This window comes from Dermacentor andersoni, chromosome 5 (assembly GCF_023375885.2).
Source record: "Dermacentor andersoni chromosome 5, qqDerAnde1_hic_scaffold, whole genome shotgun sequence".
NCBI lineage: Eukaryota > Metazoa > Arthropoda > Arachnida > Ixodida > Ixodidae > Dermacentor > Dermacentor andersoni.
The window spans coordinates 148989598-149131712 of NC_092818.1; the positions used below are offsets into that span (position 1 = coordinate 148989598).

Sequence of the window (142115 nt, forward strand, 5' to 3'; positions counted from 1 at the left end):
ATAAAACACAGTGTGCAGCGTAGCCAGCATGCTGTTGGTTCGATGGCGGACATACATAGCATCAGCACTGAACTGCAGTGCACATGGCAGTATCACCAACACCTCCATTTTGACAGGTTCCCTTCGTCAGCCAGTACGTATTATTCCTCTAGACGCGAATATATTGACCACAGTATAAGAGAGGTCAATTGATAATATGTTATGACCTAAGGCCCGTAGTACCTAAAGTCCCTGTTCTATATTTTTATAACCTTTCACCTTAGCAGATACCCACCCCTCGCTCGATTAACTGACAATATTTCCTACCAACAAATTATCGGTTAGGAGCACCATACCGTCATAAGCGATAAACTTGCCGGACCAAACTTTCTAGGTGATTTTAGTCCAAATCGATAACGTACTGTCAAACAAAGCAGCTGGCCGTAAACGGAATTATTATTCAGATCAGTTTGAATCGTTCATCACTGCGCACTCTGGCGATGTAGGGCGTCAGAAGCAGACTTCGCCTTTGTGATCGCCACCCCTCTGCACAAATAAAGAGCCGCTGACCGATACCTTATATTTCCTTGATCGTGGCGTCTTAATATACTTTTCGGTTGGAGTTCTTCCTTTAAGAGAAACTTTCCTAGAGTTTGCGAGCCATTATTTACTCGGACAACTTCCTTGTTGATATTTTGTGCACAGCAGGACTTCACCCAGATGGCTCGAGAAAGCTGCCAGTTATTGTCAGACGTTTCTTCAATATGCAATTTTGTGTTTACCGTAGTAATCCATGCAGAGAGCCCTAATTATGGTGCATAGTTAAGGTAAGTTAAAAACCAATCAATAATGACTGTTTACGAACACTTTCTCACCTTGTAGCGTGGAAGTTTGCTGTTGCACACAATAAACCTTTTGCTCCTAAAAAAATGTGACTAAAGGCACTTCCCTCTGGGCGAACAGGAACACCTTTCAACTTCTCAAGAAATTGCTCGAGCTAAGTCACGTAGTAGTCTGCTTGTCATAATCGAGCGTTGTGTGGGAACCATTGCCCACATGGGTGAGAAGCCATAAAATTTTGCAATCTCGAATCCTGTTTCATCTACTAATAGGCGCATGTATTTGCTCCCACATTCACGTCTAAGGCTGGCATTCTTAGTCAGAGAAAATTTCAGCCAATCCTGCTGCAGGACATACTATTACGGAAGGTAGCCGACCAGTGGCAAAGAACTATTACGAACTAAAGGTTTGTGAACTCGGCACTTAACTTTTCATGCTTTGTAGAAAGCTGCACGACCTAACAAGTGACCGGGTGGTTTCTTTCTTCCAACACGCTCGCGTAATCTCCTTTGCCCAATTGCTGCCGAAACATTTCGTCCATACGCTTCAAAAATGCCTGTCCGAAAAGAAGGGCGTTCCTTGCCATGTGCGTCAACGCCGAAAAATATTCCAGAAATTCACGTTCCCAGAGTAATCTAAGATAATTATGCTGTTACTTCGTGTAAAATAAGTTTACAGGCCAACTGATGTGGCAAGTCAAGGTCCACATTTTTTTTTTTATAGTAACAGCGGTTAAGTTCACTCGTTCTTTACGTGGCGGCCCTAGAGGCTGCTTATTACACTGTGCGCTTGGAGATGATGTCCTGCGCGAGGATCCCTTCTTCAAACACTTCAGGGAGCTAAAGTGGTGCCCTGGATAATCACTGAAATTTTATTTTCGTTTACGGTGTATAAAATATTAATGCTATCTACATGAAGTAAGCTTCCAAACAGAGCCACTCCAATCTTTATATAACAGCCGCTTATTTTTCTTCTCCGGCCTTTGGTTTCTTTTCGTTTCTTTTATTTTCATTCGCGAAACTTTCCGCAGGGTATATTTAGTAAAAAGCTACAAAAAAGGTCACGAAGTAAACGCTTGCAGCCTTGCAGGCACTACGGTGATGAGTCAGCGGTTTAACCAGACACCCGCTTGAAGGTGCTAACTACTGCGAGTTTGCTCCATCTCACTTGTCATCCTCCACACTCCACAGTTTATTGCGCGATATGAAAAGAACTTTGCAGTTTACCAAGTTAGGCTCCTCAACTATTGGTTTTCTATATTTGTTGTTTTATTGTGGTAGATTTAAGAGGCCCTACCTCGACGGTACTTTTCGTTAAAGCAAGGGCGTTTTCTCAGTGCAATACATGCTAGTGAAGTTACCTAAGTGTTTTTTTTTTTTCTTTTTACTATATGTGTTTAAGGAGATATTAGTGCTTGTCAGACGGAGCTGGCTACTCGTCCTGTTTAATAGATGTGCTCAAAAATGTCTCAATAAGGATATGAAGTATATAGGAACCTCAGTTCTAAAGTTCACATACGCACAACATAAATCCGCAAACTATATTACGTACCCCACAAGAAATCATAGAAGACAAAGTAGGAATAGTATATATCTATATAATATCGAACCGTGTCAGTAAGAACAATACTTATCAGTTGGACTTCTGTAGTGCACGAAGAGAAATCTAGACTTTTTACATCATATATGTCTGTTGATAAATATGTTTGACAACATGACTATGTGCTGATATCATGATGATGTATACATTTCGCGGAAGAAGATCCGACAGAAATCAAATTTATAGCGTTTTTTTTAATAATATTGTTTCGTATCTTATATTTCACTGGCTAAGAGCTCGCAAGGATTTTTGCCAGATTCTACTAATCTTCATGTCTGGTAGTAAGCTGAGGATGGTTAGTGGGATAAAACTGTGGAACCATTTAAATGAGGAATTTAAGATTTTTTTTAGAACAATATAACGGCCAACAAACGAGCACACACACTTGATAACATATAAAGCTGAACGCTGGATAGCGAATGCTTAGTTATGTCACATCGCTACCGCTGCACTACACCCATGTAGTTTCTAAAGAGTAAGCTGCCCTTTCATTTCGGTTTTGTTGTTGTTTATTCTACACCATTTATTAGTGATTTCTTTCTGTTAGAAGATGTATTTCTAGGAAACTTGTAATCGAATTTATCCTGAGCGCTTGCGGCATCGAGGCCAACAAAAGTGCTGCGGCATCGAGGCCAGCAAAAGTGCTAAATATACAGCTGTATTTGTACAATCTCCGGTTACTTCCAGATTTCTATTTATATAAAAAGAAAACGTTCGGACGGTTTTCTAGAAACGTTAGCAATTTAAGTACGTTCGGCAATATAGTGCGTAACTATCACTATGTGTAAAATTTTTGGTGTAAAAGGAAACATTGAAAAAGCTTACTGAACCCAATTCGGCAATCTTTCGTGCGTAATGGGTGCCATGGAGCAACCGCCTTTTATTAAAACTATTTTTCAAACTTTGCGTAAGAATTGCGTAAAGATTGCGTAATGCAAGTGAAAAGGCCAAAAGGTAGGGTATGATTACAAGCGAAATTTGGATACTGTTACAAAGAACTTCGCGCTGATGTCCTGCTTCGCCTCCCTCTCTCCGCCACATAGCCACAATAAAGAACACAAACAGAAGAAATACTTAGTGCTTACCCTTGTTTCTGTAAATATTTGCTGGCGTTCAAAAGTGTTCGCGCCGTCTGGTCAGCGGTGATAAGGACCGCCGGCCGATAGAAAGCACTCGAACGTGTGCACTTGCCACAAAGTGCCCAGAAGTACAAAAGCCATTGCATTACTACGTACGCAAAAAGAAAACTGCTGCAGAGACAAGTACACGTAAAGACGTAAAGCCCTACTGTGTTTATTTTTGTAGTTGCACGGAAGAGGGGGGGGGGGGGGGGGAGGGCGCATTGTTGCAATATTTTTTTTATGTGTACAGTGCACGCTTTAACTATTGAAAGAAACCTGGTGTGATGAAACTTAAAGTAAAATAAATGACACATTCCACCTATTACCTGCAGTGTTTAAGAGTTCTCCTATGGAACTGCGTAAAGAATAAGACTTCAGCAGTGAACCGACGTTCGTTGTAACGAATAATCACTGTTCTGCACACCAAAGCATGAGCGCGCCAACAAGACATTTGCGCAAATGTGTGCACACGCTATAATGTCTTATTTCGCAAGTTCTGTTTTTCTTTTCTTTCTTTGCGTGAAATTCAGCATCCCGTATTTGGTTCCAAAACACTACTTTATCAAAAGGTGGCACATGTGGCCCAAGCTACACTGACACGCGTCTTTAGTGAAAGCGTATGGGTTCCTGCAGTTTCCTTGTTAAGTTAACTGTTTTCCCCCACGTCTGCTATATGGTTGAACCCTACTCATATTCACGACGGTATACCAAATGTAAGAGACACCAGCCAGGTATACATTATTGTTCTTGCAAAATATTTGCCTTGTTCGCCCTCAAATTACGCATACAGGCAGCATTTTTATGGTGAATTCACTTTAAAATCTTGTTTGCTCGCACTAGCTCCACATCTTGTGTAGAATGAATTTTCGCGTTGCCTGTGGAAACATCAGACCAAAAATGTAGAATTCACAAAACGGAACATCTGTACGGTCTGCCGTATTTGTGTAAACTGCAAAACAATATACGCATCGTGTTTTGGTCTAACAATGACAAATGGCACCACTTCCCGTTCAAAAAATTCTACATGTGTTTTTTCCCGCTGCTTGATATTTTCAGACCTTATAAGCGCTGCTTCCAGAATTATTGCACACTGCTTCTAAAAAAGCTTTGATATTTTCTGCCGAGTGCACACGCCAGGAGCGTCAATGAAATCCCGCCAGCGCAAAGTAAACGGTACAGAAATTCTTGCAAACTAGCTTGCAAAATGTTAAACGGTACAGTCTGCCCAGTCGGTTTACATTTAGTTATACCTTCAACTCACTTTTACGTAATTCTAATTGCTTTGGGCTTAAGACAACCAAGATTGATTTTGCTGGCTTCCAGAAGCCAAGGTAAGCGTAGTTGGCAAGGCGCAGTTCAGGCAAATATAAAGAGGAGTGTGTGAACCAGCAGGGGGTGCATTTTACAGCGCAGTTGAAAGTACTCATTAGAAAAAAAGCGACTTATTCACGTAATGAAGCAAAGTACTTCATACAAAAGCACTTCAATTTTTGTGTGTATTCTTTTAAAAACTTGTACTTGAAGCTGCAATCGACCTATGTGCCTCGATTCATTAAAAGCGCAATTACTTTGTCATACGTTAACATGAAGCCCGCAAGCATACTTGGCGAGACTATGGCGAGGCTGCCAACTCTGGAGGTCCCAGGTGAAGGCCGCTATGGCCTGACAAGTATAGAAATTGCAGTAATCGTCATCACGGCTGCCTTAACGACTGCAGCTTCCAGAACTGAACAAGCTGCCCAGCATGCACCACTGTGACGCCCTGATAAGTGAGAACGCAAAGTATTCAATTACACAAAGTAGTAAAGGGTAAAAAGTATAAAACAGGTTTCCAGTGACGGTAGGTTGTTGCGCTCAATTGCTCACGGACAACGAATACATGCCTAATATGACATATGAGGAACGTACATTCCTATTATAGGAGGTATACTCATATGGCACGACTCTTGTGTTGCCAGATGGGAAGTTTTAAGCGAACAAAATACAGTTCTCGTTTGAGGAACGTGTACACGCGCCATTTCATGACTGAATAGCATTCTACTGCTGGCTGTTATGCGTTGTATTCCTTTTTATTAATATGTAGCGTTGAAATGGTGAACGAAGACGGCGCACGCTATTAAGAGCGCCATATTTAATAATAATAATAATAATAATAATAATAATAATAATAATAATAATAATAATAATAATAATAATAATAATAATAATAATATCCTTTATTTCATGAAAATAGTACACATTCAAAAAACCGGTCAGCCCAAGCCATGAAGGCTTGTCGGGCTGTACCCGGCAGTCAGCGACAAGTACAAAAAAAAAATAAACCAAGGTTAGCAAGCTATAAACCGAAGCAATTTACAAAACAAAAGCAAACTACAACGAAAAAGCAGGTTACAACACAAAAGCAAAGTACCACAAACAAAACGTGAGCTACGAGCAAAGGCAAGCTAGAAAAGATAAAGTGAAAGAAACAAGGATACACACCAATCTAGACCAAACGAAACTAATCGAAACTATAGGACGGGTTCTAATGATAAATAAACAGAAGAATAATTGGTTTCGAGGTACAGTTTCAGTGTTCGTTTTTATGAGATAGAGTACAGTTCAGTGGGTAAAGAATTAAAAACGTTAGGAACATAATATTTTGTGGTATAACGACCAAAACGGGTATAACACCGTGGGGTAGTGAACGTATTATGGTGTCTCAGTGGTCTGGCAGGAATCAACGGAAAAAAAAATCACTGTTCCAAAAATGTTTTATCACCACAGTTTGAAAAATTTCGCATCTACGAGTCGTTCCACGTCACAGCGCCTGCCCCTTGGTCACTAGAGCAGAGTCGCCTGGTTGTGGGGACCTTGTTTGCTGTTCTTGTTTGTTTGTTTGTTTGTTTGTTTTTGTCGGCATGTAAGCTCTACAGCGAAATAGTACACCGGCGACTGCAGGAAACTTGTTTCGAAGGTTATTAAAATGAGCATCCCAACTGAAATGAGAATGAGCATTCGCTCTTGGGCTCTTCATTGATTTTAGCAAGGCATTTGATTGCATCAGTCATGACATTCTTAAATATAAACTATCAATATGTGGAGTACGCGGACATCCGCTCACTTTAATGGAATCATATCTCAGAAATAGAACTCAGTGTGTATGTTTTAACAACATCCTATCTTCTTTCTTAACACTTAAAAATGGAGTGCCGCAAGGGAGTGTTTTGGGCCCACTATTATTTAACTTATATATTAATGACTTAGTAAATATAGATCCTACAGTTGACTTCTTTATATATGTGGATGATAGCACTATACTCTTCTGTGGAAAAGACGCAAACAAACTAATTATTAGGTGTAATGCATTGCTAATGAAACTATCTGATTGGTCACATTCAAATGTGATCAGAATTAACCCCACTAAAACGAAAGCTATTCTTTTCAGAGCCAGAAACAAACCTTTTCAGTTGGAACATTCAATCACTTATTTAGGCAAACACATAGAACTAGTTAATGAACACAAAATACTTGGAGTAATATTTTCATGTCATTTGAGTTGGAATGCTCATTTTAATAACCTTCGAAACACGTTTTCTGCAGTCGCTGGTGTACTATCTCGCTGTAGAGCTTACATGCCGACAAAAGCCAAGCTACAAATTTATCATGCATTGTTCACCTCGCAATTTAATTATTGCAGTTTAGTATGGGCCACCACAACACGAACATAAATAAAATAGTTGCACTACAAAAGCGCTTTTTCGACACATTGCTAATATTGAAGCCCGATCAACAACAAAAACATTGTCACAAACATACCAAATCATATGGGTAGATCGATACTACGAATATCGTCTTTTACAAATATTTTATTTTGCAAGGAAAGAATGGAGAGATTTTCTTACATCACTAGCGACCTTGCAACTCCATGACATACCTGTGCATCTCAGAAACCCTGAACCTTGGCTTGTACCGCGCTTTCGCACCGAGTATAAGTTACAATCTATTAAACACAATTTGCCGAAAATTCTAAATAATCATGTTCACGCTAATAGGTTCTCTCGTAAAGAGTTGAAGATGTATTTCGTTAACCTATAACATATATATTCATGTATAGCGATGCATATAAAAGACAATGTTTTCTTTTTGCCTTTTTTGTTTTATTTGTACAAAAATGTCTTGTTGATTCTTACATATCCTGCCATAAGCATGTATCTGAGTTGTGAAATTTATGTTTAGTTTATGTTTATTAAATTTCTGCTTAAGTTTCTTGTACCAAAAGGTTACTGTTATCGCGCTGCCATGTATAACGCCTCCTGAGTCCAGTCAAGCTTCTGACGGCAGCTTTTAGCCCGGGAGGACGTTTCTCGTCTGTACTAGAAGAATAAACTTGAAACTTGAAACTAGAGTGTCCTGAATTAGAAGTGTAACCTCAGTAATGGATTAAATGCAACGTAAGATGACCCCACATTCAAACGCAAATGACTCTGTTCCCTCGAGTGTACGGGACCCTTAGGATAGAGCTGCTTAGGCTTCTCCTGAAGTTCCTCCATCATACTGGGATACTCGCTTGGAGCGTGAAGGTAAGCCGTGTGGGTCGACCCGGATTAGATAATGCGCAGCCTGTGACATTTTTTTGTCATGTTGCTTGTGTTACCGGAAGCTGCTAAGTTACCAGATAGACTGTGACGGGCTTCATACCGTACCGCGTTTGACAGGGGACGCTTAGACGAAACAATAATGCAGACAACTTTTGCAAGGCAAGGTCCGCCTGGAGCAAGCCACCGTCATATTTGTTCTCCTACCACGGCGGGTCTCTAGAACAGTCTTTCATGCGCAGCTTTGCGACCTAAACGCCAATCAGCTAAACCTTTATGAATAAGTGCTCTGCCACAACAAATTATTAGCTTTCGTAATTCAAATGCGGCTGACTTACTTCTCTAGCATTGAATTACTACTCGACTAAGTTGTTATGCATAGTCCTGATATCTAAGTTAACCAGTAATAAATTTAAACCCATACATAAGAATCTATCAAAATAATTACGTTTAACTGCAATCGCTGAAAAAAGAACTGCTACTTGTAAGCGGCATGATGGAAGCGTTGCAAAGCCACAATGGGAAAGTATGTGTTTGATTTATGCTACTACAACAAACATGAGCATCGCGTACGGTGAAGTTACCTCTCCACTGCGACGCCACTGCATGTACTCTCTGCAATTTCCTGCTTGTTCTGGGGGCAAAAGTACATGCCGAAACTGTACTGAGCGTAATGATCGCAACGACAGGCTGTGCTATCTTTGGGGACAAGCTTACACGAGGCTTTTTTTTTTCTTATTGCCCTCTTTCGACCCCGCACAGGGCCTGATTGAACGTTCCCGTTACGCTCGCGTTGATGGCACAGGAAGTAAATCTGAACCGGTGCCAACTCTGCGAAAACTAGGACCCATCTATTGTTGCCGCCGTTCGCTCAGCCGTGCTGTGGTAGAAGCCTCCGCGACTGTGAGGTTAACGTGAGCACAAAGCGATATTGAGAATGGTTGTTCGTTAACCACGTAACTGAGAAGTCTATTAGATGTTTCTCGCGTCTCGGCACCTGCTTCTCCCCCCCCCCCCCCCCCACCCTTTCTCTCGAAGAATCGATCGCTGGTGTAAAAGCGACCCAGAAACCGTGTACTGTGTACTTCTTTGTGCTGTTTGTGCAGCTCATGTGTGTGTTTTGTGCGTAACGGCATGGAAGCGGAATATATTTCTAGGCTTCTCATTTTTTTGAGCTCCAACTATCTTCAGTACCGTACGTTATATTTAGTTGGTTGGTTACTTAGCGGTCCTTGTCGGCGGGTGTCAGATAGTGGCTGAAAGCAACGGGAGCTGAAAAAAGAAATACTAATAGTACGAATAACACAAAATAAACGAAGTTATTGCATTTTTTCTAAACATTGCAGGCATAGTTATTTTTGCTATTTTACTCCGTTATGTTCGTGGTTGCATTCCAAAGATTGTGAGAAAACGCACCACTCCTTCAAAATTCACTCCACTTTTAGATTTCACCAGCTTCGGTGGCATACTATAGGGTGTTCTTTTGCTGAGCACGACGTCACACGCTCGATTCCCGTGCTCGGCGGACGCATTTCGATGGGGGCGAAATGCAAAAAAGCTCGTGTACTGAGATTTAGGGGCACGTTAGAAAATCGCAGGTGTTTAAAAAATAATCCGGAGCCTTCCACTACAAGAGCTTTTAGCTGCACTGTGAAGGATGACTTCGGTAGCGCGACAAGACGAGGATAAGGAAGTTAAGGACAGACAGCATATTGCAACGGGTACGTGCTAACAACAATATTAAGAAGAAAGTTACAGTAATCATACCTGAAACATAACGTAATAGCATACTGGCATATCATACAAAAATGTGCCATATTATTCGAACTAACGCACACGGCAACTTCTAAGGTAATTACTTTTGTTGAAACAGCTATTGCAATCTGGTTGAGGCAGCTCTATTCTAACCCGATAATGTGGCTGATAAGAAGTGACTGTGTGTACTAGCATTCGTGCCTAATTTCAACGTCAATCTGTATGTTCCTTAGGTACTTCCAGATGTAGCGCAGGAAAGTGTGCACACACACACACACACACACACACACACACACACACACACACACACACACACACACACACACACACACACACACACACACACACACACACACACACACACACACACGCACGCACGCACGCACGCACGCACGCACGCACGCACGCACACACACACACACACACACACACACACACACACACACACGCACACGCACACGCACACACACGCGACGACAGACCAGTACGAGCTCTGCTACCAACTGTTTATTTCACCTATCTGTATAAGCGATGCGTCTATTCATTTCTCTTCTGTTCATTCATCTATCTGCTATCATGAATCCATAACACCTGGCTCCTTTCACAAATTCAGTCGTATTATATGACTTTTTTGTCACAACGAGGGACTACTTTTTCAGCATTCATGGAAAGACAAATAGCAGCGCACTGCGATTATTTCGTTCAAATAGACCCGCATCCGCAGAGAGTGTAATGTACTTCTTTACCAGCATGAAGAAGGCAGTTAAATTGTCCAATATGACTGTTTCACTTAGGGCCTAGTTCGAATTCTATCCTTCGAGTACATGTACTCCAAGTGTTTTATACCTCTGTCACACGAGCACGCAAAAATTATTTTACGTAAGCGGTCTTTTAACAAGTTTGATTACTTTTTATTGAAGAGGCGTTGCGCAGTAGACACACAGCACCGACGATCTCTTTTTATTGTTTGCTGCAGGACACGCTTACGAAAGTGTGGCTCTGGCGTTTGAAACAAAATCCGGCAAATTAAAATGATCTCGAAATATATAAATGAAAACTTATCCTATTACACATTTTTTAAATAAGTTTAACGACTCCAGTTTTATAAACGTTATAGCAGATTTATTCTCGTACTTTGAAAAGCGTTCACAGGACTAGCGAAGTTGGGCTTCTTTTATCGCGTTGGCTGCAGCGTTCCCGCCATAAGGTGCGCACGTAACAAGTACAGGTTGTCTTTCCACAGCAGTTCGAGCGCTTTTTCACTACCTGAATGCAACAGACTTGAGTGCTCGACTTTAGACATCCTACACCTAAGTTCCCTCTCTCTCTCTCTCTCTCTCTCTCTCTCTCTCTCTCTCTCTCTCTCTCCACAGCTTGATAAGCGTCCACGTGTCCCTCTCCGACCGTTGTAGCCGCTGCTTTTTGCGTACGCCCAGGGCTGTTCCGTCAGTGGCGTTGGCCATCAATGCACAATGCCGCGCGGGGTGTTTGTTCGTCATCACGTGACATCCGCGACCCGTTCGAAGTGCTTACGAGAGTACTGAAGGAAATGAGCATTACTGGGTTTACTGCACTTTCTTCGAAACATAAAATAATTTTCTACGGGGAGCCTCGGCGACAGAAAAATACGCGTTTGATTATTTGTTTTAATATATAACAATTCCGGGCACCCAATAATTTCGAGGATACTCCTTTTCGGCCGTACAGGAGATCGACGAACTCCATTTCCAGAAAAGACCGCTTCTGAAAAGGAGGTCGCTCCCTGTCGTGTGTCTGCAGGCACAACTTCTTTTCGGGAAAAGTCTTTCTGTTCAAAAGACTTCCGAGTGCCCGTGTGACAGGAGTATTACTTCTGAAACAAATCGTTACGATGAAGAAAGTTCATCTTCTAAGGATGAACGCTTATTGAATGAACCCGTTAGTAAAAGATGAGATACAGTTAGACGCAGTAAATAATATGCTCATGCCTATGAATACGCACGGATATCACTTCCTACTATCACATATATCGCATCAACAGTTTAGCACATTTTGTACTCTTGGATTTGTTATGGTAAAATGACAAAACTTCTCATTAACCACAATCATCTTGAGACAATCTTTTTTGTTATGCTCCTCAATTACAATCTCTCGCGCGTACGATTTCAGACCCTTCCATTGGCGCAATTTCGCTCTGGTGGTACCTGCAGCTCAATTAAGCGCAGTTATTCTCATGCGGTTGACAAAGTCATTTAGTTCTCACGTTTGATTAGAAAGTTTGGATTCCCACATTACTTGCATCCGGAGTAGACGCATCCGGAGTAGACGCATAGACACCCTTTGGCGTGGCTTCCTGCGTCTTCGTGTAAACAAGAAACAAGAACTTTATTACCTTTTAACAACGTGCCAGAGAGTTAAGCGAGTTACTGTGCTCCTATTAGTGGCTCTAACTTCATGATTAAAGCCGCAGCACCACTACGTCTAATTACTTTGCGACGCGACTCTCAAGCTGTGCAAGCTAAATCTAGGAGATTAACTCTCTAGGAAGCCGAGAATTTACTATACCTCTCAAATTTAGGATGCGCGAGGACATTGATTAAGCTAGGGCTCATTAACTCTACAGACTCGCGTTGGCAGAATGTTTTCTTTTGTTGCGTTTCACATCTATAGTAACGCGGCTAAAAGAACGATACTCTAACCCTTAGGCAGGCCGTAAAATTGGTATAACGAAGCCGGTATTTACAGGAAGCATTCCGAATTCCATGTTACAAATTTTTTTGTGCACGCGGTAATTATTCGTGGTGAGAGGCAGTGCTGTCTGGTAATAGATGCCACTAAACGTTTCACTGGTCATGCTATACTGTTATTAACGTGCTGGTGCGCACGTGAACATGGCTCAAAAGCTTAATTTTTCCAGCCCATAAACACTTGAATTATTGATGAACTTTTATGTGATAGACTGTGCACGTACGGCGTCTTCCTGCTGGTCCCTACGTCCGGAACCTCATATGCAATGCTCCTTTTCAGCACCAAACCCCCTCCCCCCTCATTCTGAACTCCGCAATTATTCATTTTTGTTGCGCATGCGTGTAAGAAGTCGTTACGATGCACCGACTGTGCAGATGGCCAGTAGCGTACTGGTCTTGCTTGCGCATACCTCCTTTCGTCGTTACGTTCACTGGTTTCTTGTTCTCTCCACCCCAGCACGCGTTCCACAAGAGTGCCGCCATGTAACAGACTATCCATCACAGACCTTCCATCACAGACTATCACAGACCTTCCATTTAGCAAAGTCTCATTGACCCCATTTTCTAACGCAATCTCGGCCTGCCCTAAACGCCAAATTGAAAGCTCGGATGCCGAGTCTATTGCCGCGACTTTATTAATTTTTTTAGGGGGGGGGGGGGGGGGGTGTATTGTGCGCGTACATGTGTTCATTGAGTTCAGGCCCCGCTACGCCTGCGTGCATGCATGCGTGCGATACTGTTATCATGTTGAGAGTGGCAGGAACAAACTGTGACACCCGCGCTATTTCAATCCGCGCGCACTAGGACAACACCTACGCATTACTAACTTGGTCAGACAAAAGCTCCTCCGGAAGCAATCAGCGGTGTAATATTCTTGGTGGCAATAGTTTCAAATCGCAGTATCGGCGGTAAGCCGCGGAGTAGATTCAAAGAGCTCTATAGTTATCGCCATGGTTTCTGTACACTTTAAAAACGTTCACGACACGCCTACCCAAATCAAAGCACGCATATTGGATATCGTATGCATTAAAATATAGGCAAAAGCTGTTCTAGGCGATGATCGGCAGCGAAGAAGCGTTCATCATTAATCCCACCTTTTTTTTTTTACGACAGAGCCAGCTCAAGACAGTTATTTATGCGTGTCCTGCGCGAACATCTGAAGTAACCCATTCGTCGGACAGGAAGCTTCTTATGGCAGGCACGCACGCGTGGCACATAAAAGCAGTTATCCGGTGAGGAACATCGCGAAGCTTAATTATTATTATTATTATTATTATTATTATTATTATTATTATTATTATTATTATTATTATTATTATTATTATTATTATCAGCAGCAGCAGCAGCAGCAGCAACCTGGTTACGCCCACTGCAGGGCAAAGGCCTCTCCCATACTTCTCCAACTACCCCGGTCACGTTGTGGCCATGTTGCCCCTGCAATCCATTTACTGCCCGCTAATTCCTCCAATAGCATTGCTAGACTCGCCTGACTAGATAATGTTCTAGCGTTAAACGTTGCCAGGTTCAGATTCCAATGGCGGCCTGTCCGGACCCAGAGATTCATAGCACCATCTGCTGCGTCACAGGTCTCCCCGCCGCCGTGGTCAGTTGCTTTGCAGCTGCTGGGGACTGAGGGCCGGGGTTTGATTGTTGTTCCCTACTGACAACGCAACGAATATTTTCGAGCCATTGCATCCCGTTAGTTCCTTCATATACCTCGCCGTCCCAGACACAGCCGAAATACGTGGCTCAGGGAAGTAAGTTTTGGTATCTGTCATCCGCAAAAACACTTGTAGCTTATATAGTACTACTATTGAAGCCCGCTATTTAACGTTTTCTGTCTCTGGATAAACAAAAAAGGCATACGTATAGCGACGGCCATGGTTCTCGTATTTTACATTAATGTCAGACTGCTGCAACCAGCAGAATGCATAACTTATGGAGCTCTTCACTTATAGGAAGTACTCGCACAGTACGCAGCGAGGTGAGATATGTGATGTCTAGTATAATGACGACATTATCTTTCTCCCTCCCTGGACATCCACATGGGCATGCAGACAACGTACACAAAAAAGCAAGGTGTGGTCAACTATAGAAGTACAGTAGCATTTTGCTTTCATTTCACGGCTAATCTTCTAAGCATCCGCATTTTTTGTATTTACTGTGGCACGCTCGGCAAATTACGGAAAATACGGAGGATATTGCATCCAAACAAATATTTCACTCCAGCACAGCTGCTAATCAAACGTTATTGACACTTGATTGCCAGTCATTTGCTGACTACCACTTTTGCCACCTGGCATTAGCAACATTTTGATAAGAAAGTCTTGTTTTAACTGCGAGAACAAACCAGCTAGAGAAATGAATTTTGCAGGGTTAAGTGTTAGAGGAAGGCTACGAGCGACGACCATGAGTACACATTCAGTACTCAGTGTAAGAGCATGTTCATCCCTCGTGCTTTGGTGTTACGCCCGCGCGTGCCGCCTATAGCCTCCAAGACCAGCTTTGCAGGTCGTCTTACTAGGCCCTAACCATGTTTGATAGGCGACACAATATGGTCACTCAGTAGGTCATGTTTTCCAAAGTTTTCAAATATTTTTGAATGTTTTCGCTGTCAGCATTGTCTCTTTCAATGACGTGGAAAAAAAGACTAGCGCCTAAAAAACAACTATGTGCTAACAACTCTTAGTTATATCTGTATTCTCCGCCTGCGCCACATACACTATACTTAACCTTGAAGCGCACACAATTTATATTATTTATTTATCATGCCATCTATGTCAATCATAGCATGCACAAGGCAGGTCTAAATTGAAAAGCGGCCACACTTGGAGAAGCCGGCTCATTTCATGGCCATCTTAGTGGTCTAGAAGTTAAACGGCCCGCCATCTGCTCTACGCCCATCAGTTCTGTCTTTGTTGCATAATGAGAAACTATACTACATCTCACGAGTACCTTGCAGCACTGCCAAAGGTACGAAGCGTACACAGGCAGTATCCTTCCGCGGAGGCATACAGTTCCGGGCGTAACTGGCTGATTATTGGAAGCACTAGAGAGTTTTATTTTTGCTCGCTTCACGGCAGAGTGATGCGTGACATGTTATGGCCCTTGCGCATACATGTCGTATACCTAGAATTACTGTGGCAGTTACCGCCGGTAACCACAATAATCACCCCTAACCGTGATCACCTAGTACAATGGCAGCACCCATACAGTGCCGCGGCCGCCCGCTTTGATCCGAATTCGCGCTTTTTGCTAGCCCTCCGTCCAGTGATCAAGATACAAGGGGCAAAATTTGTCATCGCTGAGTCTAATCTCAAGCTGAGATCAAAGTATTAGGTATATGTTGCCGTAATTATTGAGATCGGCTGTTTTTTTTCACGCTGCTGGGACTACAGAACCGGCGCCGAGCCGTAAAACTGGCTTGGTTTGTACTTAGCAGGTGGCGCCACACCATTAGCCCTGGTGATGCATTGACGATGCTGAACGTTATAAAGGGCTAATTGTTCACTGCGTCATTAACTTACTACCCTAATCTAGCATGGTACGGGATCACCGCAGCGAGCAAAACGCCAAGTAGACGTCCAGCAGAAGTTGTCCCGCACGTGAACATTTAGGCGGCTGTTCGCCCTTATTATTTGCTAAAGAAGCTGCAAGGTAACTGCAAGGAAATCGTACAGGTGAAGTGTAGACCTGCTGTCGCATGCATGTAAATAAAGGTAAAATTTATGGCATCAAAACATTTTTTGCGTCAATCCATCGACCAAGGAGAAGGCACCGACAGCATGCTAAGCAGACGCTGAGCAGATGGCGTGGCGCGGATGAGGACATCTCGAGGAGTTTTCAGCCTTTTCGTTTAGCTTCCACAGTGCTGCAAGGAACTACTGAGATAGAGTATATTTTGGTGATTCAATAGGCTGAATGCATACCGCGCGCTGATAAGACCAAGGAATAATATTATTCTTTCGCGACTCGTTTATCGATACAGCGCGCATCCGACGCCCTAATTGCGATCGGTAGGTCGACGGGCAACCGCAGCATTCGATTTACATAGCGCCATGGCGGTGACACGCACGACCCTCCGAATGCTCTACCAAACCTAATTCTTCTCAGAAGAAATTTCGTCTGTGTCCTCCCTCTTCGTCAACCGGGGACACCGAATCGATCGCCACCAAATTGCCTTTCGCTTATTCGGCCCTGTCCGCGCACGCGGAACTTTCTTCGCCTGCCGCCATCGAGCACGACCCTTTGCATTCTATCTTGTCGAGCTTTTCGCACGCCTGGTCTTGCGAGATGGAAAGTCTCTCTCGGATACAGTTATTGATCGCGAAGTTGGCAACACAATCCGAGGTCACGGACACTTGTTTTTTTGCAAGTGTTTTACAAAATCAATAGGATAGGAATTACGGCACGTTGGTCGCGTCCGCCGTCGCGTGCAGAACTAAACAGTAAAAATCCTCCAGTATTGTCGTGACAGCTTCTTCGAGAGCTTTCACTGACTAATTTGCATTTCGTTGGTGCCCGTTTGTATATGTGCAAACATCAATGTCCCCTTATAGCATTTGGCCTGGCTTCACTTTATTTGAACTAGGAGAGCACCTCATAAATTTTACTGGGTGTGAGGGAACTCTTCATCTCACTTTAAAGCCATCTTGCCGTTTTGATTGAGTTCATTCCCTAGCTCTCGGCCTCTTCAGCACAAGAATGATCTAGTTTTATTTGGCATTTTTTTCAATAATCCACTCTGAAATTACTTCTGTCCTCTCATCGAAGATGAAGCCATTGTGGTGCAACTAAACATGAACACAAAGAACACAAGACCGGACACCACGAATACTACATTCACAACTTATTTATTAATGTCTTATAGAAGGCCAGAAAAACGTACAATAAAATGTGCATGCGCAGAGGTTTAACACGGCAAAGAAAATGTATTTAAAAGAACACATGTCGCCTCCAAATATATATAAATCAGTGCCTCTTTTCCTGGTATAGAAGGGTTCTAAAACTTTGCGTGCAGTAGCTTCTTAGATTCTGCCCAGAACCTTAATTTCCCAAAACTAAGGTTCACACATGCTTGCCATGCAATGTGCATGCAGATGCGCATTGCCTTTATTCTTAATTGAAAGTTCGTGGCTTTGCGCTCAGTCCTTAACGAACCGCCCGAAGTAGGTATGCTAATGGCAGCTTGGTACTCTGGTGACGTACTTGTGCATGTCATGACTGAAACGTACTAGCTGAACAAAAGGAAGCGTTCGCCACGTAACTACTGTTGGACCGCACTTACATATGCACTCTAGTACTCAGGCTCACTGGAATTGAAGCTTCTCGAGATATAGACGTACACCTTCTTGCAATGAATAAGCGTAATTGGTAGCAAGTCCTGGGGGGCTATAACGTAAAAATATTCCAAACTTTTCTATTCCGATTCTACAATCAGCCCACCGCGATTGGTCAAAAACTTTTTTGGACCACCCCCACTTCACCTCTCCGTTACTCGACGTCACGAAAACCATGATAGCTCCCCATCTGATATGACGTGTGCACACTGATTATGCATGATTTGACCAAACAAAAGAAAAATAGTTATTTCTGATTCGACCCCTTTTCGCCATTAGCCCTCGGCTATTGGTCACAAGTTTTCGGGCTGCACCCGCTTCACCTGCCTGTCACGCGACGTCACAAAACCGCAAAAACTCACCGCGTCAAAGTGACGTGTACATATTAAAGATGTATTAATATGCCGAACAAAACTGAAGTTTCTTCTGAATAGCAGCAGGCTGCCCCGTTCCGAAAGGAATAAAAGATGGCTGCCGCCGATCGCTCAGGCACTGGCGACTCGCACCTGCCGGAGAGCATTGGTTTATTTGAGTATAGCAAAACTTTTTTCGTGGCCGTGTAACGTTTGCGAGCACTTTCGGCACGTTTACGACCTAGTTGTGCCACCTCTTATTTGCTGAGGATCTGTTTCAGCGTCATTCTTAAGCTTCCGTTGCATGTCGCCGCGATTTTCGACCAGCCACCACAAGCTAAATAAGGGAAAGCGGACCAATCGCAGACGCCGGCACCACCCTCTTCATCCGGTTATCTATTTTGAGTGCAGTGGCTCGGCCCCATCGAATCCCTCTCCACTTGAGCGTGCTCCTCGCCTCTTGTCAGTCAGCTAGATAAGACAAGCCGCTCAGTGTAGGCAATGTTATTCGTTTTTCAAGCAAACAAAAGTGACCTCCTATGAAGGAGGAGAGCGTTTGATTGGTCTGTTCAGACAACCCTGGGGGTGACCGCCCGATGCTTGCGTTGGTGGTCACGCAAAGTTGGCGTGAAGAGAATGGAATAAAAGCATATTGGAATAGTTTTACGTTATAGGGCCCCTGCTCTGATTTTAATGCGAGCTAAAAAAGTGTAAGTTTCGCCCGAAAGGTAACGCATTCATTGGGATAGCGAATTATTAGACAGCTATACGAAGTAAGGATAACTTTATCGGCTGCATAAACTTGTAAACATTCGCTTACTGACTAAAAAACGAATATGAATCAGCGACGCACAGGCATGCGCGAACACATCTTACTCTATGACCATTGACGTGCACTTGATGACGAAACGCTGGCGTGAGGAAGAGCGACAGCAGCAGCGAGCGAACTGACCTTCGTGCTGCCCCTCGCTTCAAAGCAAACTAAGGGGCGAGAACACGGAGCACACGAAGGTTTGAGTTCTGAGCCGTTAACCTCGACTCTGTACCCATCGCAGGTCTTATTCAAAATAGGGCAGGCGCGGTCGCTCTCAGTAGCGTCACACGCAGCCGCCGCCGCAGTAGAACGACCATCCCCCTTTCCGAAGCCTTAAGCGCGATGGAAGACGGCGTGCTTCCTCTCCTCCTACCTCCATTGCGCGCGCGAGATCAAGCCCCGTCCTCGGCTCACCCTCTAGGACTTTCAGTGGGACCCAATGCATACAGCACGCCACCACAATGCTATCACACTTCGATTTTACGGAACATCACGGCGACGCCGACTGTGACGACGACGGCGGCGGCGGAAATGCGCTTGGAGTGTCCACATAACTTCTATTACAATAAAACTAAACAAAAAAGCAAGAAAACAGAAACACCTGATCATTACGAGAGCAACCCAACATAGTTCGAGTGAAAGGAACGGGAACACACCATACAACAATTTCAGGAATGCTCAAAAGCTTGGGGAAGTTCTTGTACTAAATATCACGCTGCACATTCGAAGCTGCATTTCGCGAATTACTCATTTATTGCTCCAAGCGCTTTTCCTTGTATTTACTTAATAAAAAGGTGAAGCTTCGATTGCGATAGCAAATTAGTAGACAGCTATACGAATCAAGAATAGTAGCTTTATCAGCCGTAAAAATGTGTTCACATTCACTTTCTAACTAAATTAAATTAACAAGCATGGTGTCGCGCGCACAAGCAAATATGAACACAACTCACTCGTTGACCGCGGAAACTCGCTGTCAAAACGTTGAAGTTAAGAAGCGCGGCAGCAGCAGCGAGTCAATTGACCTTAGTGCTGTCTCTCGCTTCAGTGCGAACTAAGTGGCGAGAACACAGTGCACACGAAGCTATCAGCCCGCGTCGCACCTGATTCTGTCCCCATCGCAGATCGCTTCCAATATTGGGCCCACAGCGCCGCGCCATACGCAGCAGCCGCTGAAATAGAACGGTCATCCCGCTCCCTCCTCACCCTCCAGTACCTTGCACGCGACGGAAACCAGCGCACATCCTCCCCGCTTTCCTCCCTTACGTGCGCGAAATTAAGCCGCCATCGTCGGCTCACGCTCGAACACTTCACTCGCACATACAGTAAAAGGCGCTCGACGATGATGTTATTTCCCTTGGACTTTTACGGAGTATCACGGCGACGGCGACAGCAGAAATGCGCCTGGAGTGTCCATATAATTGCTATCCTAATAAAAGTAAACATTTAGGTTGTACAGGTGCCTCTACAACGTCGATGCAAAATAAAGCCTACTGTAACCGCCGTGGTGGCGTAGTGGCTTTGGTGTTGCGCTGCTCAGCCCGAGGGGCTGTATCGAATATTGGGCCGCGATGGCCGCATTTTGATTAGGGGGAAACGCAAAAGAAAACCCGTGTACCGTGCATTGGGTGCACGTTAAAGAATCACAGGTAGCCAAAATTATCCCATCAGGGCGTGACTTGAAAGCATATCCTGGATTTGGCGTGTCAAACTCCAGAATTTAATTCAGTGTTTCCTGTAGAGCCTTCAATTTCTTTCTTGTGGATTTCTTTTGTTTTACTACCTAGGTCTCAGCTTCCGAGATTTGCGGCAGCTATCCAGGGCACAGCGGCTTGTTCTACCTATATATTTTCTATCTCTACGGCATGGTTTTCAGATCAAACTGTACATCGGGCTTCCGTATATTACTTCTATCTTAACGTACGATTCATCAGTGCGCTTATCAGACTAATAAGAGAAAGATACGTCGGTGTTGTAAATTAAAGAATGCGGAAGATTGACAAATGACTTCAAAAAATGCTATCTTTAGGCCACACAATGTTCTAATGCTCTCGAAAATAATTTTGCGGCTGAGTTCTCAAAATAAATAGAAAATCCCTACCTAACTCTTAGTTAAACAAAAGAATGATGCTCAGTGTTCCCGTCACCATATTTTACCTAAATGAGCTTAAGTCAACAAAACCGAACACCAACAAAACACTGCTTCCCCATAAGGACAGCTGGCTTGGAACAGATTGCGTTCCGCCGTGAGATTTATATGAATGCAATCGATAAGATGAAATGAGTCAATTACAGCAGATTGATAAGCAAGCCAAGTTAACGGGAAGCGATTGTTTTCTTTTTTCCAAAGTACCCAATAGCTTGCGTCAGCTGCTACCTAGCAGCACGGAGAACAACGTCGCTAACGGCGTGGAGCGACAGCTGTCCCACATATTATTTTCAGTCACCCAAACAATGGCACAGATGCGGAAATCGAAGAAATCGCCTCATTACGAAAAGGCATGGTGTTCTCGTCAAACCTAAGCCCGCCCTCATAAAAATGCCATAAAGCAGACCTTTACATTGTTTCTGCCGGTCACTCAAACTCATTGCGAGCATATTGCGTGAGTCACTTCCCATAAATCAAAACAAACTAAACTTGTTTCGTTAATTTATCAGGAATTCTCAGAGCTGCCTTTTTTACTTTCAAATGAAACGTTTAAACGTTGCCTATCAAGCTTTTATTCAAGAAAAAGGTTACGAATTGAGAAGTGTACAAAATAAAACAAAAATCACATATATATATTGCATATTTTAACTTCTTCGATGTGAGAATCAGTTTTGTGATTCCGAGAAGCAGAAGGCTTAAGAAACGCGTTAAATTCTTCAACCTCAAAAGCTTGATCACGCAGAAATTTACCTGGTAGGGCTCACACTGTCCTTTCTGAAAGCAAAGCAACCAGCAATGACATTATATTATTCACGCGCGTGTGATATTCAGGACCGGTTTTCCTGCTGGTCAAGTAGCTGTTTTGGAGAACGGTAAGTATTTACGGAACATCTGTTATGCAAAACAAAGAAACGAAAACACACACACATAAGATTTGCAGATTGGGTGATCCACTCAAATAATTACTTAAAAGATAAACTAAGATCTTTGCAATAAATAGGGCTTCACGACGCTAATGTTAGGATCTTGCATGGCTTACGCGATGAGCTAGGGTTGGTGTACTTTTCTACCCTTCCTTGCTGGAGGCGTAGAAGCCAACCAAGCTCTTTCTCCTCGCACGACGCCATAGCGATGGGCAGCATGTGCAACAGCATAAGTTGGCTTCAGAAGAAATGTCTTCTTGAATGAGCTAGCATGCCACTTTCATTTCCTTACTTATCCATTCTCACATTCAGAGGAACTGACCATAGTAGTGGGCACCGCTGGGAGCAGTCCGCAAAGAGTTTCGCTAAACTGCCCAGCACAGCGTTTTTGCTAGCTCGGTGCAGCGTATGCAGTTGCGTTCGTTTACGAAGTCTGCTTTCTCTACTCTTCACCCGCTTTGAAACAGAACACCCTTTCTGTGCTCCTCTATATTTCGCATCGTCATCAGGAAATAGGAGAACTTCAGGTGGCTCGGAAGTCCCTTAAATCTACGTAGCCTGGGATGGTTGAACGCTAAGTTGAGTATGAAACACGCCGTTTCGCTTGTAGCTACTCAAAGTTGTATAATCAAATCCAAAAATTAAATAAATAGGACGGGTTATTTTTCTGGTTCAGCCTATGTCTCGCTTGTAACACTCTTATTTTTTTTACACTTATTCAATCACTACAGCTACATCAGTATTCCTTTTTTTTTTTATTGAAATGAATATTAGGAGAGGTTGGCGCCTTTATGGCGGCACCGGCTACTCCTTGTCACTGGGTAAACGAAACAAATTTGCGTAAAAAGGGAGAATAGCGACACGAAATATGGCACTCAGTAGAACACTGGATGAATAAAAAATATACAGTCCAACAGTACATGAGTCGCAAAGTTCTGTGCTCAGTTCAGTTCACATAAGCTTATATAAAGTCAGATGTTTTGAACAGCCAAAACACACAACACTTGCAATGCACTGCAAGTACAGAAGAGAATTATACATATTGCGTAAAAAGCAGTACTCCTTGTCTACGTACTACCCCTTACAGTAGTTGTCTCGTCGCTTCCTTACGATGTTTGCTACTAGTAATACGCAGACGCCTACATGAGCTTATTTTAACTACCAGCTTAACTACACTTAGAAGTTAACTACAGACCGCACATGGTGGCACCACAATAATCACACAAACGTGGCAGTAATTCTTTTTTCGAAAGAACTCTTCATCGGTAATTATCACCACACGCGTCAGTATTTTCTTTGCTGCTACAAATGAACCTGGCTGTAATAAAAAAACATACAGGTTCCAAGATTCTGTATGAAGTAAACGAGCTCTAGTCGCCAAACTCTCTGCAGATTAAGACCAGGAAAGGCGAGAGGGGGCGAAGGGGCTATGCAACAACTTCTTTCCGCAGATCATTAGGTAGGCAGATGGGCAAAGAAAGTAATAACCACTCGGCCGTCAAGCTGGGTAGCAGCAAAGGGTTTGAGAGCTCGAGGAGTAATCACTCCTCTAGTAATCCTCGCGACAACACGAGCTCAAAAATAAGTAAGGAACTTTTTTTTCAATAATAATAACAAAGGAGGGGACTTATCCTGCATAATGATCCATTCGTCTATGTTGCTAGATCGATGAAGCACAAATGCGGCAGAAAAGTCATCCTATCCTGTCAAGGCCTCGTTAGAAATATCCAGAGGAACTAATGACTTCATAGCGCAGAAGAGACTGGTAAAAAAACTTCACGTAAGGGGTGACTGGGCTCCCAACAGATAACGGAGACGATTGTTTCGTAATATTTTTGTATTATTGTAATTATCTTAGAGTATCTTGATTTTCTGGAGATATGGAAATCTTCTGAACGTTAAAAAATGCACCTTGCACTTCTTTCACACACCCTATTTCAGCTTTTTGTTTTCAGAAGCAGCGATCTAAGCAGGTTTGACATGTTAGTCAAGCAAGATAAACTTTAAAGTTTTGCTAAAAATGAGCATTTTGCAACCAGAAGAATTAACGAATGTACAGACACTAAGCACAGAAAGTTTTTTTTTTTTTTTTTTCCGCCACTTTCAGAAATATAATCTGTCAAAGCTTAACGCCAGAGTGATTGATGGGCCTCCATGGATGGATGCATGGATGGATACAACTTTCTTGTACGTCCGGCAAGGTTTAACGCGACCCGGGCTCAGATCTCCCACGGGGGAACGTCAAGGCCCTGCCTCAACGCCGCCTCACGGGCTTGCTAGACTGCCCACGTCTGGATTCCGAGGTCTGAGCTGCGCAGAGCGGCGGCCCACCTCGACGACAGGGTCTCCGGAGTAACTGCCATCCCTCCTATAACTACATTGCACTCCCACAGCATGTGTTTGAGTGTTGCTGGTCCTTCCTGGCACAATTTGCACGTGTCGTCCTGATGCTTATCTGGGAAGATACGTTTCAGACGGAATGGATTAGGGAAGGTGTTCGTCTGGAGTTGTCGCCAGGCGACGGCCTGCCTCCTGTTCAATTGGGGACTCGGCGGTGGGTATATCCTTCTGGCGTTCAAATATGCACTGGTTATGTCGTTATATCTGGTGGGCCTGTCCCGTTCTGCTCGAGAAGCGTTCGCTATCGTGCCAGAGGCGTTGCCCTGTTCGGCGCGGCGGGTCATTTCTCGCGCAGTCCGGTGCGCCGTCTCGTTTAGGTTCGGGAGCGCGTCGCCTTCCGTGGCGACGTGCGCGGGGAACCATATAATCCTCGAGCTCGCGGTTTTGGATCTGCCCGCTTTGGCCAGGATGTACAGGGGCTTCCTTGGAAATTGGAAACAAAAATTGTGTGATGCTTGATAAAAGAGGTACAGTAATATTATCAAACTGAAAGCATGAAAGTAAAGTAAAATTGGTCATATTGAAAACTTGAAAGACGTTTGAGCTGGTATGTTTCTGCTGATATTTCTCTAGATTAGGCGTAGCACGTGTACTTTTGAACGTTTACATTTCCGGCGAACTCGAAACAACTACGTTATGTACCGTACCCATATCACAGGTGTAATAAAATACAACGCTTTCTTGTTTACTAAAGTTTTGCATGAAGTCGTGTCCACTGCTGCAACTGACCTAAAATAAAAATGGAAAATGTTTTTGTCTACAGGTATCTCATTTTCCAGTTCGCAAGCTTAAATTTATAATATTTGGTTATTCGCTGCAATGGGAAAGCATTTGCACATGAATGGACGACACATTATGTTAAGACTGCCGGCTTCAGCTATGACGAATAACGCACCGCAGCTTACATGCAATATTTACTTGAATGTAAGCCAATGCTTTTATAAAATATAATGTGCAAAAATATGAGGGAGGCTTAATTTCCAGGATTGGGTTCAGCCGCCACCTAAAGACACTGCTGATTAAAGAACGATTGACGCCACGACGTGGGAAAAGATGTTACTAATTTAATCAAGACAAAAAGAGAAGTGGGAATATCTGTAACAACGAAGCTGATGCAGGAGAATGTGAAGGAGGTCTCAAACCTTCAAGGCGCCGCTTGAAACGCGTTCAAACGCCTGTCCACTTCTGTCTATTTCTATTTCGACATGCATTTAACATGTCTATTTAGCTTAATCAGTTAATGAACTGAGTCGCTGTGGCCTGGGATTAAATTCAGACCGGTGTGATAATGCAAGCATTTAGAAAGCGCAACATCTCGACGATTTTGCTTGTCCTTTCTCGAATGCCTTCTTTTGTTTGACTTACACTAACTAAAAGCATTTTCTTTTTCTAACCTAATACATTTTGGCGATCGGCCTGAAGTCAAGACCGGCCTAGATTTGAATAAATACGGCATACAAAAACTTATCCCACTAGAAACGGCGTTTTTTGTATACAAGTTGTATTTCTACCAAAATCTTTTGGAGCCTGCGCAAGGTATTTACTGAGCCGCCGTATAGAAACGCTTATGCTTGCATGTCCGTGCTCAGACATGATTTAGGTCGTGGCTTTGTTACTATATTCCTCTGCTACGTTTTGTCACCTACGTTACGCAATGGGGTGTAGCATAAGGGGTCATTTGACAAAAATAGGGAAAAATATTTGCATTATTTTAACATGAAAGATTATTTGTTACATTTCTTATGAAGGTTTAAGAGGAAGCGTTAGCTCGGGCCCAACTCCTACGCGGCCTATTCAAATACATGTAAAACGCAAAAACGCGTTTCTGAAATAACCCGTTGACCGATTTTAATGAAATTTGTGACATTTGAGAGAGAAGGCTAAATTCTAGTGACTGTTGTAAGCCGAATTTAGACTTAGGGCCTGAATGTTTTTAAAAAAATCTTCAAAAATTCGGAGTTTGAGAAAGGTAGATGCACGAAGTTAATAAAATATAGCTCTGTATCAAGAGCAGATATCGCGGTTCTGTAAACGGCATCCATTAGATCATTCGAAGCCGACAAATTCGACATGTCAACTTGTATATTGCGTAAATTTTTCACGTTGTTTACCAGGGTTCTGTAAAAACTGTATTTCCATATTAGTAATTTTTTTTTACATTCATATGTAAGTTATCAATTTTGTCCGCTTTAGATGTACTATCAGATGCAATTCGCAGAATTGTGATATCATTTTTCCGTGCTGAGTGAGAGAGTTATAAACTTGATAGTGTAGTTCTCAGAAAATTTTTCATTTTTGCCAATTTTTAGTAAAATATTGACGACGTGAATCAAAAATTCGAAACCAACAGTCGCTAGATTTTAAACTTTTGTTTTAAATGCAACAAACGTCATCAGATTTGGTGCTGTGGAGGCCGAGAAAAACAAATTCTCCTTTTACATGCATTTATATAGGAGCACCCGAACTAAAGCTTCCTCTTAAGGACAAGCTATAAGAACGACGTTTTGGGATGAACCGCTCCACTGTTTGGCTGCTCTAAAAAAAAGCGGAGACTGTTTTAGTGCGTACACGGAGTAGAGGAACCAGTGCATGACTGGTGCGATTAGTTATACTGCATGTTATGTCCTTTTCTCGGGTTAGGGAACTTCACAACCATCCTATCAAAGTCTGATGTTCATACATTTTAGACCAGTACAGATTCGACGTGCCACTTTATTATTTCTTTTTGCTGTCCTTTTTATCTAACTCGCTTCTCCGTTAGTCAAACGCAAGGAACCTTCTGCTGCCTTACGTTCCTCTCAAGCCCCACCTTCTTTTAATATTTTTTGCTTACTAACCTTTCCTTGTATCTACAGGTGTTCTAGATTATACACGGCTGGTTTATTCTCTTCTTTTTTCAGTTTTGTGAGTGTGGACCACTTTTATTAAGCTCCCTGTCCTACGTTCCCGGTACTTGTTACTTTCCAGGGAAGATCACTGGGAGAAGCCTTCCTCTTGCAGGGGATATAAAGGTAGGCGGCGCCGGTGATGCTGCTTCTGCTGCAGCAGCATTTATTTTTATTATTCTCTCACCAAGGCAGCGTTCGTATGTTTGCTTTGATTTTCTAAACCACACTCACTTCCTTAACATTCAGTAACATACCCGTGCCCACCGTCTCATGTCCTGAGTAAACTGTTCTGATTCTCTTATATTTAACAGCTGGCCTCGCCCCCTATCCGGAGATGCATTCTTTTGCGACCAACAGAGCTTTTACACGAATTGTTTTTGTACGTTCTGCGGCCTAAGAGGCCCTTCGGGATATAAACAATACAACAAAACACACACACGAAGTGCCGCACTAACATCCGTTTCTTTCTCTGGTCTTGAAATTTGTACGCATTTCTTCAGAGACAATTCTAACGACATCCGCTTAGATACCACTCCACCTTCTGATTTATGCTAGCAATCTCAACGTGACTATAATATAGGCAAGAACGGAAACTCAGAATAGGCCTTGCTGCTACATTGGAAGACGTGGACGCATATTTTTCCCCGATACCCAAGGCATTCATGGTTGCGATATTGCGCCAGTTTTTCAAGACGAACATACTTCATAGAACGCGCGTGGTCGTCAATAACGGCGGCCAAGGCCACCGCCGGAGAGTCTCAGATGCTTGGCGGTTCGCGCCCTGCGACAAAGCAAATCATCTCTTCCTGTGACAAGCGACTGTGTTGCAAAATTAAGATGAATGACGTCTAATGCGGGGAGAACGCAACAGGCAGACGTGAGTCAGCAGCAGTAGCGGTGGCAGAAAATAGAAGCAGTGTCGCGAGTAACACATTTCATCACATTATTTGGCAATGTCTCACTGGAAGCAAGGGAGTCTTCTCGAGGAGAACAAAATAAAAAAGGTTGCCTTGTTTTTCTCATCTTACGCATCTGGGGTCATATCTGTCATGCTGTACATTTCCGCGAGCTACGCTGCGCAGCACGCGATCTATCAACCAGCGCCCTGCTGTCGCATCAAGCACCTTTTCCCAATCTTGTAAAATAAATTATAAGCAAAGATGACGTTTATGTCGGCGATTTAAAGTCAAGGACTGAAGCACAAAATATCGGATCGTTTGCGCGCAATATGGCATCGAAAGGTAGCTCCCTTCCTAATACAGTGACGCCGCTGTGAGGTGTTAGTGGGCTTAAATAGCGTTGTTTGAGTGGCACAATCTTTAGCTAGCAGAAAAGTAATGATGGTATTCTCGTGCTATGGACATGTCTGTTTTTGGTCTGTGTTTTTCGGTCATCTCAATTTATTATCACAATGTCTATTTAAGCGTTAGTGACTCTTCGTACGCTTTGTTGCGATCTCAATTATTCAACATGAGCAAAAACTAATCATGCTTGTTATAGGTTATGCACTGACTCTTCATTACGAAGGATTCGTGCCGGTTCCCAACTTTGCATAAAGTTATTTGCATACCTGTAGGGTGTATATAGTATTTCTCTTACCCTCAGGAATTTTGAAAGATTTTGATTATCTATATTCGCTCTCTTCATGTTGATTTTTCATATTGCATTTTCTCCTGTAATGTTTTCTTGTATTGTGTTTTCGCGTTCAATGTCTTCGAGTACATTGCTTTCCCATAGAGAATTTTCCTGTACAGCACTTTTTATTTATTTATTTATTTATTTATTTATTTATTTATTTATTTATTTATTTATTTATTTTGTTATTGTTGTTGTTGTCGTCGTCGTCTGCAATATGGGGAAGGCGGGCTCATTATTAGCCAAACTTGCCATCCTATAGCATAAATTAAGCAACAACAACAACAAAATTTACTCAGAGGCTGTTATTGCTATTGGATGCAGGTAAAGGGCACTTTGCCCTGTCCACGTGACATTGAAAGGCATGCGTTAATGTTAAGGTTCGTTACACAAAAAATATAGAGCTCAAGTCGTAAAATTCTGAAGTGGTTCTGAGTAGGCAGGAACCCACTCAGGAATTAGGACATTTTTGCCGTTAAGCATCGAAATTTTTTTGGCCTCGCAAGCAGGGACGTGCAGAGTAGGTGTGGCCAATTGGTGATCTGTAGTACTACGGGGAAACAAAAGTCATAAACCTCAACAAACCATTGAATTAGTGTTCAATTTATGGAAGTTCTATCGCTAGTGGAAATTGCTAGTTCATGGCCCTGTGAGGACACAATGTGACGTCCTCGGGTTTACAAACACTTTCTGGATAAACTATTGGGCTTGCGTGGTGCGTGTGGCGTGGCACTACGTAATACACTTCAATATGCGCCGCTTAAGTTTGTCCTTGTAAATATTAAAATCTGGCAGTCACCTACACTGAAAGATGGTCCCTAAGGCAGCGTGAAGGAAGCGAGCTCCGGGACGCTTCTATTAGCGCTTGTCCTTTCCGCTCGGTAAGCCACCTAGAAAAACTTGATTATTTCTTTACAGAAATCCGCTTAAGATTGATTTACAGGTGTATAAGAACTGATTTAGAAAGATGAAGTCATGGTATTTTCCTTAAATGGTGCAGTTATAAAACAAAGAATGCATTGATTCTTTCATGTATTGAGCACAGGCAACGTGTTACAACGGGCCCAATTCACGCGCAATAGATAAGGACCACAAATGTTAAAGAATGAAATCACTCGCCGTGGTTGCACTGCTAAGCACGAGGTCGCGGGTTTCGTTCCTATCTACAGCGGCCGCACTTCGAAGGAGGCGAAATGCAAAAAAATACCTCAAGTACCTCGCGTTTGGTGCACGTTAAAGAACCCCAAGTGGTCAAAATTATTTCACTGTCGCCCAAATCATATGGGGATATTAGCATGTTTTTAGCATAACGCACGCACCAGTCCAAGTAAATACCGATTCGTGTACAACCTATTTCAAGCAAAAGTCATGTAGGCCCAGGTCGAAATGCGACTAGTAAACATTTCTAATAAAGCATTTCTCGCCTTCGCTTTTATTCCGACTTTTGACATCGAGCAACGGGCTCCACTGGTCTAGCGATTGCTTGCACAAGCTATTCGTTAAAGCGCTCGTGACGTAATTTTCGGTAGCTCCGCCCACAGTTCCCATGTGTAGCCTTTTTCTTTATTTGTTGTTTTTGACAATTTTCGTTAAGTTGCTTGTATTAAATATATTATGTGTTAAGAACAGATATTTCGGACATCGCATGTATTTGACAACAGCCCCTTTAATATTTTGAGTAGTGTACACTCAACTCGTCAGGTCATATATGCCAACTAATGGCAACAACGCAGTATTCATGAATAAACGCAATGAGTGCCTTTTAAAGCAAAACATTCTTAGCAAAGATTCTCAGACTTGGCTGACCGTGGTTGCTACTGCAGGGTGCGCCTCTTATATGGCCGAATAGCTATCACAGACAACAGCCCTCATAATGAATTGGCTTATGTGTACCCAATCCCTTTTCCATCCCTCATTGTACTACCCCTACGGACTACCCTATCCTACACACTACCCCTACGTACTGAAGCAACGAACGATACCTGAATATCCTCCACGGACGCAAACATACGCCTTCAATCGCATCATTTCTTGACTAAAACTAACATTTCAGCGCCTTTTTTCATGTGTGTGGTGAGTCTGCTCAATCAGAATCTTGCCGAGAAATGCATGTCGATCCTTAAGATAAATGAAACTGTAAAGTGGGCCGACCCTGAACATGGTGTCACAGCAATGTGGGCCTATCCCAGACATGGCGTGATCCGCGCTCACGTGAATCGCGTGGAGAGGCTGTCCACGTATAGCCGTCTTACCGGGCCTGGTGCGTAATGGCTGTGCTGCGAAACGCTGTGCAGAAAATGAACAGTTGTATAGCATTTAATTCACCATGGACTTGGCATATATTACCCGCCACGCTGGCTTAGCGGCTGTGGCGCTGTGTTGCGAAGCACGAGGCGAGGGGATGAAATCCTGGCAGTGGCGGCCACATTTCGATGCAGAAGCTCACGTGTCCCGTGCATTGGCTGCACGTCAAGGATCCCGTGCTGGTCAAAATTAATCCGAAGACCCCCACTACGGTGTGCCACACAATCAGATCGTTGTTCTTGCACGTAAAACTGCAGGATTCAGTTCTATTGACACCGATTCTAATATGTACGTTTAAGCTTCATATACTTGCTTTTACAGGTTTCAGACTTAAGAGAATCATAATTTTGTTGTTTCATTTCGCATGTGTTCAAAGAGAAAGTGAAATATTTAATTACACATAAACAGGCCCCAGATTAAGAAATAGCAGGCATTGGTGCACCTCTAGTGAAGAGGAAGCTTCAAGTATGGCTTTCTTTTTTTAGATAGTACCACGCCAGGGCCACCGAAGAATCAAAATTTTGAAAGAAAGTTGTAACATTGAGAATGGCATCTAAGCCTCGAAATAAAATTAGCATCTCTAAAAAGTGCTTGTGGAAATCATTTCTCGTCCTCGAAAAGCTAGATTATATGGCTGTCAAGACAAAAATTATAGCCTTGCGTGTGCCAGTGCAGCTCATTCTTGCGAGTTCCGCCCTAGTTAGCTAATTAGGTACACGGGCGCACTCCTCACATATCTTCGCAAGGATCGAAACAGAAACGCGGTAAGCCTGTCTTTAGCCTTCGCGAAAATGTCTTTTGTCGTAAGGGATGTCACTGCTCACAAGGGCTGATGAGGGGTACGTATCGGACTAGGGAGGAACGAGCATGCCTCCTGAAAACAGCTTGTCCAGCTACGACTTACTCCCAGATCTTCGTGATAAACTGAGCAAACGGCGCCTAACGTTAAGGACGCCGTCCAAGTGGAAAGGCACGTCGGTGTCGCGACGCAAGGAGCATCCTCGACAGCGAGTCTGACACTTCCGCATGGCGGACGTACTCACCCCACTTGGTTCCGAAGCCCGGAAGCGGAAGAACAAAACAACGAGAAGTCTGCGTACGGAGTGGCATCTCATCCGCCTTCTGATAACATGGCACGAAAATTGCGCTTGTTTATATAAGTCATGCTCCCGCGTCGGGAGAATTCCGGTCTCAAATCGCAAGAAGTGCACACCAGGATCAAAGTGCAATTGTTCGTGCGACCTCGTCCGCGTAATGAAGAAACTTTTTTTTTTTCTTAAGAGGAAGCTTTAGCTCGGGTGCTTCTATGTAAATACATGTAAAAGGAGATTTCGTTTTTCTCGGCAACCACTGCACCAAATTTGACAAGGTTTGTTGCATTTAAAAGAAACCTTGAAATCTGGTGACTGTTGGTTTCGAATTTTTGAGTTAGGTCGTGAAATTGTTATTAAAAATTTGCAAAAGCGGAAATTTGCAAAAGAAGAAACTATGAAGTTTACAACTCTGTAACTCTACGAGTGAAAATGATAATACAATTCTGTTAATCGCATCTAATAGTACACCGAAAGCGGACAACATTGATGTGTTATACATGAATATACCAAATTTCGTATTAGGGAAATACAGCTTTTGCAGAACCCTTCTAAACAACGTAACGAATTCACTTAAGATGTAAAATGACATATCCAAATTGTCCGCTTTGAATGATGTAATGGATGCCGCTTACAGAACCACGATATCTGTTCTTGATGCAGAGATATTAATTTCTAAACTTCGTGTTCTATTTTTTTTTTTCAAACTGTCGAGTATTTGAAAATATTTTTAACAAAATTGAAGCCCTAAATCAAAATTTCGCATCCAACAGTCACTAGAATTTAACTTTCTCTCTCAAATGCAACAAATTTCATTAAAATCTGTCCAGGAGCTATCTCAGAAAAATGTTTTTGCGTTTTACATGTACTTAAATAGGCCGCGTCGGAGTTGGGCCCGAGCTAAAGCTTCCTCTTAAGGCAACAAGGTTTCTTAATAAGAATGTTCGGCTACTGTGCGTAACCGACATTAATTATATATTTTAACTAGAATAAAAAATGAACTCAAGGATATCACTGCCTACTGGAAAGTACTCTATGGACCTGACGGGGCTGTGTTTGAGCAATCGTCCATTGAGTGAAGGCTTCGGTTTTAGCTGGTCCCTTGGTAGATCGCTGCTTTTCGTGTAAATGCGCCCATCTTTTTGACAGTGTACGCGTGCTCAGATGGCTCGACCGACAGGCTGATAAAAATATATTTGACATTTTACGTTGTAAAATTAGGTGACGAACCAGTACGCACACAGTCGTTAGCCCTCACAAGGAAATAGAAAATACATTTTGTAATAAACTCTTCTTTCAATTTATTTGGATGGCTGTGACGTCTTTTTTTTTTTTTTTGGGGGGGGGGGGGGAGCGCTGCCGATTATTTTCACGTACTAGGCCGCCCCCCCCCCCCCAACGCATGAATTTATTTAAATAAAGCATAATTTGAAGTCCAGAGGCCAAATTCTGAAGCTCTTCTTTCCGTGGGCCAATTCCTAACTTTAAGTGAGGTGCCCTTCATGATTCCTTGTAGCAAAGGTTGCAAGAAGGAAGCAAACATAATCTGCAATGTCCGTTCACCCATCGTCACGGAAGGAACCCTTTATTTAGCTATGGAACGGATTCCATGCGTCTGGGTTCGACAGCATTCTTCATAAGCCTCACGCCAACCTCTTTATTCAGCAAAATAAAGTTCATTCGTCAAATATATTTTTCTCATTAAGTAGTTAATGTATAACCTTACACGGCTTTTCCTGATTGGCGTGCACCACTGACGCACGTAAGTACACCTTGCGGAGGACAACAACGCGGCGCCCATCAAAGGCGGTATCGGCCACTTCAGATGTACAAAGTATTCGTCCTTCACTATTTCGCCTTTTCGTTCTCAACTGATACTTGCCTTTACTTTAGATTTCTATCTTGCTGCTTCGACAGCAAAGAATTGATGACAGTTGGGTGCTCTGCGCAAGATCGGTCCTCAATTTTTCGTTGGCCAAAACAGGGCCTCGAGATTCGGCGGCGTACGCGACAAGCGACGCGCTGCGCAATCTCGAACGCCATAAATTTAGAAGTTTGCTTGTACTTTGAACTTCGTACAGAGGGCGCTACAGACCGAAACTCGCAGCCATCGTTATTTTCCCGCATGACAGCCCAAAAGTGTTTGCGCATTCGTAGACGAGTATCACGTGCTGTTTCTCGGGCAAACAGCCAATGCACACAGGTATGGGTTCCGCTTTCGAAGACAAGGACACAGTAAGGCACACAGGTAAGCAAACCATTTGCCCGGTTGTTTATCTGTGTGTCTTACTGTGTCGTTGTCTTCGAAAGCGCAATAGATACATATGTCGCCTTGAAGAATACAAGTCCACTTGTCGAAATGTTGGCTCCTGCCTTCACCTTGTTCTCGTTTTGCTCATCACCAATACATACGAGTATCACGTGGGCAAACATCGCCAAGAAGCGCTCGTTCAGTGAAAGGAGCGAGGATAGGCAGCATAACAGTACCTTCGGGGCTCCCTTACGGTAAGGGAGCAGCGAGGAAGCCTCCACTAAGGATGCCTCAGTAAGGGAGCTTTAAAACGTTGTAACAAGGCCCAGCTGCGCAGAAGGCTTCCTTATTAAGATAAGGAACGTTTCAAAATTTGGGCGATCACTGCCCTGCCCTTGCCTTCCTTTTTTTTACAACGAGGCTGTACTTCTACCGTCCAAGGAACATTTCATGTCGTTGTGCTAAGCAAGAAGCTCCCCATACGTAGGCCGATCCCGGAGACAGTGCAATGCCGGGCCGACCCGCGGCGGAGGTGAAGCAGGCGTTAAGCACTCCCCATACGTAGGCCGATCCCGAAGATAGTGCAATGCCGGGCCGATCCGCGGCAGACGTGCAATTCGCCACAAAGGGGCCACATACACAGCTTCGCTGGTCATGCTTCTTCACAGAGTGGAAGGGCACTGAGATTTTTTTCTGCTAAGTAAAACGCCCAAGGCCTCAATTATTTACTGTTTTATCTTAACGCTTACTAGTGATACCTATGATGGAAAAGCTTGTGTAGATAATTACGTTCTTGCTTGGCTACCTTTGGCAGCTCTAGCCAGAAAATGTTTTGTTCTTCCACCTGATGTATTCTTCATTGCTATTCAATTATTTTAAAGAAATTGCGGCAGAACCCATCTCACAGTGGCTGACGAGAGTAATACGTTAGCATTGAAAATCAATATGGTGACTCAACATATTGCCACAATCGAAAAGAAATGATGTATGAGACGTGTACTGCACTGGGACTCCTCTTTCGTGCTTCCCTGAGAACACTCCGTGCCATCTAGCGCCACCGCCGAGAAAAGCGCGCGTGGCCTCCGAAGTGCATGGCGCGCCGGTGGCTGCGGACGCTGAGAAACGCGCCATCTGGCAGCTGGACTCCTCCCTCTTGCTTCTTAATGAACACGCTGCGCGATCTAGTGGCACTGCCGAGAAATCCGGGCGTCGCCTCCGAGACGAGAAGCACGAAGATCCGCTACCTGCGAACGCGGAGAATTGTTCCCTCGCTTTCCCCACACTCAGTGGCACCTACTCAGTGACCCAAGTTGGCGAGATGTTCACTGAAGAGCGGCCCATATATACCTAATGCATTCCTGACTCATCTCGCTAAAGCGTTGGCGTTAAAGGTGTTCATTGGAGAGCGGCACATGCCCAGTGCATTTGTGGCGCAACCTGCTAATGCGTCGACTGTTGCCCTTGAGAAACACTTGCGGCGACGTGGGTTTGGTTGCGCTCAGCATCGGAGAAGTTTAAGGGACCTTTTCGTCATTGTAGAGCGGCATCTTCCCAGTGGCATATACCTAGTTACCCAAGTTGGCGTCAAAGACGTTCATTGAAGAGTGGAACACACCTAGTGGCACATACCCACTGACCCAAATTGGCATCGAAGAAAAATCGGAGACCCGCGCATACGGAGTGGCACACGCCCTGCGCTCCGAGTTGGTACCAAAGAGTTTCTTCAAACAGCGGTACTTACCCCCTCGCCCACCTATAGCGGCCCATGTCGGCGTGAAAGAGATTAGGAGGTTAGCTGAAGAGCGGCACGTGTGTACACATTGCCAAATACTCAGTGACCCAAGTTAGTACGATGATTGGTCTTGAACCCTCGAACCTCAGCACAGCAGCCCGACGTGCTGCTCATTCGTTCACTGACTACAAAGTGATGAGCCAGGTAGGTGCGAAAACGTTTTCATACATACATACACACATACATACACACATACATACATACATACATACATACATACATACATACATACATACATACATACATACATACATACATACATACATACATACATACATACATACATACATACATACATACATACATACATACATACATACATACATACATACATACACACACACACACGGACGCACGCACGCACGCACACAGGCCCCGGAAAGTACGTGAAGCAACCTAAGATTGCTAACGCATTATAAATAAGGAAGGCCTCGTTTCCCGAAGGCTATCAAAGTACAACTATAACGGGTAGAGCCTGGACACCTCATCGAAGCATCTGTTTAGTTTGTTTTCTTTTAACTACGCGCTGCTGCCCTACATTACATAAGACTGCTTCTAGGTATAAGTTGATACGAAAAAATTGTCCAAGTTAAACACCATAAACCGCTACCTCAAAAACGTGTGACCAGATAGCTATGGACAATACAAACATAGCCAATCATGTCAATGTGAGGCTTGATGGTACATAGCTACTTAGGAGTAACTCGGACTGAATTACTTTGGCTCTAAGTGGCATTTGCCAAGTACTGAAAACAATAATCACGCAAACAGCACGAGAAGAACACACATTGGAGGCGGTGTTGATGTTAAATATTTATTGATTCGAACTGTGAGGTTCTTGAAACTACACTTGTGAGTGTTCCGCCGCTGTGAACTACCGCTAATCTGTTTCGACGGAAGTTAAAAAAACTGTATCCACGATTCTGCTGTGCGCCAGCACATTTGAAAGTGGTGTAAGCTCCGCGAAAATTAAATCTCTCTGCGATTATCAACAGGCGTCCACATTCAAATGCCCTTTACAAACCGCATTGTCAACGCATATAGTGGGCTTGATATGCGACTGCTTTGTGTGTCACCAATATTTTTGCAATATTTTTGCTATTCCCCTGAGCGAATATGTAACGCATAAATTTTATGTTCCACAGCGCAGTGAAGACACATGGTCTTTCCATTTGAGGTTCGATAAATATCAGTTTTGCGATGACATACTTCAGCTGTGATTGGTCGCCGCGGGCTCTGAAGTTGGCAGTCGCTTGTTCAAGGGCCCGCACATTGTGGGAGTCCTAGTGTGGAGAACCTCGCGCAGCTTTCTCATAGGTCATTCAAAGTACCAGCTGCCGAACCTCGTACAGTGGCGCTCCGAAATATTCTGAGGCTCGGGCAGCACGCCCAATCTTCTAACGAACAACCTCAGCCGGCGAAGTCCGCAGTACAGAGCCTGGAGTTAGATGGAGCACTTAACCTCTTCCAGAACAAAGAAACTTATAAGCACTCGCATTACAGCGACGTTGTCCAAAGAAAAATCTGGATTCTACTGCTAGATCGCCTTTTCCTTTGACATGGCCTCTGCGAGGTACTCTGGGAGGTTCTTGGGCAAGTTTCGTGTCATGCCCCCAAAGGATTCTTTCTTTACTGCGCGCATGAAGTGTTTGAATTTTTGTTTCCGACATAGATGGATCCGTGTTTCGCAAGAGTCGGGTCGTGTACTCCACAAGCACGGCTACGTTTTCGCTAGGCCGCTCTATCCTCACCTGACTTGCAGACTCCACCCTTCTATAGTCCCGTCTCCTACCACGCATAACATCCTACCGTCCAGAGTTGCGTAGATGGAGATTAGCTGCCTGCGCAATTCCTCCCGAGATAATAACTCCGCCTCATGGTACTAAAAGTATGCCTGCGCCAAATTCTCAAGGCGGAAGTATACGTATAGTATTGTAAGTGGCGACACCTTTAAAGTGATTAGGCAAGTCTTCCACACCTACAAAAGTGCCACCGTGGAAGAATTTCGCAGTTCGGGGCAGCTCAAAATGGTGAACAAGATCGGCAGGGTTACGCTATAAGGGGCTGTTGTGCTCACCTTTCTGACGCGGTTTGACACAGGCCCGTACTTAGGTCAGAGTCCTGTAAGTCAACGGCTCATCGACATCTGAACGGCAGTCCACAATAGCGGACTTTGTGCTGGGCTTGAAGACGGTTTTAGGTCTAGGATTGGCTAAATGAACCCAGTGCATCTAACAGAAAAACGTTGCGTAGGAAGAGGGGGCGGGTTATCAAAATAGACGCCATGTTTAATAATGGCGGAACCCGAGAAAGCATGCGGCCCGCGCATCTCATTGTCTTGTAGAGACAGGACGCGATGCCCGTTTTCCTTACGATGTGGAAGCTGAAACACTTTTCTTTGTGCACTAATGCGTTTCTCTCAGGAACTGTAGAGGGAAAATTAACGTAGGGGAGCGATGACGAAAGGAAACAATAAAACACTTTTTTTCAACATATTTCTCCGGACTGAGTCCTTGATAGTATATCTTTCTTATAATACAACAATAAAGCATTAAAAGTATCATGATATACCGGTTGTCTAAAATTAAGCTTTATGGTTTTCTTAAATTTAGCCACTGGGATGCACGCGAAGACCAGCTGTGCAAATAAGTTATGTGGCTAGGGGGACACAAAGAGAGATGATAATTATCGCTGTCAGCAGCCCAATTAACTAAAGTTGAGTAATTAACTTTTTATTCACTGCAGTAAGTGTGTATGTGTGTATTGAAAAGTTTCTACACAGTTACACTTAGAAGAATTCTTCCAGCATATCTTTGCTCCGAGATAGCTGACTCCAAATTTTAATTGTCGCTTACATGATTACGCATGCAAGAGAGGGAGGATTGGCCCAAATTCTTCCCTGATGTGACGTGGCTGTTGCGTGCGGCGTTTAGTCTGACAATAGGGCGGAGGCATAGGCAAAGATGATAACGGTTCCCGTTCCCCTCCCAGTGCCTAATTTCTATAAAACCATAAAGCTTAATTTTGAACTCCCTGTATAATCATTGCATCTTTCCTCCTTCAAAAATACTGTTTCTAGCAACATGTTAGTCTGCCTTGTAAATACTACTTCAATGTTGAAGTTTATATTCTCTACCAGAATATGATGAGATCCACTTAAAGCACAAGAACAGTGCTGCCTAACGTATCCTTAAGCTCTCCTACGTGTTAGATTACTGACTAGAGGTAGTCCTCAAGAGGATCGCGAAGAGGAAATATCCAATTCACTTTGGGACATATACACACTAAAGGGTTGGAGTGATATTCAGTCAGAATGCACATGGGAACACAAGTGCAGAAACAAATAATTAAACACTAGGGAGGCGCAAAATGTGGTGCAGTGAGCTTCTGTGCAAAACAAAAGCGTTCTTACAGAGAACTAACGGGATTGTGATAGCCACGAGCACTCTTCCCCCCCCCGTGACTTCGTGGTACCCGCCTCTCCGTTCCCGACATTAGCTCGGGGTACCGTGGCCTCACAAAAGATAGTATGGCCAGTATGCGACGCTAAACGCCAGGAAAGCCATGGGAAATGCTATCCTGCAGGTCTGGTCGATTCTTTTGGCCTGAACCTTGTGTCTGTTTCTGACAGCTTCAGGACCTGTAGGCGAAGGGCTGATGTCTGTACCGCCAGTGATGGGACTGCATGGCCCCTGTAAAATGGGGAGGAAAGACAGCATAACAATTTCTACCAACTCTGAGAAACAAACTTTGCAGGAGTCACCGCTACCGTCGCCAATAGCGCCTAACCTCGGCCTTACATTGAGCATGTTGTACACTTTTCCTCGTCATCATGCATGCAAACTGCCTATACAACTTAACGTGGAGATATTTTATTGAAGTACTAAAAAGGAAGATGTCAGCTACAAAAGCAATCTTACTACACAGCAACCGATGTCAATACCACTTTATTACTTATACAGGCTACCTTACATTCAAACTGCGTGGCAACCAATAAATTTACGAGGGCGTATTTCATACCAAACATCAGTTTTCTTGACCTAACCTTAACGAAAACATTCTAGACGAAGCTTCTGTTCATGCTTCGTCACCTTGTGTTTTCTGTGCAGAGCGACATTCGCACATAGGTAAAGACAAGCTCAAGGAAAGTTTTAACTACATTTACCATTCAACTTACAAAGTCCCGAACGCGCACGGTAGTGACATAACGTCGACAGCGTACGTGAGAGAGAATTTGCCGAATTATAAATGAATTATTAAGCAATTATGTTCTTTTGCTGCACGGGCAATCAATGTTTTTGATGAGAGAATGTTCAAAAGACACAGATAACAAGTAAAAAATAGTTTCAATGTCTATTCCTTACAAGCGATACTAATACAACATATCTTGACACTTCAATGCAGCGGAAAAGCCCAGCCGATCTTTGTATATACACAGCGACTTATAACGCTTTAGGTATAGCACTAATTAGGTTTTCTCTGACGCCACAACATCTGCTGATGTCTTCAAAGTTGGATATTTTTTCCGTTCTAGTCCTCAAGGCAGCGTTACTATTAAAAGAAATCTTGCTCTAAAACAGCAAGATCTGAAATCCATAAGCATTTTAATTTTCGGCTATCCTGCTGATTCAATTCCCGTTCATTTCCCCCTTCTCTATTCAAAATATGCTATGGCAGTACAAAACTATCTCAGAACTAATGCCAAAGTTCTTTTTAGAGCGATGTCTGATGAGCCGCCTGCAACTATACTGCGAAATACTGAGTGTAAACCCAGTGCACTTCTTTTTTTTTCGCATTGCAGACACTTTAGGTCAATAGAATAAAATTAGAAAAACTTTACCAAATTTCCATTGCATGGGAGGAGCTGAAAGGAATGAAAGGAAGGAGAGAACATGGTTACAACTTTGTCCACCTGCACTGTCTTACGGCAGGCAAGTAGAGTGCACAAAGCAATATCCGCAAGGCATTTGTTCACTCAATATGTTCGTGTGGAGAATCTATGCAACTCACAGCGCGGTGGTTCGCGCGCAGAAGAAGCAGTTTCTTCTACGAAATGCACTTTCTTTAAACAGATCTTTCTTTCAGTCATACTGTTTTTCCGTGACAACTACGAGCACAATTTTATTTCGACCACTTTAATTTACTCGTATCCGACAGCAGCAAACAACGGTGCAGTATAACACGCGTGTTTCACAGGTTTGGTTTTATCCCGCGAAATTTAAGTGAGATCATATCTGTGCCATTATAGGCACAACCCAAGACACTGTGCCATACCGATTTTGAAACACTGCTTGAGTGCCACAACAGGCGCCCAATAGAGATCATTAAGCCTAGCAAAAGAGACACGCCTAAATTTATAAGGTGCCTCATATTCGCGCGAAGAGTTTTCATTCGCCTATATGCATCCTTCCGTCGTTATTATTTTCTTATTCAGTGAGTCACTGTATTTGCTAAGCAATAAACACAAGCAGTCAGAACGTCACTGCTTCATTTTCCTGCGCAGTGCGTGGTTTCTGCATAACGTGTTGTGCATATGAAATGACTCTAACAAAATAAAGTTGTCGCACATTTCAAGTGGGAGTAGGCTTCTTGCTACACATAAAGCGCTTTAAAATTTCCTCTGTATGAAGTTGCCAACAGTGACACAAACTTCGGTTCGTCGGAGCCCTAGACGTTGAGCAGCACTTTGAGCACTCTTTATGGCCTCCAGAAGGTATAAAGCATAATCACAGCTCAGTTCCCATTCTTTACAAGGCTAAGTTTGGGGGCTATATGCGATCCGCAGATAATGTCGCTCTCTCGCAACCTGACTGAGCAAGCAAACATGAAACTGCCTTTTACAATTGGAAGTGATTGTAGCCGGAGCCTGCACGCTTGAAAGTATGTAATACTCTCGTAGTAAAGAAAGCATCCGTGAAACAACTTAAGCTATGCACACACAGTTAGCTACGACACTATATCTCAGTGTCATTCACCTTTGGCTTAGACTTAACGGCGAGAACTCTAAAGCAAATGTAAAGCGAAATAAAATACAATTGCAAAATGTGAGCCTCCTGCTCAATACTGTCTGCTGCGTTTATAGATAAAGTCATCTGAGCGAAAGGATGTAGGCTCACTGGGCTGTGTCTCTTTCGAAGCTCGGCGAAGGATAAAGCTATAAGCTAGAATGTAGAGACAGGTTCGAAGGAAGTAGCGTTGGACACTGGAGGATTTGAGAGGAAAGTATTGCGAACTGAAGCTACCTCTGGAAATCAAACTTCCACTATCAAACATTGACATTTATTGATTCATTGTTCACCAAATTTTACTAGTGCCTAAGTGTACCTCTGCGGCTTTATTATTGATGAAGAAATATTCAAGGACGATCCTTCTCCCGCAGTCGAGAATATGTCGTTTCCCGGCAGTATAAGGAATTATAACAGCTGTAACAATGAGATATACCATATTTCCTACGTTATACATATACGTTATATGTCGCATGGCTGCTAAGCACCAACTATTCACCGTCAAATCGTACCGGTCATACCATAGGCTACGTTTAATAGGTTCTACGCTAATGCAGCGTTTGACACAGCAGTTGCACAAGGCCAACTCGCCAGACTTCGTCGTGCTGCGGTCAAACCAGTCTCATTCAGCGTCAGAACCACTTACCAGGCATGTCACCCTTAACGTTCCCGATATTTGTGATTTACGTTACGTCACCATACTTGCTGTGACAGCTTCAGCAAGTAGAGGGCAAGAGAGGGTATGGCGACACCTTTTCAAGTATCTGTACCTTCAACTACATGCTAGGTATTTGAGTTTGCTCAGTGAAATTTGTGCTGCGCGCGTGCCACCACGTGCATTCTTGCCGATATTCAGGGATCCGTAAATGGTCTCTACTGCCATTAATTAGTGACGGTGCGCTGTAAACATTACACCCTTAGAGATGTCTGCTTGTCCTACTGGTGACATCCCTACCTTTAAGACCTTACAAAAATACGTTTAAGGGGTACGATCAAATTCTTGGTGAGAACCAATGATAGCATCTTGCTTGCCGACTTTTTCTTCGAAGTAAAAACGATGACAGCTGTGCCAGGCGACATAAGAAGTGCGTTAAATAAGGTTTAATATCTACCACTGTAAAAATCTCCTGTCGGATATTTCTGTTTCAACTACGTCATTTGTAATCGCACGTCTAGTTATAACTCCGTTGTCGTCCTTTATAAATATTTATATGGCCTTAACGGTAAGGGTGTTACCTGTGTAACAAGCAAACACCCTTAAGAATGTAAACATTTTTAAAGTGCAGCTGCGGAAGTGCGCTTAGAAGGCACATGCCAACGCGAATTTTTTTCGCAAGTAAGCGTTATAAAAAGTGTGAATTGCACGAGCACATGGGTGTTCACTTATTACGTGCTGCAACATATTCAACTGCAATTATATTGTTTACGCAGTGACGATGTTTGCTCCGCAAACTATTTGATTTCGGGCCGCGCTTTTCACTGGGTGGAAAAAAAAATTAAATTATGGGGTTTTACGTGCCAAAACCACTTTCTGATAATGAGGCACGCCGTAGTGGAGGACTCCGGAAATTTCGACCACCTGAGGTTCTTTAACGTGCACCTAAATCTAAGTACACGGGTGTTTTCGCATTTCGCCGCCATCGAAATGCGGCCGCCGTGGCCGGGATTCGATCCCGCGACCTCGTGCTCAGCTGCCTAACACCATAGCCACTGAGCAACCACGGCGGGTACTGGGTGGAAAGCTCTTGTCACAAAATTGAGACTGCTTTCCAATTTATTCCGGTATCCTTACACTGTGCAGTGCTTTAGCAATAAATTCAATATTTTTCAAACTTTTTAAAAGCACAATATTGCACCCCAACCTCTTCTTGACGCTTATATGATGAGCGAGTGACAAATTACCACCTTGAATACTGCCAATACTAATTTTTGTAAAGAACGCTTTATATCCACGCAAATAGGAAAGCAGCACCAATATAGACACTTCGCTTTCATTTAGAAAAAGGCCATCATGAAGTCGAATGCGTAAAGTTCAATGCCCGCTATACATAACGTGGACGCTGTAAATCTTGTGCATTTGCGCAGCAGTGGGAGGAGGTTTTGTTTATACCACTCCGAGAATTTCCAGAGGGGCTGTTTCTTTTGAAACGTGATCTTTAAAAGTCAGTCAAGTCAACCTAGCACACGCTTTGTTCTAAAGTATGCTTTAGTACTTACGGAGTGTTATCGCTTTCCCACAGGCAGGTGGTGGGCCACATCCTGATATAGCACATGTTTACTGACCATTATGAAAGTTGGTGGAAGCGAAATGCTTTATTTTGTGGCGTGGTTTAGCCAAATATTGATGCCTCGATTTTATCGACCCGTTTTCCAACGGCTACAGTGATTGCGTATAAGTTCCCTATGACTACCGCAGTTTTCACTCGGTGATTACAAGACTGCACTGTCACACTTCTATCTTCTTCATGCGAGTCAGTCTTTGCAAGCCGAATCCATACCCAAGAAAAAGCCCCAATTTTGGCATTCTATTGAGCACTGGCGTATTCTAATGATGGCGAACTTTCAGCCTCTGATTCGCTTGATAGGACATAACTTTCTACTCCTTGGTCGAAGCGTATGTTAAGCGATACCCACCACAGCGACTTTGCTCTCGGGCATGGCTGCGACCACCGGAGGTGGTGACTTTGCAGTCGCGGGCCGCTTCCTCCACAGGTAGTTGACAAAGGTGAACTCAAGCAGTGCGGCAAACACGAACATGGTGCAGGCGCCCATCCAGACGTCGATTGCCTTGACGTACGAGACGGGTGGTAGATTTCCTTGTATGCCGGCACCCTTGGATGAGATGGTAAGAAGTGTGGTGACTCCCAATGTAATTCGGGCTGGAATCGCTTCCACGTCGAGCCAGAAGGAGACCCAAGAGATGACCACGATCAAGATGGTGGGCAGATACGATTGGACGAGGTGGTAGCCAATAGAACGCTGTAGGTTAAACTCGGCTTTCAGGCAGCTGTACTCTCCTGTATGTTCGTAAAACAAGTAAAACAAGAATAATGAGCGAACTCATTATTCCCGCGGTGGTAGTGCATGTTCTCACGTTAAACAGTGAAAGCACATCTCCAACATCCTCTACGTACAACTGAGAAAATTGCACACGTACCAATGTGGAATGTCTCATTGCACAGGGACGTGTTCACGTTTTGAATTTCAAACTGTGGGAGCTTCATGTTTTCATAGAGGATCACAGGTGATGCCTTAGACCAGTGCAGCTGTAGCTCGTCCGTCGTCTTCGAGACTGCAAAACATATATGAAGCGAACATCAACAAAACAACGCATTCCGCTAAGCGATCAAACCGAATTATTTGTCCATAATGTCCTCGTGCCGGACAACAAAGAGGCTTAAGGTAAAGAATCCGGTGTGTTCTGCAACACAAATCTGCATATTCTTCTAAAAATTATACTTCTCAAGCTTCTATTACCACATTTTGACTATGGTCTCTTAGTGCAAAGTGGCAGATAGACAGACAAATACACTTGTTCTTCTCTGTTTCTTTTATTATGTCTGTTCACCACTTTGATCGCGCTGAGTTACAATAGTCAGAGTGAGATTCTATAGCCCAACAATCAGTAATTATGTTGCCACAACGTCGCAAAACGCCGTTTACATAAAACAATATGCATTGTAATCTGACTCACAAGAACGTTCGAGTTTAAAACTTACACGAAGCGAGTTCAATGCTGCAAACTTGTGCGTCTAGCGGGTACCGGTAAAGGTCCATCATGCAAGAAAAAGTCAGCTTCAACCTGCATGAAACAAGGTGAATATGTATTATACAATCATTTACTTGATCAAGCCTACCACCTTTATCAACTGCGTTCAACCACGCTGCCGAATCAGCATTCGAGGTAACACAAGGGCATTCTCAATGCAGATGAAGATAAGAGACTGGTCATAAAGATTTATGACGAATCTCCCTGTTTATCTTTCCCCGCTCACATGCAGAGCATGTGAACTTGGATTTCTTATCAGAAATAACGTCGAGCTATATTAACTTTCTACTGCGCTATTCATGTGGTAACTTGTGCGACAACGCGAAAAATAAGGAAGAGACGACGATATAAACCGAGTGAAAAGAGCGCTGACTTCCAACTGTTTATTCTATTGTCGATGTTATGCGTATGTATACATACGAAGCGCCAGCAGGAAAGAAAAAAAAGGAGAAAGGCTAAGAATGGCAATCACCATGAGTGGCACAATGTGATATCACCAAGCTCCTATTCACCAACCATCGAAAAACGCTAGCTCTTTTTTGGTCAGTGTAAGTGATGGCATGCTTACACACCCCTCTCATGCAAGAGCATTCTTGATCGTCTCGATAATCTTTCTGATGCACTGATCCTTGTGCTCAGAAACAATCCTGCTTCTTTTTTTACTTAGGCACGTATGGCTTAATTAGTAGGATGACCCGTAGGTTTATCACATTTACGGCAGTGTAAGCTAAGCTGGCCCTGATGAGTGTGTAAGCATACCAACACTTACATTGACCAAATAAGAGCTAAGGTTTTTAGATGGTTGGTGACTAGGAGCTTGGTAATATCACCTTGTGCCACTCATGCTCATTGTTTTTCTTTTCCTTTCTCCCTTTCTTTCCCTTTCCTGTTGGCGCTTCGTATGTATACATATGCATAACACTGACAGTAGAATAAACAGTTGGAAGTCAGCGCTCTATTCACTCGGTCTCTATCGTCGTTCCTTCCTTATGATTCGGGTTGTTACATAAGTTGCAATGAAACAACTAGCCTAGCAAGCAACCATTTATATGGTGTAATTGGACAATTTGAGATTAATAGCACCATGTTACTGAAACATTGCAGTTAATGCATAGAGCATAGAATGGATCGTGGTAGAAATGCCAACCGCTTGCGTAAAAGGAGGTCAGCAGGTTCTGGCGCTCAGAAGCAGCGCGAGAGATGCGGCTGGCATGGACGTAATTGAAATTCGGCACGGCCGTTCATCACCCTGTGCCACCGCTTGCGCAGATGCGTCAACCTCAGGCACACGCAAAGTATCGAGATCCAGTAGTCTGCTTTGTTACGCCAGAAGAGATACGCCCAGTTCTTCAGAAACTTGTGGGCACAATAGGCCCTTTGACCAGCGTTTCGTAAAGAACCGTGCGTTGACATATGCGCTGCAGTTGACACACTGCAAAAAAAAAGCGGGTTGTCTCCTTTTTACTACTACTACTACTACTACTACTACTACTACTACTACTACTACTACTACTACTACTACTACTAATACTAATACTAATACTAATACTAATACTAATAATAATAATAATACAGACTGCCTTCTCTGTTTGATCCAATTGATTATACTGAGCAGCTCGGGCTCCATGCTCCCTGTTCTTTTTTCTCTATGTCGATTAGCGTCCACAAAGATTCTAGCATAGTGAGCCGGTTATAACGCGGAACGTTGTTGTGATGAATGCCCTATAATATGTCACAGTTAAAAGTTAAAAAAACATCTTCGCCCTGCACTTGCAAATAGCGTGCTGCTCATTTAAAAAAACTTAAGATGCCCCCACTTTAGAAGGCCACCGCCACTTTCATATTTTATCAGTATCGTTATATTTCAATTTGACAGTTCTGACGCAGACACAATTCTAACGAATGAGCTAAGGGCAAGTGTGACGACTTTGCAAAGCATACCTTGTAATTTATCACAAAAGCGACATCGTCAAGCAGTTTACATTGTCATTCAGTTAATGGGTGCCGTCCTAAAGATGACCATTGGTTTAACTAACATTTCGCTCAAAATACAATGCCACTTTCAGATTTGCTTGCGGATGGCGAAGTGGCCAGTGCCGTTGATCACCTCTGCCAGTTTTATTATGGTCTTTCGAAGGCAATGTAGATTTTTTTTTTCAGGCGATGTGCTCGTATGACTAAATAGTGCGCGTCGGGATATTCATGATAACACGCACAGCATGAGGATAGACTGAAACAATGATTATGCTATCACAGCCGTACTAGCAAACGCATGTTTACAAATACTGTGTCTTGTGTACATCGCACATTTTAAATCAAAATGAACAAATGTTGCAGCTATCCGCGGAACCTTATAATGCAGGGACCTCTAGCAAGGGATGTGTGGCGCTAAAATATAACAAGGTTGCAGCGCCGAGAACTAAAGCTACCTGGAGGCGCAGTTAAAACGTTGGCAAGTTTCTTGTTTTTTGATTAGCCACAGAGGAAAAATGATGAACTAGTTGACTAAAACGGAATTTAAGCTCGTCCTGGCATTGTACTATACAATGATTAGTCTAATTTCTTGTTGTTCTAGAGCTTCATCATCAAAAACCACTTTGCTACGCCCCCACTGTCTCTCGGATCGGACACTTGGCAGGACAGGTAAGCAACGAATACAAGTGTAGGGAAAAACACATGGGGTTCTGCGAGCGAAAATCATGATCTAATTAAGAGGTGGTCCATACTTGGTGACTCCGCAACAATTTTGACCATCTGGGGCTTTTTTTAAAATGCGCCTAAATGTCAGTACAGCAGTTCTCTGAAATTTCGCTTCATCCAAATGCGGCCGTCGTGATCGGGATTGAACCAGTAACCTCAAGGTTAGCAATGCAACGTCATAGCCACTCAGATAGAGCCGCGGGTAACTGTAGGAAAAGAAACCTCACAGAATCCAGTAGTGCTATTTGCTCTTACATTTATTCACACATAACCTCAGGTACAGCCTTACACCTCCAAGAGTGGACTTACCCACCTACGATCATATTATTAAGGAAGATTAAGTTGATGTCATCTTAGAACTAGAATAGGCACAGCATGTAAGAAGGTCTCGTTAGGAAAAATAATTATCGATGTTTTTTTTTTTATTCTAGCAAGCAGCATATTATGTTGGCTTCGTCATCAACTCCTCTCAAACAAGCCGCCTTTGTGGCAAGACTACAAAATCACAAGGCGTTTCTTCATTTAATGTGGTGCACCGGATTGTCAATATTTGTGCCAAAACTATCATTTTATATGTGTCGTGTCGGCTTGTTCCCTTAGTTATGCTAAAACAAAGCGGCTATAGTATGGAGTAAGAAAGAAGGGTCATGCAATATCTTGTTTAGAGAAGCACTTATATTTGGTTTTTGCTTGACGAGATCTCTCCACCGATCTCGTTAACTTTTTCATAGTTGAAGTCTGCATTACACGTTAAACTACAAAGTAAGAGTACAAAAGTTGAATAATTGTTATCTCTACAAAACGTTCAATATGCGTGAGCAGCACTGCTGCACTCCAGTGCACTTTCTGGCATTTATTTTATTATTTATTATTCTGTTTCTAAGTGCAGCTTATCCTTTAAGAATCTCAGGTGGCACTTCATATACAATTTTTCAGGCGTTAGAGCTCGAAATAGAACCTTCGTAAGTGGGTGCTGTTTCTTTCGTGAACCTATTATGCGTTACGATAATAATTACCAGAGATTTAACAGGTCATGCACCAAATTCATTTGTGCTCTGAGTGTTTATGCGATACTGAGTCACACTTGGCAACACTATAGTTTATTAGTTGTTCACTTTACTCCATGCATTCGTTCTCCAGCTCTCACCTGAGCATGTAGAGAATGTCCCCTGTAGGGCTGATGCGTACTAGGACGTTGGGCACCGTCACGTACTGGAACTCCGCATGCTTCGCATTGGCAAAAAAGACTTCGGGTTTCCATATACGTTGCACCAGTTTAGGATCGTTCAGGTCGAGGGGTCCACTAATGCCGCTCATCTCGAAGCGGTCATCATGCCATCGTTGTCGCAGGTAGAGGTCCACTTCGTAATCCTGAAGTGAACAAAATATAATTCGTTTTATGTTGCTTCCATTGTAATTTCAAAATACACTCGAACATTGATTTCAGGTGCATAAATTTACGGGGACAAAGAAGTGTTACAGTCAACATACTGACATGCAGCAAGATGTACATTCCGATAATGTGGGCTATGGTGTACAGCGGTGGGCTCTATTTTTTTGTCTTTCTATCCTAATATTTTTTCGTGCGTTTTTTTTTTTTTTACACTAACTGCATTATGCTTTCGTTCGGACTTGTGAACTCGGCTTCTGAACTTTTGGTTTATGTGTCACAACTTGTGAACTAGTTCAAAAGCGTTACGTTTTGTGCGAGTTGGTTCTACATGGTTCTTAAGAGACTTTTGCGCGCGCAAAGACAGGACGTCGAACGAAGAAGGGACACACAGCGTCCTGTCTTTGTGCGCGCAAAAGTCTCTTAAGAACCTTGTGAACTAGTTTCGAGAATTCGGCCTTGAGAGTGCTTGTTGCATATCTGTGGCTTTCTACTTAACATGCGGCTTATTTCTTTGCCGCCTGTCGGGGCAGAGGAGTAGCAAGGCATCTTTTCGAAACATCTAAACCTTCTTACATACATTTATTTTTTAAAGCGCTTCATACATGCGAGAGCAGGGTAATAATTTTAGAAACAGTGTATATTGATTTAATACGTGAGCGCTATCTGATGCATCTTCAAACACTCTTTAGTTTGTAATCATAAACGGCAAAGGTAACAATAGAACAAATACGAAAGTGCGTGCCCGTGTTTAAACAAGCGCCAATATTTAATCATGAGAAGTCATGGGCAACGCCAGCTTCTTTCACAAAAGTTGTCGTGGATTCGTGTAGAGTCTTACGGCCCTCAAATAGCCTTACTAATATCGCGACAATCACACACCGTCTTTCGACGATAATCAGGTAACAAATGAACACACACAAAAAAAATAATTTGCTCACTCAAAGTGCGGAGATTCAGAGTTCGGCGCTTTGTACACGGGGCAATAAGCTTAACGGCTCGAACATCACCTCTAAACATAGGTAACCAGTATTACTTTGTTGAATTAAAAAAAACGCTCTGCTGCTGATGATGATGATGTCTAATAAGAAAAAACGCAGCAATCTTGCCTTTACTGCCAGAAGAGAAGTGCCCTATACAGAAAACCTTACTTACAAAAAAATGACATGGTGGACAAGCGCGACTCCTCTCTGAAGAAGACAAAAACAACGCTGGGTTATTACATCCGCCGTCCAGAAATGCGACTTGGAGTGCTGGGTTTAGATTGTCCATGATATTGTTGATACATTTCCGCAGGCCGGAGTTTTATTTCTGAGGGAAATGGAGCTTAATGATTGTACATCGGTTATATGCTTAGCAATATTTCATTTTACATTTACTCCCGCTTACAGAGAGACGGATGCCCACCAATCATTCATTTCTTATTTTGAAGTAAACTTATCAGTTAAAAGTAACTTACCCTGTGCTAGCACATCGGCGGATGGATATAGTATCCCATATAGTCGACTTACGACTATAGTAAGTAAACCGTAATTTGCAAACGTAGTACCGTAAGTAATCCCTCATATTGTAGTCGTAAAGGTCGATGTTGTTCTTGAATATAGTGTCGCTCCTTTCCGCTTGCAAAAAAAGAAAGGTTGATCTAATCTTGTCACCGCTTAAAGCATTCTTATGGCCTGAAACAGCCACGAATGTTCGAAAGCCTTCCATCCGCAGCTCACAAAATAGTACTAGGTTACCGGCCAATCAAAGTTTCTCTATAAGAAGCTCGAGACCGGTAGACTGATAGGGTCATAAACAAATAAAAGCAGTTCTTCGATATTCCAGTAGCAGAAAAACTCCCTCTTGTCTGACGCCGAGAGAGAAGTATTGTCGCTGCAGCCACATTACAAAGCATTGCCCATGAAGAAAGTACAACCTCACTTCTGAAGCATTTTTCTTGCCATATTTTCTTTTTAAGTACTCGCGTAAACAACGGTTCGTAATAAAATTAAACAGAGGTTCGGTTCTGAACTTTCAAAGCATGGGAATTGAAGAAAATAGCATCCGTATAGCATCACTTAGGCGCAACGCGTGAACCAAGCGAAATAATTATTGATCAATAGCCCGAATATACCCTTATAAGCTATACATATGTAAATCATGGCACTGCCAGATTCCAAAGTAATGCATGAATATCCCAGACGCGTTCCAGAAGAAAATAAGTAGGCACCGATGTGGACATAAGTAATTTTCTTTTCAACAAAAAATTTATTGTTTTCAGTTCTTATGCCATGTTGTTTGTTCAACATACGCTATACACGCATACCCCAAGGTAGCAACGTATAGCGGCTTTGCTAGATGAGAACAACTTTGTTTTTAACTACATGTGTGGCATAACAAGAGACATTTTATACAAGAGTCCTTTTTTTTAGTAACTCTTCGCTTTTGATAACCACCCCACAAAGACAGACGAAGCCTGACTCAGTTCTCGCACATTCAGTACTCAGCCCAAATAAACGAACGAACATCTGGTATGGTTTCACGCATACTAACCGCATGCCAAGCGCTCGGGGATTGGCCTGTCATTCAGTCTAACGGCCTCTTAAACAGCGGCGCATCCGCTACATTTTCTCCTCCAGACCGCGAACTGCGGGCGCACATTTATTTCACTCATTGCACCATTCCACGTTCAGGCTTCCTGCCTTGCTGCGCAGTAAAAATTTGTTAAGCATTCTCTGCAGCTTACACTCCAGTAATGAACCCTGAACTTCACTATTTTAATTTTATTACGTTATACTGTTGTACGTGTCTTAGAAGTGACTAGCTAGCGAAGTATGGTTATAGTTAGCGAACAGTGGCTGTTCCGTCGGCGTGCATGAGACGTAATGCGTTCGCATGAACTTCATTTAATTTTGCGGACACCTTAACAACGTCGCAATCTTCGTTGTGACTGTGAGCTAGAGTACGTGGCTTCTACTTACTAATGTAGATATACGTTGTTTTTCACGTAAGAAGTTTTTCAGCGTGAACAAAAGAAACGTAATGAAGATTACTATGTATTTCTTTTATGCAGTGTCCACGGCACAGAGACTGCGAATGATATTTTGTGGATCTCTTGCTTTTATCGTGACCATAATACTGCTTTATAGTGCCTTTGCGCATTTTCCTGCTTTAAAGCGACAGAAAATTGCACACATACCATTGTTGCCGGATTGATAGAGCCGAAGCTCCTGATGTAGATTTCGCAAGCGACTTGAGTGGGTCCACCTAATGAAATGAGAGCGACAGAAACAAACCGTACACAGTCAAGATTTAAGTAATGCAACACTAAGCACGTCTTGTACCGCCTGCGTACAAAATTTAGACCACCTTGTTGCTGCATGGGTTAGGGAGGCCTCTCAGGCACAGTTCTAGTTTTCTTATTCGTTTTTTATTCATGTCTTTTTGTCTCCGCATTACCATCCTATTCGCCTTCACTTTCTCGCTGTCTACTTGCTCCCTTTCCTCCCTCCCCTCCACGCCAACGCTGAGTAGCAGGCTAAAACATGGTAGTTCAGGCTGAACTCTGAGCCTTTTCATTCCTAATAAATCTCTCTCTATCTCTCTCTCTCGCTCTCTCTCTCTCTCTCAGGAACATTTAGTGCATGCATCTACCCATATTTCAAAAAGCAATGCATGTAAATCTTGTTTAAATGAGCTCCAAAACAACAGCACAACAACAACAACCCGCCCATGTGACACGTAAAAAAAATTAAGTAATGTAACACTAACCCACGTATTCAGAAATGCTTAACTTGGAGCCCATGCTTGACTTGTCTTAAATGACACCTGTCGTGAGCGCACCAAAAGAAACGCAATGAGCGTCTTGGGCGCGTTCGCACCCGGCGTCATTTATATCAAGTCAAGCATGATTAAGACACATTTCTGAATACGGGGCTAAGTGCGACGAGAACAGCCTACGCGCTAGAGTAGTTTAGCCCGACTTGTTGGTGCATACGGTGGTTTAGTGTCTGAGTCGGTCATCGCACTTTCATCCTTGTCGTTATATTTCAACTGTGTTTTATTAAACGCCAAAACAATAAACAACTACTACTGCTGCTATAAAACTCACTCATGTGCCCCGTTGGCAACGCCCTTCTGTCATATTTGCTCAGGAGTTTGTCCAACTTGTCCAAATCGCCGACAGTTCCATGCCTCCTGCGAAACATAAAAAAAGACAGGGAGAAAATCATGACTTGCGTAATCTCACACTCAGTACGGCAGCAGCTTCGTTCGCGAGAAAAAAAAAACGAGCACGTCCGGAACTTATCCACAGGAATTATCGTGCCGTTTTATTCTGGAGCTTTAACGAAGTCGATAAGTGCCAACTAGTCCCTGCCGCGAGATGATAAGCCCCAGAATCTGTCTTCCTAAGTCCCGCACTTTAGCGGCTCCAAGAGAGCACGGGGAGAGTAGCCACATAGCCAGGCTTCAGTGTGAGATGCGCACTCGTGTACATTTGAAACCCAGCCACACAACAAAAAATAAGGGCCACTGAATTTCGCTCTAACGGTGGCATTTCTATAGTTTGACTACTGCGTATCTACAGTGGCCCCAGACCACATAATTTTCGTGTAGTCCGTTACATTGCATTAAATCAGAATTAAAAGAATGGTTAACTGAGCTCGCAAAGTTTACTGAGGATTCCATCGTGTATGTAAGCGTCATAAGCAAGTTATCTCCACCTACACAGTCCAGTACAGTCCTAAAGAGTTCTAATGGGTCGACTTAAACTGCCCGTCCTTATTACGCGGTCCTGATCCTAATGACTGGTTGCTAAATGCGCGAAATTGGGAAACAGGATACCACACAAAAAGAGAGACACTGAAAGAACTGCACTCGTTCTTTCCGTGTGTTTCTTTTTGTATGGTGTCCTATGTCAAAATTTTGCGCATATAGCAATCAGTCATTAGAATGAACCAACTATCCTCTCAAGGCATTCTATTATAATCTGATCCTAATGTGGGCGCTAATAATAGACGAATTTAACCATACGTAGCAATGATGTTCTCTTGTGGCTGCGAATAATGGTTTACGTGAATGATCTGGTCAACAATCAACAAACAAACCGAGTGACAAAGGCCAAGTCCATGTAAAAGTTTAGGACGGCGAAACAAAAGCAATGAGCAGACGAAAATGCTCGCAGTTCATCAAACCTGTACTTAAAGAAGTCAAGACAAGACAAGAAGATAGGGGCAAGCGGTGAAGATACGTGCAGGAATATAATAATCTTTATTCTTATCTAAAAGGCCTCCTTTATAAAGCCACCATTATCTTCTTCCTTATAAAACTTGAGGTAATCTTCTATATTCTCGCTCGTCTCTAAACTCTTGTACCCATCCACCTTTCTTCTTATACATGCATTCCATGAATACATCTTACAATTTGAAAATACTAACGTCCTTCTCTTAAACCCTTCTGTCGCAACAACGTGTCAGCAGCTTGCAAAAGCTGGTTCTCTATATACAGAAAACAGTCGTTGGTCTATAGGCCTAATGCCGTAAACCTCAATGGCATTCTTTATAAACGCCTACTCCTCACATTCCTAATAAGAAATAAGCCTTTAGTGAAGCCACTGCAAGCTTTCAGCATTACACAAACGTTATTTTTATTTTGTTATTCAATTCTACCCAATGCTTGGGGACCCTCCCCTTCGATATACAGACAAAACAGCCAGAACGTTTGCCGGAATTCAGCATTATGTGATATAATTTTGCACTGCATCATGAAGTCATTTTTTTCTGCCACAGAGACATTGCAGTTTGGGTGAAAAATGGTGTAGCCTCTATATGCCTCCAGAACACCTATAACGAGAGTTCGATAGAGTCCTGCCAGCGTATGGCAAGGTCGTGGTTAGCTTGCCTTTCTTTCTTCTTTTGTTTTGTTTTCTTTTATTTCGCTGTATGGACCACAGAATCCGGGAGACGCATATCCGCAGCAAACGACAAAGAAACGTATCAGACCTTACTGCGAAGATGATGGAGGCAATTCAGGACGGGAATCTGCCACCACGGGTTGTTTATTGCCAGCTTTTGTGGATTGTTACCGGCTGTTTTTCGAGTGAGGCGCCAGCGCATTGTCGCCAGTGTGGTCCGAAAAAGCTTTCGGTGGTCCTGGTAGGATCATTTGTACTAGGAACCCTGCAATCATAACGTTGCATCCAACGACGCCAGTTTGTTCATCAAGTTCCCATTTCTTGGCCGTCTACTCCACTTTACTGCTAGCACGGTGCACGAAATGCTACGCAATGCCATTTGCAAAGCCTTGAAACTGTAGCGGTCATGCGCGACGTGATCTGTCAGAGAAATTGTCGAGTTCGCTTCTATGTATCACCAAAACAATACTCTTACTTTGGTGTGTGAAAAAGCTGTAATTAAATCAGTGGCGTGTGAAAATATGCATGAGCATTCTGTACATCGTTTAATTATCTTCTCAAGAACTGCATTTGCACACATCTTAAGCACAAGCTGTCGTTCAGGTCAGACATAATTACTTGTGCTATTACTATTACATGGCATAATGTTCAAATCATGTACAAAAAAAAGAATACCAAAACATCCATGCAGTATTACTCCCGCGCATTAAAATGACGTAAATGTTTAAACGCCTTGTATATTATTCGATAAGAATTGCGTATACACTTCTATGTTATGATGCGATGACTGTACTAAATAGCTACGCCATCCTCCTGAGTATGGTGTAAATGGTGAGTACCATATTTTATAAACATAGGTGAAAGACGAATATAGGTCAGCCCCTGTATATTGAATTCGTTTATAAATAAAGAAATTACAATACGAACATAGGCCGACCCATATGTTTGTAGAGATACAAAAATCATTGAAGATGACGTGCATTTATTTACAGTAAGATCGGAAACTAAACTTGGCTTGTTTCAGTGACACTTCTCGTAGTCTCAGTGATTCAAAGGTGAGTTTCCTCAGCGGTGTGGTGTGGTTGTAAGAGCAACAGGTGATGTTGTTCTAGAACCTCTTCTTGATAGTTTTTCACGTATGTGCCAGGATGCCTGATGCAGGGCATATTTTTTCTTTCTTCCGAAGTAAATTTCACTAGCCGATCCCACAAGCTGCATCCCCATTGGATGCTTCGCAGGCGTTTTCGACACCCAAAGTAACGTCATCCTTGGGGTCATAGAGTGCGTTGGATGTGCAGAATTTCTTAAAACCAGTCTGTATTTTCTCCAGACTGGCTTTTCGGTCGACTTGACGGAGGAACCACGTTAGCTACATACTTTTGATATGTTTGTTCACGGCCATAGCTTGAGATTTTTTCCTGCTTGAATATAGATCAACAGATCCTTCTGGGTAACACTTCAAAACAAAAGTTGGCCTATATTCGAATTACAACGGCACTCGCACGCCTGTAATTTGCAATGGTGCGTGTAGTGTGTGTTATTTTCATCTTGCCTTCTGATAGCTTATTTCTTCCTTAGCATTGTATTTAGAATTTAGCCGGCACTGAGGAGGCCTTTCCGTTCATTTTCCTTTACTTTATGAGTAACTCAGCCCTCCCATGTCATAGGCAGGAAATGTGTACTCAGTTAAGGCTTAAGATCTTCAGGCCTTCGTAAATGATGCGCCAGAATAAGTAGGTGCTCTTAAGTGCATGAAACATGTGACAGTGCAACATGCCCTGTCCACCGGGAAACAACGAAAGCCTATCTATACTTCGCTTAGTTAATTCGAGCCATCGCAAAAACCAACAGTGCATCTTCCTTGGCACGAAATTATACTTTCTTTTAATGAATGAAGAACTTTAGAATAAGTAAAGCTTGTTTCTTTGTCATTATGTAAACGCGCACGATGTTACTAAACGCAGACTTTCACCCTGTGTAATCAGTCGCCAACTTCACCCATTCGCTTCTTCATCGTGCACTTACAGTGATGCATGACAATTGTTTACGAACAAATGCCGCATTTAACTGGTTACTGACTTACTGTACTTACGTTTCAAGTATCCCATTCCAAATCGTTTCCTCTTCCTTTTGTTTTGTTTTTGTTTTTTTGCTGAACTCTGCAGTATAAGCTCTGGAAGTGGCAATCAAAATGTTTTAGTCAGAAGGCCCTTCCGCTGGCCATCTCCTTCGTAACTCACGGCGTCGCCATATTTGCACGTTCTTTTTTTCTTTCTTTTACTCCGGCAGCCTGCCTTTAGACATAATAGCACATACACTTGCAGCACAAGCATTTGACGTACTAAAGCATCTCCAGGAAGCAGCTGCTCGATGCTGCTGAGCAAAGCAAAACAATGCTTTTGTGTACTGAGTCATTTGTGGAACGCCAGGTGGCCGCGTGGGAAGCAGTAATTGCTATCGACCTAGAGTATCGTAATCATAGCAGCCAAAGCGGCGGAAAAGAATGCAGAGGGAGAAAGAAAGATTTCCTGTCTGTTATGTAGCGGCAATTAGGGTACTTCTTTGCCAACTTGAAGTTTCTTAGCGGCAGGTGACGAAATGAAAAACAACTTATCTCGGCGATATTTCTCCCATGCTGACGGGTGGTTTGGGAAACCGACATTCCATTTCCGTCTGTGCCACTACAACAATTTTACAAGGTCCTGAGAACGGCTACTATATAAAATTCAACAGCAAACGTGAGCAGCGTTATGAACCTCAGCGATTTCTTCTGAAAAACTCGTTGCATACCAGTTTACCATTCAATGGAAGACAGTCTACTAACTTCACTATCAGCGCACGAGAAACGTCGTCACTCAAAACTAGAATACAACATTCCGGTTGTTGTCGTTTTTTTTCCCTTGCAAGTTTATCCAAACTTGCAAAGGAAAAAAGTTTATCCAAACTTGCAAGGGAAGAGAAAGTTGTGCAGAGACCATCGACAATGAATGTTTATGCAAGCGCTTATAGAAAACTATTCGCTTTAGAAAAGCAATGAGGCGCTTAAGGCGAACATTAGTTGTTGTGGAGATACATATGTAGCGTTTCTTGTTTCATAGAGAGCACATCCTTTAGCCAGCACATCTATACTGGTAGCATGGGTAGGGCTATGCATCTAGGCCAAATTCTGAGAACATGAAGTCATTACAACAGCACAATATCAATTCCTGTATTTATTCTCTCGCCTCACTAGCATGCCAGCCAATCTCGGAGACCAATATTAGTGAGATATAGGCGATAATACGTACGCTTGGGCGAATTGCTTTGTGCATGTATTGCATGGGGAGATTGAATTAAAATGTTAAAATACAACAACGAGGAAAAGTGCGGCAACCCCAGCTCTGTATTGCAACAAAATTACTGTCCTGATCAATTGACCATACTTCTCTACTAGGTACGCACTCTGAACGATGTATCCAACCTTATATCGTGCAACGGCGGCCGCGTTCTTATGAGAACGTGCATAAATGCTCGAGAACAAAGTTTTGGGTGTTATCAAGAACCGCAGGTGCACAAAGTTAATCCCAGGCCTTTTAGATGCGGCGCATCTCATAGCATAAGTTTGGCTTTGGTTTGTTAAGGCCAATGAATCACTAGATCTTCTACCCGGTATTTCTTATTTATGCAGAAAACTTTCTATTTAAAAGAAGCTTTCAAAATTAGGCCCTTGCCGTCCGTGCAGATAGGCTACGAGGATAGGCGGACATTAGGAGCAAAAAAAAGTGCACGATAATTTCGCTAAATAACGAAATGTGCTAATTAACGTTTTACAAATTACTTTTACTTATTCAATTGCCATCACATGTAATTGCTTAAATGAAGCAGGAATTGTAAGACTGGTGCCATTTTTGAGGTGTGCGACGTTCAAATGTGTTACGAGATTGGCTGGCATTCCATTTAATAGTTACTCAGAAGAGTGTCTCTAACATTTCGGGACGATCTTAACTGAAATGCCAAGGCATTTGAAAGGGTTGCTTTGAAAGGGTTGCGTTGAAAGGGTTGGCAAAAACAGACATTTTGAAAGGGTTGCTAGCCTTGGGATTTTTAGTTACCAGGCAATGGCTTCACTACTCCTGGGCTTCAATGTAGGAGTTACCTCATGTACCATAAAAATATTTAAATAGTTCAATAACACATTTTTATTCATTTGCAAAATTATTGTCAAAAGCTCTTTCTATTGCTTTTTTTCTTTTTTTTTTGTTATTTTTGCTAATGTCTTCTCATAGCCATGTAGCCAACCTGTCTGCAAAAACGGCGGGGGCCTAGATATGAGTTTTTGCTAATTCAAAAAATGGTCCGCATAAAAAAATACGTGCTATACCGCATCTACTCGTCTAAGAGGGGCACTGTTGTTGTTGTTGTTGTTGTTGTTGTTGTTGTTGTTGTTGTTGTTGTTGTTGTTGTTGTTGTTGTTGTTGTTGTTGTTGTTGTTGTTGTTCAATACTGAACGGCCCTTACACGCGGGTGGTCAAGTGCGGTCTCAGTTTTCTTGGCCGTGTGTAATACCCCCGATTTCTTTGCGCAAAAAGAGCGAACGCTTTTGTTTTCATAATGCATGCATTTGTTCACGCAAGCACGCCATGCAGCTGATGCCCCTCTATATTCCTCACTACTGTCGCTGTCCCCGCTGCTCGGATTCGGTTCTGTAGCCCACTGATCAATACAGCCATCCTCACTGCCCTCCACGGCCTCAGATATGACTGCGACATCAATTTTTTTTTCAAAACAATGTCCCAAGAATGCACGTGCCACGCGCCCGCAATCTGAGAGCATGCAAATGCAAGTTGCGACGCTCTCTTCAGTCTTCGGACTCATTATTTCAACTTTTTTTCGTATTTTGGGCGTTAAAGTTGGGGCTGGCTCTTACGTGAGCGCGCCCCTTAATCCACGATTTAGGGCAATTTGCTCCAGCAGTTCCATTCAGCCAGACGAAACGCATCAAGCCGTATGCCGCTGTGAGCTCGCTTCTTCTTTCCTTCTTTTTCAATAAAATCAATACAATAGCAATTGCCAATTTAAGTTCGGCATTATTTCGTAGTATTTATAATTAACAAGTTAGTAGAATTACGAATTTAAACCGAAAAAGATACAACACGGTATAAGTGGCAGTAGAAGCAGAGTATCGGTGCCTTCTGCAAGAGGCTATCTTTGCGAGGACATATAGACAACGTCTTCTGTGTAACAAAATAACTGCCTACTCCAGTTGTAACACTATCTATGAACGCCAAAAGCCTCACTAGAAATTAAACCCCCCCTACCTTCTCCAGAAGAAAAGTAAAGAAAGGGAAAAAGTTTTCTGAGCTAAGCGTCAACCAGATCGCTCTCTTTGAAATGTACGGGTTGCCGGTGTGACGGCCACTACTGAAACTGTGCGGGCTTATTGTGCGCGAGGTGTTGCATCAGATCGTGAAGTTGGGAATGCGTCGGAATGACGGGAGTGGGAGCGAAGCATGAAAAGATCAAAACAGGTCCTGTATATATGGGCGCCTTCTCCGCCGTTTCGTGATACAAAGGACAGTGCGCGCGGAACACAAAACTTGAAAGGACGTCTTCCAGGGGTGCAGCATTACCATTAGCCAACATAGCTCGTTTTTTTATTACCTTCGCCGTCTCCTTTACGAGCAGAATGCAGAAGCTTGCTGCGGTCGTTGCACCGCTGGCAGAATTTGGCTGCTAAGACAACAATGTTTAGGCGAGTCTTGCCGGAGCAGAAAAACGTGATGCTAGTCGTGTAAAAAAAAACTGCAAAGAGCCTTTGATGTTGAGTTACGATGGCTATGCGCGTCCGCGTAAGTGTTTGAACGGCCGATTACGAAAGCCTCAAAGAAAGAAACACAGCAGATTTCAGCGATTCTTCCAGCTTCCAACTCATTTACAGCAGCATTCTATCACAGAGAAGACGACCATCTTATTTGTTTTTTGTTTTGGTTGCAAGTTTCTTCCTCACACAGCTATGGTGTTGGGCTGTTGAGCACGAGGTCGCAGGATCGAATCCCGGCCACGGCGGCCGCATTTCGATGGGGGCGAAATGCGAAAACACCCGTGTACTTAGATTTAGGTGCACGTTAAAGAACCCCAGGTGGTCGAAATTTCCGGAGTCCTCCACTACGACATGCCTCATAATCAGAAAGTGGTTTTGGCACGTAAAACCCCATAATTTAACTAATTCCTCAAGCGATTGTGTTCACCTATTACGGGGAACTGGACAAGAATCCAGAAGTTATGGGGCGGATTTTCAGGAGGGAAGTGTGCAGGCGAATAAAAAGCTATAATTTAAATTAAGAATTTAAATACATGTATGTATGTATGTATGTATGTATGCATGTGTGTGTGTGTATGCATGCATGTATGTATGTATGTATGTATGTATGTATGTATGTATGTATGTATGTATGTATGTATGTATGTATGTATGTATGTATGTATGTATGTATGTATGTATGTATGTATGTATGTATGTATGTATGTATGTATGTATGTATGTATGTATGTATGTCTTGGCAGACAGACAGATAGATAGATAGATGAAAGGTAGTCCTAAGTGCGCGGGATAATACAGAACGAATGATGTTGATTAGATTATTTCTTACTTTTCCTTCTTTGCAAGTACTGAAATAAGTTCCTTTCTGAATGACATACTAATGCACGTTGTGGAATTCGGACCACGTACCTAAACACACTTTATAACTGTTAGACTCCCCCAGTTGAAGTAAGCTATATCTCTTTAGTTAAAATGCATAGCTTTATAGAACATCCTGCAGTTGTTTAGACAAAGGGTTATGCTGATCTGCATTTTTCTTTTCTTTGTTTTTTCTTTTGCGCTAATGTTCGCGACGGTTCAATATATTGCTATTAAATTATATTTGATTCAGATAATCTTGGTGCGTCATATTTATTATTGCTTCTTTTGTGTGAAAATAATATTTCTTTGTTTCAATTGCTCAACTGGAGAACTGCCAAGCAATTAACAATCTAATGTGACTGCATCGCGGCATTTGAAATAACCTTATAGTTCGAAGCCTCCTCACCATTTCTAAATTCCCTTTTTGTATAAATCAATAGTCTGGCTGCAGGTGAAGAGGTAGTCGCTTTGTTAAACTCTTTTATTCGCACTTTACATGCGAACTGCCGGCCGTAGACATTTTATTTGTCTTTTATTGCGTTAGTGCAGTGCAAACATAGCACCGTGCCGTTTCTTGGCGTTAGTATTAGGAGTATTATATAACTGTAACTAAAATACTCGTAAATAATAATTTATTTATCATTTAGAAAAGCCCTTGCACGTAACACTATCTTTTATTATTTCCAGTCTTTGTTATAGTAAAGCCTCGGTATTATATTTAACAACAACAAAAAAGAAATCGCTACTGCTTTACGTTCCGCCAAAATTAGAGCAAGGGCTGTATAACCATGGCCGCTCGATGAAAAAAGAACGCGTTTTGTCGAGTGGCGGTGGTATAACACTCTGGCAGAGATAAAAGACAGAACAAACCAACGTGAAATCCAGCCTGGCTACTTCAGCCCACACACACAGGCAAGAAACGTGCCGCTGGTTTTCTAGGATAGCACACTTAGTAGCGACCTTCACGCCGAAGTCATTTGTGAGAGACGAGGGAAAAACGCACACACGGTAATCGCGCAGTTGATCAATGTCATTTTTCTACAGTACAAAAAAAAAAGATTGAAAGCATTATTGATACGCAATGGCGAAAGGGTGCACGGGTTATGAGTAGCTGTGTTCGATCGATGGCTCTCATCGCAAGAAGGAAGTGCTCGCCCGGAAACCGCCTCTGTCGATTTCGTCTTTCACTCGTATCTTACATGTCCTGAACCAAGCCATATTTCGCTTTTCTTTGTTGTTGTTTTATTCGAAAGCTTGCCCTGCAGCATAAAGCCTGCGAACCATGTTTTGAGTATGTACAGGCAAAGCTTGTTTTATTCAAGTGAAGTTCAACAGGTATTTTTGTATCGAGCAGCGATCCACGGATGGTAGTGAAGTGAGTGGCTTTTAAAGGCTTTTATTCGCACTTTACATGCGAACTGCCGGCCTAAGGCCCAAACAATGAAACGTTCGTTTCCTTCCAGCGCTTCCTAACCTTACCTGAGGCCTCCTTACAGCGAAGGACGGATGGAGGAAGCAAGCATACTCTGAAAGCTCCCTTCACCCGTCCTCACGTAAGGAGCGGTTGCCGCATGCCTGGGTTCGAGATTATCTCTTAAAAGCTTTACGCGAACACCATTATTCTGTTAAAGAAATGTTGTATCGTCGCACAATCTTTAAATTGAAGAGCTAATATAGAGAAGCGTGGACGCTTTCTTTTGGTCTTGTTTACTAAACTTAAAAGAAGTAGCGCATTACAGTGCAAAACTTGATGTGCTCCAGCAACGCTGGCGCGCTGGCGTCGTGCAACGCCTAGCAACGCCTAGCAACGCTTCCATGCCGCACGCGTGACTGAAACGAACATGCCTGGCAAGACGTACCGTGCTCGCGCTTCTCCGCAGGTGGGCGACAGCGCGCATGCGCCAGCAAACGTCACGTGGTTAAGCAGTGAGGTGAAGCGCTGGTTCAGGGCCAGTAGCGGCGTAAGGATGCATGAAGGTAGCTTTGGAGCTACCTTATGCTGAGGAAGCACCAAGGAAGCCTTCACCGAGGGCCCCTCAGTAAGGAAGCTTTCATAGTGACATAAGGTAGCCTCACCGCAATGAAGGCTTCCTTACTGAGGTAAGGAAGATTTCATTGTTTCGGGCCCTAAGACGTTTTCATTGTCTTTTATTGCGTTAGTGCAGTGCAAAGTAGTATCGTGCCCTTTCTTGTCGTTAGTATTAGAAGTATTATATAAATGTCACGTAAATACTCGTAAGTATTAATTATTTATCATTTATAAAAGCCCTTGCTCCCAACATTATTTTTTTTATTATTTCCAGTCTTTGTTATCGTAAAGCCCCATTTTTTTAAAGATAACGGCGCCTGGGTGTGCACAATTCAGCTGAACTGCCCAAAAGGTGCGGTAGCTATGCGAAAGTAGATGGGCTATAGGCAGGCGGAACAAGTAGCGCCGAAAGCTGGTCGAAGATCCGAAGCCGACAGGCAGCTTGCAGCTGGTGTCAACACAGAGCTCACGAGAATCCCTCTTAGCCGAACCTCTTCGCGGCCGGAGAGACCATGTGGGAAGTCTGACTCACGCGGGGCTATTAATACGCGTTTGTGTAGTATCACGAGTCTACAGAATCACGGTGTTAAATTACCTTAAATTTCTTGCTTTTTTCTAGAAAACCCGCTTGACAACAACTCTGTCTTCACACCAAGTCCAGCGTCGACATAGCGACATGTCACCACGAAAATAACAGGAGCTGCGCACAGAAAAAATGTACGGGTTTTTTTTTTCGTTTTTTTTAAAATAATTTTCCAGCTGTCCTTCCAAAGTCCCCTAGATATCTGCCACTGCGCAGATTCTATGAGCTTTCCCAGAGATCGCAATGACGAGCCGTAGTGCTTCGCGAGGTTTTTGGCTGCAAAACGTAACTATTTCGCCACGCATTGATCTTTACAGCGTTGATTCCTGCTCTTTGGAGTTTGCCACATACGTAGAGCCGTGATCGCGTCAGGAACTGCGTGGATCGATGGTAACTTTGGGGGGAGGGGGGGCGGGGTGGGGGTGCTCTCGCTTACTTCTGCTGCACATTCCGCAAGTTGTGAGTGACAGTCGGCCATCCAAGTGCTGGCAGACCTCAGCGCCAGCTTCAGGCCGCTAAATGCAAAGTTATTCACAGTTACAGTGTGGTGAGAGCGGTAATCTGCTCTGTGTTGTACACCGACGAGCTTTTACAGGAATGTCTTCGTGTTCATGTAGCATTCGTATTTGTTGCATTTAGAGTCCGGCATTCAAGTGCTCAACACCTTCTGTGTGAACATCTTGGTTTTGGGAACATTTATACTGTGTCAACTCATGTGTTTTGTGTGAACATTCCACTTTTGTATTTATGCTATGTGAACTCTTCTGTTGCGCGAAAGCTTAATTATATTGCGATACTGAGAATTAGTACGTGAATGGTCGTTCATGTGTTTATTAGTTCAGCTTGGTGACTGTTGACAACTTTCCGACGTTAACTATCAGAAGAGGAGTGGCCGGTGCCACACATAGGCACCAATCTCTCCTTAAATACCTTTAATAAAAAAATATCTCGAGGAATGGTAGCCAAGTATTTGGTGTAGAAAAGACCTTTAAGTAGATGCAAGCTACGACATTTTATCTTGCAATATACATGTACGCTGAGCAAGACTCTGTTAATATTTTTTTAATGTTATATGACTTTGAAGCTTTCACATAAATCCAGGCACAAGCGCCCGTTCCTTTGTTTCTCTATACCGACCCCTCCCCCGCATTTTTTGCTTGGTGCTTGTGAATTTTTGCAGAAGGCAGCTCTTTTGCATTACGCTATATTTAGAATGCTGTAGTCGCGGCAAGGAATCAATCCCCTGACACCAGAAAGCCGTAGCCAATGAGTTGACTTGCCAATTGTCCTGGTCAATGCCCACGTGTTGTGCTTGTGTAAATAAGAGGTGTTTCTGTATAGCAACAAAACTAATTCTGAAGGCTAAATCCCCATGAATTTCCCCTCCATAGTTAAGCGATACTCTATACCTCCACTATCTTTATTTCCTTCTTTTTCGTTTGTTTTGTTTGTTACTGTTTGGTTTGTTTTCGTTTCTTTTCATGAAGTCCTTAGTCACTGGCTGTTATTTCAGATGATTGGTAAAGCCAGCCCTTCAGTGGCCTATTTTCACACTTGCTCATGATTTTATCAACAGCAACGTTGCTTCAAATCACGGCGTACTTCAATCACTGCTTTGACACTGGCACCCTCCCTAGTTCGTGGAAAGATGCCAGTGTAATTTTTATCACAAAGCCAAACAAATCAGTCAACACTTCTTATCTCAGGTCTATATAACTAACCTCTTGTCTAGGTAAAACACTCGAACACGTCATCCTCAACCGACTCAGTAAATACATGGAAGACAACAATCTTTATCCATCAGAAATGGTAGGTTTTCGAAAATCTCTCTCATGCCAAGATATCATGCTTCAAATGAAGCATGACATCATTACACCCAATAGCAGTCTAGATACGCAAGCAATTCTCAGTCTGGACCTCCACGGAGCCTTCAATACCTTTTCACATTCCGCCATCCTCTGAGAGCTTAATCTCATTGGGGTTGGCGGAAAGACATATGACTACATATGTACCTTCTTATCTAACCGTACCGCAACGATACACATAGGCACAGAGCAATCCCTTTCGTACGCTTTAGGTAGCTACGGCACGCCCCAAGGCTCAGTGCTGTCCCCTTTTCTTTTTAATCTTTCTATGATGACGATGGCACAAGCATTGCGGTCTATTCCTGATCTTAAGTTTTAACTCTACGCCGATGATATCACTCTTTGGACGACTGGCGGATCCGATGGAGAGATTCAAGACACTCTACAAGCCGCAGCAGACGCCATCGTGGCTCATGTCGGGGCTATGAATCTCACATGCTCCCCTCGAAAATCCGAGCTGCTACTTCTGCCATCCCACCGGGGAGCCGGAAAACACGTCTAGTATACAGGTCATCCTAAACAACATCCCAGTTACTAGAGTGGACAGGCTCCGGGTGTTCGGTTTGCACATTCAAAGCAACTGGCTCAACACATATACCCTACATACACTCCACACCACATGCAGTCGATCCCACCCTGCGCCTTCTAGGGCGAGTCTCCAATAAACATGGCGGACTAAAGGAGGCCGAACTTCTCCGCTTGATCCAGGCCTTCGTTATCAGTAAGATTACATTTGCAACACCATATCTACATTTCCTTAAATTATAATCAGATAAGATCGACACTCTTTTACGCAAAATATATAAATTCGCTCTGGGGGTCCCCATACGTACCTCCACTGAAAGGGTAATGCTTACTGGAACTTTCAACACACTTACTGAACTCACAGAAGCCCGCCTCACATCCCAATATAAAAGACTTTCTAACACCGCAACAGGTTGCCACATTCTACACGCTCTTTCTATCACTCCGGCACCCATCATCAAGACTAAATACACCCTTCCACATCACATACACGAGAACCTCTGCATCCCCCCTTACTTCCTAAAAACATGCACCCTGTGCACCACAAACAGCGCAGGAGGCAGCGAGCAAAGGCTCTCCAAAAACAATTCTCCATCTCAAAAGACGTGCTCTATGTTGATGCCACCGAATATGGGAACAGAAATCATTACGCAATATCAGTCATTAACAGTCACGGCCAGGTCGCTGCGGCCGCCTCTATTCCTGGCTCTTCCTCGGAGGAGGTGGAGGAAGCGGCCATAGCCTTGGCCCTCACAATCCCAAATTCATCAGTTATCGTTAGAGACCCCAAAGCAGCCATACATAACTTCGGAGCGGGTAGGGTCTCTAAGCCAGCCTTTTCCCTCCTCTTGGCCCATCCTTTCCATCAAAATGTGGCATTAATCTGAACTCCCGCGCATGCGGGCCTTGCCGGAAACGAGGCGGCTCATGCCAGTGCCCGAGGATTTACAGTCCTGGCTCAGGCATCAGATGTGTCGGACCTCGCCACGGACGAGGCGCTGTTTACAGCGCGGGATCGACTGATTACCTACCACGACATCTGCACACACTACCGATTAGAGCGTTTAATCTTTCCGCCACTCATGGGCAAATCCCCGCGTAGGTGTGAAGTTCTGTGGCGACAGCTGCAGACTCGCACCTTTCCGTCCCCTTACCTACTCCACTGCATTCATCCCGCCATTTACCTTTCTCCCTCTTGTAAATTATGTGTCTCTCCCAAAGCAGACTTAAACCACATCATGTGGGGGTGCCCTAAGCACCCCCTTCCCCCTTTCCTCAAGCAGTTAATATCTAGTGAGGAGCAGTGGGAAGCTGCCTTGCGCAGCTCGAGGCCCGATCTTCAGGAGGCCATCCTGGAGTGCGCTGAGAGGATAAAGGAGGCCTACTTCAAGTAGTTCCTCCCCCCACCCTCTATTCCATTGCCCCCTTCCCTTTAAAGAGGGATAAATAAGGTTTTTCATCATCATCATCAGATGAATATCTTGTTCGCGTACAAATGTTAAGACTTGTTGGAGTATGACAACATCATTCGAAAAGGCTACGAGTGACAACAAAAAAGCCATAATTAATGTAGCAACAATATAAATAGGCGTAAAAACGTCAATAGTAAAGTGTCATTTCTCGCCTCATGTGTGCTCTTTTCGACCGCTTAGCGCAGAGCGATGAGGCTCAAATAATATTTAACTGAGCTAGTTGGTTCACAGCTAGACAACAACGACATTCTTATTTGTCTTCCTTGGTCCTTAGCTCTTTTTCTCAGTTCGGCTGTTCAAAACTCGTCTTGAAAAGAACGCTAACCTTTGCACAAAGGAGACCCATGCATATACAGTACTCCGTATCTGCACAGATCTTACGCCTACGAAGAAGGAACACACATTTTATTCTATGTCGCTTATGCAGAAAAAAGAGCCTTTCTCCAGCCATGCTCACCTTAACGCAGGTTTCTTGGTTGTTGAAAGTAGAATAGAATATTTAACATATGTAAGGTCTATCGGCTACAAGCAGCGCATCCAAAAAACTTAGTAACGAATGTGACCAAATAAAGAAAGCACTTTGCCTCCTTTGTCCTCATTCTTTCTCTTTTCTTCCTCGCGCCTGGCACTTTGTCGTAAAATGTATTCAAACTCTCTCTAATGCGAAGAACATGCGTTAAACCGTACCTCCATTTTCATGCCTGTAGTTTCCGCTTTTTTTTTTCTTTCTTCACTCCCTAAACGCAATAAAATTTATTTGAGCCCAAGCTGTACGCACGGTGGCTCTTGCCTTGGTTTCTTTTGCTTATTCCTACGAAACGACCGAGATCTCTGCCACACTTCAAACACTCAATAAAAAAAAAAAAGAAAGCGGAGAGTAGTTCCAAAAATTTTCTACAAACAAAAATATCCCCCAGGAAAAGAGAGGTCAAAGTAAGAAAAATAACCGCGCAAATTGCCGCTTCCTGAACACGGCATTTGCATAAGTAATCCCAAGGTGTTTTTTTTTTTTTCATTTTCCTGTTTGTTTCTCATATTTTTCTATCACTCTCCCTCGTTTTCCCGTTCGTCATTCGCGCGCCGCGTTCACATTCGCACCCAGTGCACGCTTCTTTCCGTGCGTGTCACCGCTTCTGCGCGAAAAACATCTCATCTCGACGCCGTGAGATGTAATATCATCGTGGCTCCTTATCAGGCGTCTCACTCGCGCATGTCCGCTCGCTGATATGCACTTCAGGTGTTATCCTCGTGTTCTGTGATGCGCATGCCAACAGGGTCGAGTAAACTGGAAATTTTACCCCTGAACTTATATGAAGCCTATGCTGAAAGTATATGCAGGACTCAAGTGTGGTGCAACGTGTCCTCGATTTCTATCTCTATATGTTTTTGTATAGGACTGTATGTTCTAGATTTTTCGGCCCTGTGACGGTGTTTCTTCTTTATTTTGTAATATTTGTGTTAAATATTATTGTTACTATTATGTGACAAGGAGAAGCCGTCAACATTATAGGGTGACTACTTATTCTTCTTTTATTTTCATTATAACAGAAAAAGAGGCTGGTGTAATCAGATATGATTTCTTGATAAGAAAGCTGCTATTTGAACGTTATATTGTTAAATGGCGTTACACGCTGCGAATGAGCGGTCTGCTTTTAAAAGTTGCTTGCACCTTTTTTGTTCAACTAAGTTGCACTCACAGACTGATAACAGCATAGTGCAAGGTTATACTTCACTCGTATGCGTCGCGCCATGTAATTTAGAGTTGTGTATACGGATACCGAGATTCTTATCTTTCACGACCACTACGTTCTTGATTTTTAATCGTCTATGCTTTGAACGTTGGATTTGTTGCTCCGCGAGATTGTTGGTCAGTGAATGATTTACCCTAACTGGCATCTAAAATAAGATATTTTCTAAACAGTTGCGAAATTAACACACCGTTTATCTGATTAAACTAGGGTTTTGACGTGCTCATGGTACATATATTAGCCGAGGCAGCGCAATACTTGGGACCGGGAAGGAAACCTAAGACACAAGGCTGTCGGTGACTATTTTTGTCACGCGTAGTCGTGACTTGTGGCTGTAGTGTTGCGCTGCTAAGCACGAGGTCGCGGGATAAAATCCCGGCCACGGCGGCCGCATTTCAATGGTGGCTAAATGCAAAACGCCCGTGCCCCGTGCATTGCGGGCACGTAAAGACTTCCCAGCTGGTCAGAATTAATCCGACGTTCCCCCCCCCCCCCCCTACGGCGTGCCTCATAGTCGAATTGTCGTTTCATCACGTGAAAACCCAGAATCAAAATCCTGAATATTATTATTTGATTATGACTTAAGCAATATTCTGATTTATTGTACGAAGGAAATAAGCGCAGACGTGATCGTAACAAGGTAGGACAATATTCCTGCGATTTAAAGAAGAAACAAAGGCAATATTTTCAGCTCAGACAAACAGCTCTATACTGTAGAACACGTCGTCATTCATACGGCCTAGGATGTGCCGAAAAGAGCAGTAATACGAACGACGTTCTTACACACAATCTACATGAGGCAAATCTTTCTCCATAAATATTTTTTTATAAAAAACTCTTGTAGCATATTACGGTTCAAACAATAATACACGGAAATGCTAATTAACATGCAGGAGCTTGAACATTGACACAGTTATGTTATTGTGTGCCCACAGTGAAGCTCCGGAACTTTGCATTATATTCACAGGAATGGGCTAAACGCGGTTCCTGAAAAAGAAAGAGACTGCAGTTATCACCTTGGTTATTTCTAAGCAGTAAAATCTCTCTGAAAAATTCCATAGACATTGGTTATGGTCAACCAAAGTGTAGCGTTTACAACTATGTGGTCAAAGATAAGGCTCTATTTTAGGTTTCTTTAGCAAACATTTGGGTCTGTGCATACATTCTTCCTTTACTAACACAAAGGTGTGTGAAGTTATTTGCGTAAGCATGTTTCTCAAAAGTTTCAATAGTGCCGTCAGCGCAAGAGCTTTCGTAATTATTAAATGCAATAAGTTGTTCTCGAGCAATATGTAATGCCCGCTAGCAGGAATAAAGTGCAAACAGAAAGTGATGTATTTGTCTCTGGCCCACTCGCTAAAAACTTTACAGCATCTCCTAAAAATAATGCGCACTTAGATATCAGTGGAACAAAACTGGACCGTGGATATACATCGATTAGTATTAAATGACACGTATTACGTTAGGAGTAGTCGAACAAGGAATGTCGCGGGCACCAACGTTTCGACAATGGGACTTCTCTACGTCAGGGCAGAAAGAGATGCTTCCCTGTCACTACTGCCACTTGCTACCCTACCGAAAACAAGTCCCCTTTTAGAAACGTTATCTCTCGTTACGCTCCTTTATCGACCACTGCGATTCACTGCAAGCCTCCATGTTCCCCTGAACTTCGTCTGTATATAAAGGGTGTCCCAACTATCATGCACCAAGATTTAAAAATATGCAGATGCCACGTAGCTGGAAAGAACCAAGGTAATGCTGTGCGCCGTTGTTTGCAGATACTCAGGCTATGTTTTTGCATTTCGCCTAACTAGATAATTAGTCTTAAGTAATTATTCAAATTCTCAGATATTATATTTCCAATAAAAGTGCCAATGAAATAATTGTAGAGCAACATGAGAAAACCCCCGATACAGCGTTCTGTTGCTCAATACGAGCTGCATAAGAGTGTTTTTCCGAGCGTGAAAGAAGCGCGGGAATACACTCGAAATCGCCGCGCGAATGGCCACTAGAGGCACTCAGCGTTAGCGTTTAATGGTGCCCTTGCACGAATTAAATGAAAACGAGGACGTTTTTTTTTCTTTCCCATGCGTCTTTTAACTTTCTAGGTTGCGTAACCTTTTCGCGAAAACTCTATTGATAATTCAAGGCAGGAGAAAAGGGGATAACAGAAGAGGTAAGGAAGGAGGCGAGACCATAGAAAGAATCATTCCTATAACGAAATGATTTGCAGTCGAATCGAAGTCGCAGGGCAGCTTGAAGCATTTTCTCGGTACATACAGATTTCAAGCGAGAACAATACCCGAGAGTTCTGCTTACTTCAACCTGTTGTGAATGCAGAGGATCGCCCGTTTTCAAAGCGCTCCACGTGTATCCCGATGAATTACGATACAGCGGCGAGTTGCCATCGGGCCGTCAATATGCGCCGCGCGCTAATGGCAATGCCTTTCACGAACGAGTACGTGTGGATAATGGGCACTTTATCCACCACGAATTCATGCGCAGCGCAGAGGCTTTGCAATGGCCAGCCATTGGACATTACGGAGTGTACAAGTGCGCGGCTTCGTAAGAAAAAGGCTACCACCGACGGAAAAGGCCTAATGTCGGCGAAAACTCTCTCGCTACCCAAATAGTAATTTATAATGGGAGCGATGCAGGCGCGTGTTTCTCACAACAGCTCGTCGCAATAGACCTTTTCACACTCATATGGCACTGTGAACGCGTAGTTTGAAGTGAAGTCGCCGTAATTACTGTCTGTATTTTGTAAACGCTCACGAGTTAAGTTATACTCGCACCAAGTATGCGACAGTGCCACAGCCACGATACATCTGGGCATGCGACTGCCCCATCTTATTTCATTCCTATAACCTCTTCGGTCCCATAATAATAGACACTAACTAAAGCAGTCCTGGTATATTGCACTAATTAAATTCGGAGACAAGTTAGCAGTATCCCAAGCGGAGCCTATGTGCAAAAAAGGGATGTAAAGCTAGAAATACAGGCAATGCCACATTCAGAATTCTGCACCAGCTTCATCTAACGGCATAGAATTACGCGGCGTTTCCAAAGCCCTCTTAATTGGTCACTGTAGTCACTACCAAAGTTTTATTGCAAGTACACGTCTTAATCACTTATACAGCGACCAGTTTTAGGCCTCTATACATTCACGATGCATCTATTTAGCGCTATTCATCCATCGATCACTCAATACCATGTCTTGGCGCTCTTTCGCCATACCTGGCCCATGCGTCACTAAACACAATGTCTCTCTCTCTCTCTCTCTCTACAGCAGCCTTCATTTTTGATTCGCTTACCTATTGAACTGTACAAAATTAAGAAGAGGCAGCAAATAACTATAGCTGCCGATGAAACTTTTTTACGCTATACTTACACTCTACCACTGCTCGCAGCGGCAGAGAACAGTGACATCTGGATTGATATTAATGGCAGTACGTGAACAGGGGCGCTATAACGTAAAAATATTCCAAACTTTTCTATTCCAATTCTGCAATCAGCCCTACGCGATTCGTCAAAAACTTTCTTGGACCACCCCCACTCCAGGTGTCCGTCACGCAGCGTCACGAAAACCGCGATAGCTTCCCATCTGATATGACGTGTGCACACTGATTATGCATGATTTTACCGAACAACAGAAATATACTTAGTTCTGATTCGACGCCTTTTCGTCATTAGTCCTCGGCCATTGGTCAAAAGCTTTCGGTCTGCACTCACTTCACCTGCCTGTCACGCAACGTCACAAAACCGCAAGAACTCACCGCGTAAAAGTGACGTGTACGCATTAAATACACGTTAATATGCCGAACAAAACTGAGTTTTCTCCTGAATAGCCGCAGGTTGCCCCGTTCGAAAAGGAATAAAAAATGGCTGCCGCCGATCGCTCAGGCACTGGCTACTCGCACCTGCCGGAGAGCGTGGGTTTATTCGCGTATAATAAAGGTTTTTGCGGGGCCGCGTAAGGTTTTCGAGCACTTTCGGCACGTTTACGACCTCGTTCTGCCAACTCTTCTTTGCTGAGGATCCGTTTTAGCGTCATTCTTAAGCTTCCGTTGCATGCCGCGGCGATTTTCGACCAGTCACCACTAGCTAAGTAAGGGAAAGTGGGCCAATCGCAGACGCGGGCACCACCCTCTTTGTCCGGTTATCAATTTTCATTGCAGTGGCTCGGCCCCATCGAATCCCTCTCTACTTGAGCGTGCTCCTCGCCTCTTGTCAGCCAATTATATAAGACAAGCCGCTCAGTGTTAGCAATGTTATTCGTTTTTTCTAGCTAACAAAAGTGGAGAGCAAACGAGGAGACCGCTTGATTGGTCTGTTCAGACAACCCTGCGGGTGACTACCCGATGCTTGCGTCAGCGGTTACGCAAATTTGACGTCAGGAGATTGGAATCAAAACATATTGGAATAATCTTACGGTATAGGGCCCCAGATCTCGCTGAAATATAATAGTACAAACTTTTGGTTCCCGTAAAAAATGCTGTTCGAGTTCTTTGGCCCAATAAGCGTATAAGTTCGACGACGGAAACTGTAGACTCTTAATAACACCCAGGACAACCCACAACGAACAGACGAGACAAGCACTGGTGGTTTTACAACTGTTGTATTCTTCTTTCGACATTGTACACCACGACACACCATATGTAATGTCGAAAGAAGAATAACACAGTTGTAAAACCACCAGTGCATGTCTCGTCTGTTCGTTGTGGGTTGCCCTGGGTGTTATAAAGAGTCTAAAGTCTAAACCTATATATATATATATATATATATATATATATATATATATATATATATATATATATATATATATATACCCTTATCCACTTAACTACGCATGCGCATGCAACACAAGACATAGAAATACGCATGTCACACTAAAGCCAGTTACCGAAGACGCGCGCACAAGAAATTATATTTAGCTGAGTAAAGGGACAAGGAGCTATCACTGACACAGTCGGCTGCCTTTTTTTTTTCTTTATGTTTTTTCTTTATTTTCATTTCTTTATTGTCTCTGCTTTGTGGATTGTTCTCGGTGTTTGCGGCAGTATTTTTTTTTTACCTTAAAAATACCGTGTACCAACAAACCCAACCAAGCGCTCTTAAGGCTCTAAAGCAGTTGTAAATTGAATGTTGGGCTCCCAAAGCTAAAGATGATTTTGTAGTATTAGAGACCCAATCAAATATTTTAGAACAGAAAAATTCATTTTTTTTATTTGCTGTGTGTTTCTATAACGTTTTCATGTGTTCGCTGTGACTCTGTGTTCATAACCTTTTTTTTTTTCTTTTTGTTGTCCATTATCCCTGGACATATAATGATGGTGTCTTCTTATATTTTTTTACCTGTCTTTTTCTTTTAATGAATAATTATGGGTAAACTTATAGAATATCCTTCCCGCTTAGTGGCGCACATTCCGATCATTCTAGGATTATAAAGAAAAAGATCGTCAAGCATGTTTAATTGTGATCGAAACCTCCCACTCACTTTCACAATGCTGCGCACTACGAAGAATAGCTTGGAATCAAGATCATTAAGAAAGTGTGTGCATGTGTGAGTGTGCGTGCGTGCGATCGTGCATACTTTGCAAACATAACTCTGGTTCACCAATGTGAGCAATCAGAAGCCCGGGATTAACGTAGTAAACGTTCGTTACTTACGAACTGCTTTATAGAAGGAGACCATGGCATAGAGATATCAGCATGAAAAGATCCGTCGTCAACGCGTTTGTTTTTGAAATATTGACTTCTGTGTTTTGTAAAGTTAAATGTCACGTATCGACTGAATGTGTTTGACTGTATACTCGCATGGCTGCGACGTGCGTGGGCTGTTTTCAGGCGCCATTTGCACGACTCGCTATTTTTGTTATGCGTGAAATTATCTCCAGCGGCGAGTACATCGCATAGAAGGAGATACAAAAAAAGCCATCTGAGTTTACCAAAGACTGGCCCGACACAATGCTCGCCTCTGAGGAAGGAAACCCGGAAGGGCCAGACTAAAACGAGCAAGAAAAAGCGATGGGCAGAAGTGAAGCTCAGAGATACTATATGCGCCTCGTTGATCAAGCAGCAGGCGTATTGTGACTGAACCCAAGGAATGAGTCGAACGATGGATGACGCCGACACCACGCCACGTTATTGTGGTCATCTGACATAAAAAAAAAACATAGGTGACACGAAACTTCCAGCTTCGATCAGAAGAATGCTGTGCCAAGGGGAGTGACGAAGTACCTCAAGAGACGGAGCAGCACAAACTCGCTTATCTCTTAGAGACATTATCACACTGCACGTCGTGAGCCTCATGTGCGGCATGGGCCCACGTAATATGGCGCGGCGAGAACGACTGTGGATGGGCAGGCTTGCAAATTAGAAGAGACGCGTCCATATTTATCGTCATTTTTTTTTTATTTTCCTTCCACATAGACGTCGTTTGTGAGTATTCACCCAGGTGTCTTACGCCGTTGTTTTCCACACTTCCAGCATCCTAGCGAGAGAAGTTTAAGAATGGTAGCTTTGCGCGCTACAAAGTACGGTTTTGTGCCTTCCCGCGATCGTGTACAAACATGTGTCTACTGCATGTGTCGAGAGAATTCCAGAAATAAAGAAGCCGGCCAGATGCCAGCCGCATATACCGCCAGTGCCCAGCCATTAGCTTTTCCTGGTGGCGGAGACGTAAGTTCCAGCCGTAAAACAGTGAGCACTCCTTCAAAGGCGTACCATGTGAAATCCCCAACCTTTAGCACTCGCGCGGAGTTAACTGTAAGAAGACACTGTTGCAAGCCGCTTCGCTCGCATTTGTTAAATTTGTATTAAAAGCTGCTGCGTTTCTTTTTCCTTTCTTTTTTTTGTGTGTGTGACGAGAGATCAGAGAGTTGTGTGTTAGAAAAAAAAAAAAGCGCAATGAATGTCTTTTGCGTGTGTCTCTCTGTGTGTGGGGAAGTTATACTGTAGGTAACTCCAATATGAGTGAAATGTGCACATAATGCTATAAAGAAATGCATGGCCAGTGGCCGGACCCAACCTCTATCTTCCAGTACAGGAGCAGAATCCTGTAACCATTAGGCTACGATCATACGCATGCTTCTCTCAAGTAGAAATCGCTTTTCGAACGCCGGGCGCGTCCGTCACGTGCCATTTTCTCGCATTATTTCCTCGTCTTGGGTAGCGCTTTGTGAAGCGCATGTTAAGCTGTACTGAACTGTAGCGTGTGAGCTCCACCTATAATGCTATCGCATTTTAAAAAAAAGGAAGGCGAAGACAGCCGGTAGATTATATAATGCCTATGACGGCAGGAAGCTTTCGTCGTGGGCTCCTATCCAAATGCACGGGAAAGGAGAAATTGTTTTTTCTCGGCAACCACTTCACCAAATTTTGCGAGGTTTGTTGCATTTAAAACAAAACCTTTAATTACAGTGACTGTTGGACGCGAATTTGCTATTTACGGGTCAATTTCTTAATAAATATTGTCGGAAATCGCGAATAGTGAGGAAACGAAACTATCAGCTTTACAACTATGTAAGTCAGCAATGAAGAACAATATCACAATTCTGCGATTGCATGTAATAGTACATTAAAAGCGCGCAAAATTTATGTGTTTACGTGGCTCTCAAGTACGCTACTAATATGTAAGACTTTTGCAAAAGCCTTGTAAACAATGTAACTAATTCAATTGATATACAAGTTGCTAAAAATATTGTGCGCTTTGAATGCTTGAACAGATGCAGTTTAGAGAACTACGATATCTGTTTTTGGTGCAGAGCTAGAAATTGGTAAACTTCGTCCTTACATTCTTATGTTATTATTTTTCCTTTCAATCCTACCAATTTATGAACATCGCTTTAAGAATGCAGGCCTTAAAGCAATATTCCCCTTCTAACAGTCACTAGAATTTAACTTTATCTCTTAATTGCAACAAATTTCGTTAACATCGGCCCAGTGTTTATCTCAGAAAAGCGTTTCTGCATCTTGCATGTATTTTAATAGGCGGCATTGGAGTTGGGCCCAAGCTAAAGCTTCATCTTAAGACCTGCAATTGCGCCACAATGGGCTCTCTGCGCTAGCTTATTTTTCTAAGATGCAGCGTTCCTACTATGTGACAGTGATTTGCTTCAGACACTAGGGGCAAAAGGTTCCGGATTGGCCTGAAAACGTCATTTGTAACAGAAAACCAAAGAACCACTAGACGCACACGACGTTGGTGGTTCTTTCATAGGGTTCAACTTTCCCAGAACGCATCTGGCTACCGCTACTCTGCGCGCTGCAGCAAAGGAATGCGAGGTAGGAATAAGTCGCTGGTGCAACATAAAATCTGATCAAGTTCTAACTCAACGATACGGGTTTAGTGTCTTCCGAATTCTGTAAGATGTGGCAGCTAGTCGCTAATTCGACGTTTCGAGACAACAAGACGCATTCGTTTGAAGAACTTGGGCCAAATTCACAAATCTTGTCACTCGTAAGTGCTATTTGTCACTGGCCGGCGGCATTCATTGATATGCCTAGCATAAGGATTGGTTGGAATTTTCTCTTACGGACAACTCTCGCGTAGGAGCATTCTGTGAACACGAGCCTTTGTCTTTTATCACGCATGGGCGGAGCACGTGTGCGCTATGAACAAACATAATTGCGAGCACTGCATTCGTGCGTACGACAATAAGTTCTCGTTTGTAAAGCGTCACAGCTGTCACGTCACTGCTTCGCATTGCGGGCAGCACTGCAGTATTTATTTATTTATTTATTTATTTATTTATTTATTTATTTGTTTGTTTGTTTGTTTGTTTGTTTGTTTGTTTGTTTGTTTGTTTGTTTGTTTGTTTGTTTGTTTGTTTGTTTGTTTGTTTGTTTGTTTGTTTGTTTGTTTGTTTGTTTGTTTACGGCGCTGCTGCACAGTAGTCTTCAGCTAATAGTATACAGATGCATTGTAATGTTCACTCTACATTCCCCCGCGACCGCTGATGTTGATAAAAGTGGTCAGTGAATGCAATACTATCTCAAAGCTGAGAACGTCATACTCAATGCCCAAACACTGTTACGATCAGCTTTCACGTAAACTGCTTTTTCAATAATATGAGAGTCTTCCAGTTTAACCCATGCAATATTCCCGTGCACGTTTTCATCGTACCGCAAGGACGAATGCCTAGACAAACGTTAGAGGCTGAGGTGACTTCCGTGCGGGACTTACGCTCCCAAGTCAAAATTTTTTATGCTTGCCATCCGCTTTATTCTACAAAGAATGCCAGAAGCGCCGGGCGAAACGTTTTCGGACGCAACGTCCCCGCTATCCAAGTTACCTTCGTTCAAGGGACTTGGCAGCCGACAATCAATGAAATACTGGAAACACCGAGGAAATCGAAAAAAGATGCACGAAGCAGGCCTTTGATATATCTGAGCCAAGGAAAACACCGCTTCCTTACGGGAAGACGCTCGGAGCAAGCCGACAAGGAAGGAGATCGTGGGGTGCACGAACAGTGCTGCTGGAGCCTCAATGCCACGATGTAATTGTACCAAGAAGGAAATGGAAGACGTGGGCAGAGCATATCTCATTCCCAGAGACTAAAGGGTCCTTGGGAGCTTCGTTGCCTCTTGGGAAGTCCCAAGCTTGTACAAGAAAAGATAGAATAGCTCGTCTAAAGAACGGCTGTTGGCGTGTGTCTGGCAAGAATTTTTTTTTTCTTCTTCAGGCACCACCGCAACGTAATAATGGTACATGTTGCTGTAAACGGCGTTCAAAGAGCCACCGTTAGCTCATTAATGCTAAGTGCTAAGTAAGCCACTTTAGAACGCGTCCGCCATCTGCTTAGTCAAAGCGTGGTTTGAATGTGTTCATTCGTTCATGACCTATAGAGTGTCCGAATCTTCATAAAGAGCAAATGTGAGCTGTGGGAGCACAGAAAGAGAGATCTTCTAAGCTTTGGTTGCAGTGTTTTACGCCAGCATACTTGTTAAGTTTTATGTTTCGATGTATTGTGATGTCGTATTATATCACATTCTCTCATAAGGTAAGTGTCAACTGTCTTCTTGCTTTCAGATATAATCTGAAATTTTCGTTTTGTATTTTTGCCACTATCGGCCATTGAAGCAACTACAAAGTCTAAAAACAACTGTAAGCAGTTTTAACGCAAGGTAATGACGACATATCGTAGGTACGATTAATCTTTGGTAGTTTTTGTTCTAGGCTTTCGGCATTAAGGTGGAAACGTGCCGAAAATTTGCAGTCACAAGTATACCGTGAAAGTAAAACACATGTAGTAACAAGCGTGCACGTATATGCTTGGACAGTACTTTCCAAGACACCAGTTCTATCCCTTTCTTTATCTCCAGATCTTTTTCTGCGGATTTTGTGCTTTCTCCTTCTTTAACTGCCTCAGCACGCTTCACTTCCCCCGTCCTTGTTTTAATCTCTGCTAGAATGGTATTAAAAACATTTGCTATTCGACAGTGCCGTTGGGGCCTACATACGAAATAGTCTTTAAATGTTCGTCTGCGATTTGAGCCCGAGTTGGACAATCACGTTCTCACTAGCACTCAGTCTCCAACTTCTATACTTGGTATCGCTGCATTCGTCTTTTTTTGTTTTTTCGAAGTTACTTTTCATCCTATCATGGAACCTAACTTCACTCCCTTCTGCCCTTCTCTTTTCTGTTAGGTGGACCATGGCTTCAACTCCTAGATACGTGCCCGCTGGCAATACTATGCTTCCCAGTAGCAGCAAAGAGCGGTATGATTCCCAGAGCTTTCGACGTAGGAGCGATGCAGCGTTTCAACATGTAGCACTCGGCAAGTCAACTTCAGAGGGGGTTACGTTTGTTTGCGCTCCAAATGTTTCATTCACAGTAAATTTGTATTGCTTCGCAATAATGCAATTTATTTTCGTGAACACGTAATCAATTGTACGGTCGACAGCGTTTTCATTGTTCAAAGTGCAAAAATTTATTTAAGATCTGTGAAGGCATGAAACCACTGCAAAACATGTTGATCGTGAATTGCGATCGGCGTGTCTTTTCCGCATTGTCGTCTTTAGGGTGCCACAGACGCAGTTTGCGACAGGTAGCGTTTTCTTCTAAGCCACTGCTGGCGCCATGAGACTGGCTGAAGGGACCTATAATGCCCCGATTGCGCAAACAAACTATATTATGATGCGTCAGTGACAATGAGTGCGCCAATAAATTTTAATGCGCACAGAGATTATGAAGTACAAGAAAGAGAGAAGGAACGCTTTACGCATAATTCTTAAACAATAATAAACAGTAATTCAGCAATAAAAACAAGAACCACCAAAGAGGAAGCTTGAATAGGAGGATTATTGTCGGTTGTGCCATCTGCTTGATATGTTCTGAAAATTCGTAACCAAACAATCACTGAACGCTCCAAGTCATGCAATACTTCGGCATACCTTTACTGGTAAAACTACAAGCACCTTAAAAACTGTGTCCTAATTATTTTCAAACGTTCAAAAGAAGATTGTCAGTTTAGCGGTGTTGTATTTATTATTTGCTTTTCACGCAAACATGTCCTTCGCGGTAAGCTTGATGAACCATTTCACTTAATCAGATGAGCCAGAACACACATGTCCTCTCTTTCGCACTCAGGTAAGCTAACACTCGATGCTCCAACGCCGCGTCCGCCGGGTATTTCGCTCGCCGAACATGCACAATTGCGTAATAACACTGAGGCCAATTATCGCGTTCCGGCCATCAAGCAAAACAACCGTCATGGCAGTTATTTGAAATTCTTCCCATCGCTGGCGGTGACGAAAAGAAAAAGGATTTCAAGTATTGGCGTTGTGACAAATGTATACTGACCAACCTTTCCTTAGAGCACAATTTCTTATATTGATCGATCGATTGACCTTTACTGCTTTATTTGCTTACACTGTGTTTGCCAAAAACTCAGTGGATCCTTTTCATATGTTAATTTGGGTTCGAATAAATAAATTTATATAAAAGCAGTTTGGTCACTAAAAACAACGCTGCATGCAAATCAAATTTTAAAGATCACAAATATCCTCGACCATAACACTGGCTACACGAACGCGGCCTAATGCGCTGTTGGAAACATCGTCATGTAATTATGACTTGGCCTTCTGATCAAGAGCACGTTAAGTTGCGAAAGGAAAGAAAGTAGTGAAACGCGAAAGTTAGAATAGGTAAGGAGACGGCCAATTCTCGTTAATCGGCATCGCTTTAGAGTGGACATGGGCTCAACGCCGTTTTCGTAATCCCATCACACAATTAAAATTTAAGCTTCAATCAAGAGCAAATTAAGCGAACGATGCTGAAACGAAAATCACAGCCCGGCACGGTTAGTATAAAGGAAAGAACACCGTAAGTTAAACCAATGCGGCCTTTGGATTGTCCGATTTCGTATGCTATTTCTACCGCTGTAAGACCGCTACGCAAAAGCTTAGAGCTCGTCTAAAATTATTGAGGATTCTCAACAGGCTCGGGTCACTAATTAGCGTATAGGACAGGATCACACGCATGATTCCGAGAGTGGCCGGTTATGCTCAGTCTACTTGAAGGCAGTGGATCAGGCAGTGCTTGCTCTTGCTGTCGTACTCGTTTACAACTTTCCTATTTTCGTCGTTGAAACAGCTTCCTCTCAGAAATCTTCGCAAACTACTCCAAGGCTGGGTGCGCCTTGGAGAGTGACATTATCTGTCGCTTAGAAGGTTAGGTTAGCGCGCTTTAATCAGTTCAGAGCAATGCAGTAGGCACCGTGAAGACACTCCCTGGAAGTGCCCACTTTAGAGTGAGGTCAATACATACTTCAGGGTTTCTTTTTTTTTCTTTTTTTATATGCTGGTTCTCAAAGTAGGCCATTCACTTAAACTTTCCCTCCGAGTAGTTGACGCCGTGCCACCATTTCAGCAACCCATTAATTGTGCGTAACTTTAATTTCGAGATACTCTAGCGTAATGACTAACGACCGTGTAAAGATATATATATATATATATATAAACCAGGATACTAGGAACCAGGACGTCGACGTGCTCAAGCAGCCTTTCCAACTCCGTAAAGTCTAATGTGTCTTAGACGACTTAACTTTCGACGACAATGTCAGCTTCCAAGACCAACCACTGCCAATTAAGCGTAGGATTCTTCGCTTACTTTTCAAGAGTGATCTAAGAAAAAATTAATGCCGACGCTCAAAGCTTACCGATGAAGACAAAAAGAGCGGCTTAAACGTTGTGAATGAGTCGTTGCGTGCAGCTTGGCGCACGATGAGCATTAAGATAATGTAAGAGAAGTAATTTGCAACATTCGCTCTTCAGGAAACGGTAGTAGCTTTATAACTCCTTCACGCACTCATTAACTTCACAATGCCGTAAAAGAAAAAAAGCCTACTAAAAGTACCAAGCCTTCTTGCAAGTCCTAAACGTCAGGGTACCAACAAATATTACCACATATGTTCTTTTTAAATCGCTCACTGTAACATTGTCCTCACTATACCCTCAAAAGATTCCCCAAAGAGATGTAAGAGCGATCTGTAATATAGAGTAAAGCCAGTAATAATAACTTCCATGGGTATTTTTGATGCAATAAATTGATGAAACACTAAGATTTTGGTTTTAAATACGCAAGAATTCACTGACGCAATCTCAATGCCTATAGACAACAGTTCTTGACTGAAGGATCGGCGTAAATTAAAAACAAGGATGTTATTCATTGTCATTGCTTTGTCCGTGTCAAAAATCATTGCCTTTCATTAAAAATGGAGAAGCGCAAAAGAAGATCTCACCTGTGCAGACGTTTTTCTTTTATATGATCACTTTATACGTACATTCAATTTTCTGTTTTCCATGAAGACGCGCCTTGGGCAGAATTCTACGAGAGGCCAGGGTGAAGACTCAAAGTTTCTCGTGCACCCTTTAGTGAAACTTTGTACATCGAGTGAAGCAAATAAAATATTACAGGAACAAAAAATTGAAAAAGCTTGCGAGTCCGGGCGCGAAGAAGGTAATGACCCATGTATACTGTAGTTTTCTCTTGAGCTTCAGCTCGTCGCTAGCACTCCGGGGCATGAGAGCTGATATCACATAATGGCCACGTATAACAAAAATATGATACGAGATAGAACATATAATGACGATGATGGAGGTAGTTCAGGCTCACACTCTTGCTGCATTGATCTTTTTGTGCAATAGGTGTTCTTTAGTTCTGCATATGCAGGCGGTGCTTGCTACACGGTTGCTTTTGGATCTAGCCAACATGGTACTAATGGTTTCTGGGCAGGCCTTAAAATGGGAGTTGTATCAGTAACCTGTGACTCATATGGTGCTTTCCGTGAAGCTGATTTTATAGGTGCATATATCTTTTTTTCTCGTTTAGAGTGTGACGTGGCCGCATCGCCGACATCACAGAAGAAACGCATAAACTCTGTAAGTTTTTACACTTTACATACACCATAAGATATACCAAGCGCAATCGCGCGTGTTATGTGGCTAGTTCGCATTGTAAAAATTCAACAGATCTGAAGACATGAACCCAAACATCAACTTTATTTTGCAACATTGGTCACCTAAATACCTTTTTTGAAATTAAATGGTTTCTGTGCTAAAGTGTATTTAAACGGAAGGCAGTAAACAGTGGTCGCATACAGTGTTTTGTGGACAGTAGGCATAGGGTTAGGCCGCCTTAAAGTCCATATATTGAGCAACTCTTCAAAATGACCCCCTCGCCCCTCTCCCTCCAACACCAACTTAGTGCGACCCTGGCACTGTGTCGTAACACAGAGAGAACGCTTGGTCAGCACAACGAAAAGCTTCATCCACTCAGTTCGAACGTTGATGCAATTATGACACTTGCTTTCACTTCAAGGGAGGACAAATCTGATCAAGTACATTTTTCTTGATTAATGTTGTGTAACGATATGCTGTTAAACGTTCTCTTAAGTCGTTAAGTGAGCCGCTGGTTCAGCGAATTCGCGGAATTCAATTACAACACATATGGCATTGTTCCTATCTTGTTTTACAAGTTGCAAGAACTCTTTTCTGTTCACTCAACCAAACGTTATCCCGTTTGACTCTCTTTTACTCTACCTGGTATGTCCTACTCTCACTAAGCCATTCCATGAACTTCTTTTTTTCTAAAGAAAGCGCAAAATATAATCGCAATCTTCAAAAGAATCGTCATCTTCCTTTTCCGAAAGCCGGCGTTTGTGCTGAGTAGAAGTGTAAATCGAATATGCTACAATGGCCTTCGACTCTCCTTGAGCAATCAAAAATGCACACAGTCAAAACAATCAATCAATCAATCAATCAATCAATCAATCAATCAATCAATCAATCAATCAATCAATCAATCAATCAATCAATCAATCAATCAATCAATCAATCAATCAATCAATTTTCATTTTTTATACATATTGACAAGTGTACTTGTTTATCTTTTCCGGGTGACCACTTGTCACCGCCTAACAAATGTTATCGCACAGCGCAGGACGCGCCTGCATGTATCGGAAGTTTCTGGAATGCTATCGATGGTTCCATCCTCTGTCTGTCACCGAACCTTCTGTAATCTGATTGCATGCATGCGCCACGCGAATAGTGTAGAACCTTGTGGAAGACACGCGGGCCCCAGCGATTACTCTGGAACATTCGACGACTGATGTATAAAAGCCGACGCGCTTGACCCGCTGATCAGATTTTCGACGATCGCCGACTGTGTTCGCTGTTGTCGTTGTGCTTTAAGTGTTGCCTGTTTTTGTGGGAACAGGTTCACCAAATAATAGTTTTGTCTTTCACAACATTGCTACTGTGTTCTTTAACGTCTCTACCACGCGATAATATAATGACATGATATTTTGTATACAGGCAAGACCTCAGAACCATATCAATGGTTGTGGCAGGGGTCCGTTATTTAACATAGGTGATTATAAGTGAATTACAGTGCAAAGAAAAACTACAAATATTAGGACAGCTTTGTTACAAAGGCGTGAAAAGAAATTCACAGAGAACCTTAAAAAGCAACGAAGCAATGCGCAGTGCAGAAGTGAAACTGTGGGCTCGTTCTGTATCCGTGCGAAAACGCATAAGTTCACTATTCCGGCAGAATCAACAGTGTCCATGAACGTTTTAATCAACCATGGACCGCTCTTTATTTTGAATTTTGTCAATCGGGCTTGGCCTCGTGTTCCTTTTAAAATAAAAAAGCTCTGTCTCGGACACATGCAGTCCCGGCCGATTATGAAAAAGTCATTCAAAGAGATATGTCATTCGAGTTTACAAATATTTTGTAAAATTTGATTTTGTTGAATTGCGAATTAAGCATCCTAAGATATGTTTCTTCTTTTTTCATCGCTTCAAGTTGTTTCATTTACATGAAACAATTTCATGCAATAACTTTCGTAAGTTATGTTATGTAAGTAAATATGTAAGTTAAGTTATGTAAGTAAATCTGAAGAATATGACAGACATTAAAGAGTAACCATATGCAGTTTAATAAATATCATATATTGACGCGAAATAAGTTTGCACGTGATGACACGGGACCCTTAAGGCGAGAACGACGAAGTTCGTGGTTGCGCGCTCTCTCCGAGGACCAGCCATTTGCTAAAGGCAGACGTTTTTTTTTTTTTTTTTTTCCAATCTGTCGGTGGTAAACTGTTTTAGTTGTAATAGCTGGGCGACAATATGTTTAAGCGATCAGTGGTGCTGACTTATTTTCCGTATGTTTCACAATTCACTTATGTCCAATGAATTCACGATATACTTAAAAAAGCATTGTTACGCGTAACATTGAATCAGAACATGTAATTATTCTATTCCACAAGTTATCCTTAATGTCTCGGTGGGTTGAAAGCAAGCTTGGCTCTGCAAGAAAGACTTGAAGCATATAACTTCATTTAACATAAATACTTCAATACATAGGGAATGCATAACCGAATCTAGAATGAATGATAGTGAAAGCACGTGACATAATTACATTTGATAATTTTCCTACGCTCGTGTGCTTCTGTCACCGTATCTTTGCGTGCACTCCATTTGTAACCGGTAATATATGTCATCGGAACAGACAAAATATTTGCTCCGCTTCAGTTCATCGACAGTGAGTCCGTTTACAGCATACCTTAAAACATCCAATTCTGTTATTTCTTCCACATCCATTTTGTGTTGCCAAATTACTATTATTCATAATGCATCCTAGTTTGTTGCTTGTACGGTTTGCGCCCAATGCCGTCTACCTATTTTTATCGAAAAGTGCGTGCTGCGCCAAATATATTGAATAAAGGTAAGCTATGCAGGCAGCCCGCGAAACAGATCTTGTATCTCTACTTCTCAGAAGCACTCTTCCTGCTTGCCAGGAGATTCTACAAGGCAAACAAAGATAATTGTGAACGCTAATCGAAACGGTCCCGGCCACTACGCATGTCGTCGCTTTCTTTTCCCGAGTAGCCTTTGCTTCCAGCTAACATGTCCGCTGAGAATAAAGCACACGAAGGCGAGAGAAAGCCTTAACAAAGAAAACATGAGGGGAAAAGCGCTTCCGACAAAACTAAGCCAAGTAAAACATCACGTCCTCGCACCAAGCCATTTGGAGCCGCCAAGCTAAGCAAGCGTGGTTGTAGGAACCGCCGCCGGCTCGGCGAATCCTAATCTAAGTGGACGACACGAAGGATGGTAAGGGAAAAGAGATCTATTTGCTAGGGAACTAAGGGGCAGTCGGGGACTCCAACGCCACCGTATACTTAGCAGGCGTCACGTAGCGAAAGTAAAGAAGACTGGCTCAAGCGCAGCTGTCGACGTGTTGCTGACCAACTCAGAAGTAAACTTTCCCTTTTCGCCTGCATCGCAAGGACAGCTAGAACATTACCGCCGAGCGGGCGTCCGTTGAACAAACGTTTCATCTCTCCGAATCCAGAGAGAAAGCAGTCACGTCTGGAGCATCTCGGATGTCTACTGCGATTCTTTCTACAAAAGCACCGTTCGTGTTTCGGCACCCGTATACCAAACATTTTCCAGCGTGAAGAAAGTAGACTCAGAGTTCTGCTTTGTTAACCGGAAACGTGGAGTTCAGAATGGTCGGGAAAATACAAACAAAATACAGGAATGTTTGGTGTGTGCAGAAGGATCGCGAGCAACTAGGAGCTGCCATTACCTTGCAGTGCTAAAAATATAGATATTCAATCGCGCTCCTGAAGTGTAGGTCACTCAATCTCGCAACATACCGTTGAATTCAGGAGATTGAAAATAATAACCCTCACCTGTAAGAGACACTATCAATGACGCTACTATGCCAAGACAAGTGCTGCTCGACTCCAACAATGCACACTGATAAATTACGAATGAAATATCAATTTCATTTTCCTGAAGAAAAATTATTTTGTGTTTTTAATAGCAGCAATCAGAATCTTCGACTTCCTATATTTAGAGAAGACATGCGTTTTGACAGTTTTATTTTTCTTTGCAGCAGTGCCATTCATTCGATTTACACAAAGCCAGAGTGATAATTAGCTCTTGCTTTCAATTATCCACTCAGTTTCCTTGTAACACGCCTGAAGCGGCGGAGGCATTTCTGCATAGCTTGTGAACGGTGTGAACGTAGGATGTGAACGGTACCATAAATATCAACATTGCATAACAATGAAGTTGTCAACTATGCGGTGCATAAACATAGCATGAAATTACAAGCTGCGTAAAAATAAAATAAAGACAACTCTACGCATTGCACTTAATTGAATGTATCATTTCATTAACCACTTCACGACTGATTCGCTAACCGTAGATCCCGACAGGGGTGTTGCATCTGCATAATTTTTTTCACCCACTCTCGTCTTCGCTGCCAACATAAATCGACCCAGTATGCAGCGAAAACGCCTCCAGGGCAACGTTTGCCGCGTTTTTACGCCAATGAACATAAACCTGAAAGTTTAGTCGACAGAATATCGCATCATATTTACCTGTGTCTTTTCCCTTGTCGCTTCACGACGAACAATATATTCCGTGACATATATGGCCCCCCAGCGTGCACCACTATACAACGCCAATTTCAGCACGCTGCGCGCGTCAGCTGGCAACTCGCGTTCAGTCGACGCTACCCCGTCCGCGCAGAGGCGCCCATTACGGTACGCGGGCGCTTTCATCACGGAAAAATGAGCCGGAAACAGGGTTTAATATTAAATTCCCCGGAACCGCATTTTCCAGCCCGCCGAAACTCGATGCGGACACGACGAGAATGCCTTGTGCTATACGGGCGCGAAGACTCCACCTTGATGACAGCGTATGGCCAGCGGATGTTGTTGACCTTCAAGCATAATGCAAAAGATCGCTTGAGTTAGCTCGCTTTAAAACTGCACCGCTAGACCTGCTAGGTGAAATTTTAGGTGAAAATAATTGCACCAGCATGTGGGTGCAAATTTTTGCCCGTGGCGTTCGGAACGAATGCCTGAAACTTGTGACGCGCACTTTTTTTGTGAAACGGCTGTTTGGCATGCGCTTATTGCTGTTTGCGTGCTAAATAAAGTCTCTCTGCCTAATGTCGCCCAATGCCGCCGGCCAATGTCGTCAGGATATGCAACACTGGCGGAATTACTAAAAATCTGTTACAATACGGGTCCTGTCAACCACAGCAGAAAATTTTGCTAACGAAATCGAAGAGAATCCTAGAACTGTGGTATCTTCTTTATTTGGCTATTGCTAGCCGTGAACTATGGTGCTACTTTGCACCCTTTCTTGCGGTCTGACTGGTGTCGTTTTTTTTTTTTTGTCTTTGTTTCTTTCTTTCCTTCCTTATTTTTTTTTTTTTTTTTTGCGTTCAGCCCCATAGATATGCCACCCTGCTCACTGCTTCAATGCATCCGCCTATTTCGCGCAGAAATAAAGGTGTGAAAGGTGTGCTGAAAGCTTTGCTTTTAGAGAGCCATGAATAAGTTTTGTGTCTCAAAACACAAATGAAGCGCATCTGGGCGGCTTCTCGGATAAGGTAACAAGCATCGAAGCCGAGCTCGCCCGAAGCGGTTCATGATATTACATGCTTAAGGCAATGTGTGCGTCCTTGTGTCCTTAAGGTAAGACATGGGCATGAATAAGAGTAATGAAGGCCTTAGTAGCGCACCTGACACTGGAGACAAGAACGCCCAACTGTCCACGTGTGTCCAGTGCGGGTGCGCTACGCCTGAAGCCTTCATTATTTAATATACGAACAAGCCCAACAAGCAACCTTAGTCATATATAAGAGATCTTTTATTGTCTTGCCTGTTTGCTTGCAAGTGTTTGTCTCCGAGGACTGTTTGTTCTGCGCTGTAGAGTCTCGTTTTAAAGCTCCGGATCACTTAGCAACATAGGGCCTTACAGGATTTGTTGTTTGTTCATTTGCCCAAAACGCGTAGGCATTTGAGGAATCGGGCGTGGAGCAAGGAGGCGCCGTGCACGGGATGGAGCTAAATATACGTACGTCGCTCTTTCTGCGCTTTATGTATATTTCACGAATATATATCCACGCGTTTGCCTGTCGTTGACTCGAGTGGCAGGTAGTTGAAATCCAGCTCTCCAGTGTCACAGACTACGTATGCAACTATGTGTTTCGGTTTTAGAGTATCTGACATTTCCTTTCTTTTTTTTTTTTTTTTTTTTTTTTTGCTGTCGCAGCTTGCTTTCTAATCCAAATCATTCTTTGCCCCATATCAGACACATAGCGGTAAGTAGGTCTTGTCCCGGCTACTTTCGGGCCTCTCCATTAAAAATTGAAGTTAGGGTAGCGTTAATCACTGTTAATCAGCGTTAATCAATGTTAAGCGAAGCTTTCTTGAAACGCTTCAAATAAATGTTACGCAGAAGGACATTTTGTGTGCAAGAACTTGCAAGGAACTGTTTACGTTGTTCTATCGCCAAAGTTTTGCGTCATTTTGCTCCGCGTAAAGCACACGTCATTGTAGCAGAGCGATTGCACGCCGGCCCGGCAAAACGCAGAGTTGTTTACAAAGGCGACCACCACGTCAGTATCGCTAGACTTTCGTTCGTGGCAGCAAGCGCATAAGAAAACGCCATGCGACAGTGTGCCATCTGCGGGATCGGCATAGGGCGTAACAGAACGGGTTGAAACGTTTCTTCCCTGGAGTAAATTAGTTGTCCTGTCATCGTTGATGTCACCACCTTGTTCCTGTTGTCACTCCCATGACAAGCCTCACACACAAAAAATTAATGGGTTTTACGTGCCAAAACCACTTTCTGATTATGAGGCACGCCGTAGTGGAGGACTCCGGAAATTTCGACTACCTGGGATTCTTTAACGTGCACCTAAATCTAAGTACACGGGTGTTTTCGTATTTCGCCCCCATCGAAATGCGGCCGCCGTGGCCGGGATGCCTCACACACAAATGTTTGTCTCACAGGATCACGCTGGTTTATCTAGTTAAGGCTTGTAGAACACCACACGATACTTGATGTCAAGCTACCTGCAAAGGGTATCGCATAACGTCGATTCCAGTTGAGCATGTGATCCACATAATTTTCCTGAGGGGACGTATTTCGGCTTTTACGTTGTCCTAAAGATAACATCCGCTAGTTCAGGTAGGGATAAACTGCACGTCTTCAGTGCATTCTGCGCGATCAGCAGCCTCATCCCTATAGCTTTTTATTTATGTTTTATTAACTTTCGCCATAGTGAGTAGTTGCTAATTTTGTTCTGCCAAATCATAAGTAAGCCCTTGAGTTTCATAATATAAGCTGTCGCTAGGCGTGGTCGTCTACCTTTTGAAAACGTAATCTTGTTCACCTGTATTACAGTCTTCGTAATTTGCGAAAAATGCCGACCGCATAAGTGTGATCAAAGTGGAAGAGGGTAGCGGTATTGCACTTGCTTCCTGGTGACATTTGAGCTTATATACAAGAGCCTCCGTATAATGGTAGAACACAAACAATTGACGCCAGTTTGTTCTAGCGATTAAAAAACGCTTCCTTTCAAAGGACTTGTCAACCTGCCGCAGGCACATACAAAACCAGAAGAATCTTCTTCTATCCGAAGCCATGTTCGGCTCCATAAAAGCCGAGATGCCTCACCTTATGATGTGTTTGACATCTTTTGCGAAAAGGTTTATTGAAGTTCCGGCAAAAAAAAAGCTACCTTCATGTTCACCGAAACCGCTTGGATGACTTACATTTTGCCAAGGCACTTCACAAAGTCGTGCACCGCTACTGCAATAAAGTACTCGTTTTTTAGGTTTTATTGTATTTTTATTTTTCACTACGTAAGGATCACTGAATTGCCACACAACACATAACTAGTTAATAAGGCTGATTGTTCAATTGGTATCAATTAGAGACGACATAAATACGTATTAGCTTCGCGTAGGCATTGTTCCCTAAGTGAGGACAACATTGCATTCAAACTTCACGATGCCAGCCTTACGGAATAAAGTGCACGTTGCGGTTAATAACATGAAAAATTGGTGTGAATTGTTACAATGTGCCTTTGTATTTTTCCCCATATTAGTTCGGTGACTTCTGGTGGTCGTGGTGATGGCGATTACTTTCCATTTGTGTGTTTCTAGTGATAATGGTTTGATGTAAATGGAAAGAACATACAACGAGAGACGTTTACTTTTGCTGATTAAGGGATTAACCATGTTGACGCGAACACTACGTTCTGGTTTCATTAGAATAACAAGTAAAGAACGCAGAAATATTTTCTCACAAATCACTGAGTACCTGCGGACAGTTAGCAAACAAAGCGAAAGATAGTTATGACCCAAGTAAACAGTCCACAAAGAAAAGAAAGTGCTAATCTGCGGGGTCCTAATTAACTCGGTGCTTAGGGAACAGTGTGGCGTGCTTCATTTTTCCTGAAAAGCGCTAATGAAGCGCAACGCCAAACTAGGAGCCTGGTCATAAAATATGGTTTTAGGTGGACGGCTCACATTGTCGTGTTTATGTGCTCCGCAGGAAGTTGCAGCGATTTATTACGCCCTTGACCCTAACTTTTGACACATAATATATGACGACCGAGCCCATTACGTTTATAGAGTTTTTGGCCGCATAGATTTTAGTTCTTGGCTGATTTTACTTGAGCACCACAGGAGGCTTTCGGATCAATCCTGTTTTGATGGTATTAAATGAACAAGCATTACATAGAGGATATGCTATTAAAGCATTGTTTAGAGCACTATAGAGCATGAAGAATCTTCGTCTCCTCCCTTTTCAGTTACCGGTCTGCTACAATATACATGATGACTTGCAGAAATCACGTTAAATCATACGTCGGGGTAAGATTTCTTTATTGCTTCAAACTTACTTGCGGTGCCCAGGAATGCTGAGGTAAAATGTGCATTTAGGAGCGAGAACAACGCAAAACAAGCGAAGTATGAAAGCGTTTTAGTAGTCAACTATCAGTACGCAATACTAGACCTTACTCATTAAAAAAACAATTTAAACAGTTTCTTTAGTTCATCGCCCATGTGTAGTTATCCGACGGAAAACACCATGCATGATTGACAAAGCTGCCATCAAATTCAAATGTAGCGCTTGCCAAACTGGCGAAAAAAATCACGCACGCCAAAACGCCGAACAGGTAAGCCCAACAAATAGCACCCGTCCTTACTTACTTTGTGCTTGTGTTTGTCTATGCATTGTTGCATGCTAAATGCACTATGTCGAAAGACCATCTGTAAGGGTAAATAAACAAATCGTCAGTAAAAGTTTTTCATATACGCCGGTTTTAAAGAATATACCCATGTGACGTCACGGACAGGGTACAATGATGTTAGGGATCACAATATCAAGACAATGCACAGGCTTTTTGGCAGAGTAGCTCTAGAATGTTATGGCAGTTGCCATAAATCAATATTCGCCCCTTATGAACAGTTATAAGGTGCGCTCGCAAGCAATAGCACAAATGCCTCTCGCCACTTCTTTCTGAATTTCTCTAAGCGGGCCTTTCGTCGTGACAACAATAAATTAAAAGCGAGAAAAATAATATTCATCATGTCCTTGATCTGATTCATAAAGAACAGTATATACGGTATACATCATATACATAGTACCATACATAGCAGAGTATAGCGTAAATAGTCCATATTGCACCGTATATACTGGTGCGCAGCGGGAAATAAAAGTTAGTTTTTATAATAACCCAATGTTAATATATGGAACTATTTATTAGTTCCCACTAATAAGGAAGATTTAATAAAACGCGGCTTTGACACCAAGTTCTTGTATACCTTTTTTCAATAAAGACGCAACATCCGCAGGTCGAATAGAGAAGGAAGAAATCGCGGGTATGTTTACAGCGCGCAATGGTACTGCTCCAAAGGAGGAAAAATACAAGTATGTTCGTCTGTGTATATTGCCTGGGCAAGTTAAGGAACCTGAAAAAGTCATTAATTACCCCGAGCATCGCTCCTTCAATCAATCATTGCCCTTTGCCCCTTTCGACGGCATTCCCAACAGCCAAATAGTGCAATCGATATGCAGAACCCATCAACTATTTTTCAAATCAGAACTTCTAAAATAAAATAGAATTAGGAAGCGTAGAAAGAAAGAAAAATAATATACATAAACACTTGTTAAGAGAGAAAGAAAAAATGAAACACGCACGCTCATTAACGTTAATTTCGCCACGATAGCGTCGGCTACGCGGTATAGTCATGGTTGGCATTGGCCTTGCCGGTATCGTAAATTCGTAGAAGCCCCTGGAACCTTTAAAGCACCAAAACGTAAAAAAAAATAATTAAAGCCAGTATTTTCAGAAATTCTTGTGCTCTCCTTCGGCCTGCAGGCGCCTTTGCATATAATAAATAGAATTCGCATTATCAAAGACAGCGAGGAAGACACGACAATGCACTCTTCGCTTCCTGAAACAGCACACCCTTTACGAAATAGCAGGCCTGTCCCAAGACGCTGCTGCGTGTCCACTTACTTATTTGTGTTTTTCTATCTTACTCAGAGACACTAAAGCAGACGTGGGCGCCTATAAGATTCTGTTTACGAACACGAACGTAAACAGCTCTGCGCTATTGCTTACTCTCCCAAACAGTAGCGTGAGGATATCAGTGAAAGAGAGCGAAAGAAAAGAACTGAAACGCTATTTGTCCTCCCGGGATGTGCCATCTATTCAAGGGGGTCCAGCCCGTCGTTAAATGCATTCGAGACTCGTATTGAACCGAAACACACGTGCATAACCAATGCCTCTATGGTGGGGCATGTTCTCCCTTTTTTTTTTTTGTTGTTGTTCTTTTGATATCCACAAACTCAAATATTTTTTTCTATGGAACTTTTATCGCGATAGCTGCTGGAAAGGTTCTTTCACTAGCATTTCTCCTAATCGGCTCCGTTCGCGCAAAACGATCTTCACTACGAAGCGCAACATACACGCAAAGGAAGAGTGTTTGACTTCCGTTATCCGAGGCCCGGGAACACGCTTGAGAAAAAGCTAGCAGGAACGAAACAAATGCGAAAGGTAGAATACCCATGCGTTTCTCAGATCCAGGTGCGCAAAGTAATAAAATAAAATATTAGTCAGCGAAAATGCGTTTTCACTAAACTCGCTGCTTCTAAGCGCACGATATCCTCTTTCCTCTTTTTCTTTCTTTTATTCTTTTTGTCTCTATCTTTCTCGCTGAACGGTGCACCTTTGTGCATACGCGCCACCGCTCATTAGGGAAGAGCGCCCTGTCCGGCGGCTCTGAGGTACGACCCGGCCACTTTCCGTCATAGCGCGGCTCTTTGGTGACCCTGCGCGGGACGCGTCAGCCATTATGCTAGCTGGTTGTTTTGGAGATGCGCGCTCCGGAAGGGACAGGCTGCGGAAACTGGAAGTTTAGTCAAAGCGTTCAGAGGAGCGCGTCAAAGCGCTTGTGATTCTGAATAAAGGTCCGCCTCGGAAGAACGCTAGCTTTGCCATAATTTTGAGCACTGGAATAAGCGACACGTCTCGTAAAGAAAAGCGAGGAGCCTCGCACGTTCTTCGCTTTCTGTGCGTTGCTTATGACGCATATGCCGCAGGCGCACGACTGCCGCTTTAATAGGTCGTGCGCTTCAGGGCAATTCGCCGAATTATGTAAACGAACACCAGTCTTTTGTGTGAGCGTGGAGACGATGCCAGAATGTCTGGACTTCCAGAAAAAAGAAGTGCGACTTTTCTCTGTCATATAGTTGTCTTGATTGTGCACTGGCAGCCTACAGTGGTACTTCGTCTATTTTTCACAAGGGCGGGGTATTGCCGGCCATATAAGCACTTGCCGAATGGTGAACCGCATATAAAGAAAAGAACGAGTTAGGCTTTTGTAAGACTGGTGGGGTTAAAGGGAGTCTAATTAGAAAAGTTGGAAGGCTGCTGGCGAAATTTCTCATTAGCCGTAGCCAAAGAGAGAGAGAAAACAGGGATAGGAAAGGCAGGGAGGTCAATCAGAACAGCATCCGGTTTGCTACCCTACACTGAAGGTGGGGGAAAGGGGAATAAAAAGAGGAAGAAAGGGAGAGAGTAAGCACTGAGTACGTGTGGGAGGGACACCATACACGAGGACACTATAAACGGTCTCTTAAGCCGGTGCACTTCAAGTACTGCACTAGTGCACGAATCGCTTTTCGAGCCAGTGACGGGTGTGGCCATGGTCCGAGTATCTTTGACTCGGTGAACGGTCTCGAGTTCAGTCGGCCTAAAGTTGCCCGCAGAGAGAGGCGTTGGACATCGTAGCGAGGGCAGGTACACAATAGGTGCTCGATGGTCTCCTCGCACCCACAGGAGTCGCACATCGGGCTCTCGGCCATTCCCATGCGGTACGAGTATGCGTTCGTGAACGCCACTCCGAGCCATAAACGACACAACAAGGTTGTTTCGCCGCGGGAAAGGCTAGATGGCAGTTGTAGCCGTAGCGTGGGGTCCAGTTTACGTAATCTGCAATTGAAGGCACTTGAAATCCAGAGATCTTGTGACTTCTTGCGTGCAAGTAGGCGAAGTTCTCTGGCAGCGTCCGACCTCGCCAAAGGTGTTGGACGCGTCTTAGTATCTTCGTCGGCACAGCGGGCAGCCTTGTCAGCTAGGTTGTTGCCGACGATGCCACAATGAGCAGGAATACATTGAAATATAATGTGGTGTCCTCTTTCCAGAGCATGGTGGTGCACTTCCCTGATGTCAGATATCATCTGCTCGTAAGTTCTGTGACGTAATGCAGACTTGATGCTGTGAAGGGCTGCCTTAGAGTCACAAAATACGACCCATTTCTCTGTTGGCTCTTCGGGGATGTACATCATAGCGGCATGGAGAGCTGCAAGTTCTGCTGATGTAGATGTAGTCGTGTGCGACAAATTGAATTCAACTTTAACGTTCTTGGCTGGAACGACGATTGCGGCAGTTGAGCTGGTAGGTGAGGTCGAACAATGGGTATATATATGAATGTGGTCATGATACGTCTGGTGCAGTAATAGGAGCGCAAGTTGCTTCAGAGCCGGCGCTGGATGATTGGACTTTTTTGTATTTCCAGGAATAGCAAAGTTCATTTGAGGCTGTCGCAGGCACCACAGGGGAGAGGAAGGCTTCGCCGCCGGTGCAAAAGATGCCGGTATGCACTCTTGATGAGCGCTAATCACTCGTGAAAAGGTCGCTTGAAGTCGCTCGGCTGGTAGGGAGGCCAAATGATGGTCGGGGATCCTTGACAGATGGCGAATGTGTGCTCTGAGAGAGTCGACAGCTACATGTGTCTGGATTGTATGGTCTCCCGCGATGGCGATTGTTGCTGCTGTTGAGGTGCACCGAGGCAGCCCTAAACACGTGCGTAGGGCTTGACCTTGTATGCTCTCTAAGGCGCGAAAGTTCGTCTTGCATGCATTTGACAACACTGGTAGGCTGTAACGTAGGAGTCCGAGAAACAAAACCCCGTACAGCTGCAACATAAAATGGACTGGTGTACCCCAGTTTTTCCCCCAGAGAAATTTGAAGACCTGAGCAATGGCGACTAACTTCTTCAGATAGACGCAGTGAGGGCTCCACGAGAGGTTGCGGTCAATGATGACGCCCAGAAAGAGATGCGTCTTAACATAGGATACAGCTTGACCATTGATGGAAACAGGATACAATGACATTTCTTTGTGCGTAAAACCAAGTAATGCGCACTTTTCAGTAGACACACTGAGGCCTTGTTCTCGGAGATAAGACGCCGTCATGGCTGCCGCCCGCTGAAGCCTGGCTCTTAGCTGAGGGTGAGTCACTGCAGAGGCCCAGATGCAAATGTCGTCGGCGTATATTGAGACATGAACTGTCGGCGGTAGGTAATCTGCTAGTACTACCAGGACGAGGTTGAACAAAATAGGGTTCAACACTCCACCCTGCGGCACACCACGGCAGATGTACTGGTCTGAAGTTGGGCCGTCTTCGTTCTGTAAAAAAAACGCCTCTCAGTCAAATAGTCCCGAATCCATTTATATATCCGGCCACCAACTCCAACAGCCTTAAGTGAGTTCAGTATAGCTTCATGGGCGACGTTGTCATATGCTCCTTTTATATCTAGAAAAATTGCCGCAGATAGGCGCTTGAGGCTTTTTTGATTTTGGACCCATGTTACGATGTCAATTACGTTATCGATGGACGTGCGACCTCGACGAAAGCCTGTCATGGCGTCCGGATAGATGTTGAATCGTTCTAGGTACCATTCCAAGCGAGCAAGAATCACTCTTTCCATCACTTTGCCGACGCAGCTCGAAAGCGCAATCGGACGATATGATGAGATCTCAAGCGGAGACTTTCCAGGTTTCAGAATGGGGATCAAGCGGCTCGATTTCCATTGTTTAGGAACGGTGCCGTTCTGCCAAGATTCATTGTAGTAGTTGAGCAGCTCATCACGTGCGTCATGTCCAAGGTGGCATAGGGCAGCATACGTGATGCCATCAGGTCCTGGTGACAAAGAACGCCTGCAGGTCGCCAACGCAGCATCGAGCTCTTCGAGTGAGAATAGCACGTTTATTTCTGGTACACGTGCCTCAGGGATGTCATTCAGTGTTGCGTCGGTAATGATGGCCACGGACCCAGAAACCCATGCACAGAACTCTTCAGCCACTTGAAGTTCCGAGCGGAGTTGGTAGAAGGCCAGAGCAGCAAAGGGCTTCCTCTGATGCTGAGATGAGCGGATACCCCTAACCGTTCTCCATACGTGCGAGAGCAATTTTCGGGGATCAAGCGACTGACAGAAAGTTTTCCATCGCTTATCTTTCAATTTATCCATGCGACGCTGGACTTTCTTTTGTATGCGTCGTGAAGCCCTCATATCCAAGACGGACTTCGTGCGCCGATACCTCCTCTCCGCCTGTCGGCGTGCCGCACGCAGCCTCTCCAGTTTCACGTCCAAGTCTGTTCGCCCTGCTGACCTAGTAAGCGGGCAGATGGATGTTTTCAATGCCTCTGCGATTGCTTCTTCGATAGTGTGTGAAAGGCCTTCCCGACATGTGTCATCCATATCCTTCTTAAACTTTGACCAATCAACTGTACGCAAGACAGTAGAGGAGCGTTGCTCAACTCCTCTAATCTTTGTGTATGTTGGAATATGGTCGCTTCCATGTGTTTCTATGTCTGTAAACCACTGGACGCTCGAGGCAAAGCGCCGTGACACCAAAGTTAAGTCCAAGCAGCTACTATAGGTCGTGCCTCGCAGAAATGTAGGGCTGCCTTCATTCACACAGCACAAATCATGGTCGGCAGCAAAGGAGGCAAGATTCCTGCCTTTGGAGGCAATTTTAGTGCTCCCCCATAGCTGGTGATGCGTGTTGAAGTCACCTGTGATAACCCAGGGGCCATTGTTCATTAGTAATATTTTCTTAAGACGTTCGCCGTCAAAGTGACCCGCTGGGGATATGTAGGCTCCAATTAGTGTAAATGACGCATTCTTCTTTTGGACATTTAGGCAGGCATATTAGTTGTCGTCATGAGGCTCTACCGCGTTAGCGACATATGTTAAGTCCGTGCGGATGTGGATGATCACTTTCGTGGTCGCATCGCATGTGGACGAGACGAAAGATTCATAACCGGACAGTCTGAGTGGAGTTGATGTATTTGGTCCGCAAATGACCTGTATGGGGAAGAGATTTGTAAAAATTAATTGGCGAAAGTCTGATATACGGGTCCTTAGACCCCTGGCATTCCACTGAAAGATCGACGCACTTTTACGTTCAGTGCGGAAGGGGACTATTGGTCGAGCCATGATGCTTAAACGATGCTAGCAAGCACTGGATTTAGTGCATCTAGTATTTCCAGAGCGCTTCGAGCTGCTGGTGTTTGCAGCTTGTTCAGTATAATGCGCATTGTATTAATTAGCGATTGCAGCATATCAGCCACCTGCCTGTCTTGGTCGCACAAATCGCCGACAGTAGACGTCGGGGGCTGTCCAGCGAAAGTTTGCTGTGATTCCGTTGGTGAATGTTGTCGTTTCGGTAGAGCCGGCCAAGATTCGGAAGATGTGGTCTTCTCAGTGGACTTGCTCTTCGCGGTCCTTTCCACATTGTCTGGCCTGGGCGGTGGAGGAGGAGGTGATGTTGTAGGAAGTGGCATGCGCCTTTCTTGAGGAGCTTTCCTTGAGGAGCGCCGGAGACGTGAACGTCGCTTCCTGATTTTATTGACGGCTTCGCGATGAGATGAATAATCTCTCGCCATCTCTTTCAATATGGCCATTTCCTTCCTAATATGTGGGCATTTCTTCGATGGAGCTTCATGTGATCCTCCGCAGTTTGAACACTTCATTACAGTCGCGCCACATTTATCTGCAGCGTGGGGCTCTCCGCAGTGGGGGCATGCTACCTGATTTTCGCAGACGCTGCTCACGTGTCTCAGTTTCATGCATTTGCGGCACTGAAGAGGTTTTGTAATGAAAGGCCGCACTGCATGTCTGAAGTGTCCCACCTTAACATGCGAGGGTATATATTTACCCTTGAATGCTATTTTCACGCAGCGTGAACTGCCTAACCGCTTAACATCAACGATGACCTCATCATTGGCTGGCTTGATAAGAATCGCCAAATCGTTATTAAGGATGGCGACGTCTACGTTGTAGATAACGCCGGTGACTACGTCAGATCCTAGAGGGATGTAAGAGCGCACCTGAATGCCATCGAGGTCCGTTACGCTGCGTAGAGTGGTCAAAGCAGCCGCATGCTGGACATCAACCGCCAGTAGATTTTTTCGGGTGTTCACTCGAATGTCCGATATTTCATTTGGCACCAGGGCTTCCAGTGACATCGACACAGATTGCCTGTTAAGTAGCTTCATGTTGACGGTGGGAAGCTGGGGCACAAATATGATGGTATTGGCGTCCGGCCTCTGCGTCTGTCTCACTGTTTGCGTGCTTGACGATGAGGACGTGCGGTGAGGACGTGACGATGAGACGTGCGGGGTCGTCCACTTCCATCACGACCGAGCAGGGAGCGAGGACCAGCGGATGAACTTAGGTTTTCACGGAAATAAACCGGAGCGAATAAGAACAGCGCTGTATCAAAAGACACTTCGTCGTCGTCTCCAATAGCCAAAGAAGAACACTGAGAAACGGCGATCAGAATGAACATTATGCTTCTGCAAAACAGCTTTGAGATTTCCTTTACACTAAAACGAAATAATGTGTGCATATATAGTATTTAGGCCAGTTACCTCTCGACTTGAATATTCACTTGTCCATGAGATGTGCATTCTTTTATTTTATTTTATTATTATTATATTTTGTTCAATCTTTTTTAAGTCTGTGGCAAGTAGCACAGTTCTTAACTTTGACGTAATTACTCGATGAGGCGGCCCATTAATTGAACGAGAAATCATAATGGTTAACTCTAATATTAATATAGGTACACTAAACAACTTTTTTTAATTCGTTACGAAAATAATAGTATCTTCGTTGTTGTTAAGCGTGTGAATCGTTTTTCAAGATAATTTCTCCGGAGGGAGCGCACACTTTTCATCTAATATATATATATATGTATATATATATATATATATATATATATATATATATATATATATACGCAGGAAAGAGACGACGAAAGGGACGACGAACTATATATATATATATATATATATATATATATATGTGTGTGTGTTTGTGTGTGTGTGTGTGAACGGGCAGAAAGGAAACCGAGGGGCCCAAGTTTTATTAGTAGTCATGTCATAAGAAGCCAACAAGGAATGACACCAAGGACAGCATAGGAGAAATTATCCGCCGTTAACAACTGAATAAATCAAATGATAAATGAATGGAAATAAAAGTAGATGAAAAATAACTGGCCACAGGTGGGATACGAACCCACATCTTCGCATTACACATGGGAAGCTCTAACCGATAGAGCTACCGTGGCGCCATTTTGCAATACCACTTTCTGGGGCATATATGTTCATCTACTAGAAATAACCTAGGGATTGTTAGATAGCGCCACCACTCACGGCCTTGGTGGTGGACATGGAACAACCTTTCTGCCGCAGGCGTCACGTCTACGTGAACATTTTGGGTGAAGGCAGCTGGCCAATAAACCCGCACATGCTACCTGAAGACATCAAAGCTGCCGGATTCGAGACCCTCGCTGTGTGATGAGAAGAAAGGAAACCGAGGGACCCGATTTTTATTGGTCCTATCATAACACGCCAACACATATAATACCAAGGATAGCGTGTGTGTATATATATATACGTACATCGTTCATCGTATCTAGAGCGTCACAATATGGAGAAGTAAATCCCCAGAACCTGTGGGCCGAGTAATTTCTCTACGTTCTCAACGTCTCATGGGATATGTGTGTTGAGAAGCTTTGGCGAAAAAAGGTTCATCAACAAGACAGAACACTTATTCTGAAGCATGATATAACACCAAGTAAAAGAACGACAAAGAGGATAATGTAACCGTTTCGCTGGGAAACGTCTCCTCATTAAAGCAAGCGCTCAAGCACCTGTACATGGCAAGCTGCCTGGACATCGCCCTTCGGTTCGGTCTCAAATATGAAGCTTTTCGCTTTTTCGCTATCAAACTAAATTTATCGAGCGCAATATTTCTTCCTTACGGTTACGCAGCGGGCTCTCTAGAGACCCATATCTTTCAATTGACCGTTTCCCACGCCGGAACCAATTAGTCCCTCGTGGAGGCCACACGGCTGCAGCCACCACGATAAAAGCAAGAGATGGGCAGAGAATACTTTTAGAAGTAATCCTAGATTCGATACTCAGGGTACGATGCTGGATAAGTGCCCAAAATTCGATTTTAGCTAGCTGAACGAGAACAGGGGATTCCAAGGAGGGGGTGCATTCACATCGTATAGCTGTGAAGAAAATTTCCGCCCGCCATTAGAAATTAGTTCCTTCCGAGAATAGTTTGATAAGCTCACTCTCGGTGCTCATTGTTGGATTTGTTTACGTCCTGTTGAAAACCGCTGATCTGTATTACAAGTACTGCGTAAGCCAGAGCCCTTTACTTCCTCTATTTTTGAAAAACGGGCATATTTTATGATGTTTGTTTCATTTTCAAACTTCTAAGTCTATCACTGTTCGCGCTGTCAAAAAAGACTAAGAAGAATGCGATAATAATAGTTGAATACGAAAAACAAGGAGACGGACATAGGGCAGCTGTCTGAAAAAATTCGCCTCCATTCCACCCTGCGAAAGTGGATGTACAGAGAAGCTTGTCCCGACGTTAGAAAAGTACCACCATTCCAACTGACGTTAGACGACGTTACGCAAGCACCACCGCCACCACGAGCGACGTACGTCACGCGCACACGCACGTGTGCGGAAGTGCAGCACACAGCCTCAGTCTTCTAGGACTTCCGTCAAGCGCAAGTGCCTTATTGAACTAAATTGATGTTTCAAAGTAAAATGCGCCACAAAGTATGTAAAGTACGATTTACACAGCCTATACTGACATGATAGCATCGTATTGTAATTCGAATATACGAGAAAACGTAATTCTGTTACGCGGAAACTTAAACACAAGCCCCTTTTTTAGCTGCGATTTTTTTTAACCGAGCGCGCAACGAAAAATCCCGTGCAACCAGAGGCTGACAGCTTCGCTGTAGAACATGTGCTTAGCAATACTGCCGTCAAACCTAACGAGTTCTCCATTTCTATCATCGTGTGCTTTCATGCGCGTTAGTCTGAAACTCCAAAGTCGGAAATCTCCGTGGCATTTTCAACCTCGAATAATTTATTACTACGCCCCAAACCAGAGTAGGTTGTTAGAGACGTCCTACTGTAAGGATTCTGATAAACGATGATAGCAATAATATAACTTAGGCACCATATCAGCACTAAAATGCTTTTTGAAGTCGTTCATTTAATTGATTTGGGGATGACTTAACGACAAAGTACTTATTGGTTGTGTAATCCTCGCTGCAAACTACAAGCTGGCATCACAATAAAGTTCCGCTCTGACTAATACCAGTTTCCTATTTTTATTGCGATAGCAACTATGGAGGCGCTCAAGGCATGATCATGCCGTCGCCGTTGGCACCGCCGTTGTCGTGTTGTCGCGTAATTTGACCGCTCCGACGCGGAGCGTTACGGTCTGGGACACGGAGTGCATTTAGCTGCAAAAACAACGCAGCGAAGAAACAACGCACCGTCAACGCTACGCTCAATCGCCTCGGTGACGGAGCCAGGCAGTCTTTCTGGGGACGTATCTTCGACGAGCAGTTGTCGCGATACTATCGCCGTCATGAGCGCGCTGATTGACTGGTTGGGCACTACGTCAAGCTAAGGCGATAGCGTCGCCGAAGTTATCGTCGCAAGACACGTTCCCTGCTTTCCGCTGCTGGCATGAGCGCTGAGCGCACGCACGCACAGTATATATTTCCTCCTGACCTGCAGTGTGTGTGCACCTGCCTGAGCGCAACCTTCAAGCTAACGTTGTATATTATCTCACTTTGTTCACTTTCAATTACCCTGTACTTGCTTGCCAACTTTCTTTTACTTCTTCCTTCATTCCGTGTCCACGTTTTTGAGGTATATATATATATATATATATATACATATATGTGCACTTTAGCCGGCCATTTCTTTTCGACCACGTTCCTTAGGTCATTCTTCAAAACTAATCTTGCGCTGCTCTTCTCTGACTTTCAAAGAAGCCCAGCCTATGTCACCATGCACTGGCTCATTTGTAGTTTTACCGTGAGCCCCCAAAGTCAGTCGGCCCACTGCCCTCTGGTTAATCTCCAACCCCGACAACATTTCTGATTTACAGTAGAGAACAGCACTTGCGAACGTTTAGGCTGGCATCGTGACACACACGCACCAACTCATATTTATTGTGGCCCAACAGTGCTCTACGTTTCACTATTGCTGCATGCCGCTTCCCTTTTATTTTTAAATTCAGAATTGAAAATTGCCAGACCAGCATCCTTGATAGTGTACTTCCGTGACGACTGCAGGCCTGGGAACCTTGCTGCAACACCTGGCTACAAGCTTGGTAGGAGCAAAAGGGGTGCTTAAGCACTTCGTTTTAACCGAAAGTGGGACGCATAGCCAAGGATTTCGACCCCCATGATCAGAATGCAGCTCACAACGCGACATGGAGCTGCTTGCCACTGCTCTTTACCAGAGACTTTAACCGGCTAGAGTCACCTTTGCAGTCACTGAGCATAGAACACAGCCCACATCTTGAGAGTTGATTCACTCCTGTTACTATAGAGTGAAAACTTTCTCTTAATGCTGAACTCTTGCTCCGTTCTCTGTACTACGCTATATTTCACCCTTTTGGCCAGGCTCTCCGCAGCCTTACTGAAAAGTATAGTGAATGCCTATTGACCTCCACACTTTGTGTATTTACTGTGTGCGTTTTTTTTTTCTCATGTCGCGGAAGAGCCTAGTGGCGTTCTCGTACATAAATATTTTTTTTTTCAAGTTTCAATAGTGTTTGCTGCCCCACTAGCTGGTGCTGCACTCTTTGTAACAATATTACAGCCCATACAAAACATAAAAAATAACGCTCAAGACAGAGTGCTGCACTCCGTCCTGTGCCTTTATGCTTATCCGATGATTTGTGTATGCTGTAGCAAAGCTATGAATATTTGTGTCATTTTTCCGGCAGAGAGAAATGCGATTCATAAATTTCTTCTGACGTGGCCCGCTGCGCGCTAGTGCGCGCCCTAAAGGACCCTAATAAAGTTTTTCATCCATCCATCCATCCAGAAAACAAAATGCCACCTTTTCAATATTCTCTTGCAGTACAGTAGTATTCCTATGTGCATATCTAAGACCTGCAGAAAACCATAGAACAGTCGTTTTCTTTTTTCTTTAGGCATGCATTGTACCTGTAACTTCTGCAACCTTCTAGAGTTTTCTTTTTTCACCCCAACGACGTTTCTCGCCTTATATTCTTAGCAAATAAACGCGAGCATGCAGAACAATCCGAATGTACCCTCCCTTCACGTGCACCATGCAGCTGGCTTTCATGCGCAATGTCTTCGAAGAAGTCACTGAAAAGTCGTCTCTGGAGTTGTCGTTTGAGCAAATGTGTGCATGTGCCGCTATATACTCGACAATCAGTGATTGCAAGAAAAATAACCAAACGAATATAAAAGATGCAAATACCAGTTCAACAGTTCAAGGTTAGAAAATTTAAACAAAAAGCGCGAATATTTGAATTTCGTGCGTTAACTTAAAGGTAGCAAGTATAACTAACCTGAGACGAACTGCTTGATTTTGCGTATATGCTGCCTCCTAAAATGTTTCTGCAATTGTCCAATCAAAGGTGTAAATTACCCGGGCGCTGGCAAAGCGCTCAGGCGAATATGCAGAAATAAAAAAATTTGCGGCTCCAAGGAGCCCCAGAAACAGCCAACTGATAGGTTTCAAAGTAAAGCAAGTGTAAAGGATCAGAATAATGATAATTCGCATAGAAACGCGACTTTTCAATCATCGAAGAGCGTTCAATTCGTTCTAATTTTATGGTGACAGAAAAATACGGACGCTCGATGCGCATTCCTGCCATTGGCGTCGCCGTTGCTGCCAATGCTGCCGTTATTGTGATGTACCACTAGTCGAAGGGCGGCTCCCGTCATACTGGGAGAATGCTCAGAAAATATAAGGGAAATCCAGAGTTGAGCATAAACTTAGTGAGCGGAGTACACAATACTAAGCTTCCACTGAAACAGCACGGAACATGCACTCAGAAGCAATCCATAAGTTCTCTTTCCGCTAAAAGGTCGCGAAGACCACTCACTGCATGTCTCTGCTTTAAGGGCACGACCATAATCCAAGCACTGTGCTCACTGATAGACGCTTACAAACTGGGTTTGGCGGTCCTAGATTAGAAAATGATGACTCAAGTTACACGTGGCGTGGAGGGAGGAGGAAAGAGAAAAGTAGAAGGCAGGGAGGTTAACCAGAATAACGTCCGGTTGGCTACCCTACACCGGGGGAAAGGGAAAGGGGAAAACAAAGATCACAGGGAGAGAGAGGAGGGAAGGAAAGAAGGAAATTGCGGCAAGTTCGCTGACGCGTGTGGTTTTACAGAAATTGCATTAATAGTCACAGATGGTCGCACAAACCCGTCGTCCTGAAGAAACACAAAAGCGCCTTCACCGCTTTATGGGCCGACGGGCGGTGGGGGCGGTGTTCCAGCAGCACCTGCACAGAAAGCGGCCGATTGTCCAGTTTTTGGAAAGCTTTGGCGAGTTCTTGTCTCTCTAGGGCATATCTTGGACAGTGGCACAGCAGGTGGTCGATGTTTTCTTCGGTGGCACAGACCTCGCATGCTGCATTGTCAGTCACTCCAATTAATGTAGAGTATGCCTTTGTGAAGGCAACTCCTCACCAGAGGCGACAGAGAAGCGTAGCTTCGCGTCGAGGAAGTCCGAGTGGACGTCGGAGTTGCAGGGAGGGGTTTAGTCTATGCAGTCGTGTAAGTCGTAAGTTCGGCGAGTTCCACTCGGTCACTGTGAGACTGCGTGCCAGGTGTCGAAGCTGCCTTGCAGCGTCAGTCCTCGAAAGCGGAATTGGAACGCTGTGCTCTTCTTGATGTGCTGTGCGAGCAGCGTTATCGGCGGAATCATTGCCACAAATTCCACAGTGGCCAGGTATCCATTGAAAAACGACCTCGTGGCCTTTTAGTTGGACATCATGGTAAAGTTTCACGACATCGTATGTCAATTGGTTACACGTGGCGTGAGTGTTATGACAGCTAGTATGACAACTTGTAACTGGCCGAATAATGAACGCTTGCGCATATGTGGGCGTGCGTACAAACCGCGAACGTTTTTTTTTCTCTCTTTTTCATTTTTCACTCGCCTTCCGCTTTTCGTAGAGTTGGGTAGCCAACCAGACTCAGCCTGGTTAATAATAATAATAATAATAATAATAATTTCTTTATTTCCATCAGTAATGGAGGAGACTGCGGCTAAAAGTCGCTTTAGAGGCAAGCGACTTGACTAGAGCCCGCAGCCTCCTTTACAAGGCAAACATCGATTGAACAGGAGACATATATATACATACCAATTGACTACATGTGAAATATGCACAAAAATAAACGCAAAAACACAAATTACCTGAAAAACGCTCTTCAATTATTTAAGAAAGATTCAGTGACAAAATGTTCACGTAAAGCTCGTACACCAGTTACATAAATATCGAGACCTGATTTCAGAAACAAATTTAAAAGTGTTGGTAGCGTGTATGATATCTTTTTTGTAGAATAATTGGCACGCGGAGTGACCACCCTCCACTGTTCCGTACACCTTGTGATGTAAGAATGTGTGTTCCTGGTGAGATTAGATAACTCATGAAGAAACCTTAAGTTCTCTTTTACCTCCCGTTTGAAAGCTTGACTTCACTTGTAATTATAAAGGTTAAACACGGGTATTATATTTGCTATCGGAAATAAGTCTGATGTGTGGGCATTGTAAGGAAGGTTAAATAGTACTCGCAAAAATTTTTTTCTGAAGTATAAGTATCTTTTCTAGATTCGTATGTGATGTGGTACCCCACACGAGCAGACAATAATAAAGTGTAGAAAAAAATTGGGTGTTATAAATAAGAACCTTGATCTCCTTGCCTTTGACTTATCAATTCTGTTTCTCTCATTCTCTCTCTTTCTCTCTCTTCCTCTCTCTCTCTCTCTCTCTCTCTGACCGGCATCTTTTTTATCATTGTTTTATGTGCAGAAGAAATGGGAAGACAGGCTACGCTAGAGCCAGCTATCCCAAAATGCCTAATTCATTACTCAAGCAACAATAAAAATAATAATGCAAGAAGGAAATGTCATAAAGCGCTATATACGCACGAACATGTCACAGGCACATTTACTCTTCATTGCAAAACCACCTCGTCCAGTCTACACGGTTAGCGTCACACGAAAATGGAATCCTGCACGAGACTTTCGATCAAAAGTTGACAACCTTCTCTGTAGGCTGTATTCCCCGAGATTTCCTTTAGTCGTCATCGTCATTTGTTGTTGTTGTTGTTCCTTTGTGCGCAGGACCACCAGTCTATTCGCGTAGGCACTTCCTCTTTCAGTGGATTTACTGAGGTGGCATGCCGATCCCGTGTATATAAATGAGTCATTTGAATACATAATCACTATACGACCTTTTCATAAGCTCGACGCATGCGTGCTGATCTATATGATTAAATAGCATGCTTTTCGTGGCCACGAAAAGTATATTTTCTCATCAATAAAAAGGCCTGCTCGACCGAACATCGGCAACTCTCCCTCCTTTCTTTGTTTGATTATTTTTCGCTCGAGGGCGAAACCACATACTGCGGTGCGGTATTTGTCCACAAGGATTAGCGAATGCGTCACATAGGTTCTCTGGCGAACACGGAACAAAACAAACAAGACAAGCAAAGCTCCAATGAGAAGTCACCGCTACTACCGAGAACTATCCATCTTGGGCCATTTCGCACAGCCCGTGACTGAGAGTGGCTTCAAGTTGAGGCGGCAGCTGTTGCCATCAGTGTATAGAGAGAAGAAACAATAGCACTTGCTTAATACCACCACCACCTCGAACATAGGCTTTCTTTTCGGTTTCTTCCTTTTTCATTGTTACGTGAATTTTTTTGGAATTGGGTATGTTGTACCTTGTATTTATTGTCATCCTATGCCTTCATTTCGCCTTTTTCCTATAGCTATTTGTTGCACCCTGTAGCTTGAGACATAAGCTATCTGGAAAAACATGTGATAAAGTGGTATGCTATCGTGAGCTCGACAGGAACAGCAAATAGCTCGTTTATAAGTTGAGCCGTCAGCCGCCAACGAGCGGTGCTGTACGCACTCGCATTACCATCATCTGCGCCATGCAACGTTTATAGTGTGGTGTGTGCTCAGAAATTGGTGGACACACCTACACTTGCTTCCATATTTTATTATGTTGTGTCATAACAGCCACCCAGATCAATATGCAGTGGTGTGACATGGTTTTAAAGGTGCTTGATGTTGTGAAGAGCACCTAACCATGTCACGTTGGAGTCCGAGTTCCAAAGCAAGACAAAACAGGCCAAAACCCCGATTCGCTCGTGAGGCATGCCGTAGTGGGAGTTTCCGGTTACTTTGGAGCACCTGGAGTTTTTTAACGAGCGCCCAATGCATGGTACGTGGGCGTTTCTGCAATTCACCCCCACCGAAATGCGGCCGCCGTGGCCGGGATGCGATCCCGCGCTCGGGTTTAGTAGCGGAACGCCATAGCCACTACGCTCTCACGGCTGTTGAAGAGCAAGAGAAATACTCCCACGCCATCGCTGGCATATTTCGCGCTTGATCATAGTCACACCAGCTGCAGAGCTCACCGGCGTATTTATAATGACGGCTCGGTTACACCTAAATCCTCGACCATTGGTGTGTGAATTCCGTGTGCGATTGTTACCATCTGCGCCACGCTCAGTCACCACACTTCAGCTACAGCTGCTGAACGAGCTGCAGTGGCGGCAGCTTTTGTTTAGACCATAGACCAAAATGGTGAGTCTTGGGTCATCTTCTACTCAAGGGCGGCACTGCAATCACGGAAGTCAAGTTCAAGTTTCAAGTTTCAAGTTTATTTCAGGAAAGTTAACACAGATTGTGGGCAAACACCGTACGGCCAGTGTGTACAGTATGGCCTGTATGACCACTGTACAGTGTGTGCAAGTACTGTATGGAACAACTCGTCATGGACATCAAGTGCCTATGCATCAAAGCCTACGAAATGAACCACAACGTTGTGCTGCAGTTGTTACCCGCCCACTGTGGTATACAAGGCAAAGATCACGCTGATTGTGATACCGAAACTGCATTTGACACTTCGAGAGAAATTATCCAGATACTTGTCTCGAGAAAAGACGCGGCGACACTGGTACCTGCACACGCATGGCGTTTCCAGCGATCCCTCTGGAGAGATTCAAACCATCAGTGCGGACTTCTACATAAAACTCATCCATCTTGTGACTTTTATGTGCCGCGAACGTGCCTTCACCGTACCAGACTCAAAGTGGCCTACGCGAACTACTTCAAGTGCAAGATTCAGCGCACAGACTCACCAATGTGCTCTCAATGTAACGCCCCTGAAGACCTCCAACATGTTCTGTGCGACTGCTGTGGCTGCTCGTCAGATAGACTGTATTTGAAGGCGGCACTTCACCTGCAACGGGACTCGAGCTTGGAACTGCGGTACATTCTCGGCCCACGGCAAAGCACCACCTGTGCGTTACGTGCCACGACAGCACTGCAGATGTTTTTGCGGGCCAGAAGCCTTAACAAATCTCAGTAAATATATATGTATAGTGTATGTGTGTGTTTGTCACTGTATGTGCTGTTTTTGTGTTTATGTCATCACTATGTAAACCAAAATGATCATCCAGCAACTGGAGTAGCATGCCAGATGATCAACCAGGCTAACATCTTCAGCACATCATTAAGGTTTTTATCTATCTATCTATCTATCTATCTATCTATCTATCTATCTATCTATCTATCTATCTATCTATCTATCTATCTATCTATCTATCTATCTATCTATCTATCTATCTATCTATCTATCTATCTATCTATCTATCTATCTATCTATCTATCTATCTATCTATCTATCTATCTATCTATCTATCTATCTATCTATCTATCTATCTATCTATCTATCTATCTATCTATCTATCTATCTATCTATCTATCTATATATATATATGTTTCTTACAAAGTGGACCTAGAGGCAAGTAGACTAAAGATCATAAAATTAGTAGTTAACCTATTACCCTTGCATGCGTTTCATGCATCTCGCGCTGCATGGCTCTACATACATCAGGTGCTGAATAAAACAAAATTGTTTGCCTTAGAAGCCTTCTTTTCTAACCATATACTTCGTAAACAAGGCTTCTAAGCAATCGACTGCATCAGCAAGCAAACAGAGCCGCTATTAACGAATGTGAGAGTGCTTTGGGAACGTATATTCTCCTTAACGCAAGCTTTTCTGCCTAATGAGTGCTGGAAGCTCGTATGAGATGCGAGGATTGAACACTGAGTTTATATACGGTATAGAATATCGGTTAACCGCAATCGCTTGAATGGAATTGCCCAATAAACGAAACAACAGCCTTGTGATTGCTTGGTTTTGCATTAAAGTAACGGCAAAAAAGAAAGGCTTGTTAAGAGGAACCACATTGTTCGAACTACGAGTAAACTAAACTAAAAATGTTACTGAAGATAAATGTGAGTGGCCAATCTCAGCGGAAACCCGAAAGGCATCGCTGTTAGCGACTTTCCTTTTCGGGTTCGCTGTGAAGTGATTTTCAGTTCTCTACGCAATCGCCAAGAGGGCTTTTGCTGGTGTTCGTTAGCGCAAGGGGCAGTGTGGCTATAATGTGGTCATTGCTTCCTATTGGGATTCTTTGAGTTGGTAATGTCGGTGAACGGTGGGTTCGCCTAGCCTTTCCGACTGTGGCAAAGAAACGCCCCGCAAAATGCGCTCACGCTGGAGACTGAGATTAAAATTATCGTTAACTTCTAGAATGGTTGCATGATTAGAAAAGCTATTTTTGTTTTTGTTTTTACTAAATGCCTCTTTTTCTCATATTTCATTGGGTTGTGTGTTTGCTAATTCTAGTCAGCGGCTGCGTGCAAGTAGGAATTTCGTCCGAAGAACCTTTCAAGTCAGATCCGCCACACCTACTATCTGCTGTTGACAGTAAATTATCCGCCCCTTAGAAAAGAGCATCGTCAGTACTCTTGAGCTCAACTTCTAGTTATATGACACTACTGATAAACGGAGTCTATTTCCATGGTCCCTTGAGGTTCCGTTTAATGAGAGTTCACTTTATGCCAGTTGCGCTTCAAGAAGCAGGTCAACATGATATGACGCGTACTCCTCCTCCACCGTGTTTGCAATTCCGCTTGCAAGTGTCTTATTTTAGTGTTATTCGCATGTAGAAACTATTCAAAAACAACATGTGAGCGCACCAACAAAATAAATTTAGAGTATTAATTGGCTTATTTAAACACATTCATATTGCTGAAATTACTAACGACCTTATTATTTTATTCTATTAAAGATAATATTCAATTCGGTAGCACAACTGTATTCAGTTCCGCTGCACATTTGCTGAGGCTGTCATGACAATGTTTGCAGTGTGCGACGGGCCCGTGGCGCTTTTGTGCTAGTCATCATGAAATGTACATTTCTAAAGCAAATAGCGGTACAATAGCAAATAAACTGCGGTACAACGGCTTCTGCTATTGCTCCAGCTTAGTTTTCTCCTGCTTAGTTGTCGTAAAGCCCGCGCCATCGTAAGCCCACAGCTGAGCATTCGACGACACTAAGAAGCACGTAAAGTAACTAAAGTGTACCTTACGTTAAATTTGCTCTTCATATGATATCATTTCCCTTATACCCACTGAATGACTTTCAGGTAAGTATAGAAATGCAGTACGCCTATCTCGGAAGGGTGCTGAATAAGTACAACAGAAAAGAAAAGACTTAACTGTGAGAGCTTGCAAACGCATCTTAGAGACTGACAGCTCCCGCGTCCCTCGTCTTTTGAGGTCTGGTTCGAAATGGGTGTTATCCAATTTGCACGCCTGCCTAGACACGAGATGCACTTTCCATGATTGTATTGTCCAGTCACATGTAGATAATCAAGCCCCTGCAGATCCAATCTTGACGAAAGCAACACGCCAGTTATATAATGGCTTCCTCTCGTCTTTATCCTCTCGCACGTGCAATTCCCTCCAAGCACGAATTCAATTTAGAAGTGAAGCCCTAAATCATCTGGGACGTTTTGATTGTCGCCATAAATACTGATCTCGCCGCCACTTTTTTCACAAAGGTACCTGCACCCTCATCTCATACAGAAATCACGTTCGGGGAGTGAAATATCCAGCGTTTCAGGTGGTTTTCTTTTTCTTTAGTATTTGCCCAGTCACAACTGCTGCTCTCAGACAGGCATAGGCGATTACTGTGATCATTTCATGTTGTTTTGTTCTTTCACCCTCGGACTTTCTACACCCCACAGCGTCACTGAAAATAGTTCCGTCGATTGCCACCTGTCCATTACTTGCGTTGCTAAGACGATTCGTAAAACACTCAGCCGTCGCCCATAAAGCGCTCCTGACACATCGTCGCACATGTGGCTGTTGTACTTCGTACTATGAGCACCTAAATGTGGAAGCGAAAGACAGAACGTCCGAACCCTGAGAGGTGATTGGGGCTCGGTGTAATGGGTGGCTATTGTATGAGAGCCGCACACGGCGACGAGTATGATGGGGTACAACAGATGAGAAAACGGTGTGAACATGAAAAGTTTTCCAAGACATACAAGAACGAGTACAAAGATTGAACGCCGCTAGATTACACTCAACACAGGCACCTCATTTTGATGCTGCCATCTCACATTCATTCATTCCGCTCCCTAACGATAAAGGTTAAAAAAAATCGATGGCGCAGTTTCCGGGTGGCGATGTGACGTATATGGGAGTTGAAGAGGGCGAGCAAATGACCCCGCTGCAGGATGCCTTCCACATAACACGGAGCTAGCGAGCCATCCTTCATCCTGTGGTGCAAGGGAAAAAACGCGCGCCATACAGGTCATTTTTCACTGCAGTCGCACATGTCACCAGCTATTCTTCTGCTCCCATCAGAGGCCCTATAATGCACAGTTGATCACCGGCGTTGCTCATCTACCTCGCTTGATTACTACAAGCTGCACTGACTCGATTACGCCGGGATCACTGCCACCATCAGCTCATGCACCACTGCAGTGAATTATCAGAAGAGATATAGCTGAACAAATGTCGCGGTGCAACGCATTTCGCCTTAGCAGCCGTTTTCCCACATCGCGAAATTCCGCCTGGCTCATTTCGGGCCCAGGTCTTCTCAAGCAGTTCGTCTGATGCCTCTGTGAATATGACCACATGGATATCGTGCTGTAAAGCTGTGACAAAAATAACGTCATCACTGGCTCAAACTTCAGTCGCTTCTCTTTATTCAAGCAAAACTGGTACTGCTAGATTTGCGTGGCACAATGCTTCCATATGAACACCTTTCTTTTTAACACGATAGCGTTAAGGAGCCCGTGCCGCAAAAAACACGGTATCGGCGTCCTGCGTCGGCCTCGGGCGTCGGACATCGTGTCGGCAAAATAATTTTCGAATCATCCATACCTAGACCCTCCACGTGACGCAAGAAATGTACTTAACTAATTGAATTTCTCAAGCTAAAACACGCGGAAAAATCGTAAACTACGACTTACACACAACCTACAGACATGATAGCTCTCGGATTGTAATTTGATTATATGTAACTTAGAAGGTTGACGGTTTGGGCTAGTTGGTTTCCCATATTAGATTGTGTGGCACAGCGCGAAGCAGGGACAAGGGACGCGAGAAAAAAACGAGGATAAGCGCTGCAGCAACTGCGCAAACAGCAACTGCGTACCGAGGATCCGGCAGCCTACCAAGCCTTCGCTTAATGGACCGTCGGGATTAACCCAGTGATAAACACCGGGGCCGCACGTTTCAGCTTCGCTGGTTAACCATCTGTACGGAATGCTTGGGCGGTCATTTTTTTTTTTTTTTGTTCGGGCACGCATGTAGGATTACGCCGGAGGAGTTTTCGGCGGAAAGGCTACCGACAGACCGACGGACGGACGGACGGACGGACGGACGGACGGACGAATCGGCTAGCCATATACAGCTTCGCTGTAAAAGAAAGAAAGAAAGAAAGAAAGAAAGAAAGAAAGAAAGAAGGAAAGAAAGAAAGAAAGAAAGAAAGAAAGAACACGCAGGTTTAGCGCCACGTGAGCGCCCCAAGTTCAGCAAGGCAGCCTGCGTTTATATGCTAATGCAATAGGTTGGCCTACGCGGAAACCTAAACTTATTGAATATTTCCAGCGCTCTTGTGTGCATATGTCATTGCTAACATTCTTCAAACGACGCGGATATCTTTCTTTAGCTGGAACTACTGACAACCATTTAGATTACTTTGACAGCATAATTGACAGAGTTACACGGTAAAGTAGAAACTCGAGCTTGTTGCGTGCACGAAAGAAAGAGTAAAAGCTGCGGCGGCGCCTGGCCTCTGTACCCCTTTTCTTTGGTGTGCGTTCTTTTGCATTCTCTATGGGGTACAAGAGCCGTACAGACGTCGGGCCCATTACTACGGAACAGAGCGATTCACTTACGAAGGTTGGTAATGAACTTAGGCAGACATGCGTAACGGTTGAGTAAATAGCATTCACCAACGGCCACGATGCTACAATTGGCACTCAGCCTACCAAGACTGCACAAATAATACAGACACTGGTCCAAGAGGAGCACTCTGCTATGCAAACACCAAACTTAGATAGCTGGTAGCACAAACACAAAGTTACCGCCGAGTCACTGGTGTGGCGCCATGCCAGCAAGATTGTTTTCTTTGGTTCAGAAGGTATTCCGTATTCAAGGGACTTATTATACAGCAGACTGCATTGTAGGGCCACATTGCGGCTTACTGTGCATTTTTATCCCGTTTCTTTGCTAAACACTAGACGGTTTAGGCAGTCAAACAATTATATCGGGGATGGTGGCATTATTATGTGTGTAAAAAATAGTGTATAAGTGATAAGAGGCGCGCGTCCATATAAATGCGGTTGCAAGTAATGTGTCAAAAAACGACAGACACTTTCTTTTTCGTTCACGTAGTGTCACTAATTATTCATGTCGATCAGTTGTGTAAGAAAGTAGGTTCGAAATACAGCGCGGCTTATTAAGCTCTGTAGGGGTTCTTTAGAACACAGCAGTCAAGACAAACTGTCTTCCATTTGTTTGAACATGACGCAATCAGAATCAAATTTGCCTCGGTCTAGCCGTAATGCTGTAGTTTGATTCACAGCTCATGTTTCAAAGAAAGTCTGGCGGAAAAGCGACGGCAGTGCAACGGCACGTTCACCGGTACCCGGTGTGTCGCAGTAAAGCGCACATGTTTGTAGAGTTTAACAATAACCTATGAATAGCGCATCTCTGCTTAATACTTTCAGTTTAATCTGTCGTTGCGAGAAATTTCGGGTAGAACTCATTTACGATTACTATTCAAGTATGCGAATAGCAAAAACACGCCTTGTAAGACGCGTGTACTGTAGCGAGGCTCTCCCCTCGCTCTCCTCTCTGGACATGCTGCGGTATCTAGCTGCGCCACCGGAAAGTCCACGCGAAGTCTTATGCATGACCTCTGAGATTGTGTAGCCTCTGCGATTGCACAGCGGGCGCTGCGGTGGCGCGCCGGTGCGTGCGAGCCGTGTACTACAGCCAGGTTCTTCCCTCGTGCTTCCCTCTGAACATGCTGTGCCCTCTAGCAGCGCACCCGCCAAGTCCGGGCGTGACCTCTGAGATACGTAGCACCCCGGTGCGTGCGAACTCTGAGAATCGCTTCCAGACCGCAGGCATTCGTGGCGCGGTGCGCTAAAGCATGAGGCTGCTTGAACTTGAGGAACCCCTGTGACGCGAGTTTGGCTTCACCCAACACCGAAGGAATTTTAAATGATTTAATTTTTTCGTTGGAGAACGCCGAACGAGGTTTGGTCGTCATTTTTAGACTGCAATACCCGCGGTATCAGCCCCCATTTTCAGCCTGCACTATCTTCGGTATCGGCCCATATTTTCGGTCAAATAGTTAGATAGCCGGAAAAAAAGTGGCCTAACATAGCCACCACTGTTCGCAATAAAATAAACAGAACTTACCTGGGCCGTCTTTCAGAGGTATGAAATTTTCATCACATCTCGCCCTCTGGTTATGATAATATTCGCTGTCGACTGCACAAGCAAAGTTTGGATGAACAGATCTTGTAGCAAAATTATGCTACATTAAAGTGTAAGTATGAACATCGCTAAAGCAGTGCATGCGGGTACAAATGCTTTGAAGAATTTCTATTTCTTCTAGTTTTGTAGGGATCTTCCGCCCTCTCTGAAGTACACCCGTGCACGTGATAGTATCAGCAACTTACGGAGGGTCCGGTTGTCTGAAACTCATTTCTAATCTTTCAGAGCCACCTGTACACAAATTCTTTTGTAGTAGACGCTGCAAGAATGGGTGGTTCTCGTCATCACAAGCTGTCCAGATATGGTCACTATTCTATTTTATGACCGGTAACGAAGCCAGGCACTGGCGATGCTGCCGTATTCTGCTCCTCTCTTAAACTTAGATTTCTAGTCTTGGTAACATGGGGGAACAATACCTTTTTGGACGCACAGACGCTCGGGAATGGGGCAGTCTGACAAGGAAATCTTATGTTTGTTTGTTCGTTTTTGTTATGACCCTCCGGCACCTTAGCATAAATTTGAGTAATTATCTTTTTTCTCTACTTGACGTTCTTGTTTCATGTCTGCTTCGCGCTCCAATTAAACACCAAAGCCTGTGGAAGCTTATCTAGCGTGCGCATCTAAATATCGATACATATCATGTGACATGTTGAGATATCATGTCATATCATATCATGAAATTTATATAATCAGAAGAATAGGAATGGGCTTTGGTGCGTTTGGCAGGCATTCTCAGATCATGAACAGCAGGTTTGAAGACTCAGTACACTCATGAACACCAGTACTCACCTACGGGGCAGAAACCTGGAGGCTTACGAAAAGGGTTCTACTTAAATTGAGGACGACGCAACGAGTCATGGAAAGAAGAAAGGTGTAACGTTAAGGGATAAGAAAAGAGCAGATTGGGTGAGGGAACAAACGCGGGTAAATGACATCTTAGTTGAAATCAAGAAAAAGAAATGGGCATGGGCCGGACATGTAATGAGGAGGGAAGATAACCGATGGTCGTTAAGGGTTACGGACTGGATTCCAAGAGAAGGGAAGCGTAGCAGGGGGCGGCAAAAAGTTAGATGGGCTGATGCGATTAAGAAGTTTTCATGGACAACATGGCCACAATTAGCACATGACCGGGGTAGTTGGAGAAGTATGGGAGAGGCCTTTGCCCAACAGTGGGCGTAGCCAGGCTGATGAGGGTGATGGTCATGTCACATGTTGCGATATCATGACTTTGATACTTTAACGAATGTATATTGGATTGGATTCTGGGGTCTTACGTGCGAAAACACCGATTACGAAACGTGCCTTAGTGGGAAACTCGGGATTAATTTTGACCCCCAGGGGATCTTTAACGTGCCTCCAGTGCGTTTTTCAATTTAACCAGCACAAAAATGCAGCCGCCGTAGCTCGGATTTGATCCCGCTATCTCGTGCTTAGGAGCGCAACACCATAGCCGCTAAGCCACCACAGTGGGTAACGAAGCTAGATATATGTTCATTATTACCGCCTAATAAAGATATTGTAATGCCAATGTCACCTGCTTGCATGCCTATATGATACCATAGCACTCGTAAACACGTGTTTCTCCTTGACAATGTGGGTCTGCGCTTCAACTTGATGAAGCCACAGGTGCCGCGTAAAAGACTAGCAGCTTGCGAAGGTTCTGAAGAGTTGCTTTGTCGCAAGACTCACCTCTCCCCCAGAGAAGCCGGCACTGTCAGCAGCAGGAGCAGCGCCAAGACGCGATGCGCCGACGACAGCGGGTTCGGCGGTGTCATGCGCCCGGTTGCGTCACGCGGCAGGCGCACCGCAGGCGGAGGCACGAAATGAATGAAACGTAGAGGCGGCCCCGGGTGTCACGCCACGTGATCACGGCACGGCATGAAAGGAGAGAGAGCGCCGATTGGGGTCCACCGGAGTAAGCGACGATGACGACGGGGAAGATGCTGGAGGCGCGGCGTGGCCCAGGAATGCGGCGGCGCGGCACGGGCGAGCACGCGGCCAGCCCACTCTACGGAGAGAGTGACGACGCTATAAGGCGTCCGCGTGAGGCAGCGCACGGCCGCCGCGTGTTCGGGACGCGACAGGAACGGCCGTGGCTCGGCATCCCCACGAGTTCGAGCGCGCCCATGCCGCGCGCCGCGCTGCTCCCCATCCTCCGCTTCCCCCTCGCCCTCTCCTCTCGCGGGCTTCTCGGGGGCGCCCTCTTCCGTCTTTCCTCCTTGCCCCTCCTTTCGGGCATCTCTCGCTCGTCGCCTGCAGGAGCGCATGCGCCCTGCGTTCGTCCGGCGCGTGAGGCCACTAACACGAGACTTTAAAGAAAGAAAAAAGCAAAATAAAGGCGGAGCTCCTGACGGAGAATGCTATCCGGAGGCAAAGCTCGGCGCTCTCGGTCTTGCTGTTCAATTCCCCACCGTCTCTACCGCGTACTCGCGTCGTGGCAGGTCACTTTGTCGGGTTGTTCATTATTTCTGTTCCTCTCACTCTCTCGCTATCTCGCGATTAACATTCTCCCGGCTTTAGGACTGCCTGCACTGCCTTCCTTCTCAGTAACTCTACAACTATTTCATTTGCCTCCCATACCCACTACTCCCTGTAATATTCACGCATTCTACGTCTTGTACGCGAGCGCGTCGACAATAGATGATGATTACGAGCTCCCTGCAGAACATCGCAGCAGCTCCGGCTTAGTTAATGACACTATTGCTCCGTGCTTACGCCCGCTCCGCCTCGTGAATCGTGCTTTCTGCCTCGCCTTCAAAGCTTTATTGGCTGCGCAGTTTTCAAGGCACGCCGCGGGAAACTTCGGAAATCTTTCTGCTGCTTCGATGTATAGCCACTTCCCCACAACTGCGTGCGCTCACATGTGGTGTCCTAGCACAGCGTGGTTAGAATCCGTAGTTGAGGTCCAAGCATGTTGCTTTATTGTAACAGAAGGTAGCGCAAAAAATTCGCGTTCAAATAGGAAGGTACGAGGGAGAAGCGCAAAATCGCACTGTTCTTTCCCCGGCAAGGGTCGCTTAATAGGTAGGAAATGCATGACACAAAGAATACATGCTCGAAAAATGGGCTATCACAACGGTTTCTACACGTGCCTGTCCCTCTATAGAACAGGTTGCCCCCATACGGATAGCCGACACAATCATACCTTTCCTTTGATATTAACCGCACAAAGCCCGAACATCATGTCATATAAAAAAATTAATACGATTGTGTCACATTTATTTCTCGTCTTGTAGGTCATATTATTACAGAGGAAACAGTGAAATAACAATTCAGTAGGAAAAATAATTATTACGCTAAATACTTATTTAGCAATTGATTTGCTGGTCTATCCACAACTTAAAACTCCCTAGAGCATATAAAAACCTGTAGTGCGGGTTCTAAGTTTGGTTTCTACCACCTAAATTTGAACCTTTGGGCATCAAGTTCAGCGTGGCAAAAATGATACTTCGGGCATTGTGGGGTTAGAAAGCTTGTAATATCTTTCGTGCTTTCGTATTTCTACTTCTACAGAGAATCTTTATCTCGTTAAGTCTGGAATCACAAGTGCATGCATCACAACGATCACCTAAATGAGTCTTTGCTTTCTGCTTAATATTCGGCAAATGTTCCCTCTGGCCACCTTTAATGCAGCGTCCATTTCAGCTTATATATACCTAGCCAGACGTAAGTGGTACACCGAATGATAGCTTAAACGGTGCTTCCGCTTGGCCCTCAAAGATTCGTGTTAAAATTTCATGACAAACGTTGCCGCAGTCGAGGCGCAGTATGTGCGGGCCGTCAAATTAAGCTCACTGAAGTAAGAGCGGTGCCAAAGAGCCTCTATTTAGGAATTCATGAAAGGGGGTTTTCAGATGCACACCGTATTCAGCATTCCCATTTATTTTTCTGTACTTATTCGCTACGAAAAAAAAAAGAAACAGTGGTGTGCATTCTTCCTTCAATTTAGATCACCTTACAATTTGAGCACATTGGTCCTTGAAGTAATTTTACGAAACATATAGAGAGTGCCGTTCCTCCTTCTTTAGGGGTGGGATAATGGTCCTATACAAGATAGATAGACAGACAGACAGAGAGAGAGAGAGAGAGGGGGGTCTTTAATAAAAATCTGGAGATTATTACGTCTCAACTCCACAAAGGCGTTAATTGGAATTTTACCACAAGGCAAACACCCGCCCATCCATCAGCGCCTATACAGACCTCAACGCAGCGAGGAAATCGACTCTGGACGGGTCCCAAAAATGGTCATCACCCCACAATTACCTGGCAGCCTGAGCTAAGGATGAAAAAAAAAAAGGGGGGGCGTTGGAACGACGACCATGACCTGGGAGTCGAAGTTTGCTTTCTTGCCACATATTCCAAACCATCGGGCTTCGGAAACGGAGTTACTGCGGAGTGTTGCGAGCATGGGCGTGGTATCGCAACGGAGTCAACCATTGTGATTTGCTGCTGGACAGTGTTCCGATTCCCTAGTCAACTAGCCTAGGGAAGACCACGCTATTAAAGGCGGATACTTTTTGAGCAGGGGGACAGAGGGTCCTGATGTAAACTGAGACGTTTAACGTTGCTCCTGCATGGAGTGGGCTTCCGTAAATGGAGCCGTGTTACTAAGCTAATTAACCCTCTTCCATCATTTTCTTTAACCTGACCTAGAAGTCGATGGGCTTGGTGGATTCCTTGCCCTAACACCACCCTAAGCCACATCAAGATTCATTGAGAAGCCTAAGTAATAAAATATCTGCATTACTTGTAGACATATGTAATAGTAAAGGTGCAGAAACAACGCTAGCGACTACTGTCCCTTTCAGGAAGCTTATCACGACAAGAAATAACGTAACCTCACCAGGAAACCGCAAACATTCCAACAAAGCTACATCCCGCAAGGGCACTGTCCTAACGTACAGTGCCCTTTGGCAATCTGCGGTAGCAAGAACGCACGATACAGGCTTGGAACACACAAAGGAACATTCCGTTCGACGTACAATACACCAAAACACGATAGAGATATGGTATCGTGCTCATCATTCTCTGTCCACGTATACGCACCCTCCCCTCTCCCTCATCAATATATATATATATATATATATATATATATATATATATATATATATATATATATATATATATATTAAGGACTATTAAGAAAATCAGCATTATATCGCCACGTTTGGCAACAGCCAGCTAATCAACGAACGCTGCCAAAAATTGGATTTATGAACGCAAATCTTTATCGGGTGAATCTGTGAGCAGGTATACAAGCAACACTCAAATCGCAACAACAGCGGTGATTACCGTCGTTTATCATCCCATCTAATCACAGGGGTCGAGTTTCTCACCTATCTATACATACCTAACCATACATTACAGATTAATCACTGGTACTCGTGCCGTACATCCCGAATCTGAAGTCAACCCCAAAAGTTTACGGACCAGTGGACCTCGTAAAACGCTGAGTTTCTGGTCAGGGGTGCTCCGCTGGATGCGGCATATTTGGCGAAACTCGGGATCTTCACGAGCTCTGGCGACGCCCCAGGATGAAAAAAACTAATGGTACCAAGACAAAGCTTGTCCCTTGGCACGCCTCCTGTTTCATTGATTTATCTAGATTCACTCTAGGTGGCCATCATCACTTGGGCGTTGCCTTATAGGCAACGCCCAAGTTCATCATAACATGAACATGATCATACCGTCGGTGAATGGTCGGTGCCTTCTATCACTTGCCTGCCGCTTCACCGAATGAATTACGTGCAAAAACAAGTTATAAAATAAATTCATTTAGTACAATATTATTAGTCACTTCAATCTGGTTTGTGAGCATCTTAAAGTTTTGCAAGATGTACACTGAATGTGTATTCGACTAATTTGCAATTATTTACGTTTTGCGTTATGCCTCGAGAGAAGGCTTCTCCTTCTCTTTCCTCCAGATTGGATTGACGCGGCTCGCTCCGTGCTTGCGCTCACATTTCCGAGCACAAATTGTGTGCGCCTGGTTTTCGCACGGGGCTTTCAACAGATCACTCGCTGCTCCTTCTCTTTCCTCTGGATTGAATTGGTACGGCTAGCCAAGTGCTTGCGCTCGCATTTCCGAACACGGATTGGTGCGCGCCTGGTCTGTGCCCTGGGCTTAGAACAGATTGCTCGTTGCTCGCGCTAAAGTAAGGCTGCGAGACGGAGAGAGCGTCTGCCAGCGCAGAAGTGGGTTGCCGCGCGTTCACCGTGTAAGCACGCAGGAATGCCGGAAATCGCTCATAGAAGCAAAGGGTAAGAAAACTGCGCTTTATGTTCTGTGACTTTGTGATGCACCTTCATAATGGGTAGCGCCGAGCGATCCATAGCTTCTAACGAACGCAAGAGTCTTTGCAGCGCACATAGCAGTTAATTAACCACGCCACATCCATGTCAGGTCGGAGTCCAGCAGTGGTGCAGTTACCCTATACCCGCCGCTGACGAGCTGGCGCTTCACTTTTTGACAATAACTTTATAGTTTTTGCGTGTGAGCGCCCGTGATGGAGTCCACAAGTTTCAAGCTGTCGTTGACTGTCTCCCAATGCAGACTGAGGCGCCCCGTTAGCATCTACTAAATTTGGGATGCAGTTGTATGCGGCCCATTCGACATTGTGAATAATGGTCCACGGTTGAACATTGGCTGCAGTAATCGAGCTTAGCGTCGCCGCGTCTCGTCAGTCGACCTTGAAAAGTCGTAGCTCCCCTGTGGAAATGTGCAAACCTGCGACGCCGCCGAAATTTCGGCGGCTCCTCAAAACGTTGTCGCCCGTCATCAGGTGGCCCCGATTGTACTTTCGCTTGCCGCGAAGAAGGCACTCTTCAATTTGTACTATCGTACCGGGGCCATTGAGTAAAAGTCGCGACAGCAGCTCATCCGGCACGTCATCTCACGGGCATAGTCCCTCCAGTCAGCGATGGCAAACTCCTAGCGTGGACACAATTGTTGCCAGTCATCTCCTTCAACAGGCACAACTCTACACTTTTGCTCTTGCAGTACACGTGAGCCAAGTCATTTGCCGTCTAGAGAGGTGGACGGCCGAGGCGGTCCGAAGTAACTTCCTTCACCGTGCAGTGAAGCGGTACCGAGTAACCTGCTACAACTGCTTTCGGCACCTCTTGCACCGGAAGGCAGCCCGGCGTCCACTCTTAGTCTTCCGATATAATCTGACCACTTCGCCTTCGCAGGTTAATTGGTCGGGGTTGAACCCCATGTCCTTTCAAGTGCTTCAGTACTCCGATGACGCCGCCGGACCTGGCCTGGCACTGGGTCACGCTGGACGCACAGCGCTTGAAGCCGAAGTGAGCCGAAGAAATCGCATGAACTTTTCCTCTGCAGCCCAGTCACACCAATCTGTGCTCGGAAAGCGTAATTTGCCGGCCACACTGTATTCGCAGATGAAAATCTTCGCCTAACTCGTCACACAGCCAGCGCAGTGACGTTTTGGAAAGGACGCTGTGTCGGTCATGTAGGTGAACGGATCGAAACAGTCATATTGACGCTTGCTGCCCCTGGATGCGATGAGACAGGCTGCTGCTGCTGCCGTCGCCATGCTCCCGAGTTCAACTCGGCAGGGTTTCGCTATGTACGATTTTGGCACGAGCTCGCCTATCAATTGAAGCCATAAGTCACGCCCCGCGCCTGGCATTGAACCCTCAGGAACGAACAACCCCCACTGTTGGGGCGCGCCCTATAGTTATTTTTCGGCAATAGCGACGCGGTGCTCAGTTGAGAGGCATCAACAGGCTTGACCACCGAAATCAAACACACACAACACAGTGTCATTGGTGATGTAGTGAGCAACACTATCAGTGATGCGCCTGCGGCGAGCAGCCATGCCGCGGCGCTGCGTTTCCATTCCCCTAATGAATAGGGAATGGTCAGATCATGATCAAGGCATACTTTATCAAGAATAGCACTGCAGCACCCTTGGCGGCAGTTCACTGTATGAACTCCTTCACGCGTACGACCCTGTACAACGTATCCGCTTGTAAGGTTTCGCTTCACTGTCGCCACTCGCGGCAAACAGTGCAAAAGTTAATCATTCGCTCGATATCTGTCTGTCATAAGAAATTTATGGCATTGAAAACGAAAAACAGATACTTTGCAAAAGAAATTTTTTGTTAATTTAGTTGTTTTATTTTAACGTATTCGATTTAGGGAAAGTGTAGGTGCAAGAATGCGCCGCCCGGGGGGTGCCCTGTTAGCATTCAACGGAGGATAAAATGATAATACGCGAAAGAGGAGGCACGCCCTTGGCGCACCCCAGACAGGCGTGGCAAGCAGCTCACGGCAAGTGTGCAGATATACAGCTGGATAATCATGGTATTGCTAAATTGTGATAATACGTTGATAGCAATACGCGGTCTGGCGCGTTTCGTTGCACAGCCTTCTGTGCTTGAAATGTGGAGGGAGTGTGCCGCGTAGGGTGCGCTCATCTTATCATATGCGGCTTTTTCTCGACATTCTTTTCCTGCCGTTCTTGCACGTTCGGCCGAACAAACTCCGCCATAAAATTTCCACAGCCACACATAGAACAAACAGCATTTGTTATTTTCTCCACGAAGCAGGACTGAGCTTTACGACTGTATTTCATGTCACACGCCGTCTCTGACGCACTACTTTTGATTACCTCCTCCTCAAATTTAGTCCAAGCATTAGCCTGTAATGTACTGTGCCGGAGTGACCATCCTAAATTATAACTCTCGGTTGGCGTGTTGTTTTTCTGTTACTCTCGATAACAGATTTTGATCAAACTTCTTTTGCAGTGATTGCGTATTTTCCATCATTTTCATCTGTCACATTTCCGCTTAGTTTGTCTTGCGTTTCCGGTCTCCTGCGCTAAATTATTGGAAGTGCTCATTCCAGCACCGTTGTGAAAGATACAAATTCTGCGCCTCGTGTTGTACAATATTCTTTTCTTTTCTTTTTTTTTTTTTTTTTTGCAGTGACAGAGACCTGAACTTCTCGTAATGGATCTTTGTCTCGGTTTCGATAGGCCGGATCGTTGGGCTAGTGGATATTTTATTATTGGGAAACTAGGGCGCTGGGACGATGACACACGAACAAGATGACAGCTACAAGCGCTCAGTTAGAAATGAATTTTTATTACAAGCAAGGAAAAATATATACCGACATACTGCGCATGTCACGCGAGCTAAAAAGAACTAACAACAAAGGTGTGTGTGCCTTACAACGATCGATCTCGTTGAAATTTTTATCATAATGTGACAAGGATGGCTGGCTCACGGATAGAGCGTCATTCTTGGTCGCCGAGACCTATCGATTGGTCTTGTCAGGGTGTTTGTGTCTCCTCCTGTTTGTGTCTAGTCGTGCCAATGCTCTGGTTTCCTATAAATTTGTTGGTTTCGGGCTGCCTAAGTGCGCTAGGCTCAGGCAAAGCCGCTCTCTCTGCATTGCTTTAAATTTTCTGTCTGTCGTCTCTCTTAAATATTTATCAAACAATGCGTATTTTAGGAGTTCCTCAAGCAGCAAGCCGTCCCGGCATCGTGAATATGTGAGTTAATAACAGTTTCAGCAGTTCTTAAAGGACATTGCCGAAGAAGAGTTTTGTATTAACAGCTGCACGCATAGTTTACCGATCCACACACGTGATATATTGTGCCGACACTGGTGTACCCTGATGCTGCTACGTGTACTTTTCTACGTGACTCCTATTTCGGCACCTAGAGAGCTTGTTGGCTTTCGCTCTCGAAAATGAGAAACAACAAACAAGACACGGCAGCAATTAAAGATTCCAACTTTGCGATGGGAGCAAATTACGTACAGATCTCGCCTGGCTGTACTAAATAAAACAATTGCTGGATCTATATTGGTTCCCATTTTTCTGTTAAATTTTTTTTTCGTATAACCGTATCCGAAGGTGCGTAAGCACAACTCGTCGTTCCTGTTTGTTTTGCTTCTTTGGGACTTGCTGCTGTGCAATCCAAGCACGTACATTACCGGAAGAGCCGCGTTTCAGTTCTTCATAAACATTGAAGTGCTTTTTTTCCTACTACGTCTTTTGTGCATATTCTCGCACTTCTCTAGGGTTTGCAACGTCTTTGTCTGCATTTAAAGACTATAATTTCCTAAGTCCTTTCATTTTTACACGTACTATAGCCATCAGTATAATCGTCCACCCAGCTTAAACAAATGTTGCTTAGCCATGCATATTGTTGTAATTGCACATGAACGAGGATTGATTTACTTACATTATTTAATTACTCACCCAAATTAATCACATTACCCCTCATTGAATTGAACAAATGGTAGGTTATTAATTTAATCATACTTAACCGCTTCCTGAGTTAAAATTTTCGGGTGAGCTATCTGAGTGATAGAAGCAGTAATCCGAAAATTTCATTTAAAATATCAGTGCCTTTCCACGCTGTGAAGAAGGATGACCAGTGAAACTGTGTATGTGGGCCCTTAATGGCGAACTGCACCGGCATTGCACTATGTTCGGGATCGGCGCACACATGGAGAGTACTTAACGCCTGCTTCACCTCCGCCGCAGGTCGGCACGGCATCGCACTATCTTCGGGATCGGCCCACGTATGGTGAGTGCTTAACGCCTGCTTCACCTCCTCCGAGGGTCGGCACGGCATCGCACTGTTTTCGGCATCGGCGGACGTATGGGGAGTGCTTAACGCCTGCTTCACCTCCGCCGCGGGTCGGCACGGCATTCCACTGATTTCGAGATCGGCCCACGTAAAGCGAGTTTTGTGTCTACACACCAATATGATCCTGGCGTAACTAGCCCTTAACACATTCGCTGTAAAAAGTTCTGCATAGCTAGCTCTATAGCATCAGGAGCGAAAGTGAAACACCAGCACATTTACGTCCAAACGTGGACCAAGGCGACAAAAATGATGTTACTCAAGCTTGCTTAAACGCAGAAAAATTAGCCAGAACTCGTCTCACGATGAAAGCTGACCTTCATTCGAATAGCACTGAACGTGTGCAGCGGCACACCGTGTTTCCAACACCGAAATGTTTATGAAGGCACGCTCCTCTGTCGCAATTCCCTCAACACATGCCGCGCCCTTAGCGACGTCACCATAAATTCAGGAGATGGCGCAGCTTCGATTCTGCAAAGCATGGGAGAGATTTAAAGGATCGTGTTTGTCTTTGTAGAGCGGTACATTCCATGGGGCATATAACCAATTACGCAAGTTGATATAAAACAGGTTCATTGAAGAGCGGCACATTTCTACTGACACGTGCCCCGTAATCCAAGTCTACATCAAGGAAAGAAGGAAGGAAGGAAAACAAGAGATGAAAGGCAGAGATGTCAACCAGAATAGGTGTCTGGTTGGCCACTCTGCACAGGGGTATTGGGTAATGGTAGAAAAGATAACAAAACAAGATTAAAGAAGAGTTCAGTTCGCACATTCTATAGTTTTTCAATGAGAACCGTTTCTTTTAAAAAGTGCGCTAGCGCTATTAACGCTGTTCGTGGCGACGTCGGGTGGGACGAGGGTACAAGAATTCTGGCTTCCGTAAGGGGACGGTTGTCAACCTAGGGAAGACGACCGACCGACTGACCGACCCCAGAAAGTGAGCCAAGTACATTAGCATTAGCATTAGCATTAGCATGATTAACATTAGAATGCTAATGGCATTAATATATCGCAATGTAAAATCGGTGTGTAAAATTGTGTAAATCGGTGTGCAATGCAAAATTTCCGCCACATTCTCCAATACCACCACGCAATGAATCAGCGTCTTCTTGCTATATCTTGTTCCTTACACTTAGTTTCCAAGTCATTTGCGCAAACGCTTCGTAGTCGCAGGCCTAGTAAAACCAAATATAAGCAGAGTTCATCGAGTTGAATTACTGGGGGCTCTCCTAGAAGCGGCTCTCAATAAAAATGACAGCCCCGCCGAGGCGTTTGCGGAGTACCCGGCTCATCAAGCAAGCAGTGCCGCGTAACATTGTGGTAGAATATCGAGTTTCGGCCGCTCGACCACAACCCGTGCTTCATTAGCGCGCAGGAATGGTCTGCTGCACATGGCTGACAGCTATAAGGAAAGGTTATAAGCAAAACGTAATTGCTTGTGATGCGCACAAAAAGAAGAAATTGAAAAGTGATTATGAAAGGCTTCAGTTTTCTGAGCCAACGAGATGTAATAGCGATAGCCGAGGGGAAGCGACCTTTCTTTCTTGCTCTTCGTCTTTCTTTATGTATATGCGTTTACACAAGTGATTCGAAACGTGTTAATATCGTTTACTATGTGGTGGCACAGCGCAGCGATGCTTTGATGCTGCATATTCACTGTCATAGACTCTGAGAAATGTGTATGTTTATCATAAACACACGAGGAAACAGGGTGCACATGCAAAGAAATTGGTCTTCTTATACTGTCGCGCAATGAGTTCCGATGGCTGTGATTCCAACCTCGACGCCACCGAGAAGCACGGTCAAGGTTGCGAGTCCCAATGCCTCGTCGCAAATGACGAGCTACATAGCATGCTCCCTCTATTCCGCCACAAGCAATAAAAGATAACAACAATAATACGTCATGGCACACTGGTCTAAAATACCTCCATGTGTCATAAATGCAACGTGGTAAATTGGAACCTTCTTCGTATCGGAAATAATTTTTCTGATAAGTCTTTGTATCCGCACGCAATATCTAGCCGGTCATTCAGTTATCTTCGGAATGCCGATCGCAGTCAAAAACAGGAATTCAAGCGAACAAATTTTTCATATAACATCTCGTTCAATCCTTGCCGGGTATTTTTTAAACGAATAGTGCTACACGTAAGCTTACTGTAGATTGTTAGGTAAAAAACAAGTACTCCGCTGCGAAGTCGACGATCTTGCTTCTGATCAGCAAGGGGAATCTCCCTCTAGTTCAATGGCTGTATGACGTACCCCTAATTTCTCCTGACTGTAATAAAATAGTGCCGTAATGTATTCGTCACGATGGTACACATTTAAGCTTGTTTGTGTGGCATAATTCGCCGTACAGAAACAAAAACACATAACGAACAGGAGCAGAAGACAATACTTTTTGCAAGTCAGAACTGTGTGTGTCGCCCTTTCTGAATTAATTCGGCGTTCTTGCGGGTCAAAACCACGATTTGATCATGAGGCACGCCGTAGTGGGGGCTTGGGATTACTTTTGACCACCAGGGGATCTTTAACGCGCCCCCAATGCACCATGCACGGGACGCGGGCGTTTTCCCATTTCGCCTCCATCGAAATGCGGCCGGCGCGGCTGGGATCTGATAAACATTGTTGGTTAGCAGCGCAACACTAAAGCCCCTAAGCCGCCACCGCGGATTTCGTCCCTTCCATCTGTGTGTTTTAAAAACTAAATGTTTTCCGTGCTGTGCAGCAAAGTATTCTCCAGATGCTTTGTATTATAAAGAAAAAAGAATTAGAAAACCAACCCTGAGCCACAACACTCCCGTCTTCTTGTAGCTACGTTTTTACACGCTACGCCAACCACCGAGTTCCCAACGAATAACTGCAATATAAACGAAGCGACTGATGAAGCAGATAAAAACAATTTCACGAAATTAAAAAAAAAAGTAAGTACGCCAAATAACTCCGTTCAAGCTACCATACGTTCTTGGCCGGCTGCTCAGTACAGAACAGTGCTATTCGTCTCTTAGTCTTAGTGCACGCCATGTCTTCATCACTAAGTGTTAATGCCCCAGCATTGTACATTGTCTTCTTACGATGAAATATTTTGCGAGCTGCTATAGAAAGCTTAAACCTAAGCCGACGCCACTAGCGGCTCAACCTCACCCAGCCGCGTGTTAGCTATGCAAAGTAGTATCAGCGCAATTGCCGCGTTGATTTAAACAATTACGCTACAATTACTTCTAAGCTTCAGAGGGCACTTATCAGTTGCATAATTCGCGCTCTACTGCCTTGCATTGAAAACTGCGAATATAAATGGTTTTATCTGAGATGTATTCATATATATATATATATATATATATGTGTGTGTGTGTGTGTGTGTGTGTGTGTGTGTGTGTGTGTGTGTGTGTGTGTGTGTGTGTGTGTGTGTGTGTGTGCGTGCGTGCGTGTGTGTGTGCGTGCGTGTGTGCGTGTGTGTGCGCGCGCGTGTGTGTGTGTGTGTGTGTGTGTGTGTGTGTGTGTGTGTGTGTGTGTGTGTGTGTGTGTGTGTGTGTGTGTGTGTGTGAGAGAGAATATTGTAGCCTCCCTGTAAAGGGCCCTCAAAAGAGGGTTAACAGTATGGCTAAATCAATAATATGACGACTAAGTCACCGCAGGTTCAGTATTGCGCTATGCACTTTAGCTGGTTTGCCCCCTGCAGCGGCTGCCCTGTGATCCCACCATCTAGTAACCATGAAGAGAGCAAGATAAGCATGTGTAGGCATAGAATTAATTAAACACTACCGACCAGCTGCTCCCGCTAAGTACCATGCAAGCTGAACCACACGGGCTATCGCGATAGTGTCTTCTAAATTAGGCTCCTCGGATTAAAAATTACCCCGCGTATTCGCAATGCAGCACATCCGTTTCACTTTGGGATGTTTGAGGCCGTGTGCATTTAAAACAGTTCTCTAAACTTCTCGAGACTTGCCCTCTGCTCTGACGAGATATGAGTTCCCGCTAAGGGGCTCAGTCAACATGTCTTCTGTGGAAGGGGCTTAACGATGTTAAGGCAACAAATATGTGTTATGGGGAATAAAGTTCTTAGGGGAGCTCTTCAACATTATCTCATTTGACTGGAAGAGGCGTAATGAATGCTTTCTGTTTTGCCTCGCTGGCGTCCCGACTTTGGGCAACATCAGCGACCACGGCCTTAATTTTGACTCAGCCTAGCAGTTGAGGCTTCAGAAGAGTGCTTTTCTAGAGATTTCGGAAGTCGGCACGTTTCGCCCGGAGGTCGTATGGAGTCTTGCGTGCCGTGTGAAATCCCTTGAACAAACACAACAAGCGCTCTGAACGGCAATGGAAATCTTGTCTTTAGTCGACAGTGCAATCTTCTCGAAGCATGCGACTGCCGTTACCTCACATAAGTCCAATTTCAAAAGTAAATGCTCACAAAAGTTGGAGCACGTTGTATTGCAGGAAAAGAGTCTTATAAAATAGTATATTTCTATAAAAGTCACAGCTGGCCAATGCCGTCCGATACGTTGGCCGTTTCTTCAGGTTGTAAAGGAAATATACGGCATATAGAAACTTCGTGATGTCATCGTAGCTCAAATAAAACAGACTCAGAAAAGACGAGGCCGGACACCCCGAGCGTTACTCTCACAACTGATTTATTGATCTCAAGGAAGACCAGAAGAAAGCAATCAATAATATGCGCATTCGTACAGGCCCTTCAGAATGACAAGGTCATAGAAATAAAACCGCATCTTGCTTCCAAAATAGACAAACAGAAGCATCGCTAACAAAATCCATGCCTCATTTCCTGATATGAAAAGCTTCCAAAAATTTCTCGCACAGTAGTTTCTTTACTCCCTCCTTTCCAGAATCTTAATCTAACGAAACCGAGGTTCACACTTGCAAGCCATACACTTTGCAGAGTGCATTTATTCGTAATTGAATATAGGTGCTCCCGTACTCGGTCATTACGGCGCCGTCCAGTTTCTCGTCATATAAAGTTCCCGAGTAACGTGACAGCGGTATCAATAAACAATGCCAGCTCCGAGGTTCACGTAAATCCTGGCATGCTTCTTTTCACGTCCACGCTTTTTGTTTTCGTTTAAAATTCGTGGACACACGCCAGTAAACAAATGACAAACGTATTCCATAGTCACGAAAAGAGATATGACCTATGTTTCTTTCTTATTTTTCAATGGCTTCGGGGACCTTAAACGAACTGACGCTGATTCTTGGCTGCGGTCAACGTCTCGTGAATCTGCGTTGCTCCTGTGGTAATCGAAACATTTTCACTCTATCGCTTCTACGTTCGTCACCCCTTAATATTTATTAAAGCTACATTTACCACCTGGTGCCACGGTGCGAACGGACCTTGTTGTGCTGTTTGTTCCTTGGCACCACCTTTAGCGACTCCTATGTGACTTCATCATTGCAATTTCCAACCACCAACCAATTCCAACGTTCCAAATTCCAACGTTCGAAGAATCCAACTGTCAGGAGATGTTGACAAAACACTTTCTTTGTACTTGCCTGCGTTATAGTGACGACAAACAAGTGATGTGCGCTGTCTTTGATAGATTCTAAATCATCCAATAACAGAATAGAAAGTTCTAGGGCGACGCTGTAAAATTCCACGCAGAATGCTCCAGTTCCCGATGCTGTTTAATCTCGTCTTGATAGGACTCCCCAAAAATTTAAATCACATAGAGTCCCTGAGTCATACAATCTACGCGGACGATATTACTATCTGGGTCTTTGATGGTAGCGACGGATCAATAGAACGACTCCAGACTGAAATGAACACACTAGAGGAAGACCTCATAGCAACAGGCCTCACATGCTCTGCAGAGAATACCGAACTTCTCTTATACCGCCCTACACTAAGGGGCAGGCCTCCCAAAGGATACGACAGAATCTAGGCTCATGAGGAAATCAAGCTACAAACCAAGAACGGGCGGAATATCCCAATAGTCAACCAGCTCAAAGTGCTACATCTAGTAATCGAGAACAAAGGTACAAACGGAGAAGCCATAAAGACGTTAGACACAAAGGTAACGAACACCATGATGTTAATCAAACAAATTACTAACAAGCACCAAAGTATGAAGGAAGAAAGTCTCATACGGCTGATGCAATCATTCGTAATCAGTCAGATCACATACATAGCAGCGTTCCACAATTGGTTTGCAGCTGAAAAGACCAAAATTAAGAACCTGATAAAGAAGGCATAAAAACTAGTACTAGGGATTCCCATCAGTACGATCAGGAACCTCTTGCTAAAGTTAGGACTCCACAACACACTGAACGAAATCATAAAAGCACAACAAACAACTCAGGTGGTACGACTAACCAAAACCAAAAGGGGATGGCATATACTACGCAAGCTAGGAATTAATTACCACAATCTATGCGGGGAAAAGAGGACGATAACGAGAGAAATTCGAGACAAACTCCGAGTACCAAATATTCCCAAGAGCGACAGAAAACTGCGCTAGTTGGTAAGGATTCATAATGCAAAAAAGGGTAAGGCCTGCCGACACGGACACAAGAGAAGTCGACAACATTAACGCCGACTATCATCTGAAGAAAGCACTGAGACGAAAAAAGAAAGAAGACGCAAAACTGATCTGCGCATGCTCCGGAATGGTAGCACCACGTGTCAACCGGGTACACGTGCCGGTCTACGTGCCAGATAACTGTTAAGGCAATTGATCTCTTTCTTATGTAACGTAATCGAAGGCTGACTCACGCACGCACTTCCACCATTATTGATATGTAATGCCTCGACCATAAGACGCGTATCTTCATTCCTATGCCTGTACAATATTGCGCATGCCGTGAAGAGGAAAAAGAGCAGGTGAAAGGCAAAAAAAGAACATATTTTTGTCCAGTGAAGCATATCAAGAACAACAATTTTACTGACTGTCGTACGGGTGTGGTATATAAAGTTCCCTTTAGCTGTGGCCATTTCCACGTAGGACAAAGCGGGCGGTGTATCAATCAGAGGCTAATGGAACATAAAAGGTCGTTAACCGGTGGATCGCCTTCTAATCTTTCCTTACATTGCCAAGACTGCCAAGATTGTAACTGCAAACCTAATTTAGATGAATACGCGATATTGTACAGTCATATGAATGAAGATACGCGTCTTATGGCCGTGGCATGGCATATCAATAATGGTGGAAGTGCGTGCGTGAGTCAGCCTTCGATTACGTTACATAAGAAAGAGATCAATTGCCTTAACAGTTATCTGGCACGTAGACCGGCACGTGTACCCGGTTGACACGTGGTGCTACCATTCCGGAGCATGCGCAGATCAGTTTTGCGTCTTCTTTCTTTTATCCGTTCAGTGCTTCCTTCAGTTGATGGGTGGCGTTCGTGTTGTCGACTTCTCTTGTGTCCGTGGCTGCATGCCTTACCCTTTATTTATATACCCAAGAACATGCATCCAGGTTATAACGGGGGCAGACTCACGAGTAGAGCAGAGAAAATGATCCGAAGCTATGGGTCAGACGACAGAGCGACCTCTGTAGACGCGACTGAATACCCGCATGGAAATAGCTACGTGGCAGTAGTCGTAGATCACACCCAAAGACTTCTTTCAAGCGTGTCAGTTAATACCAATCATCCCGAGACAGCAGAGGAGGTAGCCATTGCACTAGCATTGGTCTCCACGAATGCTCAATGCATCTTTAGTGATTCTCAGGCGGCCATTACAAATTTTTGCAAAGGGTAGGATCTATCCCGAGGTGTGGCACATCATCAGAGTCAACGAAGCAAAATTATTCAACGCAGAGAAGAACGCCAGGCGATTGCTCTGGTTCCCAGCGCATGCAACACCAGGCATTCCCGCAATCAACCCTAACGAGGTAGCACACCGCGAAGCTCTAGGTCTTACTCGCCGAGCTGAGCAAAGAGTGACTTCATCGGTCAGGAGAAGCGGAGGAGGAGATCTGGAGAGGAAAAGACAGATTAACAAGATTTAGCGATATTACCAAATTCTATTAAAATCGGAGGCGAATATCACCACCGCCTCACACTAAACTGAACAGAGCTGAGTTCGTTACTTGGAGGCGAGTCCCGTGTAACTAAACACTTCCTACCCCAATATATACGAGAGCCATATATGCAAGCTATGTAAGCCTGCCAGAGCTACCTTCAACACATGTTGTGGGGATGTAAAAGATATCGAGATAAAATGGCAGTCTCCCCGGAAAATCTATTGGCGTGGTGGTCGGGCGCGCTGCTCAGCTCAGAACTCCAAGGCCAACTTTGGGCCGTCCAGTGAGCTATGGAGGCCGTACGGGAGCAGCAGCTCCCAGTGGCCATCTAGGCGGCCCCAGGCCCGGGCCTCCCAGTCGTCGGGTTCCAAATAAAGTTATCTCGCTCGCTCGCTTTTTCACATGTGTACATGCTCCCTCCTGCTTCTGGTGCCGTTTTCCTTTTCTTTTCATTTCATTTCATTACCTCAAAGACCCCAAAATGGTGGATATGCAGAAAAGAAAATGATTACAAAGGTAACCACATGTTAATTCCGCGACAGATAGTCTGCTACATTTTGAAGAAATGTTGTCGGGTAGGTGATAGCGGCAACGTTGTGGGAAAGGTCATTCCAGTCGAATACTATGCGTGGAAAAAGGAGGCGGAGAATGTAGCAGTGCGGCTGCGTAGCCGGGTGACTTGAAGGCCATGGCCGGTACGATGATGTATGCGGGCTTGTGGGATGATAAAGCCTGGACGGTCACCAGTACTGTAATAAAGCTCGTGGAACAGTGCTAGAGATCCTATGCGGCGACGAAGTGCGAGATACAATAGTGATGATTCTGCTTTTACGGATGATACACTGGTGTGATACGAATAGGATGAATAAATAAATCGGGCTGCTCGACTCAGCACTGCCTCGAGTACGTGTATTTATAAGGAACACCTGATGTGGGCTCCAGATGGCTGCGGCGTACTCAAGTTTTCACCTCATAATGGATTTGTAAGTCAGCAACTTTAGGTGCCATTGCTGATCATTTCTTTTCTATTCATTTTTTAACTGCCACCGACAAGTTCGAAAGTCTCAACTGTCAGTATAGCTTTTTGGGCGCCGGCATAACAGGTTAACATCCCTTTAAGAACCAGCCCAATCCCAGTCACCGCGTCTTCTTCCTACCGCCACCCGTTATTTCACACATGCTTCATGTCATCATCTTAATACTTACAAAATTTTCCCGGCGCATTGTTACTAGGCCACTCAGGCCATTCCTTCAACTCATGACCCTTCGGTTGCTCCCGCACTGACTGGCTTACCGGACCATTGTTCTAGATCTACGACCGCACAATGCCTACAACACCTACGCTTTCTTTCTGGTTCTCTCAAGGCTTTCCATCTACTCCCTCTCCCAACAACCGCTTCATTTTTTTCCTGCCTTCCCCTTTCCCTGCTCTCTTCTCTTCATGCCACAATGCTTAGAAATGCCAAATGACAGTACTCTTTTATTTTTAGTCTCTTCCATTACAGCGAGCCGCCGCCAACAACGACAGCAGGTGAAGTCACCCTACTTATCATCCAATTAAAGTGCCTATGATGATAAGGCCGCCTTTGACAAAGATAGGCACAACTATTGAAACAATTGGCTAGCCTTTCTGAGGCACTTTATTCCTGTTTATGCAATTTCTGTAAGACAGAGCAATCAGAATGGTTTTTATTTCTGCAAACTGTTACATCTGGAGGTCCCTCAGAGCGGGGGATGCCCCACCAGTGACACGCAGCTTTCACAGTTGATGTTGACACCTCATCATTCACTTCAAGGCAGCTCGCTTGAAGACAGCAACGTCAGCAATGGCAGGGTCATCGTCAAGATCTCCCAGGGAAAAGCGTCGACGGCAGGTTCAGTTCGCCACATATTTGCCTCCTATTGTGCCAAGTTAGAGACAGGTGCACCACGTTGGAGACTCGAGCAGCACATTGAAGACAGGAGCAGCACGTTGGAGACCCGAGCAGCACGTTGGAGACCTTTGAGGGGAGACAGAGGTGGTGAACAATTAGGTGTTTGTGATTGGCCAGTGAATCACAAACGAGGGAAAGAGGGAAGAAAATGGCTTAGAAAGCGGATCCAGATGGCTGTGAAAATATGAGACGCTCGGACATGCAAAGACACTAGCATGTAGCGTGCTCCAACAGTTCGAGCCGCGTCGACAAACTGAACCATCTACTTTTTTATATATAATCCTTTTTTTTCTTTATCTTCAACGTTGCTCGGAACCCTTCTTTCTCCCGGCATCTGGCACGACGACATCCATGGAACCTTCGTTCGTCGCACGGACCACCGACTTTCACAACAGTGGCTGGCACCTTATGGGATCGAATGGTGTTGGCTACATCGGTGTGGTGAGTGCTACGTGTTTGCTTCACTTCTCGCCAGACTCATTAGCGCAGGCGGTCGGTAATGATGTTCGGTGTTATTAGGGATTTTGTCTCGTAGACCAAAAACTGAGTGTCTCGCGGGCTAAATTACTAGTCTGGAAGAAACACAACGTGCACGGTGAGCACAGAGAAGTTCAAAATCAAATAATTCCGCAAAAGTCGGGAGAATTTTGGCATTTCGGTTGGCGCTGCGAAAGGAAAAAGGCAACAATTAGAACTTACGCATAATGAGGAGAGGAGTTGGGAGGAGGCCGGTGAGGCCAGAAATACTATTTCGTAAGGAAGGAGCGCTGAGAAATTCTGCAATCTCCGGATGGTAGCGATAAGGATGAGCTAGCTAGTGCCGAATGGCTGCTCTTCATGTCTCCAGAACTCTCTCTAGTACATGAAAGCAGATGCTAGGAGAGTATGGGTGTTTTCCGGTGGGCACTGTTTTGGAAATCCACCTTCTTTAAATAAGGAATTTCAGTTTTAAGGAAGGGTGAATTTTGAAGGCAAACGAATTCGCTATGGAGAAATTCGAAGTGCAGGACTTCTTTCTGATTGGCGAGGAGTTGGGCATTTCGCCGGCTCCACAAAATTGAAAGCAGCACTTCTCGACATCATGAAGGCAGAAGTGACGGTCGAGGCTTGGGAAACCATTGTTGAAATAAAACGAAAGCAAGAGGAGTGCGAGAGGCGCGAGTGTGAAGCAGTAGAGAGGCGAGAGAGGCGTGAGCTTGAAGCAGAAATCCGCGAGCGTGAAGAGGCAGAAAGGCGCAAACGAGAAGCAGAGGAGTACGAGAGGCGCGAGCAGGAGGCAGCGCAACGGCACGCTCTTGGGATTTCAGAGTTTGAGTAAAAAAGTCAAATAGTTAGATGGCAGATAGCGCGACGCCAGCTCCGTACTTTCGAGGCAGACGAGGACATAGTTCATTTTCTCGCCACTTCTTAAAGTGTGTATGAGAAAGAGGGTGTGAGCCGGGACTTGTCGAGCGAGAGATTACCAGCGGTAATCCCGTTAAGCATCGCTAAGTGCTTCGTGAACTGCTTGTCCGAGCAAAAAGCGCGAGACTACGATAAGTCTAAGAAGGCTTTGTTCACACACTTCGGTCTGGAATTTCGAGCCGACTTCGAAGGCCAAAAAGAGAGAATGGCAGAATTCGCCGAGGATAGCTGCATGCGCAGAAGTCTCCGCAGTACGCCGCGACAACCAGGGAGAAGTGACAAAGCGCGATACGGTGCCGGAAAGCAAAATGGTAACAAGTCGTTCCGTAGGAATTTTAAACCCGAGACTTCAAATTTTCCCCGGCACGCATCAGGAGAAAGAGGGTGACGCACCTCAAGCAGAGCAAGTTGGTTATGGCTCTTCGAATAGGTCGGAGCAAACGCTGGCGGAGCAAGGAGAACCCTTCTCCTATCTGGGAACTTTCAGCGCAAGAACACGGGAGGAGACTCGGAGACTGATAGGCGTATTCCCGTTTGAGCGGCAGTCAGAGCACCATGGAAAGATTCCCAAGCTACACGCAGTGGCGAGTCAAACTTGTTAGTAGCCGGAAGTGAGGAGAAGGCAGTAGAGAGTCGCCGTTTTACCGCACAAGAAACGGAGGACCCATTAGGCCTAATGTGTACGGAGCCGGCAAGTTCGGCCGGCCTGCCGGAAAAGGTCACCTATGGCCACTCGGATAAGTAAGGACAGATGGTGAAGAAAAGGCATAGGCCCAGGAGGAGAAAGGCGGACGCGGTCGAGGCGAGCAGAATCAAACGTGCCAAGCGCCAAGGCGACAGAGGCAAATGCGCGAAAATAAG

At 44.1% G+C, this 142115-nt stretch overlaps 1 protein-coding gene across 1 annotated transcript; it reads right to left on the minus strand.

The window, feature by feature from the left end:
* Positions 1-37333: 37333 nt before the first annotated feature.
* LOC126531391 (glycine receptor subunit alpha-2-like) lies at positions 37334-121470 on the minus strand. The gene is made up of 9 exons (XM_050178899.2): positions 121001-121470; positions 54491-54576; positions 53579-53646; positions 50155-50378; positions 46258-46340; positions 45696-45830; positions 45173-45555; positions 41374-41397; positions 37334-40225 (listed from the first exon to the last, which is right to left on the minus strand). Exons 1-9 carry the CDS (start codon positions 121084-121086, stop codon positions 40049-40051), a joined length of 1266 nt encoding a protein of 421 aa, XP_050034856.1. The 5' UTR covers positions 121087-121470; the 3' UTR covers positions 37334-40048.
* Positions 121471-142115: the final 20645 nt, after the last annotated feature.

Bases quoted from the DNA above. Each gene is read 5' to 3' on its own strand.
- LOC126531391 (XM_050178899.2), bottom strand. From the start codon at position 121,086: ATGACACCGCCGAACCCGCTGTCGTCGGCGCATCGCGTCTTGGCGCTG. The intron at 50,379-53,578 runs GTATGTGTGCAA...TGTTCACTTCAG, and splicing joins CTATCAATCCGGCAACAATG to GATTACGAAGTGGACCTCTA. The intron at 45,831-46,257 runs GTAAGTTTTAAA...TATGTTTTGCAG, and splicing joins CAGCATTGAACTCGCTTCGT to TCTCGAAGACGACGGACGAG.